We start from the raw sequence: 121,896 nt of genomic DNA on the forward strand, positions 1-121,896 counted from the left end.
GTTTAACTTTAAATAATACAGGGTTCGGGCTTTTTTACGTTCATCTGTGCATTCTTAAGACTGAATGATACTTGGTGGATTTTCATCTTGTTACTTCAGTAATCTGTAGCTATTTCAAATTTTTATTTTTCTTTCCCGAGTATTTTGTGTCTGCTGGATCTGACCAGTGCATCCAGCTAGAATACAGCTTGTGATTCAGGATTAGGAAAACTTTATTTCCTCCTCTGTAAGTAAGTAAAACATTTTTATGACTGTGGACTCAGTGATCTGCGAAACCATGTTGTACTTTGTTTTTTCTCCTGCTAAGCTTTCAAGTTGTCAGGAGTGATCTGATTGTTTCCCATCTTTTCGCCAATAATGGAACCCAGGCCACCACTCTGTCGCTTTCATGAATTCAGTATCACAGCTCTCAGTCACCAAAAAGCCTTTATGATGTTTCTAGGATGTGACATTTCTGTGGAAAAATAGCTTTGGGTTCGGGGATTGGGTTTTTGGGGGGGATGAAAAAATAGAGTCTGATATTATTGTAATTACTCTGCCACAAGATTCCGTATTTCTCCTTCCCTACCAGAGATGAAAGTACTGTATAGCAAACAGCAGCTCTAGCAGATCTTTTTCCTATCTGTATTGATGAACTCGCTGTTGTTATAACGTAGATAACAAACCTTACAATAGTCCTCTTTCTTGTTAGCATCTTCCAGCACAGCTACTTCTGTAGCTGGCCTCAAAGAACAAACCCCAGGAAGAATGAATTTCGATTGCACCGCTGCAAAGCCTCTTTTGTTCTTCTTGTTTGTATAGTAAAAATGAAGTAGCAGGAAGAAGCTTGATTTTTTTAATCATCTATTCTGTATTATTCCAAGACATTCTGAAGAATATTATTACAGGTGGGGTTAAGCCAGGCAGGGATTTTCTCCCCCTTCCAGCCTATTTACCTACACTTATACCTGGTGATCTTTATAATTCAAAAGAAACACGAGAAAATTTCTCTAACAGCTTTACAGTTCTTTCGATAAGAATGTGTGCATTCGGGAACAATGCAGGATCGTTGGCATCCCACCCTACTCTGCATTGTTCAGTTTTACCAGGGAGTGAGCAGTGTCTCTAGCTTTTATCATTTCTGCTTCACTCCTTGCATCAATGGGAAGTAACTGTACAAACACAGAGTCCTGTCTGACACCTGCCTTCGTACGGTGCTCTCAGCCAAGAGTGCAGAGAGAACAGACACCTCTGTGGGAGGGCGAGGGGAAACTGTTGATAGGAACTGTGACAGGAAACATTTAAACACATTTGAAGACCCTTCTCTTCTTTATAGGCACTAGCTGTTAGGTGGGGTCAATAAAATCATTTCATGACATGGCAGGTTTAAATGTTTATTTACTTCAAAAGCCATTGCACTTCCAGAGATACTCAAGTCTTTGATGACGTGCCATAGAACTGCATCAACTGTGATGCTTCAGTCTGGTTTCTCATTTTATTTTGTTTTTTCTTTAAAAAACAGGTTGGTGCGGGTTGTGGCGGTTTTGTTTGTTTATTTGTTTTTTTCTTTTTCCTTGCTTTAGTTTTTAAAGGACAGGAGGAGGAATGAGCAACAATAAAAAGGAAGAAAATCTTACTGATTATCTTATTGCCTTAGAAGACAATTTGGATGTAGTCCCAAATACTGGGGGACCTGCCCCTCTAATATACATCTGAAGTAATTTTAATACCAGATCAGACATCTGTGAGCTAGATGTGTTCAGCTGCTTGTGAGTGTGCTGCTGCTACTGCATCTGCAGAGAACAGCCTGAGCTTCCTCCTGTGCTTAGCAAGGAATGGCAAGAGGAAAGAGCAGCCTTCGTGCCCAGGCTCACCACCCGATTCAGAAAGGTCTGTTTGGCATTTTACTCCAGTTTTCATCTTGCTTGCTCTAACACCCGTAATGTTCTCTAGCTCACATCTAGAGTCAGGTTATGTTTCAGAATTACAAAAGCAATTAAAATAAAAACATTTTCTTAATATATTGTTATCTGGACAGATGCCAGCACTGACGTGACAATGGATCTCTGATGGGAGGTCAGGGCAGCTTTTCCACGCAGGTTTGAAGCCTGAAACGGAAAAAATTGCAATGGCCTGGCTGCACCAGTTACTCAGGCATACTCCTCTAACTGTTCTTAGCCATTATGGTTAAATTAATTAAATTTAAACACTTGCACCCTTTCAAAGAAAGCTGAAGCTTTTTTGCAGCTCAGGTAAAGTTACTGGCTGGGGCAGGATAGTGAAAAGGTTTTCCATCTTTATTTATTCATATAAATGTATTTGTATTTTTGTATTTTGCTAATACTTCTACTATAAACCAGTCCCAGAGTGGAAAGACCCATTTATATCTGACCTCTTTTGTGAGAGAGCTTCATTTACAATGTAGAAAATAGACTGATATTCAATAGGTCCCTCCTTTCAGGTTCCTTTTCCAAAGACTTCATTTATAGGTTGCCAGGAAACCAGAAGTCTTTGACTTTTAAATAATACTCCATACAGGTACAAAAAGTGAGATTTTTCTGGAGCTGAAATGGCAAGAACTATCTGAAATGAACAGTAGTCTTAGCAAATGCCTATGGAGCTGACCACTGATACACACACATACGAACGTGAAAGAAGCAACTTGCTAAACTCTTCAGTGGCTCTATGGATCAAATTTCAAGTACAGGCGGCGTGTATTTTCCTAGCTGATTATTAAAATGAATCTGCATATTCTTACTTAAGGTCATATTGCTGTTCAATAGGTAAATCATCTCCTCCAGGAAGACCAGGTGTGTCTGCTTTTGCTTCTCCACCAAGTTGGCTAGAATTTCTGCAGTATGGAAGAGAGGGATAAAAAAGATAAGGGTAATTAAAATTGTCAGCATTAGCATGACCAGCCAAATGTCCCTAGAGGACAGCAGCAGCTCTTCCCTCCTCTTTCTTCTACCTTCATCTTAGAAGAAGGAGCCCAGTGCTGTGGATTACCCAGGTTCACTCATGGAGTTGGAAGAAATGTGGAGTGCCCCAGAATGATCTTAGTCATGGATCTGCCAGTTTTTCAGCCATCTACAAGGCTATGGCTCAGTTACCTTTCAGGTAGCAACCTTATTCTAAGGATCTAATCCAATACAAGTTAGCGTTAAACGTGCTCATTACTGCCCTATGCCAACTGGCATCATGGAGAGGATGCAGTCAGTTTTAGTTGTAATCCCATGGAACAAAAGCCCCCCAGTCCTGACTGTGAGTAGGGCAGGAGAGGCCAAGCTGGGACTGGAGCCTGGGAAACAGGATCTTTAAGGATCTCAAAAGTTGTTGGTGTGGCCAAAGCCAGAATCAACTTTGACAACGGTTAAAGTTGTCCCAGCATGGAGCTAGCCTTACAGCAAGAAGCTTGTGCAACAGGATTGCTCGGAGACTCCTCCTGCCCTAGCTGGCTTTGCAGTGAATCTTGCACAAGAGCAGCTTTTGGTCTGCATCTTGCTGCCGTGAGTCCAAGGGGCAGTTCGCCTGCCTCGGAGTGATTGCCTCTAATTCTTGCCTCTCTCTGATGTTTAGCACCAGGGCAGGAGTTGCGGTGCAGCCCTGTCAGCATGGAGCTGCCCCGAGACCAGTATCTTGTTTCATACAGTTCCCTGAAAGTCTCAGTGTGGCAATGAATTTCAGTTCTTACCTGACCAGATTTGAGTTTAAGCTCCCCATGCAACATCTTTCCTTTCCCTTTAAAGTTTGGGTTTTGAAAGTTTTCTTTTTCACAGTATTTTTTACTGTGGAGGTACTTCTGAGGTCATTGTGAAATATCTTACTCAAACATTCAAGCCAAATCAATTCTATGTCCAGAGCTTTGTCATGGCAGCAATGTATTAGAACAACTTAATAAAATGTTTATATCAATGTCTGAAGTTCACAGTAATCTGAGAGTGTGCAATGACATCTGTAGGATAAGTTATACAGCTCAGCGCTGCAACATGACCATGGTACAAAGTATATTGTTTGGAAATCTACTGTTGGATATGAAATCCAGCTTTGCAATTTTTGCTTCAGAATTTACACTGACAACTTCTTTGTCATAAATGAGAGACACTTACATGCCATCCTTTGGGCATTCCAGTCCAATCTGAGTACTTCAGGATCAAAACTGGTGCAGAAAACACAGCCTGTGTCCGATTAAGAACAGCCAGACTTTTCCTAGCAGCACACTTGTGTTAGCTATTCAGATAAGGTAAAACTGATAACACATTTATCAGGAGTTTTGATACATCCGTCCTTCTGATGAAGTGCTCTGAAATTATAGCATAAAGACTGCAGGTTTATTTCAGCAGAACCCAAAAGTCTTAATCCTTTATTGCTGCAAAAGCAAACGACTGTCCTTATAATCAGCCTAAAATAAGGCAACAGAGCTCAGAGAAGATTCCTTCCACACAGAGTCACTGCAGTTCTTGGGTAATAGGTTACCCATTTGTACCTCAGTATATGTTTATTTATATATGTCAAACTAGGAGTTGTTTAGTAACATAAAGTAGAAATTTGGCATTCACGACTTTGTTTGCATTCTACCAAAACCCAGAGATATATACCTCCCCGACATACCAAAAAGCCTACATCAAAGCTAATACAGCAATTTGCTAAAATTGCAAATGGAAGTGATTCATCTCTTCCAGATACTGGCTTCCTACTATCAGTTCAGGAATAGTAAGGAGATGTGGGGGAGCTGGAAAAGCTCATTTCAACAGCTTTTTTCATTTATTAGTCAGTTGGGGTTGGACCCAAACCTGTCAGAGAATTATTGCAGTTGATTGCGGTAGGATTGTAGTATCCAGCCCTTTACTAAGCAGAGAAAAGAAGAGTTTAGAAACGAAATAGAGCCATGCGATGCAATGGGATACTCCCGTCAAATCACAGCCAAATCCTTCGGACCCTACTCAAGTGTCCCGTTGTTCCCAGGTGAAGACAGCAAAAGTGTTTTCAATGACTCAGAAGTGTGCAATGAAGTTTCTTGGTCGATATTGCAGAAGGATGACTAAACGAAGTTTAAATCAGCAGACTTGAATGTCTTACACTCCACAAAACTGAAAAGAGGATTTTAAAGAGGGCACCTCTGCTTTGTGATGCCTTTTTAAAATTATGAAATGTGGGGTAAAATAGCTAATGTAATAAAATATTCCAAAGACTTAAAAAACTTGACATGGGTAAGAAAATGTACTCTTAGCCTGGTGTCAGTCCTGGGCAAAGTAATGGAAAAGTAATAGGGGATTTAAATGATAGAGATTCAAAGGGCAGAAATATAATAAATGCTAATCAGCACAGTTTTGCTGAAAATATAGCTTATGCAGCAAACCTGATTTTGAATGAGATTACAAATGTGTTGATAATGGTGGTTGTGTAGATTTTGATAATATTTTCTTTCTGTTCTGATGAAAAATTTTGCATTCTACGGCTTCAGTGAAACATGCATTAAAAATGAGCTAATGGATAGATCTCAAACATGAGATATCATTGGCAATTATTACAGAACTCTTAAAGTGCTCTTAGGGAGATTGGTTCAGGGAACCTTAAACAAAATGTGGCAGATAGACCGAGCAGCTTGGGCTAATCACGGGTTGGAGCCAGGCATCCCCTCTGGGAATCAGAAAAACTTGCATGCATTTCAAACAGCATCTGAAACTACTGGACATTTTCATCAGTGATCCAGCTGCAAATACATGAATTAAAGCCTGGGGCAGTGTTGCAGGATGAGGGTAGGGTGTCCCAGTTTGCTCTATGGGTTACTTGATAATCTGAGCCCACTCACAAGATGCTACCAGTGCAAAAAGACAAGCTTTAAAGGACATATCTGCAGAAGAGAGAAATTCCTAGAAAAGAGCAACTTTAAAGATATTTTAGGAGATCAAGTGAAATTCAATGCAACTTGTCAATGTGATACTGTAGCAGAAAGGAGGAGGAGGAGGAGGAGGAAGAAAGAAGCACAGGCTGAGGAACAGCTGATAGGACTAAGAATGTATCTCCCAGGTGTACCATCCTGGTGAGAGTAAATGCAATAATGTTTTTTAATGTGAAACCCTGACTTAAAAGATGTAAAAAGCTGGGTTCCATGTAGAAAACGATTATGACTAGAGGGCTAGAGGGAGCACCGTGATATAAGGAAGAAATAATCAGAAAGACCACACACAAGTGACAGTACCTAGGTGACTAGAATAGACTGTAAGTACTTCTTCAAGGGCTGTTTAACTTCAGTTAGAGTCATAACAAGTAATAGTGTCTGGAGGCAAAAATCAAACAAGTACAAATGAGAAACTGTCCTTAAAATTTTAAGGAACTATAGAAACAAATAATGGTGTCTTCATCTCTTGAGGTCTTCAGGTTAAGAAGGGTGTAGATATTTTAGCCAAATAGAAGCTAATGTACTCACTGCAGGGGGACTGGGTGATTGTCATGGGATCCAACTAGCCTGTTCACTTCTGGTCTTCAATGTAATGAACCTACAAATGAAAAAGCAGAGCTTTCATTGAAGACAGTTCAATTTTGCCTACAGAAGTGCTGCAGCATAATTCGAGGTTTTTGTAAATTTAACAAAGTTATTGGTTCTGAATATAAATCCTGACTTACAGTGTTGCTGTTTGCACACATCACAGAATTCTTGAGCTATTTAATCCTCATTAGTGAAGCATTATTAATCCACAACACTGAAGGACAGGAGGTATAATTTAGAGAAATCCTTATGGGAAGGATCTCGTAGGAGATAAAAAGGAATTACAGTGTTTCCATAGACTACTAACAAATCATGGCATTCTAATGCAGTTATTTTTTAAAGTTGCAAATTTAAAATTCTGCAGAAGAGTTTTGGGTAAGGAGCTGAGGAGTTAAGGAGTAATTTTCATTTTTAACCTGTATTATATCTAACCTTGGTCTATGGGATTCTCATCTTTTGTGTTCCATAAGGCCTTCCAGTACTGTAATGTGTTAGAGAATCACTGAACTGTTCAGCTCACTATCTTGGGATTATTTTCTTTTATACTCACTAGCAGTTTAACCTGTCAAAAACAATTATTAAGCAATTTGTGAGACATAAAGGGTCTCAAAAAGCTTATTACTGAAAAAAAGAGAAATGATTTTCTAGAGCTCCCATATTTGTAGAAATCCAAAGTCACTTGTTTCCTGAAGGTTAGAATACTTGAAAATAATTTGAGAGGTTAGAATATTTGGAAATTATTCACCTGGATTTTTTATAACCTCTCTACTGAGGTTGTGTAATGGCCACCTCTTCGCTGTGGAGCAGGTGCAACCTTCCTCAGACAGAAGGCCTTGCAAAGACAGCAGTGCCTTCAGCTTTGCAAACTGGTATCAAATGGAGTTGTCACTCCTGGTCAGCTCATGGCCGTGTTAGACAGGAGTCCTCTTAACAGAAACCTTCAAGTCTGCACTAACTGACCCACTGTGAAAAATAATACAGCCCTGTCAGTATGGCACTCCAGAGGCAGGTTTTTTTTAATAGATTTTCATAGATTTCATAGATTTCTAGGTTGGAAAAGACCTTAGAGATCATCGAGTCCAACCATCCCTAATCCCCATTAAACCATATCCCTAAGTAGATCATCCACCCTATTCTTAAACACATCCAGGGATGGGGACTCAACCACCTCCCTGGGCAGCCTATTCCAGTGGCTGACAACCCTTTCAGAGAAGAAATACTTTCTAACATCCAACCTGAATCTCCCCTGACAAAGCTTATACCCATTTCCTCTTGTTCTATCACCCATCACTAATGTAAAGAGCCCTTCCCCCACCTCCCCACCATCCCTTCTCAAGTATTTGTAAGTATTTTTTCCCCACTTCCTCTCAGCATTTAAAACAAGAGCTGACCCCTCTGTCCACCCCATAACACATCCCAGGAGAAAAGGGAGAAGAGCTTTATGGCCACCTGCTCAGGGAGAGAGGTAAATCCCTCTGCGCACGGGAGTCACTTCCAGCGTTTCTGGTAGGCATTGTGGAGAGGAGCATTTCTCAGGGACGCATCCCAAGTTGCCTGGGAAGGATGTGCCTCCCATCAGTTTGAGAAGCTGGATGTGTCATTTCTCACAGCTTAAAAGTAAGAGATACAATGCCTTGGAAACAGCAGACTCCATGAGCAATGCTGCAATCAAAGTGGGAATGAAACAGTGGTGCTTTACGCAGCTCGTTCACAGAAAGGGTACAGGCGTGATACTATATTCCAAAATGTTTCACTGTGGGAGGCAAATTATCTCAGTCAATAACAGCAAAGTGAGCAAATAAAAGAGCTTGTATTTTCACTTAACAGAAGGAAATGCCTGTTTTGACCACATTCAGTGCTTCCTCAGTGCCTTCTCACTGGATTCATCCCATAGTGGTGTTAAAGACATAAATACTTACATTTAATACTGACATTTATTTTTACTGCAACATTATATAACTTCCAGAGCAGCAATCTCCGGTCTGGGGCTTCCTACAACCCCTGCATCAGGCTTGACCTCGGTGATATGAGACTTCATCAGTTCTGGACACAAATACCAAGCAGAGCCCGAAACTGGAGAGGAACCTCAGCATGTAGGAGTCTCTTACTGCAAGTCTGTTGAGCATGGTCTAAAATGGAAGGTAACAATTATTCTCTGGCACTCACCAAGCCTCAAGCCTGTCTCTTGATTTGCTCACTTCTTATTCCCTTTCCTTTGCAAAACTGTGTGTGCATATACCTCTCCTAGGAGAGGAGGATGTCCACGAAACTGCACTATGCTACCCACTTCAGGGTTTCCGTGTAAAAAAGTGGGGTTTGGCTCTGTCTCTCTAAGCAAAGTCTTGGGTACAGATCCTCTACCAAGCACTTCTTTTGGAGATAGGTGCTGAAAATTGGAGTTTTGAAGTCCTGACTATAGCTGCAAGGTCCCTGAGGCAATTGTTCATTTGGAGACTTCTGTGCAAGTCTCACACAGATTTTGCAAATGTGTTTTTAAGCTTAACTTACGTGTAGACAAAAACCAAGACGGACTCTAAAACTTGCAACCACTTACATACAAAACACCTCCTAGGAGACCTTCCTGCCTTAGCACCCTTTTGGGATTTTGATTGACGTTTCACAGTTCCAGGTTTCTCTCTTCCTAGACACTCTTTTCTTCCTCTAGGTACTACACAAATCTGAGGCAAAACTTTGTATTTTTACAAATTCCAGTTCCTTCTTTTTAGGTAGTATCTGGAGAGACTGTCTTTCTACGATAGTGTCTCCAGATAACTTCTACTCCTTATCAAATGTTTATTTAGGAGCAAACCAGGCAAAGTCCATCCTGGAAGAATTATTTTCTTTGGCCTAGAGCCAAGTCTTTTATCTATTTGAATGGATGTCCTGTAAAACTAATGACTCTTGAGCATTCTGTATTGCTAGCTCTTTTCTGCGTGCAGTGATTCTTCCTGATAGCTCTTAAGTCAAAGAGAAGTTAAGACTGGAAGCTACAATAACAAAGAAAAGTCACCCAACAGTTGGGCAATCAAAGTAACATTCACAAAACATGTGGGATATATCAGCTGATATATATACAGAGATTGGATTTGTCTCACTTCCCTTTACACACTGTCTCTACAGTGTAGATATTACAGCTGTTACTTGTGCTGGGAGCCCTTTTGTCAACAGAGAGAAATAGGTACTCCTGGGGCTGCAGGAGTATTTTACACGTTGTCTTTAGGATGGCATCAGTCAGGTCTCAGTTCCACTAAGGAAGATCTTCACTGACATCAGGCAATCCTGGGGTGACAGTGTCAGATGCCAGAGTGGGCCTTGTGGCAGCAGGTTGGCATTTACAGCTGTTCAAAGCATGTATTTTCTTAGTAGGAGTCGTATGCCAAGGAACAAAGATAGAAACTATTGTCAAGAGGGGAGGGAATGAGGGGGAGAGAATTAGAGATTCAGGGAGCGAAGAGAAAAAAGTGATAACTAAAATATTTTCATATGAACGTTATATAATCCATGCTTCAAAACCTATATAATAGCGGTTGGTTTGCTCCAGACAAAGAAGTTTCTGTATTTTTCCAAAACAGAAGAGCTCTACTTACCTGGTATGGGAAGTCATAACAATTTATTGATCATATATATTTACTGATGGGTAGTCCTGTCTGTACTTTAATGACCACTTGGACAGAATATGGTACCACATAAACACACCTGAAAACACCGCAGAAAAATCAGTTTGGGATCCCATTTCCTATTTATTTCCATATTCAGTTTCACAATTTGGATCTATAGAACAGTGGCCAGCCACTTCCTATGTCAATGTTTAGTAGAAGAATTTCAGAAGTAAAGGAAGTTACACAGATTAAGTAAGCCTAACTCATGCCCAAGGCCAATAAGGAACTCCTCCCCCAAACTCTCCAGGAACATCAGGAATAAGCACTGCAAGCAACACAAACGTTAACTCCTAGGTGAAGTGTGTGCTAAATATAGATCAGCTCACTTTCACATTTGTGTATTTTCTATTTTCTTTGCTTGATTTACATTTACCAATACAGTACTAAATTGTGAAATAATCCCATTACACTGTTAATATTTGCCTCTGCTTTTCAGTGACAGCTAGAAGCAAAAATGCAATGCTCCCATGAGTCAATACCGGGCTGGCGGGGAAGTGTACCACTGCCACAGAGTTAATTCATTGCCCACGGTAAGTGGAGGGCACGCTGGGGACTGGAGAGGAGCAGTTTCACTGTGCCTGCAGGGCCATGACATGAGGCTGTGAGCCTTGCTGAGCCTTTGCTGCTCGTTGCTCCCCAGCCAGGGTTTCCTCCCAGGGCTGCTCTGGATCTCCACGCCACCTCCTCTGTCCTCAGGCTGTGATTCAAGGCTCTCCAGGCTCGCTTCCCCAGTCGCCTGCATGGCAATGGTTTTTCTGTGACCGGTGTGCATGGGACTTTGCATCAGGCTCAGCATGTTGCTGCTAGCCCAAGGTGGCAGGCTGCCCACCTGGGGCGAGGCTGCAGCCTAAATCATTCCAGCGCAGATTGTCTTCCAAGCTTTCTCAGATTTCTCTGGCTACTGTGTGCTGGGGTGGAGGAACAGCCCAGGATTCAGCAACGCAGAACACCTGCCCAAAAAAGCCCTGGTGATAAGCACCAGCATGAGGGCAGCAGGAATGAGAACAACTCGGGTCAGTAATTGGGAGTCTGGTGGTTTGGCTGGACAGTGACTGATGGTTCAGCCCTTCTCAGAGCCTGTGGTGATGGCATATCCTGGAACCAAAACTCCTGAAATTCACATAGTGTTTTTCCCTGACAACAAGAACTGAAGCCCCGAATTCTGGCCAAATTTCAGCTCTGACAGATTTTACACGTTTTACTTAGAAACCCAGATGTGGCATCCCCTATACCCACTATGTAATGTTAATTATTCTGCTCTACCCAGAGGTAGCTGTACCATTACAGCAACAGCTGAAGCACACTGCCTTTTTTTCCAAGCTATTTAAAATTCAATTTGTTGAAGTTCCTGCTAGGGAAGGAACTATATAACAGTAAAATACAAGTTCCTTAAAGTGAGAAGTTGAATGTTTTGAGCCTTGGCATCATGTATGTGTTGTAAACGAGAGAGAACAGTGACAGAAGCACCCTTGCTGTGGTGACATGCTGCTAGGGCTCCTTAGAAGCAGGTCAAAAAGCTGTCATTAGCTTGCTTCAGGCCAGACTCCATCAGCTGAGTTTTGAAGAGAGGCAAAATGATTCTGTAATAGCTCAGCTGGGCACATGAGTGCAAGTCCTGACGGTGATGAGATGGCAAGCACAAGAAGGAAGCAGGGAGATATTTTTTTGCTTCTCCTTGCAATATTAAAGCTTAATATTGCTGTAAAGAGATTTTTCAGGAGACCAAGAGTGAGCCATCAATGTTTTTTAGAAGATTCTCAGTTGGTTTGTTTGCAAAAAAAAGAAGAGCATGTACTCTGAACTGCAGTGTTTTGGTACCTGCATGTGACATCAATTTCCATAGATTATTGACCTTGAAGATTCATAACAAAAATTATAGAGAATTCAAGTTGTGAGAAGAGGCATTTTTATAGAAGTTCTTTCTATCTTGTAACTTTAAGCAACTAGCTATATTCAGAGAAATATATCTGAAGTTTTTTCTAGAGCAACAGCATAACAACATCCAGAAGTATAAAGCTCTGTTAAAAGATAGGTTGGGAAAGTACACTGCATAGAGGAATTTCACTTGACAGCATAAAAATATGGCATAAGGAACTAAGTATGCTCTCAAACAAGAGCTTTGAATTGTATTTAGAAGCCATTAACATCTATTTGGACAAGGCAGTTGTTCAGCACACTGAATCAAATCTCATTTTTCTCTGTGTAGTGCTGGGGATTGTGCCCCAAGGCTCACAGTGGTATTGCAAAAAAAAAACACCCCAAAGTGGTGCTTTCTTGAGCCAGATGTGGTGCTTTGGTGCCAGTGTGCTGCTTCAAACAAAGGGGAGTCTGAACACAGAGTTCAGGAGATGCATTCAACACAGTTGATTCATGATTATTGAGACCTGGGCTCAGCGTAGGTATTCATTTTGGTTTAAAGTTACAGCTCCTTTGTCAGGCCTAGGATATAAATAAACTCATTCCTTTGGTGCCTCAGTCCCAAAGGATGCAAAAAGGACCATCTCATTTCAGGAGGAGACTTGCTTTACTTGCTTTTCCCAGCCTGTCTAATCAGCTTCTCTCAATTTGGGACCACAGCTGCCAGCCTTTTTTTGGCCTCCTCCTAACAGCTACCGCAGTGTCAAGGGACAGGGAGAAATGCCTCTCTGTCCTCCCTGCGAGAGTGGAAAATTAACCCTTTCGTTTTCTTGCCAGACAAAGTGCACTCCCACCTAAGCCCAGCAATCCACAGACCTCCTAGTGCATCTGGTTTGCTCCACACAACGCTGTAATTGAGTGGAGGCTTTGAACAGCTTTGGTGTCTTTCATTTAGCAAGGTGATCAGAAAGCAGGTGGTGTATTGTTCAACAGTTCCAGACAGGACTAAGTACAATAATTGTGTGTTTTGGTGCTGGAAATGTGTTTTAATTATCATGAATTAACATCAGTTAAAACCGACAGAGCAACTAGTGAAGAGCTGTGTAAACACATTCCTTGAGCTGTAGTCCGTAAGCTGCAGGTCGTGCGAGGAAGTTAGCTGAAATCCAGCGTGGTGGTGAGGCGGCTCAGCTGTTACGCAGCTTGTCTGTATCTTGGATAAACCACTTAGTCTCACTGTCCCCAGTTTCTTCTCTTGTTGCTTGCCAATTTGTAAAATACACTGGAAGTAGTGAAGTGCTTTTGTCTATTTATTTAGATGGAATGATTTGGAGCAGAGATTGCTTTTACTGTGCATCCTGGAAGCACATTTGAAACCTTCTCTATCCTCCTGATACGCAAACACTTGAAATGTGGTATTCCTAGAGGATGGCATTACAGCAGGTAACACTGCACATCGTTAAAGAAAAGATGGCAGCTTTCCATATGTCACCTTTCTAGAGGTAATCTAGATTAGGATTCATTATGGATATGCAGGCTGCACAGCATACCCACTGCCCAGATTGCATAACCCAGTCTCTCATGTTGCCAGAAGAAAAGGAGCCAAGCAGTTACCAGCATGGTGGTTGTTAGACTGTGTTACCCAAAACTAAACTCTTAGGGAAATTAAGAAGAAATAAATTTCACAAATTGCTTGTACTCATTTGTATTATTAACTATTATCATAATCTTCTGGTTTTATAAGAAGAAAAATATAATTCAAGAATAACTCACCAGAAGAATAGAAAGGGATCTTAACAGTAAAGAGGCTTGTTAGATTTCAGAAAACAGAAACCTTAAATTATCTGAATGCAGTCTTTAATTATTTAAATTTTTAATGAAAAATAATTTTAAAAGCCAACATGAGCTGTCTCACGCAAATTGATTTCTTAAACCATTTAAAATCATTTAGATGCTTCACTTTTGTCTGTGTTGTTTCTTCCTTTATTCCCACAGCACTTTCCCCTCTGCCTCTGCGGATCAGAGTAGCTGCCTTCTGCAGAACAGCAATCTCATTTTGTTTACCTTGTGTTTCAAAGAGAATTGAACGAGTCCAGGATTCGCTTTCTCTAAACAAATACTGGCAAGACAAAGGTATCACAGCTATTCTAGGGACAAGAGGTTTGTTGAGATGGAGAATGGTAAAGACTGGCAAGAAAAAAAGTCAATGTGTTTTTATCTGAAAAAAAAAAAGTTAATCCTTTTCACAGCCTCATTTTCTTTGCTTTTGAGATAGCTCTCCTTTTTCATTTAAGTTTTAGAGTTTTTCAGGTAAAGGAAGCAAGAAACCGAGGTATTTTCTTTGTTCCTGTCAAGTAGCTTGAACAGTTTGAGAACAGAAACCAGTCAGAGCAGTGTGATTAGCGTAGCCAATTAGGGTGGATTTGCATATTCACAAAAGGGCTATCAAGAAATAATTCTGCAGAGATAACACAAGTGTGGCAATGCCTGTCTGCCAATCAGAGCACCCTGGCTCGGGTGGTGTATGGTAATTGAGAAATAACCATAGCGTGATCCTGCAGATTTGGCACCCGGAGCCAATCCACATGCTGGCACTACACAGCCGGGGGAGAAAGTGCATTTGTGAGACGGTAGCCATGCGATACCCCTGCAACACTGGAGAAGGTTAATCTATGATCCATTTACCTAAAATGCAACAGCATCTGCCAAATGAGTTTGTTCTTCCAATATTCATTCCAGCTACAACTTGTGCTAACTGCCACTTTCGGGGGTGCAGCCTCATCAGGAGTTTGGGGCACTTGGCTTTCAGTGAGATGGCAGTTGGCCGAGGACTGAGTGCCTTGCAGCCCCTCTGGCCCTTCAGCTCAGCCAGTGGTCCACGACCATGGCGAGGTGCTAGGTGGTGCACTACACAAGGTGCAGAAGGTGAGCTTTGCACCATGGCCTAAAGGATGGGAGATAAAGCTCTGCTTTCTTCTGCCCCAAAAGGCCTTTTGCCAAGGTGTTATCCAAGGACCAGGTACCACAGCAAACACGAAGCCTTGTAGACTGTGTCGGATAACAAACTGGGGTGGATGATCACAGAGGCTTTAGTATTGTATCTGAAAGTGAAAAATCACCTTATATACCACAACAACAATCCATCCTCCGTCTCAGTGTTTCTCAGGCTCTCACCGCTTGTCATCTTTTACCAACAACCACATCACCTCAAGCTTTCACGTGAGCACGACTGTGGTCGAGCAAGTGGCACACAGAGACAGCTGCCACCCTGCGCCACCGTAATCTGCATCTTCAGGATGCTCTATTTTCTTACCGAGGGGCTGACAAGCGATTGGCTGCAGTGTGCAGCATCCATGTGTGCTGGTGTTAGAAGGAAATACAGTGATCTTTATCCTTAATGCTCTTGACTCCTCTTTGGTGCTGGGGGCTGAAGTCATGGTGTGCAATTGCAACAGGTTGGGTCAGGAGGGACTCCCTGGAGTGTTCTCCCAGGTACAATGACACAGGCCACATTCAAAATTGTTAAGGGAAAGGCAACACCACAAAAATTAACTTGTGGTACTCACTGCTACAAGATATTGAGGAAAACTTAACAAAATCCCTAAAAATTACACCATTACACAAATTATAAGTTTATAAACTGGTATCCTATCCACCAGGGTAAAGACTATGAGCTCTCAACCTCCATGCCTCAAAGAGGCAATAACCACATTTAGTTGGGGAGAAATGTCTCCCTCCAGGAAGACTTATTTTTTTATAATCATCCATGATAGGGATTTTATACCTATCTCTGGAATACTCACTGCTGATTTATCTAGTCCAGTAACCTATGTAAGATTTTTTTTTTTTAATGGTCTCAGTCTGTGAGTATCCACAATTGGCTCTTTCCTTCCTATCCCCTTTGTGGCACCAGCTCTTTATTAGAAAGTTAATAAACTTTGTGTATGTTCTAAAGATAATATTGAAAACTGCAAAATTGTGTTCTGCATTTTATAATTGGTGTGGAAAAAAGGGGGAGATCTAATCCTATTGGGCCTTCTCTCTCTTTTGCTCTCTCTCCCTTTCTCCCTTTTGATGGTAAGCAGCAAATTTTAATTAGCTTCATTTCCACAATTCAGTCATGCATATGTAATCTTTGTTCACACTTTTATAAAGCAAAATTAAGTGAAAGAAATTGGGTAATAATAGAAAGCTTGTCTGAGCAGAACAAATGTGAATTATCAAACATAAGGAAAGATGACTGGGACTACATGGCTTGAAGTTGTGCAAGGTTTGAGGTGATTTTTCTGAAACGGGAAAGCATAAATAATGCATAGAAACAGGTGCTGATTATCCTGTTTTGGGCATCTTTTGTTCATTATATACTTGGGCTGCTGAGGTACAGTGATAACTACCGAATGTGAGGAGACTGCTTAATAACAGCTTTCTAATGTTTCTCTTTTATCATGAGCTGAAACTGTCCCATGAGCTTGTCTAGTTAATAAAAATCACTTTGTGAACCCACTGTTCTCAGATTTGGTATTGGAGCAGATCACTGTACTGGGCCTCTCTCTTGATTATAGCTGCAAAAGCTCTTCTGCCGTTTTGCATTGTAATTTAAAGGTTTCCTAATCCATATACTCACCCTCTAATTAAATGTTTCCAGGGGTTACCTTGGGAGCCTTCAGCGCTATGGTTTGAAACTAAAACTAAAGAGTGCATTAAATTTGTTCCCCCTGGGGTGGGACACAGGAGGGGGGAAGTATGTTTTCATCCCCTGCTACTCTGGATTATTTGAAAGCGTGAGCATGTCCAGAATTACAAACTTCATTATTTTTGTCATCTAACATGAGAAGATGCAAATGTAAAGGGAGACCATCAATGTGTCTAAACCTAGATTTCAGCTTACTTTACAGTCTAAACAGTTATTTTAAGAAGCTATGAGTTCAGCAGCAGCAGCTAAAACCCAGAACGTCCTGTTGATGTAAATCAGTCTGTGGGTGCCCAAGCTGCGTAACAAACACTGATGCGGCAGATGCCGAGGCCTTCATTAGAGGAAACGTAAAGACATGAAGCACGTTGGCATTAGTGCCTATAGAAGTAAAGTTTGAAGCCCAGTTAATGTTAAACTCATGAGCAGATACTTTCTCTTCAGCACCTGGTCACCCAATCGGCCAGACTCCACCAGCCGAGCAGCTTTAGGAGAAACGCCTCTTTTTGTTCCTGAGAAGGAGCTCCTATTACAGGAAGTGAATTTCAGCCTTGAGTGGTTTCCTTTTTTATTTTTTTTCTCTAAACCTGCTTTGCTGCCCAGACTGGGATAACCAAGCTCTGTTAATGGTTAACAGGGCAGCTGTAATCACTCAGAAACTCTGACTTCGTCCTGCTGGGGCTGGGACCAAAACCTGCCTTTGCTTGCAGCGGAAGAGGCAAGTGTTGAAAGGAGAGCAGTTCACACCGCAAAGGGCTGGAGAACGGCAGCTTCACTCAGTACAGGAAAGAGAAGGAAAATCCAAAAGGAGCAAGAAGTGTTTGCCATAAAGATAGGTAAGAGCTGAAACACTTTCCTGCTTGGCTTATTGACTCAGCGGCTGTTGCTAACAAAACCCACAGGTGTGGCTAGTTGAGACGTGTTCATCGTACCTGACTGCTCTAACCTGTGCGTCTCGGTCAGAGGGGCAAAGAGAGAGAGGATCTATTTGCTGAGAATTTGAACGTCAGAGAGGGCAGGAAGGCTCTTCCCTCCCCCTCTCACAGGGACTGCTTATGGCAGGACAGATATCCCCTTCAGACTGTTCTGATCTCATTGACGATAGCCATGTCCCTGAGTTTGAGGTGTCTCCTTGGATCAAGATCACTTTGGCCTCAGTGTATATCTGCATCTTTGTTGCGGGCATCTTGGGCAACAGCATCACCATCAAGGCCACCAGGATCCTGCAGAAGAAAGGCTACCTGCAGAAGGAGGTCACAGACCACATGGTGAGCCTGGCCTGCTCTGACCTGTTGGTCATCCTGCTGGGCATGCCTGTGGAGTTCTTCAGTGCCATCTGGAGGCCCTTTTCCGCCCCCAATGGCAACATAGCTTGCAAGCTCTACTGCTTCCTCTTTGAAGCCTGCAGTTATGCCACTGTGCTGCATGTGGCCACCCTTAGCTTTGAGAGGTATGTGGCTATTTGCCACCCCTTCAAGTTCAAGGCAGTCTCTGGACCCCGCACGGTGAAGCTGCTCATTGCCTTCGTCTGGGTGACATCTGTCATAGTAGCTCTGCCCCTGCTCTTTGCCATGGGCACGGAATATCCCCTGGAAACCATCGAGGGCTACCAAGGTATGACTGCCTGTGCCAAGCCTAAGCCCAGCCACCACCTCCCTGATCTGAAGCATAATATGACCATCTGTACCAGCCTCTCCTCCAAGTGGTCTGTCTTTCAGGCCAACATCTTCGGCGCCTTTGCTGTGTACATCATAGTGCTGGGATCTGTCACCTTCATGTGCCGCAGCATGATGAAAACCCTGATGATCCACAAGGAAGGAACTGTGGCAGTGAAAGTTGGACTAAGACACCAGGAGCAGTACCTGAGAAAAAGTGAGAGCTCGGACAGCAAGAGCTCCAGGAGACAGATCATCTTGTTCCTGGGTAAGAGCCCTGTCCTACTTTGCCTCCCCTCTCCTGTCGCCTTCCCACACAGGAAGAAAACCCAGAACCTCCATTTTATTTCACCAAGTTCCCCCAAATAGAGGATGATGTATGCCTTGAAATTGGTGCAGAAGGAGAGAGAGGGATATTTTTGATTGCAATAATTATTTTAAGAAGCCTGATTTCCCTGCATGTTTTTGACTCTTTTTGTTGTTAGAACAAGTGGGAGGGAAGAAGAAGGACAAATCCATTTGCTGTCTGCTATTTATGTTGTTGGGTTATACTGCATGCCTACATGCAGCAATACGGGTAACAGGGCACTGCTGCTTGACCTTTGGGATAGCAATAGGCAATGGTTGCCTGGATATAAAGTAGCTCTACTTGCATGTTTCGCCATTAAATTACAAATATGTGCATGTTTAGTGAGGCTCTTGATGGGAGGGAAGACTTGTCTTGCCATATCTGAAGCTTGTCCCACTCTGAAGGCATGTCCCTGTTAATTAAGGATGGTCCTTGAAGGCTACTTACTCAGCCTCAGCCGTTGTGGCCGTGTTGCATCTGAGCATTAAGCTGGGCTGGAGAGTTGATTTGGTCTTGCAAATTGCTGTTGCCCTCTTTGATTTTTTTTTCCTGGTTTTATTTGAAGGCCTGTAACCTTGGAATTATGTTTGATTCTGATCTCTCTCCCCACATTTGTCAGACAAAAACTAATCAAGCTGTCATTTCACCAACTTGGAATCCTTCTGGGCTGTGATCCATGTAGTCCCCACGTTTGTTGGTGCTCTTAGAGGCACCTTTAATCATGCTCTGGCTGAATTACTGCTACTTCTTGTTTTGTTGGGTTGCTTAATACGATACTGGATATAATAAATGAACCATCTAGAGTATGAATGCACAGTAGACCTAGTATTCTGTGTTACTTTTTGGTGCTCTGCTTGATATTGCAGAGGGGGAATTGAAACTTGTGGGTCTGTCTGCTTCTACAGCTGTAAGTAATATTTTTTTTTTTGAGCATTCTCTGCTTCCTCATCTAGTCCTGCTTTTGTCACGGTCTATAGTTGGGGCATGAAGCTGCAGGATAAGGAGCCTGGAGTGCACCCAATTCCCTTTGTGCTGCACCTGCATTGGAGTTGGAAACATGGTGAAAACCTGTCATGCAGACAAGGCATATGACTCAAAGGTTTGGGGAAAGGGTGGAGCTGCGCAGTGCACTAGCTTCAAATGGGAGATGTAACACTTCAGGCTGTACAGAGATCTTCCTCATTCTCAGGGTGTACATCTAAAGAAGAAATCATCTCCTCGCGCATGGCGTCTGATAGCCTGGGGCGAGGGGCCCCATATGTGGGTGATTAAAAAGGCTCTCAGTATCCTTGCTCCACCAAAAGTACTGATTTCTGGGGTAGAGGCTTAGCAGCTAATGTTAAACACAACATGTTGCACAAAGCAGAAAAAGAGATAAGGCTCTGCTTTTTAAGTGCTACTGTGGGATCCTTAAATGTCTGTGGGTCTCTCTCCCTTTGTAAATTATCATCCACAGCTACATTAAGGCCGAGTCTAAGATCCAAATCCTGTAGCAAGTTCTAGCTAGGTTGAGAGATGAAGGTAAATTGCTGCGGCTTTTCTTCCCTTCCTTGATTATTGCTCTTGCTGGGTGATGGTCTAATGTGGAATAGGGCAGACCTAGTGCTGCCTGCAGAAGTGTTAAAAAGCTAAATGAAGTGATTGGCTTGTCCTTTATCTTTAGAGAATTTGCCGCCAATATCTGATGCTCTCTCTCTGTGCTCTCAGCTTTCTGAAGCCAGTAGATACTTCCGTGAATTCTCAAAAATTATTTCAGTGGCAAGACTCTTAAGATGAGTCTTGCTAATTTACTTGAGTTGGGAAATAAATTAATAAACTGAAGAGAAAGAAACCGTGGCCTGCATCCCTGAGAACAGTGCAAAGCAATTTAATTTGGAGATTTCATAAAAGTGATGCTTTAGGGCAATTTTAACCCAGAAGAAATGAACATATAAATTGTTTACAAATCGCTGAATTTAAATATAGTGATTTAGAAGTCCTCTTTGTTTTTCATTTAACAGATGGGTCAAATTAAAACAAATACTTGTGCATTCCCAACATATTTCACTTTTAATGTGAAATGTAAATGACAGCATATAGCATGATGTCTTTGAATATCTAACAGCAATAAAAACAATTTAGCATTTTGTTCTTCTAGTTGTTAAAAGTGATAAGTTCTATAAAACAGAGATTAAATTCATAAATCTCCTGATGATGAGAAAAAGTTAAGTAGAAGGAGACACAGGAAGGAACTGATACTTTTTTAGTGTCACATTATTGTGTAGCACTTGAGAAAATTCAAAAAATTAATTGTAAATGTTGAAAATGGAAGACTACTTGCCATACGTAGTATTGACACTTGTATGATGGGCTCCAGAAGGGGTGACACCATTACTGTGATGGAGGAGGAAGGTGACGAAGGGCCAAGCGAGGAGAGGCCCACCATGCTGGGCAAGTTGAGCTCATGTAGGGAAGAGCTTTTGTCCAAGGAAGGTGGCTGCAAGGTTCAAGTCTTTCAGCTTAAAGCCTAGACAGATGGGTTGGGGATTTGAAGTCTTTGGTGTAGAGATGTCAGTTCCTTCTGTTTCTGGCTACCTTGCTACGCTCATGGTGGAGAGGAGGGTCTGGCCCAACGGCTGCAATAACAGCTCTATGCCTGGTGTTGGGGAGGGGGTACTTCCAGAGGCTGTTCAGCTCAAATTTTGGGAGATTTGCTTCAGTGGAGGAATGGGAATTTGTCCCAGTATTTTGGAGAAAATCAGTTCTGTTTTTACAAAGTAGGCTGTGCAGTGTGATTCCTTCCAACTTCTTTCCCACTATTGCTGTTGGCTTCAACAAAAACATGACAGCTCATGTCTCTGCTTAATGCTCCTGCTCCTGAAGTCATGCATTTTGTGCTTTTGGATAGACTGGGGCATACTTCCTGGAGTCTGCTTGCATGTGATTTATTTAATCATCTCTGAGTCACACGGTAAAACTCCACTTCCTCTAGTGGGTCAGCCCATCCATACAAGCAGTGTAGATCAGACTGGTTGACACTGTGTGGGTTACCCATGTTTGTTGGTGCTAAAGCAGCTTTGGTCATGTCGGGACAGCAGATCTTTCTGCTAGTGAAGGGCTACAGGGGTCTGGATGAGTGTGGCCTCTCATGAATAGCAGGGAAAATATAGCTGAACTTAATTTTTTGAGTGGTTCATGGCAGCATTTGTTAATAAAAGTTTCTCCACTCCCAGCAGCAGAAACTGGATAGCTATAGTGCTTATGAAAATACTTTGTAGATGGCACTTTGATGAAACACAAGCTTTTAACAGTATTTAAAACCTCCTAATCCTTGGCCTACCCCAGCAGGGATTGATTCAGTCTTTGTGGCTACTTGACCTCATCTTTCTCCCGAGTCTGTTAAGAGCAAGGCAGTGACCAGAGGGCTACCTAAATGGTCATGAGGTGCCACTGGGAACCTCTTTCTGCTTCAACGCCTGAGCTCAGGCCCCTGCCACTGCAGCAGCGAGCCCTTAGGACAGGGTGAGTCTGGAGACTTCTATGTGTTATTATTTATATTATAACGGGGTTTTAGCAAACAAAGAAGGAGAATGTAATGGAAGGATCCTGTAAGAGAGACATCCTGCTAGTGCGATAATTATAAATGTTAAAAAAAGAAGGCACTTTCATAGCTGAAACTAAGTAAGTTAAAAATCTTTAGGAAATGTTAACAGGTGGCCTGCTTACTGGAAAAGGGGAGCAGTATGGAACAAGCCTCCAAGCAAGCTGCTGGTTGGGTGGGCTTCGGCTTGCTGGCCGAGTGCCTGCTCACTGGCCATGGCTACATCCTTCTTAATCTGGTCAATAATATAAAGCCACATTTATACAAAAGCAGCTGTATGGTTTGTCGTTGGACTAAATTTGACTGGCCTGAACTTGTGCTCTACAATGAAGTGACTTTTTGGTGGTGACTGTTAAAACAATGCCAGGTTATTCCGTAGCAATACATAATGCCACTGTAAACACCGTGGGCACAGGTGTACCTGGCCATAAGGTAAATCTAGATAAAACTTTAAGTCAGACGTTAAAAAGACCTCTTAGAACTTAAACTGGAACACCGTTTTTTTCCCATATACCAGTGCTGGCGGATTAATGTTTTACTCAGAATAAAGGTATTGTGTGTAGAAATAGCCTTTCCAAAGATCACTAAGGAAATGTATTTCGTAAGGCACTTGGCAAATGGTTTCTCAGGAGGCAGATTACTTCAAGTAGTTGTGAAAAATACGTGGTTGTCATCTAGAGATGACTCAGGCACAGTATAACTCGACAATGGTAGGACTTCTGTTACAGGAAAATTAGATGCTTCTTCGCAGGCTGGAAATTGGCTGGGTTTTTTCCTTACTGAAAAAGGTAAAGCTTGGGGATAGAACAAAAAATGAAAGAATAACCTAATTGATTAGATTCCAGAACACAGCTCCAGTCCATGTTCTTTAAACTCTGCAAAATTGACACCTCTTGGTTCATTTCTTTAATAATTCCACTCAGCTGCCTTTCTTCAGAGACTTTGTTGGAGAGGTGCCTGAAGATAAATACATTGTAGGTTGGGTATGATTTTCATCTCTGTGTTTTATATGGCATCTCCATCCATATATTTCCCTGAAAGGGCTTCGAATTACGCAAGAGAAGTAGGAGTGCTACCAATGCACTGCAAAGGGTAGCAGGGGCTGAGCAGAGAACATGAAATACTTAAACCAACAGACCAGGGTCTGGTCATCCAACTGAATGGGACACCCACCCTCTGCCACTAGTAAGATTTTTCTTTTAGGTGCTGCTTGCTGGAAAAGAGATAAAAGCAAAGGATTTACCTACTGGTGTTCAGTAAAATTTGCTGTCCTCTTCTCTGCAAAAGTATTAACCTGGTATCAGCGGCAAAACCGATCAATGCTACTGAATGTTGGTAGCACAAAACCGAAGCTCAGCTATTGAACAGATGACAATGGAAAGGCTGCATTCAGAGATTATGGCTTCTTAGGGCAATTCTGTATAACCTACCTCCTCTGAAGAGCTCTCGGACTTCTGCTGTTTTTTTAAAAAAATACATAGCCACGGTAAAATAGACTCACGGCAAACTTCCAAAATCCAGATATCTGTATGTTCAGTTTTCCCACACTGTAATTTAAAAATGAACATAAGCAGAAACCAGCATAATTTTCCTCCCTATTGTGCAGAAAGCAATTTATCTACTGCTGCTTTTAACTGGACTGATACAATAGAAGATTGTGCTTTGGCTGAAGTAGGCAGTCTTCCTTTCCTCCTACGTTGAGGGATGGCAAAATGGTACAGAAAGAAAAAGAATGGAAGAATAGGGACTAATTGAGGCCAGCACCCCCAGGGTATTTAAGACTTTTCTAGTTTTAATGGAAAAATCAATGTGTGATTACGCTTTGCATTAGAGTACTTAAAAATTGTTTCAACATGAGAAGCCTACAGCTTTAAAAACAACCTAACCCTGCAAATACTGTAGTCAGAGAATCACATTCACCACTGGTGTAATCAGATAATTCTCCATATGTGATACCCTGGCAGATAGGTCTCTGTGGACATGTGACTACTGTCTTTGCTTCTGTGCATGAGACTCCCACGAGGACGACGAGTGCTTTACTGGTGCTTAGTGAAAATTGTGGCCATGCTTTTGTCTCTCAGTGGATGCCTACAAGGAAACTGGTGTTTCACCTGGTCTGATAGTGAGCTGTAGGTTGCTTCAGCCTAGCTAGTCCTGTGGCACATACAGCACAAGTATCTTGCCACTTCTTTATGCCCTACTATCTGTGTTGTCCAGAGACTAAGTGGACAGCTGAGATTTCTTAAGTACTTCTGCCTTATACCTGCCTCTGCCCGAACTCTTTAAGCCTCATTAAGTAGTTACCACTGTTGGCCGTGAACTTAGTGTTATTGATCTCTCTCTTTTACAAGCTGTAGATAATAAACCTGTATTGACCCTTGGTTCTTCCAGCACCCCTAGGTATATGCTAAGAGAAAGAAGGAGGAAAGTGCAGGCAACATCCCTCGCTGCGGTAGCGTGAGCCAAGAAACAGGCAGGGTGCTGCTGCCTTTGGGGAGCTGAGGTCTGGTTGTGCCATCTCAGCTTCTGAAAAACACAATCTGTATCATGGCAAACTCTCTCTAGGGCATGTTTTTTTTTTTTACAAGTAGAAGCCTTGGAAGCTGTCTCTTTCTTCGAAGAGTAGATAAGAAAGCAGGAAGATTCATTTCCATCGAAGTGGAGAAATACAGATGTTGCTCCAGGTATGAAATGATTTGTGGGAGATAGCCCTCAGACAGAATACATTATGTAACCCTGTCCCATCAATTTTGGTCTACTGCCCTCATTCTTTGGTCAAGAGACTATTGCCTTAAGCATTAATTTTCCAATTTCTCTCTGTTTTCTTGCTATCTTTTCCAAGCCAGACACCATCTGAAATGCAGATTGCCCTTGCAGCTCCCCAGTTTCAGTAGATAGGACTCATTTGTGGCAAGTTCACAGATGATTTATTGAAGCCTTCACCTGTGAAAACTAAATGCATTATCTATTCCTCTATTGTTTCATATTCCGATTATACCGCATTTTACAAAATTAAATCTTTTGTTTTCCTTGCTGATGTTAAGACCATTATCTTTAAACAATGATTGCTAGTCTGTGAGTTTTAATGGAAAGAGCTTTAATATCTGAGCATTTATTAGCAATGTGAAGCTTTCCATTTTATCCTACATAAGGCAGCATTTGTGTTAGAAACTGAGAACCAACCAACTGCCAACCATTAGGTTAAAGATTATTTTTTTTACCCTTTCATTACTGTGAGTTCCTAAATGTATAATTTTATGGATACGTAGTACATTTGAAAAACTAGTAAGAAGGAATTTTAAAATTATGTTTTCCATTGAAGATAAACAGTTAAGATTTCAACTTACATTTGGCACAATGTGCTGTAGCAATTTTCTAGCCTTTTTTGAGGCCGTTGTAAGCATTTTATGCTGCTAGATGCCAGCCCTATACCTAAGTGAAAAATCAGTTATCCTTCTGATCTCTGTTGTGGATGCATAAGTAATATCAAGGTCAAAATATTATGAATTAAATGAGTCTGCCAAGAACCTCTTAATCGTATAAATAGTGACTTACATGGAAAGGTGAAACTGAGAAAGAGATCTGGTATTGTTATGAGCTAACTTTTCCTTATTTCCCCTTTAGCTGTTTTCAGGCCTGTGGTGGTTGTGTTTAATTCTCTCCCAAAAGCACTTACTATGATTGTTTTTAGGAATTTTTAAAAGAAGGTATTTCAGTTGAAAGCAGAGCTTATGTTGGGGATCTCCCTGACAGCAAGTGTATGCTTGTTAAGGAAACAGAGAGAGAGTTCTGTGAGCACTCAGAAACTTGACATCCATCTGCAAGCAGGTGCACATATGTAATTAATACCAGGATACTAAACCTTACTCATGAGTATAAATAAACTCAGACACAGAGGTGCAGAAGATAGCATTGCTTAGCTGTACATCCTTGTCCTCACTCAGCATAAATGGTTTTCTGTTCTCATGTTTTGTTACATGGCATCTGCACAGATATTCAGGAAGCTGTTCTGCTCCGATCTCTAGCTGAATCCTGCAAAGGAGCTCAGATACAGCCCCTTTCAGAGGGTAGTCTAAATATTCTGTCCCTGTTCATGTAGCATTTCTGCAAATCCACCTTGCTTTGCTCCTCCATATAATCTGCCAGCTTGCTTTTTGTTGAATGTAATGATTGTCTTACATAGCTAAAGGAGGGGCCGCATCACACTCAGTCTTTTGTTTTAGTGGTATATCTAGCATGGTGTTGCTGAAGGTGATTTTGATTTGAAGAAATATTAGAAGACTGTCCTGATTATTCCTTCCTAGAAAAGTCCCTGGAGTTCAGTATATGTGTACTCCTTCTATTAAATTGCAGTAACTACAATTATTCTAGCACTTTTTCCATTAAGCATTAAATTTAAATTGAGGAACTTACTGTTGTGGAGGCCAAATGTAAAAGTGGGCTCCAAAAGAGATTAAATGTAACCTTGAAGGATCGTGCTGTCAAGAACAAGATACAATCTCCACTTTAGAAAGTCCTGATACTGCTGAGTGCCAGAAACTCGGTATGAATAGTACAGGAAAATCCCTCTCTGCTTGTTCCTTCTCCTGCAGATGTCTATGTGAGATCATCATGGAGAGAAATTAATGGACAGATGAATCGTAGATCTGTCCCAGTATGTCTGCTCTTAATCTGAAACTTTCTGTATGTGCCAAAATAGGCAAGTAATCAGAGTCTGCCTTCAGGTACAGGAACATGAGCTTTTTAAGATAGTAGAACAAAAAGTTTGCTTGGACAGGAGAAAAATCGATTAAAATGCTCTCCCTCAGATTTTGGTTATTTTTTTCCCAAACATAAACTTTTCAAGAAGAAAATGCATTCAATATTGGGTGTGGGTTTTTATGTGTGTGTGAAAATGTGTCTCGTTTGATCTGCTCCAGTATTTGTTGATTTTTTTTATTTCCTTTACTTCACATTCTGTCTCTCTATAAAGCCAACTTTTGAGCTCCCTGACTCTGAAAATAAAACTGAACTTAAATTTGCCCCTTGAAGGCATTAAGAATGAAGGTCCTCACCAACTAAGTCTCTTACTCCAAGACCAATTGTATGAGCTTCAACAAGGCAAAATACCAGGTCCTGCACTTGGGTCCCAACAGCCCCGTGCAACACTACAGGCTTGGGGAAGAGTGGCTGAAAGCTGCCTAGTGGAAAAGGACCTGGGGATATGGTTGATAGCTGGCTGAATATTAACCAGCAGTGGGCCCAGGTGGCCAACAAGGCCAATAGCATCCTGGCTTTTATCAGAAATAGTGTGGCTAGCAGGATTAGGGACATGATCATCCCCCTGTACTCAGCCTCAGCACTGGTGAGACTGCACCTTGAACACTGTGTTCAGTTTTGAGCCCCTCACTACAAGAAAGACATTGAGGTGCTGGAGCATGTCCAAAGAAGGGCAACAAAGCTGGTGAAGGGCCTGGAGCACAAGTCTTAGAAGAAGCAGTGAGGGAACTGAACTTGTTGAACTTGGAGAAAAGGAGGCTCAGGGGAGACCTTATTGCTCTCCACAACTACTTGAAAAGAGGTTGTAGTGAGGTGGATGTTGGTCCCTTCTCCCAAGTAACAAGTGATAGGACAAGAGGAAATGGCTTCAAGTTGCACTAGGCAAGGTTTAAATTGGATATTAGGAAAAATGTTTTCATTGAAAAGATTGTCAAGCATTGGAACACACTGCCCAGGGAAATGGTTGAGTCACTATCCCTGAGCGTATTTAAAAGACGTGTAGGTGTGATGCTTAGGGACATGGTTTAGTGGTGGACTTGGCAGTGCCAGTGCAACGGTTGGACTTGATGATCTTGAAGGTCTTTTCCAACCTCAATGATTCTATGATTCTTAGTAAGCTTAAGGACATCTGTAGAAGATAAGTTCTTGAAACTGCTATGATTGAGCCAACAATTAGTATTAAACGTTTAAGGTAACTAAGGATTGCAGTTCCTTCAGCGATGAGGTATACAGAGATTCAAACAGTCTTTATTGTGGACACAACTTTCACATGTCAGGTTTTTAACCACTAGATAAGAACTAATGTGGTATGGTGAAGGACAAACAGAAGTCAAAAGCAAGCACGCCGATCAAGTTTGCCCTTGCCCTTCAGACAGTGAAATTGCTAAAAGCCTTCCAACTTTCTGTCACAAGCTTATTCAACAGATCTTTCTGATCAGTTGAAAGAAATGCAGGTCTAAAGTGGATGGAATAGGTTGTCACAGGTGTTGAAAAGATGGTCTTTAAATGATCTTTTTGTCTTGAAAGCTGAAATAGCTACATTCTAGTGGTAGTAATGATGACACCAAGTCCTGCCAAAATGTGTAAAAGCATCTATTGGTCTTTGCAGATGTGCACATACCTCTGAACATCTTGGACAATGATTCTAGGAGTGTAACTTAGCTACTGAAGTATAATGGTTTAAAATGTCTTTTTTTTAAACTTGAACTTTTGAAAAAACACAATGTCTAACTACCCATGTTGAGGTTGGAGAAAGGGACTACTATGATGACTGGAGAATGAGGAGGCAAACCTTTAACAGAAGCTAAAACAAGGTTGTATTGTTTAATGTAGCAAAATGAAAAATATGTCTGGCTTTGAGTTGTCTGTAAGTCCACTGGGGCAGTGAGTACCAAGGAAAGAGGAAGGTCTGGTTCGTACCCTGGTTTGAAAATCTTGCAAAACTGATTTTGCATAGGTAGCAGCCATATGCAGAGTGACCCTGGGTACAACCAATGTGATCGCATTGTGCAATGAGTTAAGCTCAGCAGTGGTGCAGTGCTGCTTTAGAAACTGCCCAGGGAACCCAGCCTGTTTAAGTTAGGCCTTATGTCAAGGAGTTCGCAATTGCCTTTGTTTGAGTTGTAGGGCCAAGGACCTTCCCTCCAGCATGCACAAATCTTCCTCTTCAGCTTGGAGACTTGAGTCTGAAGGTTGTAGTACCCTTGATTAACTATGAATTTACAGAGTGTTAAATCTATATTGACTATGGATTTGTTAATTTAGCAAAAAAAAACCCAAACAAACTAGCAATAGAAAAGCAAAATGAGAGAGGAGTTCTGAAACTGCTGTCTTGCTGGTCTGGTGGGTTCGAAGGACCATCACCCCTCAATTGGAGCAGTCTCTGAGCAAAGCCAGAGCAGATCTGATCTCTGTGCCTGTGGAGGTTTGTGAGTGTATAGCTCATCTCTCTTTCAGTGCTTCTCTTGTGCCCTTTCCTAAAAGATTTTCCCCACCTAGTGTACTTGGAGGCAGCCTTGGGGGAGTTCATTGTTAAAAGTTAATGTCTGGAGATTGAAACTTTCCATTGTCTTGATTCCCTTTCCTTTTCCTGTTCCTGCTCATCTACGTGTCTACCGAATTCTAAAAAGCTTTTTGATAGTGGCTTGATCTTCAAATGCCCCTTTCTATTTGTCTTCTGGTCCAAGCCAACATTTAAATGCATTCTTTTCTATTATAAAGAACATATTGACAATTTAGGAAACGTTGTCCTGCAGTGCAAATGCTCTATATTACAAAATATCGCCATGTTCTCTGCATTGATCTAAATGATGGCCTTGGCACAAGAACTAATAGGTCTACAGGGGCCATGAATGAGTACAGACAGAAACGAGAGCATTTCTAATCATGAGAAGGATATGTTCAGGGACAGCCTTCCAAATGGAGAGCTGGACCAAACTCTTTCAGTTTCCGGGGCAGAGAATGGAATGTGATAATTTCTGCAAGTCCAAGGTGTAGTTGCCCGCGCCGGGAGCGGAGGTGTGTCTCTGGCCATAAAGCCCAGATCTCCTCTGGGTTGGAAGGAAGAGGTTATGTTTATTGCTCCTTGGTGTGGCACTGCATGACTCTGTATCCTTCTTTGGGAGGGTGATGAACTTGCAAAGAAGGTCCAGCAAGCTTATCCAAGCTGAACATTTTCTTGGCAAATACTTGTTTGCCAAAAGGAGACTTTCAGAAAGCTGGCCTGGGACCACGCAGCCTGGTGCACACATGGGTCTCTGCCTGTAAATGAAGGATCCATTTCCTGCGTGTTTTGGTCTCTGAATCAAGGGCAAGATACCACCTGTGCTGCTTCTCCTCTTGCTGCTGCAGATCCACTCTGCCAGCTTGCCTTGATACCCTCCTTCACAGCCTCCGTGGCCGTCAGTCTCCCTGTGCCTGATGACTAGCGTTCAAAAGCCTGCCGCTGAGCCCCCATCTCCAACAGAATTGCTTTAACCTTATCAAATGGAAGTGAAATTTAAAATGACTTAATGTTTATTTGCTGACAGGCAGGAATGTTGTCTAAATTGAGTGTCACATCTCAAACGCAGTGCTGTAGGACTAAGTCATAACCTCTTGTTGGCCTTCAATGAAGTGATGTTAAGTTTGGGGAGTGGAGGTATTATTTTGGCCTCCCTGGATGTATGGATAGCATTCTCATTTTGAAGTTTTATACAACGAAGTTATATTTGATATTTGCATAATTCAAATAGATGAAATCCTCAAACAGGCACAGAAGACTTGATTTCATTAACTTGGGATGCAGCCATTCCCATCTCTCATGCAAATGGCAAATACCTTTCCTGTAAGTATACTTTAAAGATTCATTTCTTTCTCTAATCAAGTGGTGAAATCCTACCCACGGGAACCAGAATTGATTTCTTTTCCCTTCAGACTGAATAGCAGAGACCTTATTTGGGTTAACTTCTGTCATGAAATGTAAGGTTAACCCTTCTGCGTGCTGCAAATCAGCTCAATGTGTTCCTGTTTGCTGCTCCAACACACTGAAAATGTACACGGAGCAGTCGTCCTGCAAACGGAGCTGTCAGCTCTGCTGAGCTCAGGTCAGCTCTACCGATTGTCAACAAGGATCTATTTCCATTGAAACCCTGACCTTGAAGGCTGTTTTTTAAATCTCCTCCTGGGCCTTGAGTGTTGTAATTGATTATGGTTGTTTTGCTTTTAGTCTTTAACAATCAAGGTGAAGAATTGCTTCCAAATTTGTTAAGATGTCAGGAGGAAGGCAGCTTCCCCACACCGCATGGACGGTGTCAAGGAGCCACAATGGATTCCTGGCAAGCCTTCCATGAAGCACTGAGGTTTCTGGTTGGAAATGGAAATTGGACAGAAACACTTCTCTCTGGGAGCTGGCACCTGTGCCTTGCTCTCTGTGAGGGACCTCCTGGGACATGAGTGAGCTCCACTGCATTAATGCAATTTAATCGACATCAGTGGAGAATTAAAGGTATCTGATGTTGGTCTAAGTAGTCTTAGGGAATAGTCCCTCACACTATGTAATCTGAGCCCATGGCTGGGACTCCTGTCCACAGCAGTGCTTAGGTGAATTTTTCCCTCTCCTTACTACAGAGTTGTCCACATATCTTTGTATGCTATTTTCTGGTTCACCTTCTCGGTAATAGAGCTCTGCATTTATTTGCTGTCTTTCAGATATATCGCTTTTCACTTCAATTGTCTTATATTAGTTGAAACTGATAGCCTGACCCCTTGGCCACTGTGCTTCTCTGAAACATTTCCCAGTGTTTTCATTGAAAGCAGGATGCTCTGCTACATTCTAATGAAGAGCTGCTTTAAAAATAAACAACAAAAAAAAAAAAAAGAGGAAAAAATGTATTTTTCTTGGTAATTTGGGATGCTTAGTTTTCTGGTTCTTCTTGTCTTAGAACACAAAGTAGTCATTGGGGATGTTTTTTTTCGCTGCACTGAAAGTGAATTTATGGTGTGCCTCTCCTGCCCACTAGCCTGGCCTGCAGAAGAAAGCAGTAGGAGGTCAGCTGTATTGAACGGCTCAAGAAAAGCCAAGATGTCCTGGATTTTCCTCTTGTATGAAAGGAAGATTTGACTCTGTAATTGGCACTAATGAGTAAACTCTCCCTTAAGTGTATACACATTGTGGTATTTGGTCTCTAAAATTCCTAGTGTGGAGATGCACACTGGGTAGCAAGCACTGAGCTTGCTCTGATGTTTCGATTCCTACATCAGATGTCAGCTGCCTTTCACTATGAGTTTCAAAGCTCAGTACTGTGGTTCCTGAGAGCTTTTGGTACGTCCAGCTTTACTGCTTCATTTAGTTACACCTTGCACTGCCCCTTCAAACCTCCGAGTTGCCTGCGCTGCTGGGGCGTGCAAGGCCCAATATCTGATATCAGCTCGAAAAAAGAAAGCAGTAGACAGAGACATACTGTGTCTTTGCTTTTCTAGGGGTTCACGTGACACTAAAAAATGTGGCTTTTTGACACTAGGGAATGCTGAAACAGTCTGTATCTATATACACCCACAGACGTGTGTACATGTGTATACATACATACATATATAGGAATATTGACTAATTAGGAGTAGCCATTCTCACCAAACCATCTGTTGGATCTCAAGACACATTCCTCATGCTAAGTGGCTTCCTTACACTTCGAAGTTACAGCAGCCCAGAGCCCTCTTGGTTGGCAACACGTTGCATTCTATAACAAAAGCAGCCCAAAATAATAGGGCCTGAAACAACTACTTCGTCTTTGTGTACCTGGAAATTTTGGAGATCTCTTTTCAGTTTTGGGGTGGGTTTTTGCTTTATTGGTTGGTTTGTTTTAGTCTTTAAGCAGGCTCAGCTCAGGGGGCCCCAACTTCCTTCCTGAGCAGCCACATTATTTTGGAAAAAGCCTCGTTCAGCAAAAGCCCTAAGAGCCCAGAGAGTGAGCCAACACCATGTCTGTCGGGGTGCAATGGACATCAAGGCACTGAATTCAGTAGGAGCTAGAAGCATTTCAGGCTTTTGGTGACAACTGACTGAACTCTACTGAACTCTACTCTCGAGTCATTTCAGGTCAGGAGTAATTGCCATCTTTACATGACTATTTTCAAATTCTTCATCCCTTGAAGCAACGCTGAGAAAGTCAGTGTCCCTACAGTTCAAATCTTTATTTAATTTTCCTACTATCTTACTATATCAATGATTCTGATCATTTTTGCTTAATATGGTTTTAAGGAGAAAATTCTGAGGCGTGAAAAAATCTGTTTCAAGTGAAACATCATGCATTTGATCCAAGGACTGATGTTCTATAGGAGGAATAGAAACAAAAATCTCATGATAACCCCTCTGCTTTCCTAAAATAGAAAACCTGCCTAGTTTAATGAATATAAATGAATGTACATTCACTTCCTTTTTTTGAGGTTACTAAAGCTGATTAACATTAGGTACCATGATTTATTTAAAGCAGTTGAGTAATTATTCTGCTTCCTATCCCATGAACATGCAACTTATTTATTACTGAGGGTTTGGTTTTTTTTTAAAGTGTACCCTTGAAATCACATTGGGGACATATCTTTGTCATCATCAGAGTTTTAAAATAAATATTTTTCAATAAGTAATTCTGGTATACAAGCAAAGAAGAAAAATTGGGCAACGCTATAGAAATTCAATAAACTGTGATGCATCGTCTTACAGGAAAGGACCTGAAATCCTTAGGAGTGAAATAATGTATCGACAATTTGGGGTTACACAAGTAGAATTCAATATTCAGCATAATTAAATTAGAAATGGATAGCTTCAGCAAAACAACACAGTTTTTCATATAAAATTTAGAACGGGTGAAGCTACTTTGCTTTATTGTGACACTGGGTGGATCAAGGTGCTTTGGCTGAGAGTTATTTTCCAGCAGATCATCATAAAGTGACTTGTATGTGTTGGCCTTTCCTGTTATGTTAGTCTAATGAGAATTTATTCTCTGCTTGCTTGTAGAGGCTGCCACAGCTTCTGCTGCGTTGTTAGTTCTGCCAAGCAGGTTAAGTTACTCTGTCTAGGTCTATCTTTGCTAAAATTGCATCTTTTCTCCAAGCATCCATCCTCAGGACTGAGAAATACAGAGAAGTGAGCAGGTGCTGGCTGCAGTCAGAGGTGGCCAGGAGCTGTGCAGTTGTAGAGATTTTGCAGACTTGTTCCTCGTTGTCCCTTTTGTTACCTTTAATAAGCTGGCTGTTGAACAGAAATCCCTTTAACCTGGTTAGAAGTTGTTCTCTAAGTTTGCATAGTTGGAGAAATTATTGGAGTCGTCTTTGGGCTGGGAGCACTTTAATTCCTCATGCTTGGTAATTGTCTGTAAGGGCATGTAAAGTTGTGTGTGAAGGAAAAGAAACACTGAGATTCTTCAACACGATATTATTAAATGTAGTAATACTGGTTTATATTAACTATCACTTCAGTACGAAAATTTGATTTCAGGATTAATGGCTAAATCATAGGCATCTCTAGCCAAAATAAATGAAACTGTTGACGTGAGCACTGTCAGAGTTCCAGTATTAGGTCTGCCTTCCCACAGGAACACATGCATAGTTCTCATTAATGTTTGCAAGTTCTGTCTATGTACCCGTAGAGGAACATACACCACTTAAAAGCTGGGGGAAAATCAAAAAGAATCTGCTCTGGCAGTTTCCTTACCAAAGCACTTGAACATCATCTAAGGAGTATTATGGGACAGAGAAAAGTTCTGCAGGTGGTGAACTTTATGGCAAAGTTGCATTTCATCCTCAGACCAGTTGTAAAAAGACAAGTTAAAATAAATCTTCTACATTCTGCAGATGCGCAGACCACGAATAAAATGCAATTCTGTAAGCAACCTATTATGGCTATAATAACAACAAGTTAAAAAAATTCAGAGCAGCTGGAGGCTGCTCATTTAGAATCACTAGTTTCTGAAAACAACAATATCCGGTAGCCTATCCTGACTTAGCAGAAGCAGTACTGATTTATATAAATGTAGGTACTTCAGTGACGTGTCTTGTAATTTACTACTCGGTAGTATTTTAGAGACTAATCTGAGACCAGGGGCCCATGCTGTTATGCACTGTACAGACAAGAATAAAGAATCTCTATGTTGAAACATACACAGTCTATGTAGTTAGAACCAGAAAGAATGCTAAAAAGGAAATTCGACATACACGATCTTCTCTAGCTATTATTAACACAGCTGTTGCAAATTAAGTGCATGTATTAAATATTTTGAAACTAGATAATAAATGTTTATTTACTGAAGAAAAGTGGCCCAGCTACTTTTGAGAACTATAGTCTATGTGACAACTGTGTAACATGTTTTAGGTAATTCAATCTTGCATTTCCTGAAAATGCACGTGCAAGAAATCCTCATTGGAAAAACAGTTATTTTCCTTTGAAGAATTCACCATTACCAGGAGCTCCAACATGTGTTGCATTTTTTAAGATATTCATCATGGGTTAGTGGGTGAAAATGAACTGCAGTCGAGTGTCAAGGGGAGATGGATTTGAGCAGCAAGAAATGCTGCTAGTACACTTTCATTGTCAGCCACCTCTGATGCTGGTGGGGGAAGATGAAGAGGATTATTTTCACCAGCTTGTAGCTGCTCAGAGGAAAAACAACTTCTGTGCATTTGCAGATTAGGCTAGACAGAGGCTTTGCTTTTCTGCAAGTTAATATAACTTGCATTGAGCCTCTGAAATGCAGCCTGTTTGTATTTCTCCCTTTGCAGTGTTAGAAAACTTCATCTCTCCCTGATCTGCATTTGAATAGTCTTCATTTTTATCCCTTTTAGATAAGGGACTTCCCTGCTTTAAACACTTCCTCTCTCTCTTGTTTGAGCACAGAGGTGTTGTGAGGTGTCTCGTGGATTTTTTTTTTTTTTCCATCTTGAGCCTGTGCAAAAGTCCAACTATTTGCTTTACAGTGTCTCTGGTTTGTCATTGATGGGCAGTCATATTTCCAAATGGACTGACTACAGCTCTCCTGAGTGAGTCTGTTTGGTCTGATTGTGTCTTGGAGCGACACAGGGAGAGCCTGCAGGCTTGTTTCTTCGTAGTCCTGCACATTCAGATGTGTTGGTGCATCAGATGTCTGCTTTGTGCATTTATGATGGCAGGCTTCCTGTGACACGTAGGGTATAGGCTTGCAATTTCTAATAAGTCTGCAGTTTCATGTGCAAAAGAATTATATGGAGTGTAGAAAAAATTAAGAGAGCAATGAAACTGTACAGTTTAATTCAGGCACACATCACTCCACAGGAATAGCCATTTGTGTGAGAGATGTGGGTGTCACTTTAATGCTTGCTGCACAGCCAAATATTTTGGACTTTTAAAAAGACCAGCCTCTGATGCTAATATTCCAGGTTTTCTGAGCTCATGATATCAAGATGGGAAGAAATGAAGCTGAAACCTTGCCTTCCTTTCCCCTTCTTCCTCTCCATCTTCCACCCATATGCCGGTTCTAGGTCAATCAGCAACGAACAAATGTGCAGGATCTCTAAATGGGATAAATGTGTACAATTTACTACTGGCACTTGATTTGAGACAAAACATGAGTAATTAATCATATATTTGGAGACTGATCTTCCTTTTTGCCCTACCTGCAATCCCTTTCTCCTCAGCTGGCTGAACAGTAGTCTGTGAGTATGTACCTGCAGATAATACAAGAAAATGCTTTGAAGCCCTCTCTCCCTGAGTATCTTCCTTGCCTTTAATTTGGTAGTTTATACGTGGAAAATATGATTATATAGGCTGTGATTTGACAGAGGGTGTTTTCCCCTTGAATGCCCGTAAGACCAAAAGTGATTGTGAAGTGTCTACTGCTTTATGCTTCAAAGACAACTTCCTCTTTGTAGCTTATAAAATCCTATAAGCCAGGAATGTCTCATGTTCATAAAATCTATGGCTCCCTCTTGCATCCTAGCCATAATAGTTTTTTTATGGCTCTTGTGCTCTTCCTCAAGCAAGCAGGACAGTTGCCTGAAAACAAGCACCGAATCTGTTGACCAGAGGTATATGCATAGTCTGATTGAGGAAGAGGTAATATTGTCTGATCCCTAGTTTTGGAGCCAGGCCTAATAGGACTTTTTAATTCTCTGGCTGGAGAAAGAGGTGGCAGCTTCATAAAGCCATATTACTTGTTAACTGTTACAGATGAAGATAATCTGAAACACAAGAACTATCAATAACAGAAAGCACTGGACAGAAGAAGATTTCCTATATGGGAAATTGCCCATCCAAAGCATACTAAAGATTTTATTCCTTTCATAAGTCAGGATTCTGACTTCACCCAAAGCTTTTATGACTTCAAATTTTTATCCTACTGTCCAGTCTGTTTGTTTCTTTTGGAGAACCAGTTAAGGGTTTTCTTGTTAAAAAAACACCTTTTCCATGCCCCAGCAGCATACACTGAAGTATATGCATATACTTTGCTTACAGTCTGGCCAGAGTTATTTATTATTTAACTTACTTGCAATTACTAAAACTCAAACTAGTTTTACCCCTTCACAGTTATGGAGCAAGCAACAATTTTCTCAGTGCTCAGTAATAGCAAACTCTCTCCCTCATTCTCCCCATCTTCCCCCAAATCGAAAGTAAATAGGATTTAATTTCATTCCCTCAGCCTCTGCCTTAAGTTGTTCTGTCTCAATGGCACCATCACCATGATTTTATTTAACAAGTTTCATTCTGTATACTTTTTGAAATAAATGTGTTTACTAGCACTAGCAATATTTTTTGCTAAATTTGCAACTCTTGTACTCAAGGATTATGCCCTCAGGTCCTCTGTGTTTTTGCTATAGAAGGATTGGACAGAATTTCAGATGGTGTAGCTGGAAGAACCACCACCTTCTGAGTATCTTTTTTATTTTCTTTCAAAAAGCAGCAGAAATTATTTCAATGACATACACAAAGACTGGTGTAGCAGAATAGCTGGAAAGAGGGTTTCCCTCCATTTGTATTCATGACAGCTTCTACATATCCAACTATCAAAACCTATTATGAAGAGCTGTATTGTAGCGTAGATAGATTATTATGCTTGTCACTATAGAGATCTATAGGTAAATTTGTCAATGATACATCCACTGTCATATTGCTACATTTCTTATAGAAAATATTCTTAATGAGAACTACCAAGTTAAATATCCTTTACTACATAAGTCTGAGTTTATTTGGTTGCTCGGTTTTAAGAAGAATGTTTTACATTATGAGGATTTTTTCAGTTTGGAGCAAATTTAGAAACAACATTGAAACCAAAAGTAATTTACTGGGCTAGTTACTTTCTACGTCCTGTTTTTTAATAAGGTATGCACGGTCCAACGAGCTTCTTCCTGTGACTTCCAGTGCTAGATTTTTCTTTCTTCTCATTTATACATGACTTGTGCAGCCCAAGTTAACAGCTTATTCTAGAATGAATTTTGACAAGCTGATGAAAAACCAACCCTCCTTGATTCCCATTTTGAAGCTAGGGTTTGTTTGAGCTCTAGGGCTGTCTTTAAAACCTAAAAAAGAAAAATCCTCTGTATGCTTTTGTTAAAAAAATCTCCCAATGAAAGGAGTAACTTCCTCCATTTCTTCTTGTTCTCATCCTGTCCTCCCTCCCATTGTTCTTCATTCCCTGTTATTAGCTGAAAAGGGGCTGAGAGTGGGGTGACCATGCGGTGATAGGGAGTGTGAGGAAGAAGCTCAGGGTTTTTTTTCTCATCAAACTGGAGATATTTAGAACAATTTTGTTGTTTAAAAATCTTTTTTTTTTTCTCTCACAAAGATTAAAATAAAAGTTCTTGGTCTCTTTAGCTCAGCACTTGAGAATACAAAGCCCCTAATATATCAAGGTGTCACCATGATGGTTCGGTCTGATCTGCAAAATCAACAGCTGAAGGGGTCCCCTGTTCCTCTCACCCCATAAGCAGCAAAATCTATCTGGGGCAGGGAAGGAGGAAGAATGGAAGGTACAGCCTGGTTTTAGGGCTCTCTAGGTCATATCACATCCGTGGTGACACTCCCTAACGCCCGCGAAAGCACAGTAAGCTCACTTCTGACATGCACGGCCCAGAGGCGTACACCTGCTGCATACCAGAAATTACTGCTGTTATCCTTCAGCTCTGACTAATTTCTTTTCCAAACATAAAAATGACATCAACCATTGAAAGACCGAGTAGGTGATGCCAAGAGGAAGAAGAAATCTGAATCAAAAGATACCTTTCCCCACCCCGCCCTGAGGAAAAGTGTGGGAGAGTGCTGGGAACACTGGGAGTGCCCAGTTACAGGTGCCCTGGGTTGGTGACAGGGCGCAGCCACACCAGGAACACTCGGTATGTGTGAACGGGATGGCTCAGCCAGCACAAGTCACTTGCTGCATGTTGACTTGTCCCGTGGGTGACTGGGGAGCTACGGAAAAAGTGCCTCTGTGTGAGGTGTGAGACAAAGGACAACTGCTGGTCCTCTCAGATGGTGCTTTCCCAGAGGCAGGAGCCGAACAGCGTGACCTTTCTCTGCAGTGATTTGTGAGGTCTGGTTTTCAAATCGGCACGTATTTGTCCACTTGAAACCAAAGCTTATATATGGGCACTGCACCTTGCACGTACAAACAGCCCTATGGTTGTTTTACTGGTACAAACAGTACAAACGCATTATGGTTTGGTAGCATTGAGTTGGATCTGCTCACAACTAGAAGTCTGCTGCATGTGATTTCTGTTGGACCTTTGCATCTGTTTGTGGGTTCATTTGCCTCTCCCAACCACTCCCTGTCTTTGCAGGCTCCATCATAGCTCCTGGCTTGCGTTGTGAGCGCGTGCAAAAGTCTGCAAGTTAGCTAATTTCTGAGACACAATGCATGGTTGCCCTGCTGAAGGACTTGTGCTCTGAAGGAAAAGGTATAAATCCAGCCAGACGAGCCTTTCTGACTCCATTTTGCCAGGCTTCTTATGTGTTTCTTTTCCCAAATTGCCCTGCAGGTTAAACTACTACTCCATGTTCTCTGCCGTTCAGCCCCAAGTACAGTACATACTATGGCAACGGTGTTCAAGATGAATCCAAATTAAGCCTGTGTCTGCGAGGGAGACAAAATAAAAAGAGCAAACTAGTTTAATTACTCCCCATTCAGATGTAATTCAGTTGCATTGCACTAAGAAAAATAAATGATGCTGGGATGTTATGAAACAATTAGTAAGATAATGGAAAATAGTTAACACCCCTTATGTCTGTGAGAGAATACTCTTCTCTCTGCTTCAGAGTAGTCTTGAAAGGGTTTTCTGAATTGTATTTCCAATATATTTTCCCTCTGGAAATATAACAAAATCCTGTCACAGTCCAAAATGGTTATTTACAGTTTGGAAACCATACAGTTCAAAGAAATCACCTTGGTCCTGTGTCAGCCACAGGGTGCAGATCCAGGCGCTGTGAGAATGCTCCTCCTTTGGGAACAAGGAGTGATAAGTACACGTTCTCACCTGGCACTTTTGATTGCGCCCTGTGTTTCCTAGCGGGCACATCTAAATGCATCCTTGGGCCTTTCGCAGTAATCATTCGAAACATTTCCCGAATATCTCCGGCACTCAAATGTGTCACAAGTATCTTCCTTTACTGTGTTCAAGATGGAGGACCTTCTCCTCTTTCACTGTGACAGCAAAGTGAGAGCAAATTTGCCAATTACTTGTCATCTTATCTTCCCAGCACCGGTCAGCTGCAAATGCACTTGCCCCTTGGCTACGGGGTCTGAGACTCGGGCTCCGATCCCGGCCCCTCTATAGCCCTGCTGAGTGACCTTGTTCAAGCTGTACAGCCTCCCTCTGCCTCGGATAGCTCTGCACCTTAGGGATAACGATTTCTGCCTCCTTTGTAAGTGTGTCCTATTTGCTACAGTAGAGTCCAATTATCCTGGCTTTTGCCACTGCATGAATTACCAGCTACCAGCACCCGTGGGCACAGCAGGGTGAACTTGAGCACATGTGTGGGCATTAACACAGATTTCCTCACTTCTCTTGTTTTGAAGTTCTTCCCTTGGGGTAAGGAGTTTGTTTGTGGGTTTTTTTTTGTTTTGTTTTGTTTTTTTTCTGTGTGTTAGTCTCTCAGCTGTGCAACTCCCATTAAAAGTCAACTTCCCTGTGCAACTTGATCAAAAAAAAAATCCTGTTTAATGTGAGATTAGTTTAGGCTTTTGTACTTGGTTTCCTTGGGACTCTAATGGCAGTCTGAAAATCACCCCTGAGAACGTCTAGCACTTTGGGTTTCACATAAATGTAATCCAATTACCCCAGTCTAGGCCATGCAGAACTATTTGGTCTGAGGTATACATCAATCTAGGAGAAGTACAATATACCGAACTGAAAAGAAGGCAGATTGGGCATATTTCTTAATAGCATAACACAATGCAATTGCCAAAGGAAAGGCATATGCTTCTGTCCTGCATTACTCAGTGCCTGAACTGAGTAATTTGGAGGGGGAGAAGGAGTGAAGTCCTTGCAGGGAGGGATTTTAGAGGTATCTTCCCTGGAGGCCAGTTTTGTAAAGGCATACCATCTGGTGCATTCAAAATGCAAAAAGATTTGTTCTTCAGAAGTCTGAGCCAGGAATAAAAGTCCACCCCTGCCAGGGATGGCTTAGCAGTATCCAGAGAGAGGGATGAGTTTTATCACAAACAGCGAAATTCTCCTTTTCCTCCGCCCTTAACCTCTAATTCAAACATCAAACAGACTGATCTTACTGTAGCTGCTGGTTTCTGTAGTGAAAGTTTCTGACGTCCTTGCTTACTGTGAACTGAGCAATGAACTGTTTCATTACTGTTTCTGCTTTGCTTCCAGGCACCTTCATTTTACAGGGAGGTCAGAAAGGGTTTAAACACAAGCGCTGACTTTATCCCAAGCAAATCCTGTACTGGCACTCAAACTGTCTGCTCCTCCCTCACATGCCTTGAGCTGCAGTCAGACGACTTTATGGCTGCTCTCGGTACCAGCCTCAATACTGACACCTCTCAGGCCTGAGCTGTAATGGTTGAGTCTCTCTGCAGAATTACGTATTTTTTTGCCCCATGCCTTGCAGGGTAGATTTAGAATTGCCTTTTAGAGGAACGGTTGGACGTTTAGCTTGCCTTGGAGACACCGCTGGCTCTGGTGATGGAAGCCCTCAGTGCATCACTGTCACAACTGAAGCTCTCTGCAGAGGCTGGAGGCCTGCAGGAAGCAGCCACCGGCTCCTGCTTTTACCAGGCACAAGCTATTTGGGATTGCGTGATGCTTAACGCTCCTGTCGGTGGGCTCAGGCTATCCACGAGCTGACCAACAGAATATGCGGTCTGAGCAGATGTTAAGAGTTTACAGCAAAAGATGGTGTAACCACAGGATAAGAAAACATAGTTGCCTCGTGCCTGAATACTGAGGGATGTGATCGCAGCCCCGTGGCTACTGGCATAGCTCATGGCTGCAGGGTGAGTTTCCCTCTGGAAACTGGGTCTGGGAGCCAGAAGACAGGAATCTTGAAATACAGAGAAATTACACTAATCTGTAGCTATTCGTGCCGTGTCTATCTGTGCCTGCACAAGAGCAGCAAAACACGCGCTGTGGGCTGCGCCTGTGTTAGCTCAGCAGAGCATCATGCTCCTGCGGGTCCGCAGGTCGCAGGTATGCAGCATGCAGAGTGATGTGGTCCCTGTGGACTTCTCTCCCGTAGCTGCTGTCCTGACAGCCCTGCTCCGTGCTGTTCATGGCAGCAGAGCTTCAATCTTGTCTTTATTTTGTTAACTTCTCCTTAGCATGCAGCGAATCCTTGTGCTCGTGAGATCTGAGTGCTGTCAAAACCTCTTTCAGATGTGGCTTTTTTTTTGGTCTAAACATATAAAAGAAAAGCTAACCTTAATCAGTTACTTTATTTAAAAACATGCTTTACACTGGCTTTTCTTGTACTGGGAAAAAAAATTCTGTCTGCCAAGTAGAAGAAGCCTGTGGAACCTCATCTTCCACAGGTAATTCTGCAAGTGAGAAACTCGTAGAAAATAACTTCTGGTCTATTCCTTTTAATTTCTTCTGCTCTTCCTCCAGATTTGTGGATAGACTTTCCAGTGTCTTTGAAGCTTGATAGCTTTAATCTCATTCCAGCCTTCCTTCAATTTGGGCACCTAATGTGTAATATCATGGACCTGAGAGGGTCGTAACTCACTGAAAAGTTATTGGGCATCTTCATGACGCCCTGTAACTAATGGATGCTTCAGCCTTGAAGAAGTGAGCTGGGTCCTAGTGGTGATGCTTTGCTTTGTGTTCCCTTTGTTTGTTCCTTATTGATCTCTGAAATCCATTTGATGCAATATTTTTGAGTTCTAACAACTCCCTCATGAAATCTGGTTTTTGTCACTAATTTTGTGATGTTTGCTTGGTTAAGCGCTTACCTGGATATAACTACACCTTATAACACTTGGCCACAACTTCCACCCTGCCCATCTTATTTATGTCAACTGAAGGAGAAGGCACAGCACAAAATCTATATTCTTATTATGATAACTTCTGTGACCAGGCAAATTCATGCAAAATAAATGTGTTACAGAGGAGCACCGATAACGGAGCCCTTGCATTGTCCTTCGTGTGGCCACAGTAGGGCGGGCTATTGCAAATAAATCAAATTATTTAAACAGACTTTTTGCTGGTAAGTCATCCTTTCCTACCTTCTCTGTCTGTCCTTTCTTTTGCTCAGAGGAACTTTGTGGACTTGACAGAGCTTGAGAACTGAGGAAAGCTTATTCAAATGTAACTTGTATGATAGAGTTAAATACCACTCTTTTTGTTTTCCATGTTGTTGTGGTTTAGTCCAGCTGGCAAATAAACGCCACACAGCCACTCACTCACCCTCTCCCATCCCCAGGAAATGGGAAAAAGAATTAAAGGGGAAAAGGGAAGGAGACTCGTGGCTTGAGATAAGAACAATTTAATATAATAGAAAATTAAAAGTAATAATGATAATCTTAATATAGGAATATATATGTATAATGATAATAACATATGCAAACAAGTGATGCACAGTGTAGTTGCTCGCCACTGGTGACTAATGCCTGTCCCATCCTGGCAAACGATCTCGAAACAGCTAAGTCTCAACACTGCAATCCCAGACAAGCGAGAGGCCTGAAAAGAGAGCGAGATAACACTCCGAGAGTCTGAGAGTGAGAGCCCCCAGAAAAGCAAAAGCCCTTCTTTCAGGTCAACTCTCATCTATATACTGGCCATGATGTTGCATGATATGGAATATCCCATTGGCCAATTTAGCCCTCAATCCTAAATCTAAGTTCAAATCCAAAGGGAAGCTGTGGACCCTTTGTCTCAGTTATGCTCCCCCCCACCCTGTTGTGCTCCTGCACACTGACAAAACATGAGAAACTGAAAAGTCCTTGATATTTCAGTACCAGCTATAAACATCAGTACACTAGCAACATTCTTCTCATAGCAAATTGCAGACTAAAACCAAAACACAGAGCTCTTCTAGCTGCTAAAAAGAGAACCTAACTCTGTCCCAGTCAAAACCAGGACACATGTATGTTCCCCTTCACAACTAGCTCAACAGATAGAGCAACGCACCAGTGAGGCCAAAGGAGCGTAGTCACTGTCAAACTTGGGAGAATGTATTAGAGCTCTCTGAAAACCTATTAAAGGTCAAGTTAGAAGCACTGTTATTCTTCACCCACCTATTCCTTTTAAGCTCTTTTCTAACCATCTACGTTGTAAATATCTCTGACTTAGAAGACTGTTTCAGGTGGAAGCCAGGGCAAAACAAAAAATGTGGCTTAATTTAAAAGTCTTCCTGGGAAAAAATGTGTTGACCATTACAGCAAAATGCCAAAGCATCATTAAGTGCTGTAAATATCCTATTAATAATCCATGGTTATTTAGAGTGGTTAGCCCTAATTTGCCATGCTGTGCAAAGGACATATGATTTAAAACTTTTCCCTCCCTGTCATCTTGAGTAAGGAGGACCTTGCGGATTAATGGCGAGATGGCGAACGGGAGAATTGGCGAGAGAGGCTGCTGCTAGAATAAATTACCCTGAACTTCCTACTTCAGAAGTCAGTACTGCTGCTTTTCACCTTCCTTTTGTGGCACCCTTTCCTCCTTAGCACTAAGAAACTCGCCAGAGGCTGGTTGAGGGCTCAGCCAGAAGGATAAGCTGCTGTTCGCTCTTTATGTGCCTGGGCTCCTCTGTGCGATATGGGGCCTTGAGTCATTTCAGCTGTGAGGGTCAAATTTTGCTTCTGTCTCTGGGGGTATAACGCTTCTAGAAGTCACTGGGCTGTTGTTGGCAATGAGCAGGAAAGGTGTATGATGGGATGTGAGTAAATGCCAAGGCTGTAATGATACAGGTTTCCTTCTATCCTGTTCCTCCCTGGAAACGCTCGAGACAGGCAGGACATTTCAAGTGTCTGTAATTGAAGGCATTAAGGTTTTACTCAGCTCTGCTTAAATCGGTGGTCTCAAGCATATAGTCCACTGCAATTATATATTGCTCCATGCTTGATTTTATGGTTCTGCTCACATAAACTTCTGCTGGAGCTTTTTCAGGCATAAGTAAATCTGAAATGTACAGATCATTAGAGGAAGTATTGAACCATTTACTTGTAGAATAGACATAGATTAACTGGGAATGGATCAGTGCGCTTTTATCACATAGCATCAGTAGTAAACTGAAAATGTCTTCGGGATAAAAAAATTGCTTGCAGTTACAAGGAGATGAGGGACAGCTTGAGAGAGCATGGCATGAGATGCACGGCAGCCTGCATCCTCTGCATGTAAGTATTTGTGAGCAGACTTCAGCCTTAGTTCAAGCGATATTTCAGAAGTAAAAAAAAAACACCGAGGGGGTACACAGGGAGAAGAGACTGGCACTCAGCTGCACTTTCTCCCCTCATCTGCCTGGATGCTGGTAGCTTGTCCTCCGTCGCCGAGTCTCTACCTGCCAGTGTGGTGTGGGGAAGAGTTGCTCTCCCCTCCCTCCTCCGCGCTGCAATGGCAGCAGGGATCGATTCAGAGGGGGAGTCCTCTGGCCCATGTTTATTGAGCAGATCAGACTAGGAGATTATAGTGGTTCGTTCTGCCTTTCTAATCTAATAACCTGCTTTTATCCAGCTACCCTCTGGACTTCAATTTGAGCTACTATTCGATCAGAGCACAAACAAATGATAGAAACCCTCAATGACAGCATGCCAGAGGAAACGCTACAAAACCAGAATTAATTGAAAATATATATTCCGAGAGTGAGATATGGACCTTTTTTCTAATAGACTTAGACTTGGATATTATTACTGAAATACTGGCAAATTCACACATCAATGTAAATTGTCTTGCTGCATCTGTCAACAGGCACCTAAAGCAGTAATAAAGGCAGAATAGCTCCTCATAAATATCCAATATCCTAATTATCAGAGCTTGACTTAACCAATGGCAGGGTAATAAAAAATGAGATTTTTTTGATCTTTTGCCATGAAAAATGCATACTTTATTCTTTGAAGACTGACTGCAGTGTCAAAACTTTTGTGGCAAATAGAGCATGAAGCATATTGTCAAAAATATGGTTAGGGAATATGAAGCCACTAAATATTTTATCTTCCTGGCAATGTACTAGGAGAAAAGTATAAACCTTAAATCTATCAGGTTCCTCCTCCCACCTCCCAAACTGTTTTAATAATATAGAAATTCAAGTTCCTGAGAGAAAAGCAACACATCCATTTTCCAATGTGCTTTGATATAGTGAGATCATGAATTATGTAGTGTTTGCATTGGGGTTTAAAATGTCATCAGTGTATATCTTTAAGAATTGTTCAGCAGTCCCATGTTATGCACGTCTATTTTTTTTTTCCTTTTTACTGATCAATCAAGATGTGCTGGTTGGATGCAAATCTCTTCTGACTGGCCGTCCCAGGGGCGGTGGGTGATGGGGGGACAGGAGGGACCTCAGGGAGGGCCAGGTGGTCACATCTGCTGTCAGAAAGTGTCGTCTCTCCTGGCAGGGTGAGGCCTCTGCACGCCGTCCTTCTCACACGGCTGCTGCCAACCGCTTTGTCACTGAATTTCCTTTCTGAAAACCTGGCAGGACGTCCTGCCTGCCGGGCTGCAGCAGAGCCAGCACTGGCCCAGTGGGACGGATGGCCCAGCTCCGCAGCACGCTGACCCGCAGGACAGGCAGCCCTACGGTATGACACGGGCTTGTGATGCTCTTCTGTTTTTCTCATGGTGCTTGCCTGTTCCCCAAGTTGAATTCCAGCCATGAAATTAACTCTATGGCAAGAAACAAGCCATGATCTTCTCTGTAACTTGCATCTCTTAGAGTAAGTGTGGCTAAATTAGCCTCCCCCCCCCATCACTCATGAAAATCAAAGCTCTACAATGTATTACTCCTGTTGGCTTTGTGGCATGGCGCAAGACTACTCGTAGAGAACCTGTCTTTTGATTGCCAGCATGGCCTTTGACTTTGCATGAGCCAGAAGATGATCTGTTCTGCTTCATTCCTCATTAGTAACCCTGTCTTACCTTGCGCTGATGCCTGATTTTGTCATTAATGAGTATTTGTCTCCAGGTGCTGTTAGGGAGAGGGTAGGAACTGTGACACTGGTGGAAGCAGTAGTTTCCTGGATGTCTGCTCTGCTCAAAGATCCCTCCAGCAAAACAGCTGGATTAGCAGAGTTACACTTTGAAGGGAGATGGATGGAGAGGCTCCAGGAGTAATGGGATCCATCCCATTTTTTTCCTCCTGTGGCCACTGCTGTGGTGGGGAACACATGACTTGCTCAGTGAATTGGTGAAAATCAGTATTAAACCCATAAAATCTATCCTGAGAACCTGGATAGATGTTGTAGTTCACATTTTAATTTATTAAAATAAAACACCTTTTTACAGTGTAATCAGGACATACTACCTTCGTGGCAAGGATCTGCAGGGCTCTTGACTGACTGCTGCTGTTTACCTGACCCTCGTGAAAAAAGTGTGCTGATCAGAAAGTGTGAGTTATGAAGTAGTTTTGTGCTGTTTGTTACTACATAAAGTAAAGGGAAAAGGGCATGTGTGTGTGGACTAGGGTGAGGTGAGGTCTCCAGTTACACAGCTAAATAACCCAGCTTTCTGCTATCCAAGAGATTGGGTTTTCTGTTATACCAGTGATGTGGGGACAGATTATTTCAGTATGAGAAGTCAATTCCTGCTTTATAAGTAGAGAATCTCTAGACTTAAATCCTGCCCTTTCTCTCCTTGGGTTCCTTGAAAGAGTCAAACGGAGGTTTCCCAGACTTTCGCCGCACGTGGCTGCAGTCACAGCCTGTATCAGTGCAATGGGGAGGAGAGCTGGCCTTCCTCCCGGCGAGGATGTGTGGGGCAGCCTCAGTGAAAACTCTGGTGTGGGCTCAAAGTGTCAAAATCCTGTGCATCAAATTATTTCTTGAGGAGACCTGGAAACAGGAATATGTTACATACAGATCTTACTGGTAAACTCTACTCTTCTGGTGTTGGAATTTAGCTGCTTTGTATGATAGCACTGGCACAAAAATATTGCATTCACTACACTCCACATGGTTTGAAATAAAAAGGACTTCGAGCGTACAGTAATGTTTTGACAACAGTGCTTCCTGGGAGGCTTTACAACAGAGACTGTTGCTTTCTTGATGACAAAAGCTTACAGATGAATGTGCGTAAAGCAGAGGAGTCCAATTTTTCACAACCTGGGGAAAAAAAGCCGCTTTTCGTAACACATCGCTCATGCTCCAAGTGTGTTCACTCTCTATTTTAAAGCAGGAGAATGCATAACAGCCGGGACAGTGCTGAGAGTACATCCTTTAGGAAGGATAGTCTATCATCTTGTCTCCGGCTTTATACTCCCTGTTGAACAAATCTGCCAACATGACACTGGATACTGATGAGCAATTTGTATGGTTATAAAAATATTGGCAGAACTCCATTGTTTTGCTATTTAATTCTTAATTTACATTTTTAATGTGCTGTGTCCTCATTCATATTACAGGTTTTACTCTTCTGTGTACATCTATAATAGAATGATTTTTTTTTCTAAAAAATAATTATGAATACTAAAGAGCTGTTACAATTGCACTGCGTTTGAATTAAAGACTGTGCCTGTCTTTTAAGATATGCTTCCTTAGGAAGGGAATCCATTTGAAAGGGACAGGGGAAAATAGAGTAGGCATATGGTACAGACTAGGTATATTTTTAAGTGTTCTGCCTGAGCTACAGATTGCCTTCCAGTAATCAGACTGGAAAAAAAATGTAATAAATGCTGGGTACTGGAGATCCAACCTCTGAAGGGCCTGTCTCAATGTATTTACTAGTCTTCCCTCCCTCCCTCCTCCTTAACCCCCAGTTTTTGATGAGAAACATGACATGTTTTTTGCCAACCCGAGGAAATAGGGGCTTAGCAACAGTACCTTCACTCCCTGTATCCAAGCTGTGTTTTTAAATTTCTGTGTCCAGTAAAACTTTTTTACTGGACTATGATTTGCGCTAGAACTAAACTGCTGGTAATTGGTTTGGTTTTCACCTCCAGAACTACTCACCCACAGGAAGCATCCTAATACGAGCGTATTTTTGTGCTGTATTCACACAACGCTTGAGCTGTTAGAGGAGGCAGAGAAATTCCACGTCCGCTGGCTGAAATGGGGCTGAGCAGTAGGAGCGTGCTGCAGCCTGAGGGTCCTGCTCTGTCCTGCCTGCCCTGCGTGGGGAGCCGAGAGTGAGCAGCCCTGCTGTGGGCACCCGTCAGCAGCAACGGTAACCACCGGCACGGGGAAACCAAAGGCATAAGCTGCCGCAGAGAGAACTGTCCGCAAGCATTTTATTCCATTAAACAGACCGTCACTCCCAGTGATAAATGACTTGTGGAATAGCAATACAGTGAAAACATTGGCGGTAGGTTTGAAGTAGAGTTTAAGGACTCTGAACCCAGAGAAAGAACAGCAAACAACTTCACATGTCACAGGCTTATAAACTTGCTGCTGTGAGAAACTACTGCAAAACACAGGAAGAGAAAATGGATGCGCTCCTGAGAGCGGTGTACGTGCAAGGCATCTCAGTGCTCTCGTGCCAGTGCTGTGGTTCCTGTGTCCTGCAAATACACTGGTGAAGACCGCTTCTTTACAATGCTTTGCTTCAGCAGAGAGCTTTAAAGTCTCCTTGAAAGCTGGCAACTTTAGGGCCCCTTTCATTAGTGCACGCTTTGCCCCAGTGGGGACCATGTGTGTGCCTATGCCAAGAGCGGGTGGCAGCCCATGAGGGTGCAGCAGAAGCCATTTTTGCTGTGTAGTCATGAAGGGACTTGCAGGAAGGCTTGGAGCAATTCACTGAGAGTAGGAAATAAACTGGAAACCAGTTTTTACATACGCGTGCAGACCCATGCATTTTTAGAATCATACAATCATAGAATCGTTTAGGTTGGAAAAGACATTTAAGATCATCGAGTCCAATGGTTACCCTAGCACTGCCAAGTCCATCACTAAACCAAGTCACTAAGCACCACATCTACAGGTCTTTTAAATTCCCCCAGGGATGGTGACTCAGCCACTGCCCTGGGCAGCCTGTTCCAATGTTGACAACCTTTTCAATGAAGACATTTTTCCTAATATCCAATCTAAACTTGCCTGGCGCAACTTGAAACTGTTTCCTGTTGTCCCATCGCTTGTTACTTGGGAGAAGAGACCAACACCCACCTCACTACAACCTCCTTTCAGGTAGTTGTAGAGAGTGATAAGGTGTCCCCTGAGCCTCCTTTTCTTCAGGCTAAACAACCCCAGTTCCCTCACTGCTTCTCCTAAGACTTGTGCCCACTGCTGGCTCATATTCAGCTGGCTGTCAAATGACATCCCCGGGTTCTTTTCCGCCAGGCAGCTTTCCAGCTACTCTTCCCCAGACCTGTAGCGTTGCATGGGACTGTTGGGACCCAAGTGCAGGACCTGGTGTTTTGCCTTGTTGAAGCTCATACAGTTGGCCTCGGCCCATCGCTCCAGCCCGTCCAGATTCCTCTGTAGAGCCTTCCTGCCCTCAAGCAGATCAACACTCCTGTCCAACTTGGTGTCATTTGCAGACCTACTGAGGGTGCAGCACTTGATCCCCTCATCCAGATCATTAATGAAGATGTTAAACAGAACTGGCCCCAATACTGAGCCCTGGGACACACCACTTGTGACCAGCCGCCAACTGGATTTAACTCCATTCACCACAACTCTTTGGGTCCGGCCACCCAGCCAGTTTATTACCCAGCAAAGTGTAGGCCCATCCAATGAGCAGCCAGTTTCTCCAGGAGACTGCTGTGGGAAATGGTGTCAAAGGCTTTAGTAAAGTCTAGGTAGAAAACATCCACAGCCTTTCCTTCATGCACTAAGCGGGTCACCTTGTCATAGAAGGAGATCAGGTTAGTCAGGCAAGGACTATGAGGGCTCATTAAGTCATGATGGAGATAAAAAGGGCTATGGGGAGTGGGAACCAAGTTGTTCAATGGAAGAAATAGGATATTGATTTGATTTGATATGATTTGATTTGGGGCATATAATGAACAGTGTTCAACCAACCAACTTCTCTTTGGGAGGTGTTTCTGGGAGAGCTTTCTCGAAGTTTAAAGCATGGATTTTGATCAGGGAACTTGGAAAACACAGAAATACTTTAGTGAGTCTCCTCACTATGCTGCTGAGAAGCTAGAGACCCACAGGGTACAAGCAGAGGAAGGGGAGAGAGTGAGCAGAGGGAGACCCTTAGGAGAGAAGCCCACAGCTCTGCAGTCTGGCTCAGCTCTCACTGAATTCCAGGGTTGCCTATTCAAATATATCGCTCTCCTCTCTTTAAAATACCTGAAAATTGCTGTGTGCAGATTACAGCATCTGTGGGCCTGTGAGAAGGGTGGGAACTGGGAGCAGAAGCCCCCTCAGGTGTGGGGGGAGCAGAGGCAAACTGACCCTGGAGTGGGTGTCACTCGTCCATGCCCTAGTGGCAGAAGGATGCCACGAAGGGGTGCTTTGGGGCAGGATCAAAAGGGGACACAGCTGCCCAACCAGACCCCAGGGCTTTCGTTCTTGTTGCTTTCAAAGCGCAGCTCCCCGAGCACACTAAGCAAGTAGTGGAGACAGAAGTGCTCAATGAAGCTTGGACATCTTGGGAAATAAGACAAATCTGATCAACCCAGTCCCCTCGTTCGGCACTTACACGCCAAATTTAGATCAAGCCTTGTAGTGTAGGGGAGACGCACAGATGCATGTTTAAAAGGAAATAAAGGCATTCAGGAGAGCGCTGTTGTGAACATTGTGACTAACTGGTGCTGTCAACAGAGCACACCTGCACCTTGCACATTAACGTATCTCTCAGTGAGCTTTCAAGGCAGAAAAATGTCTGCAGAAACTTGTTTGACCACTGGCTTATTCTGTATTTGAATGTAATACTTTATGGTCACGAAAATCTGTGATGAGCCAGTGTACTCTGGGGCCTTGTTTCACCAGCCTTTTTCTCGAATATGCTGAGGTTTAGAAAAAAGTGTTACTGTGTCATTTGGGGGCATTTTGCTGCTAAATGTTGTGTATGTGAGAACTGAAAAGCAAAGCTCTTTGTAAGTCTCTAATGTTCTAAACAAATATTAAAAGCTGGAGTATGATTTAGGAGCCCAGGCAACTGGTTTCTTTTACTGAAAGATATTGATGCTGAGTGTTTGCAAACTGGAATAACACTTGCTCTTGCGAGTAGTCCTGCTGGTTGCTTCGTAGGAAGCTCTTTGTGGAGCACTAAACATTTTCTAGGATGACCAGCTTACCAAGCAGCTCTTTGAAATGAGACCACTGTCTTTAGATCTGTCTCTAAGACACACACACTGTTTTTAAGCTGATGTGTTTACCTGAGAAACATGTGAAAAAAATCAGTTCATCTACTCTGTTTTGAATTTGTAAGACTTTGTGCATCCTGGACAACTTTACTTGGATCACTGGAGATCTGTGATGCATTCGTGGACCCTAAATGCTCATTGTATGGATTTATATTCTTAACTAATCATTTAATGCTTTCTTTTATAGTGAGTAGTCGAAATACTGCTAAAAGGAAATGTGTGGGGGTTTATGTCCAGATTTGAACTTCTCTTGAAACTACCAGCCTTTCAAAGGCATTGGTGGGGAAAGAATTGGGGCATATTCTAACTCGTAAGTAAGAGGAGTTTGCCATCTTGGTGGCACTTTATGTTTTTGTTCTACACGAGATCTTTATAAAGAAAAACCATTATCCAAGAGAAATTACACAAGCCCCAGTGAAAGTCCGTTCTCTCCTATGTGATTTCATATAGTCGTACTTTCTTCAGAAACACTAATAGATTGTTTGGGAATTTTTAAAAAGTGCCTCTTACAATGGTTTTCCTCTTAAAAGCAATGTAAGAGCGCATGGCAGCGCACGTGAGACTCGCGAGTCAGATACTGGAGAAAGGCTCCCTGCAGACCTGCTGATTTAGAGCATCCCCAGCACTACTGGGGGGGTCCTCGTCTGGAATGGGACACTTCCACCCTCCCAGCGTGCCGCGTCTCGCCCTTCTTCCCGGCATGACAGTTTCTAAAACTCGGGGTAAGAAAGAAAGAAAGCACCGAAAGCGCCGCGCTCGCAAAGGGCGCTGCCGTCCGCGCTGCGCCGGGTGGCACCCCGGGAGGGGCACCGCGGCCTGCGGCCGGGCGGGGGGGGCGCGGCAGCGCTCGGTAGTGCTCGGCAGTATTCGTCAGCGCTCGGCAGCGTTCGGCAGTGCCCAGAGGGACTCGGTGCTCACCGAGCGGCCGCCTGGAAGGCGTCCAGGGCGGGAGGGGGATGCACTGGGCGGGCTTTATACCTGCTGCTTCTGCCTTCTCCAAGGAAGCGTATTGGAAATTCCACCTTCGGCTCCCTGGACAAACGCTCTTTTGCTTCCTCAGAGCTGCATAGAGTGTAATAAACTGTTACTGTAGGGAGTCTACGGAGCGTGTTAGTTTTAATTCAAAAGATGTCTTTAATCTTCCTGTTTCTTTTGTAAGTTGTAAATTACACAACCCTGCTGAAAATTACATGTAAAGTAGGATTATGATCCTCATTTTTATTATGAAACTGGCTCTGCATGGTAAAAACAGATTCTCACCGTCACTTAACTTTTCATTTACTCTTCAATTTACGTTTCATATATTAAATTCCTTAAAATTGGGGTGGATTATTGTAATTCAGATATTCCAAATTTATTTATAAACCAACTAGCTAAACAGATGCTGTAGACATTAACTATGAAGGACCATAATAGTTGGGGCTGACATGTAGCAGCCTTGGCGTGCCAGAGGCCATTCCTGGGCAGCTGGCCGAATGGAGCAATAGCTGCTGGGACAGTGACTGCAGTCGGAGATGACCACAGAGGCACGAGGCAGTGGGGTGCTGCTTGGTGCTACAGCCAGACCACAGCAAATGGCATCCCCACAGCACCCTCCCCAGCTCTCAGGGAGCCAGGACAGGGTTCAGGGAAGGTTAGAAGTCAGATTTTGAAGAAGCGTTGCAGACTTTTATGGAAGGCTGTATCGGGAGTGAAGAGGGCACAGCAACAGCTGGAGCATCTCAGAAACTCAAACTTGGCTGTATCTCCTGCTGGTGGTGGCAGTGCTGGGGCAAGGCAGTGGCTTGATAACATTTAGACTTATGAGTTCTTACTGAGTTCTGCATTTCTCTGCATCCTCAGCATTTACTGCTTTGGGGTTTGCAGTGGCTCTGACAGGGGAAGGAGGGTGCAAAGGATGAGTTGAGAGGCAGAGGGCTTTCCTGAGGGATGAACTTGATGTGGGAGTGGGAACAGAGCATTAAAGGGAGGGGAAGGAAAATTAAAAATCCTGGCAAGACTTTCTGTGCTTGATACTCCGGATTGCTGCAGACAGCGGCGGGTGGTTTGGATGGCACTGATGCTGCACCGGCCAGTAAATAACTTTCCTCAGGGAAGTTCAGCTTCTCCCTGCTGTTGCTTTCCAGCTAGCATTGGAGTTATGGCACTAACTGAATCTTTGGTTTAAAATGAGAGTAAAAAAAACACCCCCAGGTACAAAGCAGTGCCACACACTTGCCAGCTTTATGGGACTGCAAACTGGATGCCATGGTGCTGTAAGGGAAGTGGGAAGAGGCTCAGTAAGGACTTAGGGATAACCCCAGGCAGCACAGTGGAGCATGAGGGATGCCCTTCCCTCTGAGATGTCCTGGGTGAAACTTTGTGAGTACCCACACACTGCACTCACAGCTGCCCACAGCACTGCCCTGTACCCAGCCTGTGCTGGGGCTGGACTGCACAGGATCCCCATCATTTCTCCCTTGCACAACATGCTTTCCCCCTACTCCTTTCTGTTCCCTGTCTATAATTGTAGCACCCTTCCTTGTGCCCTGAGACTTACAGCTCCTGCCTCTGAAAAGCACAGAGAGATGATCAGGTTAGGTGATGGACTAAGTATAGCTGCAAATCGTGAGCAATGGTGAAGTCCTTGGTGGTCCTTGAGTCAGAGGGTCACAAATGGCACCTGCAAAATCTACCTGAGACCATTCCTGTGGTGGGGATGGATGAGGCTGGATCTGCCTTAAGTGGCAGGGAGAGAGCTGATTTGCATATCTGTGTCCTGGGAATACATAGTGGTATGAATGGCAAAGAAGAACGAAGGAGCTAGAAAGAAGTCAGGAGAGTAGGACAGTAGAGGAAGGGGAGGAAACGAAATAGCTAAATGCAAGAATAGGAGAAGATTTAGTATAGCACATTAGGCACTAGCTCAAGTAATGTGAAGATCCTCAACGACTTTATGAGATTTTAATCCTAAAATAAAAATAATATAAAGTAGTGGTTATTTCACTGCTAATATTGAGTGCACCTTGAATGTTTCCTGACTGTTAGGGATTACTCTTTTTCCCGCATTGGTTAAAGTTTTCGTATGTAGCCTTTCCTTTTTTTCTTCTCCCTTCCTTCCTTCCTCACTCCTCCTTCCTTCCTTCCTCTCTCTCTTTTTCTAATTTAAGCAAAATTGGTTCAGCTGGTTTTGATTTATGCAAGAATGGGGAAAATATGTTTCTCCCATATCTTCAGAATAAAATATGTGCACACTCATAAGTCTAAGCTGGCTGGAACTAGCGATGTCAAATTAGCTTGTTTATAGCCCTCACTGGGGAGTTCCAAGTTTTGGAGAAAATTGGTTCCGTGTTTTTAAGTTCTGAATGCGCTGGAAGTCAGCATTTTCATGTACACACATTAGGTGGGGTTTGTTTGTTTTTTTTCTCCGTCCCCTAACGCTTTTAACCTGAATCAGCTTCGAACATTTAAGGATGCATCGCTCAGAGACTCTTGTGTTCTGTTCGAGCTGTCTTGCTAAAGCACTTTGGTCACACATGGGTGCAGAAAGCAGCACGCTTTCCATCCCTCTAAATAAAAGTATATGAGAACCAAAATGCAGTGAGGAATCTTGAATAATGCAAGCCTCGTGTTTCTAAAGTGGTGTTAACCATGGGAAATACTTCGTTTTCAGAAGGATTGGATTTGTTTCAAAGACCTCTGCCACAACGTTTACGGCAGCTGCTGACTGATATGCTCTGTAGCACACGATATTAAACAGGTGTACGGTAATCTATAAGTGCTTTAAATGCGCTGATGCATACCACCCCGCTGTGCCTGCGTGCTCTTGGGGAAGCCCCGTGATTACCAGCCTCAGACCTCTCTCCGGGGTTGAATTTGTCTCTGTGGTCCCAGCCGTGGCCTCAGCAGCCCGGCCAGAGTTCAGACCCTGCTACTCACTCTGCCTCAAGACTTGGACTCTGTTAATACAGATCCTGCTTTAGACAAGTATTGGCTGATGTTAACTCTGGGAATAGAGTGCTAAGAGCCAAGGGCTAAAAATAACAAGCAAATTAACCTAACCATGAAGTCCTTACCCAGCCTTTTAGCAGTTCCTGGCCTACTTGCTCAGAAGGAGCTTTGCTGGGTGAAGACCTGGCTTCCTCCCATGGCCCTGCTGCCAGCTGCCAATGCTGGCAAATGCCAGCCAGTGCAGCCTTCTCTGAGGCTTTGGGCAACCTGGTGTAGTGGAGGGTTTCCCTGCCCATGGCAGGGGGGTTGGAACTAGATGATCTTTAAGGCCCCTTCCAACCCTAACCATTCTATGATTCTATGTTCTATGATTCTACAGCCGGGATGCTTGGGCTTCAGGACCACAACCTTTTGAATGCTAGCATTTCCTTATTTTTGTCTGTACATGCTATTTTTTTCCTCTCCTGTTTAAGCTGATCTCTGTCTGCCTTCAAGTGCAAGCAGGTGGTAGTACAAAATTTCACGGAGACCCCTATTTGCACAAAATAATTTACACCTCAGAGCTGTTTTCGCTGGAGAGGAGGAAAGGAGTTGAAGGCTCTCCATCTTCCTCATCTCACTACTCCTCTCTAGCCATTCAGTGGAGCTCCTGACGCCTGCCCCTGCCCTTTCCCTCCCTGCACCCAGGAGAGATGAGGAAAGTGGGGAGAATCGCTGCTGGCATAGGAAAGGGAATGTCAGGCTTGAGGCACCTGGTGAAAACCCCTGTGAAACCAAAGACAAGTCCTGGGAAGGATGGAGTTCAGGATTTGAGGGGCACAGAGGCACACAGTGGATACACTTCAGCACCTGCTCCCAGCCCTGGGAAACACCTTTATGCTGCAGCGTTTAACCCAAGTGGCTGCATTTGTGTGTCCAGTAAAGTGATCTGATTTTGTGCTGTATTAAAGTACCACATCTCTAATGTAAAATCTGAGAGTTAAACTGTGGCTTGGAAAGATAGTTCTTTAAGTCCTGGTGGATGTATTTGACTCATACATAACAGCGGTTATTGGTAGCCCTTCAGCATAACCACTTCTGTGCAAATGTATCCAAAATCCCTCTCTATCATTGTTAACATTTATCATTGTTATTGAAATTACTTACTTAATCATCTTAACCTTGATGCTACCCTGGATACAAGACCTATGATATATCTGTAAAGGAATAACTACACATTTGATACAGTTGAAAAGATAGCATTAATTCATTTTAGTCTGATTTACGATTAGTACTGCACAGCATGATCCACTCTGTGCTGCTCCGTACATCATTTAGGGTCTGTAGGGTAAATAATTGCTGTACTCACCGTCCCAGAAGCCATGTGTGTGGCACTGTATCTGGCTTCATGATTTTAGTTTCAAAAAAATATGGATGTGTTTCAGCAATAGAAAGGAAGCTACGTTTGCAGCAACAGGTGTTGGCGTTGTTGTCCCGGCGGTCTGTGTGTGCATAATACCTGCTGGGGGTACTGGTGTGCTCCCACCATGGGGAGATGCTGAGAGGGTGTGCAGCAGGGTGGGAGAAGAGACTAAGGGGCTTCTGGAGTGCCAGATTTCGACTCCATCAGAATGACAGAAAAGGCTTTATCGGTATTTTACACACTTCTTTTCTTTTAAGAGAAGTCACCTCCAAAATCCTTCCCCTTTGGCCAACAGAATGACTGTTCAGGGCCTGGATTTCCCCAGTAAAGATGCTCCAGTTTTAAAACTGCCTTTGTAATTGTGCCAGGCAGTTTGACAGTGAAGTAAGATATGCTGCATTATTTTTGGTTCTTAATTTTAATTTAAGATGACTTTTTCAGCCATACCTTAATCACGTAGTGCATCTCCAATCTACAGAGAGGACTGGATCATTAGGATAATTAGAAGCCATTAAGAGTATAGGATAATATCACTGTAAAGCTGTACAGATGTTCTGTATTCTTTAGGCCTCTGTCAAAGGAGGAAATTTAACATATGTCAAGTCCTATTGGTGATGTCTACTTTTTTTGTGTAGCGTATAGGAAGCTTGGAGGGATTCGTCATGCTAGACTCAGAATATTTTTTCCTTCCTTGTTTTCCAGTAAAAAAGTGTTTTCTTCTTAAAATCAGTAAAGATAATTTTCTCTCGCTCCATTACCCCCTCCCAGTATTTGGACTCAGAGGTATAAAGCTGGGAGCTGTTGCCAGTTGTTATTTCTCTCTGAATCCCAACTTGCCTTTTTGTCTGTCTCTTGCATTTATTCAGCCTGTGATCATCAATTCTGCCTTACATGGACCTGTCTAGCCTGTCATATTTTACTCTAGTAAATGGAAGGGATGGCTCTTTGTAACTGTTCCATCTGTGGTAGCTGTGGCACTGGTACTGGACCTGGTATACCCACACGTCCGGGCTGGGACAACTGTCCCCGCAGTATGGTCACACTTTGAATGAGACTTATACCTGGGTGACCTCTGATACTTCTGTGGATAAATCCAGGTCTTGGTGATTTTTTACACCATTTTCAATGAAATTTTTTATCGTTTTTTTTTTTAGAGAAACAAAGTTGCTTTGTCGTGTCGCAATACATAATTTTAGACTGCGCTGTTTAGATTTTGCCTCCTTCTCTCAAACATATATTTTAAAGTTGTTGTCATTTTAGATAGCATCTCTGACATAGATTTCCAGATTATTCAAATGGATACCAAAAAGTATTTTAAGTCTTAATGTTGGTTCATATTTTTCACTCACTCTTGCTTGAAAGATGCTTTCAAAATGCAGAGCTCTGGTCCTGTATCTGAATGATTGGCACAAAGATTTAATAATCTCTTTTGTCTTTATGGCAGTTCCATTTGTAGCAATTTAAGCATGAGTCTCCAGTGTGCCTGAGTCAAAAACTTTATTTAATATGAGCCAGCTAAATATAATTTCCCATTTCTTTGATCTCCCCTATTTTAATTTGCTTCTTATCAGGTACCTGTAGGGCTAATAGATACAGTTGATGGTTTGCTGCTTACGGAAAGATCTCATTTAAACTGCATGGATTATTGGTGGTGAGATATTGTGGTATTCTTCTCATTATGGATGTGGCAGCATAGATTAGAGATGTTGTTGCTAACAAACACCCTGCAGCTGTTGTGGGTAAGGGTTTAGATTCTGAACCTTCTTCCAGAAACTTCAGTAAAGTATAGGGAAGGGATCTGATGAACAGCATCTGAAGTAAGTGCCTGTCGGTTAACTCCGGGGTTCTTACCTCAGTCACCTTAATATGGCCGTCGATGGGTGCTGAGTGACCAGAGGCATGCCAAGCTGTCCCGATGATTAGGAAGGTGTGAACACAAGCACAGTATTTGCCTGCTGCCCTCAGCAGCAGTTGGGATCACTGGGTCAGGATCAGGCCACTCAGGCTCCTGCACCCACTGCCTAGCCCAAGGTGTTGGTGTGCCACTCTGTAGTGCAGATTGATGGCCCCTGATGTTATGCTCTGGGGACATTCATGGTACATCGTCTTAGCTGTGAAGCTGCAGAGAGAGCACCCCTTCTTGAGTAGTGTCAAATTCAGGTGTAAGCAAGGCAAGGATGAAAGAAATGCAAAGAAGAACTGAGTGTGGCCATCAGGTGTCCCAGCCACCTGCTCTCACCTGTGTGTCTCCTCAGCCAGGGCCACCTTTTGCAAGCGAATTGTGTCCTGAAATGCCTTTCGTGGAGGCAGCTGGGGAAAAGAGGAGCATCCAAGCCCCCGATTTTTCTTTTGCTGCATCACTTGTGTCGTGGTTTAACCCTGGCTGGCAACTAAGCCCCACACAGCCGCTTACTCGTTCACCCCTGCTGGGATGGTGGAGAGAATCGGAAGGGTAAAAGTGAGAAAACTTGTGGGTTGAGATAAAACCAGTTTAATAGGTAAAGCAAAAGCTGCACATGCAAGCAAAGCAAAACAAGGAATTCATTCACTGCTTCCCATCGGCAGGCAGATGTTCATCCATCTCTGGGAAAGCAGGGCACCATCACACGTGATGGCTACTTGGGAAGACAAAATGCCATCACTCCAAACGTTTTTCAGTCAAAACCAGCACAACTTGTTACTCAGAGCAGCTAGAGGCAAATAGCGCTTCGAAATCCCTGGAGGAAAGCACCTCAGGAACAAGCATGAAATGCAGGAAGGACGAGCCAGGCTCATTGATGTTTTGTACTATAGCCTGCATCCATTAGAGATTTAACCTGCTGTTTGCATTCCCGTTGCCTGAAGATGAATGTTGAGGATTGGCAAAGGTAGCTCAGTCCCTGTGTCCTCGAGGCTCACCTGTGGAGACCACCTAAGCATGTATTTGCAGAAGAAAAAGCAGCCAGTCTTTCATGTTGTGGGTTTTGGTGCCTCTGTTCAGTAGTCTGATAAGGACCTTGGTGCTTGTGAAGTAGAGAGCAGGTGTGCGCATGCACGCACAAGTACATTATCCTAATTAGAGGCAATTTAAAAACCAAACTCTTCTGCACTATTTAAAACACAATAAACAGCTTTGCTCCCTAAGTGTTAATCATCTCCTGCTGTTCAGTCTCTGAAGCTAAAACCCTCAACTCACTTCAAAACATTCTCTCAGTAACCAAGTGTGACATCGCAAAAAGGATTTTGAGGACTTCTGTCTGGGAAAAAGCAGATGTGTTTAGGAGAGTAAAATCACCAAGGTCTTTGGATCTACAAAGAAACTCCAGGCAAGAGAAGGAGAAGAAATGAAAAAAACTCCAGTCAGCATAAGTGGAAGCGCTCTAAAATCAGGTTTCTCAAGTCTCCCTGGAGTATGGTGCAGGCGCCAGTGGGTGCCCACAAGCCTGGGAGGAGAAGAGCAGAGGAGGAAGAAGAGGTGTTGCTCTGTGTATGCTTCGAGGATCCCCAGCCTTGTGCCACGTGCCCTTGGGGAAGAACTCAGGGAGGGGATGGCTGTCGCTTTCCCTCAAAGTCCCGACGTGAGAGCAGGCACATCATGCTCTAGGTGGCACTAGTGAAAGCTTATGTGAAAGCTACACGCCCCCAACACGTTTCATCATTGGGAGGCAATGAATAACCTGCCGTACAGATGCATACACCCACCTCCCTGCAGAAAGGAGACATGTAGCAAGGGGTGTGGGCTACTGCCGGGGGCCTTGAACCTGCTGTGGGATGAGGCTTGCAGGTGGGCTCCTGCCAGGCAGAGGGGGAAGGTCCTTCCCAGCCTGGCTCCTTCACCTCCTGCGTTCTTAACCACTCTGAAGACCAGATCCTGCCACATCATCACCACTGTGGATGGAGTGTGTTATTAAGCTGAACCTAGAAACAAAGAAAGAGTTGAGAAATTGCTACAATCACTGACCCATGCATTTATTATAATTGAGTCCATTAGCCTTAATTTTATAATTTCTAAATTAACTTTGCACATTTACAAATGGCCTTAATCGCTTCATTGAGAGAATTAGGCTTTAATAAAGCTAAATGCATAAAAACTGTATCAGTTACATCAGTATCAATGGGTTCGTTTGTAATATAATGCTGCCAATTTAGATGAAGCAAATTGTTTAGAAAACACATTGTTGAAGCATCAAAGTTACTTTAAGTCATTCTAGCTAGTAAGAAGAAAACAACAAACCTCAACTGGATGTTTCCCCATGCAAGTTCCTCCCTATGCTGAAGCCTTCGTGCGTGTTAAGCGCCTGTTTTAAGCACTGGTTTAGTGGTAACAAAAGGTGTTTAGTTTTCATATCAGATTCTTCAGTGTGGCTTTTGTTTGGACCTGCTGGAAGGACATTCCAGTTTCTAGTCCCACAGCCTGGTGGGGGAAGGACATCTAGACAGGAGCTATTTAATCTGCAGATGCATATTAGAGGTTTTGGAAACTATGTTCTTAGGGGACAGTGCTGGAGAGTAACTAAATCTCTAATCCTTATTTATTTGTAGCAAATCTAGTGAATAGAAGAAAGTTCCTCCAGTCCATTGAGATGTGAAGTGACAAGTGGTCTCAGAGAGCTTATGACCTCTGCCTACTGGAGATAGCTGCAAAGAAGTACATGATAAAAAGTCAGCTGCCTTTCAACTTGTTGTGTTTCTTTTTTTAAATTCACATAAACACAAAAACCCTCCACCTCTCTTAAAAGTCTTACTTTCCTTTTGAGTATGATGTTGAGACTTGAATTCAGTCCAACTGGCACGTTACCCCAAATGTCTGTTGCTGGTGTCCATCTCTTGACATGAGTCTTTTCAGATTTTCCTCATTATTGAGAAATGCCAGACTCTAATGCTGAAATGTCTTTGTTGTCAATGACTGCAAGGTGAATATTTTAATGTTTTCCCTGAAACTTTGATACTTGGCCTTCACAGGTAGCATTTCCTTAAGGCACTGTAAAGTGTAACCAACTGTGTGAAGGATCAGCTACTGTGGACACAAAATTGCTGCTGTACTAAACTTTTTCAAGCAAGATGTTAAGGCTGAAATTTTACTTTTGAATACTTCTATTCAAAGTAAGAAGGGACATGAATTAGAAGTTGTAGTTCTCTCATCTTTATCTAGAGGAAGTAAATCGGGGGGAGTAGAAAAACAAGGGTTGGAAAGTAATTTATTCAAAAGAAAAGAGAATTTTATATATTAGGGGTTATTAATATGCAGCAGTGGCACCTGTGCTTGAGAAGAAAGTGAACATAGAGACTTCAGCAGACAGCTCTGGTACAACATGTGACGTTATGGTGTGTTTGATTGTCAGTAGTACTCCGCGACTGACATCGAACTGGGACAGGCAAGACCAATTTACACATGTTTTCATTTGAAGACAGCAAATGTTTCTTTGCAGATGTGGATGCTTTGATTGAAGCTTAGAAACTGAAGACTCTTAATAAAGTAGGCAGCAATGAGAGGTACAGCTAGATTACATACTGATTTCCCATCCATCTTCCATTTCAAAATATCAGTGCTTTTCTCCTCTTCTGCACTAGGATGAACTCCCTCCACCTCTCCTCCTCTCAAAAGAAAACCTTGTCGACCAGTAATTTGATGGTAAGGGGTATTGTTGAAGGTAAAGAGCAGAGCCAGGGCTATGACCTAGTCTGAACTGCCAGATTTTTGGCTATTTTGAGGTTAAGTCTCTGTAGCTACATCAGAAATTTCCCCTGAGACTACACAATCTTTTCTGGGGAAAGTTTTGTTTAAAACTATACATATATTTCTATAAAAACTTCAGTTTAATACATATTTTTTCCAAGGTCGGGAGTGGAGAAAACAAATCCCAGATAGAGAATCCTCTGGAGTTGTGGTCCCAGTGGGACCTAGGTTATTTTCAGAAAATATGGACCTGCTCAATGCAATTTTTATTATTATACTTTAAACAACTTATTTTGTTGCTTACTCAGGTGGTTATGAATCTGAAATACCTCTGAGAAAAGAGGGAAAATAAAAAAAAACACTCAAAGAACCAGTGTATGGGGAAGAGAGAATATTTCAGATGGTGCTGATTTTAAAGACATCACCCATGAATTGCAGCATTTGGGTGCAGGTGAGCTCTGGTGCCCTTCACATTTAAGGTGCTACATTACTAATAACAGGAGTCAGAGAGGGAGTTGAGGAAATCTTTACAGGTGTAGCTCTCTCGGCTCTCACTGTACCAGTCTCGACTGTCTAATCTTTCACTTCCACAGCCTCCACTAGGTGCTATGGTCCTCTTAAGTGCAGAATAGCGAATATTTCCCAGCATGCAAGGATGTATCCCAAACCCATTAAACCTTTCAGCTCAATTCTTTTGTTGGAGTACATGGCCTGGAGGTTATAGCATTATTTTTTTCTGAGGCCACTGAAGACCTCTTCAGTTACAAGTGCTGGAAGGAGTCTAAGAGTCCATTTAAACTGTGCATGACCTTTTTGCCTTTATCACTGTCTGATTTCATTTGACTTGGGTTTTCCTTTATTTTTGTTAAAGATTCCAGTGTTAAAGGCTATAAATATTAAAAATTTAGAGAAAAGGGCAAGCGACAGGACACAAAGGGTCTTGTTGAGGATCTGTAAAATCCAGAAAGGCAGTTTCTTTCCTTTTTTTTTTTTTTTTGCTCAGAGGTAAATGAGCAATAAGAGATAAATTAGATGGACTTTTTGAAGTTTTATTGTACTTCTCTGAGTAAAAAACATGTGCAGAGTTACAGGAATCAGAGTTCTCTGAACAAGACCTATGGTGAGCTGTCACATGAAGATGGTGTAGAAATGACTATAGGTGGTAGCCATGACCTAACTGAAAACTACTTGTTTGATTTGCAGGAGGTTGCAGTACAGATGATAATGTTCAGATTGGAGGCTTTAATGGGGTGGTTTGTACTGCATCCTTTGATGTTTCATAACAATCAACATCCTTTTATGTTTAATAATATAGAAACAGCAGCCACAAGCTGTGATTGAATCTTGGTGAGGCCTGAGCCATAGGGCTAAGCCCATCCTCCTCCTCCTCCCTGCGGCTCTCCTGCCCTACTGAATTTTATCTGCTTGATGCCTGGTTTGTGCAGAGGCTTGTTAGCTCGAAAGAGCCTATGGGTGTGTTAAGTTTGATCTCCCCATAGCAGTGATGTGAGCTGGAAACCCCGCAATTAAACGAGGGAGTTTTGTACCCCAGCCAGTCCTAGAACCACTGTACTACCATGAGGCTTGGAAAAAGCTGGCACTATGTTTCGTGAGCCACTAGAGGTGAGGTGCTCTCTGGAATTCACCTCCTTAGGGGACTTTTGGGGAAAGGAAAAGCCCCTTCCTGGATCTCCAAGGGACTGAGTCCATGGATATGACCCCAGTTCATTTCAGACTGGGGAGTCAAGGTAACCCTATGGTGCCCTGTGTGCTCCCGTGCCCGTGATGTCCCACAGTGGCCTGCCATAGTAGCGTTGGGCACCTGAGCTTGGAGGGGCTTTGCAGCTCCTGCGTAACACCACCATCGAGCATTCTAGGCTTGAGTGACCTTCATAACTTTTACCTATCCCAGGTCTTTTTGGATAAGGGTCTGCCAACCGTGACCTTTGAGATTTAAAATTTTGGATTTAAATAGAGCACTTGGTTCTCATACTGGGAAAATAGAGGGGTCCATGACAAGTGTGTCCACTGTAAGCTCATGACTTGTAAAGGGTAGAACTGCAGATGAGCTACCTACAGCTGCAGGAGTTTCCTTCAGGCTTCTTAGCAATGAGGCAAATGTGATCCAAGATGAGCGCTTCCGAGAAGCTGGGAAAATGGACACTTTTTGCGGCAGTGGGGTTTCCTCTGGAATACGGTGGGGACTTTGGGGGCATTCAAGAAAGGGACTCCAACGGCAATGACATCCGGATGAACACAGAGATGGTGCGGTTTGATTGCACAAGGGTGTCAGAATAGCCTCCTTATTTATCCCAGCATAATGAAAGTGGAGAGGGAATGTGAATTGCTGTCTATAAATACATCGGAGAAGTAAACACCAGGGAGAGAAAGGAGCTAGTTCAGCTGGAGGACAGTGCTGGCACAAGAACAAATTGGTAATAAACTGGCCGTGAATAAATTTCAGATGGAAATTAGAAGCAGCTTTTTAATCAGTAAAAAGGTGAGGTTCTGGAAGAGCCTTTCACTGGGATTTTGGGGGCAAAAACCCAACTAGTTTGCAGATGGATCTTAATCAGTTTATTAAAGGGATTGTGTGATGTGGTTGTCTCCAGTATCAAGGGACTGGGCTCCTTGACCTATACATCCCTTTAGTGCTATGTTCCTACATTTTATATTTAGTAATTCTCTCTGAATTGCTGAAGTGCACTGAGGACAGAGGAATGCTGTATTCTTCCGAAGCAGTGTTATTTTTCAAAAGGCATCTCAAACTGTAAATGCGCAGGGATAAGGAGAGTGCTAGGCACCTTTTTATTTAACCTACTTCCAAATGAAACCTGAGGACTAAATGGCTTTAGTCACTCAGAGGACATTGGCCATATCTCTCCCCACTTCATAACTAATTTTATTTCTGAAACTTGCACTTCTAAAAAATATTGGCTGCTTTAGAATTGCAAGTGTTAGAGGATATATAATATTCAAGGTTACTGTGTGATTAAGGACGGCAAGCTGCCATCGCATACTCCAGGTGTTAGCACAGCCTTGTCCACAAAAAGACCAGAAACTAATCATTACTGCTTGCTACTTCCCATAGTGGTCGACACTTCAAGCAATAGAGAAAGCAATTTCTTACTTAGAAATTGTTTTACCCTTTTTCCTTTGAACATCTAGAACCATCACTCTCAGGTCCCTCCCTTCTTATCGACTGATTAATGGTTGCAGTGGAAAAAACAGCTGGCTGCTAAAAAAAGCCCAAACCCTTCTCTCTGGTTTTGTACTTGGGAATGTGAGTTTTAAACTAAATCCTGCGAGGCTAATTGAATGTGATTGACATCTGCCACTGGTACAGTGAGGAAAGACCTCCATTCCCGAATGGGAGAAAACTGACATCTTGCAAAAAAGTGATTTTTCTTTTTCCTTCATTCATCATCTCTCGGAGTTCACAACAATAGCTAAATAACAGAAAACAAACTCTAGATTCCGAGTCTTCTTTTTGAAATGCTAAAAAGCAAATCAACAGCCTGATTCTTCCTAGGCTAAGAGGTCTCAGAAATTAAGTCAAACTATGATGAATGTACTATAATGCTGAAATTCCAGCAATGATTACTGTGTAAACATTGTAAACAACTAGTCTGAGGAAATAATTTGGTTTGCATTGAACAGAGTGCTTTAGTTGTGATTGTCAGCAGAATCTAATACTGGTCCCCAAACTCATTTTTATTTTCAAAAAAAGTGTAATAAGCAGATCAAAGAATGTGAGAGAAGAAAGAAATCTAAATACAACCGCATATAAGCTCAGAAAATACCCTCTGTACGAAGGATGTGCAATCATAAAATGCAATTTTGTGCATCTTATTGACTGTCGTGTGTAACAAAGCTTTTTGCATTTGAGCTCTGAGTTCTGCTTTGCCACCCCGGTGCGAGGGGAAGCTGCTCTGTTGGAAGGTGTAAAAGTGGAGGGCCTTGTTCATGCCAGTCTGATCTACCTTGTGTCCCCAGTCAATAACCGCCTCAAACTTTGACAGAGCTCTGATCCATCAGATTTGCGACATGTCTGCCAACTGCCTCTGCAACTGCTCGGCACATGCGGAAAGGGCGCTGGTTTGAGGCTGTAGCTGCAGCAGATGCCTGCTCAGAGCACTGTGAATTTGCAGTTCAACTACTGGGAAGGAGACAGTGATCTACTCTCAGAGTGCCTTGAATCCACAGGTCTCCTGCAACGGCTGGAGAACAGCCTCAGATTTCCCGTATGTTCTGGTGCCTTTAACCAAGTCATTATTTATTGATATTGGATTCTGTTTTCCTTCTAGCCAAGGGGGAAGCGTTAGCAGGGGAAACCCAGTTAAATGGTGTTTTGCAGGACCTGCCATTTGATACTCTTATTCTCTCAACTGGACGGCCAGCTTCTTCAAACTTAGTTTTTTGAGCATAATATACAAATAAGGAGTAAAATACTTACTTTTGTAAATCTCCATTTTTCCAAAGGAAGAAAGGAAATATGGCCCGATGCATGCTTAGGACTCAAACTGGAAAGTAATCTCTCAAATCTTAAACATTTTTTTTTAATGTAGGTACAACTCATTTCTTTACCTACTAGACCAATTTAATGTGTTGAGCATTTCTGTTTGGTGGTGCTGGTAACACTCTTGGGTCCTTTAGTATCTGCTCTGTGCCCTTTGCAGCCTGATGATGCACCAACAGTAAACTGAGCTTGTGTAAGAGCCTAGCTGAGGGATTTTGACACAAGAAGTTATTTCTGAAAAACATGATGTTGGACTAATCTACCATGGAGCAATCTCCTGCTGCAATAGATTTTCCCTGTCCCCTGGCAGAGGTTTTTTAGGAAAAGGGAGTGAGTGGTTTCAAAGTGTTGCTTTGAGGGCACCATGGGAGAGGCACTGCTGCAGGAGGGGATGAGGAGAGGGTACCGCAGGGACCACAGCTTTCACCATGAGAGCTGCTCTGCCCCACATGTGTAAATTCCCAAGTCAGGAATTCAACCTGGAAAATCATGGATAACGGTTGAGGCTCTATTGGCCTTTTGATTTTCAGAATGAGAAGGAGCAGAGAGAAGCTGAGATTTCACCTGGGCAGAGACCCCTGGAAATGAATGCTTGAGGATGGCCAGCAAATATTGTGGCGCTCACTGCCCTTGGAGGCACTGTCCTCTGTGGTAGTGTTGCTCTGGTTAAACCACACTTCCTTGAAGTACATTTATTCTGTATTCATTTCTGTGGTGAAGAGTGGCAGTATTACAGATGTGCAGCACTGAAGCTCATAGCAGCCCTGGTCATGTAACCAGCTGCCATGTCATAGGTACAACGATGAATTTTAAAAAGGAATGTAAGCAACCAAAGGCTGCAAAAATTTCTATAGAGATTCAAAAGGTTTCTGGAGTAAGCCGAGTTCAGTTTTGCAGATGTTCACAGTGTGAGGAGACGCCTGGGACAGAGCACGAATTGGTAGTTAAAACCAGGAAGACTATAAGAAAACCTGATGCTATGGGCAGAGGAGATGTGGACACCAATGTCTCATCTGCTGGTGAGAAGTCAATGTTGAATAGGAACAGACTGCAGATTATGTCTGAACTTGGCATCCCTTCTTTTATTTGGTGTAAGGGAGAAGCCGAGGGGAGAGGGGTGGAGGTGTTCATCTCAGCAGCCTGGGAAAAAGGTCTGTTGAGCACTTTGAATGGATGCAAGCAAAGTGCAGCAACTAAGGCAGAATTTACTAAATTTACTAAATTTACTAATTTACTAAGGCTGAAGAAGAAATGAGCACAGTGTGTGCTGTATTCTGAGAGCTCAGGTCAGTCCAAGGCGTTCAGTGAGGATGAAGCCCAGGTTTGCCAGCCCTGCTGGAGGTAGGACAGGAGGGTGAGCTGGGGGCCAGGATGATGGGCAGTGAGGCAGCAGGGTCTGGAAAAGATCAGGAAAAGAGGTGGTGGTGAGAGGGGAACTTCAATGTTTGCTCTAGCCAGACTGCTCGCAAGATGACAGCTGGACATCCAGGGGTATGTCAGGGAGACAGACTGAGCCACTCGCTCGGACACGTTGAGACAGGTCTGTAATGGAGAGGCAGATCTGAGTTGTCAGCATGGAAATGGCAGCTGAATTTGTGCTGGCAGCAGAGGGGGGACCCAGTGCTGATCTGTGCGATCCTACAGCAAAGAGAGTGAGGAATTAATTGTTCCACTGATTAAATGAAGCAGCAAAAAAAATCAAAGAGGCTGTGCTATTTGGGGCTGTGGAATATTTCCATTTAGCAAAATTCTGTAAGATTGAAAATACTAATTTTGCATTTTAAAAGTTTTTTTTTGGAAATGCATGTTTCAGATAACCGACAGCCTCACACTTACTAGAAGGACACATAGACCGAAAGGAGTGTCCTAACCTGAAAATCCACACTGTGACCAAAGAGCTTTTTCCCATCATCAAAAAAAACGATGTGGCACAGCTAGAAGTGCTGTGGACAAAACTTCAAAACAGAACTGCAGAACAAATGCTTTCAACATGCTGATTTGTTGGGACCAGCTCTGATGATCATTTATCTTGAGCTCACTTGTGCGAGGGTGCCCGCAGCAAGCTTGGTGGGTTGTTTGTGCCCTTGCAGTAACGGGGATTTTCTTTCCATATGGTGGGAGCTAGAAAAGTGGAGAAGAGAAAAACAGTGTGGATGGTAAAACACCCAGCCATGGCTCTACTGCGAGTACTGTAGTCAAACATCAAAGTCTATGGATGTATTAACAGGGAGGCAAAGATCAAGGAGTACTGGAAGAACAAATAGTGTGGAGGCAGCTGTACACAAGCAGGCAGGCTGCTCCTCTTGAAGCTGTAATCTGAAAACAAGAGAAATGCCCCTGCATTGACAGGAGGTGTATTTGTCACCATTTGATAACGTGACGTGGCTGTTAGCAGTGGCATGTTGTGCTTGCAGCTCTTGAAAATCCTGTGCCTTGTCTCGCCTTGGTATGCGCAGATCCCTGTGGAATGATGGCCGGGGGCTGGCGCGTGCTGAGCTCCTGCGTACACTGGCTGGGTGCTCAACCTGGCTTGACTTCCACAAAGGCTGCCAGACTCGTACGCTGTAGAGATCCGCAGTGAACCAAGCCAGGTGATAGGGAGAGGGAGTGCGCTGGTGTCTGTGCAAGGTCCTGCCAGTGCATCAAAATTCCCAGATAAACAGGGCAAACGGGTGGCCGGAGCAGGGCTGAGGGCAGGATTCCTTGCTGAGCTGTAGTGTCCCGATGTTGGCAGGAAATTTGCTTCATGTATATCTTCTTCTGCCACTTTGCTTTGGATTTTTTTAAACTTTTTGAGTAACCTACAGTAGCTGTGTAAATTATTAAAGGCAATTAACGCAGAGGGTTTGCTTGTGAGAAGGCAGTGGGATGCTTTGCTTTGGAAGACGCATGAGCCTGGTGGTAGGTAGCCTTGGTGAGTTCACTGGCTGCGGCCAGCGGGAGGGGTGTGGTGGCAGTGGCGTAGTAAGGGATTAAATGCGTGCTGGTGCCTCCCTCTTTTTGTCACTAAGAGCTGCCTTTGGCTTGAGTATCTTGGTAAGAGACAAACCACAGAGGGAGGGACGCTGAGCTGAGCCTGTCCCCCAAACCTGCTGGGTGGAAAACTCCATCAAAGGTGGAGCAACGGAGACAAAGAGCAGCCAGAGACTGCAAATGAGTTTTAAGGCCAAATCCTATGACTTTGGAAGCATCGTTATCTTTTCAAAGCTATTTCTTAGAAGAAGGAATTCACAGAAACCCAGATGTTTGCATGCGAATCAGTCTGTCAGAGGAAATCAACAGGAAATAAAATACTTGCTTAGCATTTTCCCCTCTGACCCTATTCTTCTGTCCTGGCATGATCGCTTAGAAAGGCTGCAGACCGCTTAGGTCTCCCTTGCCACAAAACCCAACACGGTTTCCATATAATCAAACAGAACTGCAGCAAAAATATTGCCAAACTACCTTGCAATCATTTGGTTTACTGGGGAGGGAGCAGAGAAAAACGTGTGAAAAGCAGTCGCTTCAGCAGTGGCAAGAACTGTGCATACAGAAAAGGGACGAAACTGTCATTATTAACCTAATGTTTGCATTGCTGGAAGATTGCAGAGTTTTTTCTATGGCAATGCCAACTGCTGGTTTTATTTACACTGTCTTAATTTTTTTATCTCTCTTGTTATGTTCTCTTTTATAAAGACACATATGAGACTCCCAGCAGCATTAGCTCAGGGCCTGTCTTTTTATATTTCCCATGTGCAGTTGCAGACTGCCATGGAAACAATTCCTGGTCCAATTGGAAGACCTTTTTTTTTTTAAAAAAAACAACTTTCTCCTGAGTCCTCAGTTATTTTTATTTTTAAATATTTTGATGTGTGGGAGAAATTTTATAAAAAGTAACAGCAGTTGACTTATGGAATGCAGTTTTAATTAAATTGCAGAAACAATATCTGCTACAGTACTAACAAACTATGTTATTAAAGTAATAAAAGTGAAAGAAACAATTTATTGAGGACAAAATAGAGGAAAGCGAGAGCAGAAAGATAAGCTAATGAAAGGCAAGTAAGGGTTTGGCAGCCCTCTACAGGGCACAGTGGAGCTGGCAAAAGTCCAGCTGGAATATGTTCCCTAATTAACTTTAATTCTCCGCTTTTAAATTCAGACTGGATCGCAATATTGTCATTTCTCTATCATGCGTGTTCCTCTCGCTGAACTCTTCTCCCGAGCAGGAATTTTACACTGAATGGTGAGCAAGTAAATAAATAAATAAAATCAATTGCCACGAACCGTCGCAGTTTTCAAGACTACAGGATACGCTTTTAATGCCCCTCTCGGAGCTCCGCGCTCCACTGCGGGAACTTCATTAACACTCTCATTAGCAGTATCTGATTCACTGCTGCAGCCTCTCACCGGGAGCTGGGAGCAGCAGCTGGGAGAGTGGATCAGCTTGAGCTAATGCATATGTTAATAACACTAATGTTGTAGCATTTGGTGTTGCTAGAAGAGAGAGGCCGTAAAATATCTGCGCTGTCTCCTGCAACACTTAAAAAGAAAAAAAAGAGCAATGCAACATAAAATAAAGCTATCTGCTAGGAATGTTTATAGTCAGTATTTATAGATTAGTGCAGTATGTTGGAAAATCAAACACTACAATGCACACATGAAGACCCATTCAATGAATTATTCAGGAAGATCTATTGTGAAGTGCTCCACTGACAAGGAAAGCAAACTGATGTTTCAGAAAGTTGAACTGAAGCTGCCACCTCTGACCTGCCAGCCTTGCGCTGTCAATAGATCTCTGCTCATGTAAACTCAGTTTTCTGGCTGCGCGTTACTGGTGGTGGCATGGAGATGGTGCTGCTGCCCCAGTTGCACCTTGGGGTTGTGCTGGTGGTCCTGTGAGGAGTCAAACTTTAGTGACTTCTCCACGGCCAGTGGGGAAATGAGCCATGTTGCTCTGCTCCAAAACACACCTGTGTGGCTCCTTATTTGTACATTTGAAAAGTATTTGGTCCAGCCCTGTGTGTTTGCTGTGCTGAGTGAAATGACCAAAGTGGGCAGAAAAAGTAACCTGTTCCTATTTCAGCATCATTGTAGGCTTTCCAGATTTGTGGATGTGTGTCGGCCTGTTTGAGCCCAGTTTGCTGTGAATCTCAGCGTCTCCACCATGAAAGGAGAAATCAGGATCCACGGTTAAGGGTTTCTTTTTGATTTACACCCATTAGGCTTTTTGGCTTGTGTCCTTTTCCTGTGGCCTTAGAAGGTTGACACCTGGGTCAGTGACTGGTGTCTGGTGTCAGGGGAGTTTCTCTGCTCCTGTTTCCCACTCACTAAAATCATGTCAATGTTGCATTAGCAAATTGTGCCCTTGGACAGTGTGGGAGAGCTCTGTCAACAGTAAATGCTTATGAAAAGGACAGGATTGACCGTGATGAACAGTTTGAAAAGGTGAGTTGACTTTTTAATAAAAAGATCTTGTACATGCTGCTTTATAAATGTAACTGAATTCTGGTGTGAAAAGGTGGTCTCAGTGCCTCTGGGCACTCGGCAGGGCTAAGATATTGTGTAATGTGCACCTCAACTCATAAATAAGTGAAACGTTAGTTTTGCATTAACTGCTTAAAGCTAAAATAGGTTTTCACCCCTTTTCACCCGACTGCAGTATTGCCACCTGGTTCCTCTTACTCACATGGGATAAATCATCACTTCTAGTCTTCAGTGTATGTTTGAACTTGTGGATTTGTCATGCTATTTACTGTGGTTTTGTTTTCCTGCACATAGTCTCTGTTAAATACTGATACATTTCCAATTATTTTTTTTAATCTGATAAAGCTTTCAGCTAATTTTATTTGAGCTAATAAGCAATTCACCCTTCCAAACTGTGTTTTCAGATCTTTTATCTGGAATCTCAATCTCCATTGCAAGCGCTGCTTTCTGCTCACCCGCTGAGGCTTTGCACACTGATATGATGTACAGCACACTTGAGTGACTCTGTGATTGTAGACTTGAAAAGTACTTGGTCCAGCACTGGCTGTTTTTTTTTTCCGCTCCATATCTTTATATTCCACATTTGAATGTATCATAGTGCAGTATTGATATTACAGTGATACTGCCTTTGTGCCCACAAAATCTTTTATTGCTGTAAATGAAAGATGCCCTTCAATTTGTGTTGTGGTGACAAAATCTGAGCTACTCTGTAGAGCTGCAGTTTGTGAGGACTGGAGTAAGAGGGATGTGGAAAGCCTCAGCTCCTTCCTTCTAGTAAATTCATGCCTGGTCTGAGCATCATTTTGGTTGTAACCTGTCAGGAGAAGGTTTAGCCAGCGGCAACTCTGGCTGAGTCAACAGCAAAGTCCCCAGTGAGCTGGATATGCTTTTAATGACATGGGGGTGAATGAGTTGTGTTTAATGAAAATTATGGGGGCTTTCCTATTTACCAAGTAAAGCGCTCTCATCTTCCTTATCAGTCTTGCATGGACAACTTGCCTCGTGCCATAAATGGAAGCCTGGTTTGTGTGCCTCACGAGTGGGATCTCTCTCTTACAAACAGTTGATGTTTTCAATCTTCTCTTCTGTGCTCTGTAATTACCAAGTTAAAATAACGGCCGGGACCCACCCCCCCCTTCCCCTGGAGCAGTGAGAATATTTATGGCACGAGAGCGTATGTTGTGTGCACTGACCTTTGCTGTCGAGAGGACGCATGGGGGAGGTCAGAGTTGCAGAGCCGAGCGCAGCCGCTGCCCATCAGATCCATCAGAAAGTCGCTGCAGCGCCGTGCGTCGGCCCGCCGAGCTGGGGCTGGTTCTCCGGGGCTTTTATTGTGCTCCATCCCAGTGACGACTGTAGCATGTTATGAATTACCTACTGTTTCTGACACTTACGGGGACCTTGCATACAAAGTATCATCACGGAGCCAATTTTTACTGTTGAATCAAATCCCTTAGAAACTACTTTCTAATGGAAATGATAATGAAACTTTAATTATAACTGTGCTACTTGGTTCCCTGAGCGTACACATCCCATTAGATGGTTTCTGCTAAGATAGTGATATCTTTCAAGCTCATTTCCAAGCATATTAAAAAAAAAAAAAAAAAGGGATGATATTTTACCTATGACATGTTACAACTGTTGGTATTTTTTCTGGGTTCATCAAAATCTCATTAGCATTAATCAGAGATGTGACCAGAGAATAATATAGTTCCTTGGGTTATAGACTGAACAGAAATATTTGCATGAGCCAGAAACATATTTTTTGATGAAGTTTTAGATTTTTAGTTTTTAAAGACTTTTTCAGTACAGCAGAAGGGCTTGTGCAGACAGTTGTTTGGGCAGTGTGCAATACAGGTTTTATTCAGGTGATTAAGCATATTGTTCCCACGTGACTAGTAAAGGAAGAATATGCTGTAGTCTTTCCTTTCCTCTCTTATGTCTATATCATCGTCCTAGGCAATAATTTTGCAAAAAGAGATATTTAACTTATTTTTAACAAAAGACCCATTCCATTAGATTCAGTTGCAGGAGCTGTGGGTAGGACTAGCCATTATTCCAATTTAGAAACGTGCAGCTGGAACTAGACTACATTAACCTGTTTATTAATGAGATTATTTGTAGAGTAGCTACGAAACCCCAGACCTTTTCTGCATGAGAAACACTGGGCAGTTGAATGGTTTGTGGATTAAATGCAGATTGCTGTGTGTCTCTGGTAAAAAATAGTCCAAGATTATTCCAGACGTTGAAGTGTGTTGGAATCTGATCCCTCCTGGTGTGAATGAACAGGAGCCTTCTCTATGCTTGGCTGGGTTGTCCCCTCATGCCACCCTCTTCTTGGTGGCTTTCCATATTGAAGGGCTGTGTGCGTGAAGGCAAGAGCTGGCAGAGACATAAACAGGTCTTGAAAGGGATTCGCCTCTTCAGTCTCAGCACTTTGGCGTGTAACCGACTCAAGTAACATCACCAGCAATGACAAATAGCTGTAAGACAGGAGTCTCTGCGTCCTGGTGCTGGGACACAAACAGGCAGGTTAGCCCAAGGTGCTGTCTGCTCTCAGGTGTTATGTGACTCAGCTTGTCCATCCAGGGTGGTAGAAAGCAGAGTCCAGAGTTTAGAACCCAGGTCTTTGTCCTTTTCTATGTGGACTTGAAAAAGAAGAAGAAGAAAATAACAATGATGCAATCTTTCTGATACTGCTGGCTGGGAGAAGCCTTTGCAGCATTACAACACTGGAAAGTTAGGAGAGGTTTTTTACTGTTGATTTTTGAAAAGGGGAAGAAAAAAGGCAGCCCCTCCAGCACAGCAGAGTGTAAGAAAGACCAATGCTCTTAGTTTAAAATAGCCCCAGAAAGCAATTACTCTTCTTGTGGGAAGTGCAGGATTCCTGGGTACTTCTTAAGCCTGTCCTGCAGGTACAAATGTGCCTTTTAAAGTTTAACCTGCTCTGTGAATCCTGCTGGGAACTCTGTTTTCTCTCCTTGGCTTTGTTGCTGTATCTCCTGCTTGTCTGTGTGAGCAATGCCAGATTGCAGTAAAGAAAAGTTGACACTACAACTTGGAATAAAGCCTTCTTCCTATTGCGACGCAAAGGGCTTGCTTTTTGGAGATAAGGTTAGCACCTTCGGCTCCAGCAGTACCCTCGAGTTAATGATTATCATATCCCAAATGCAGAACTAGGGCAATGAGGATGATGCCAGTAAAGGGAAAGGTACTTGAGGGATGCCCTGCCTTTGACGTGACAGCATATATCAGCTGTGAGCTGACGGCCTGATCCGTTATTTAGTGCCTGCAGTGACCTCGGTGTTACTTTGAGTGCTTTCCCTCTGCTTTCATTTCAGCTTTGTATTCCAGCATTTAATTGCTGTAAGATGCTGGGATCAGGAGAAGCAAGGCAAAATAATTCAGCCCAAATACCTCTCTACGGAGCCAGGGCTTTGCTCCTTTGACAGAGGAGTTAACGCATGAGCCGCGGGACCAGGTAGATGCAGCGTTTCCAGGTGTGTGTTTCCAGGTGTGTATTTCCTGTTCTGTGGGTACCAAACCCAGCCAGTGAACAGTCCAATCTTTCTGTATTTGCAAAAAAGAAAATAAGAAAAAAAGAGAAAGAAAAAACCTGCGTATGCTGCTCAGGAGAATACAACGTCTGGAATAGCCAACCTGTGTAGCTCCGGTTCATCATCTTCTTAATAGGCACTTTCCTTAATGAGCTAATTGGTTGCAACACAAAGTGGCTATATGAAATTGGTATAGCAGGTTGCTGCACAGTAGCTGCATGAACATCATGGCTGTAACTGCTTAAATCATCCTGCTTCAAAGTGGTGCACCTTCTCAAGGGTCTCAGAGCCCCTGGTCCGCTCCCTGTCTGTCGTTGTGTGTCCCCCCCACCAGCTCTGGGAGGGCTCCTCTTCCCCGAGAGCGTGCAGGGCAGCCGTGTGGCCTCGCTCCACGCTGCTCCAGGCCTGGAAACAGGCAGCTCTCCCCTCAGTGCCTCTCACTTGCACAGGCAAGACATGAGGCTGTGTACCGTCCTTTTAGACAGAAAAAAATTATCTCTGTGCCTGAACAGTCCGTGCACAATGGATTTTATGTCTGCACACCATCTTAGGAGTATGGGGTTTTGTCATCTCCGTTTTTTCTCTGCCCACGGAGATCGGGATGCAAAGACCAGGAGTTCAGGGAGAAAGGGCAGCTATGGGATCACTCTGGGGTGCCTGAAAAGGTGGGGAGGTGCAAAGCAGATTTGCAGATACCAGGTTCCTTCTTGCATTGCTTGTGCAGGGCCAAACCAGGAGACGAATGATGTCTAATTGATACCAGGTGCATCCAGAAGGGAGAGACACAAAATCAGAGGCAGGGATGTGAAAGGACGAGGTGTGAATTCCCCCTGCCTGCTCCCCAGGGAGCTGGGTGCAGCACGGCGTGTGCCCAGCGCAGTGGGCACCCAGGGCAGCGTGCATCCCACACAGTGTGCCCACTGGGCCAGACGGGGAACATGGAGATGCTGGAGCACTCCCAGGAGAATCGGTGACCAGCTCTGTGAGCTTTCAGGCCCCTCGATCCTTCCCATGCTATGGGGATGGCCCTTCACCTGTGGAGTTGGGGTGCGTCGCAGCGGGGATGTCCCTCTGCAATTAAATACTTGGTACGGAGCCTGTCCTGTGCTCTGCTGCCGCAGAGGCTTTCCTCTGGAAACAGAGATGGATCCTGAATGGAAGCACTTTTTTATTTTATGTATATTGGAGGATTTATTATTTAACAGTTTTGTCCTTAATGTGGTGCTGTTCTTTACTTCATGATCTCCCGATTTCAAATGAACACGCCCTACAGAGCACCAGTTTGCATGGAAATCCTTCCAAATCTGGGGGGAAGTGCTCTTTGTGTCTGCAGCTTGACTTTCTACTCCAGAAACTTCCTTCAAACATAAATCTGTATAATTCCAGTTAAAAAAATAATAACACTATGACACATGAATTTTGTTTTAAATTAGACTCTAAGGCCCAACCTTTATAATGGAGCCAGGCCAAGATCTTTAGGGTCTCAGTACCTGGTGTTATGAGCCTAAATCCACGTTTACAAATTCACCCCTCCAGACGTCTCCCCTGTGCCCCTTCCTGCCTCACACGCAGGCACCAGGAGCTGAAAAGCCCCAGCAAGAGCAGCCTCCCTCCTCTTCAGGGAACAGCCTGGAATACAGAAAATCTCTGCAAAACGAAGCGCACATTTTGTTATACAATCTCTAAATTGCAATTTAGAAAACAAAGTGAAAAGCAGCTTCCTTTCTTGCGCCTTAAAGCTACTGTGAAAAGAGATATACTTTGTCTTACCAAAATATCTAATCTTATCTACAGTGTCCCTCTTTTTAATTGCTGTGATAGTATGGGAATAACGGAGAAGAATACCAACCTGCAAGTTAGGGAGGAATCAGGACAAACCCACCCAGGTTTCCAGGGAGGCTCTACAGAGGCCGCAGGAGCTGATTTCGGAAGCACTGTGAAAGTGAAACCTGATGAACTGGAAGGACAACCAGATTACAATGCAGCCAGAACCAAGATTCTGAATTAAAAGAAAAGTGTGTACTGGTGCACAAGCAGATACAAATAACCAAAGCCTCTTCATTTGAGGGCTTGCAGAGGAATATCTTTCTAAGATATGCTTTTATAAGCATTAAACAGTTTTTGGCACTCGTGGTAATCACAAGGTCCAAAAAACTGAAGGTAGAAAATTGCTTTTTTCTGGGAAAGAGCACTGTTAATATTGAAATCATTAAAGCAGCCAAACTGTGTGAAGGGCATCTTTATTCCCCTTTGGCACATCATGACTACACTTCGATCAATGCAAGCTACGTCTCCACAGTTTTCTTTGTCTAAACCAGCTTTGATCAACTCAATTGCACAAATTTCGTCAGGTTGCCTCCATAGTAAGTATGTGTGTGCTAGGCTGGTCGCTGGTGACCTGTCCTTACCCATATGACCCTTACGATGAAGAAATAAGATTTATAAATGAGATTTTTAGATGAAGAAATAACATTTAGGTCTCAGCAGATTCAGCGAAAGGACACGATTGTGAATTGCTGCCTGTCACTGGAGCTGCTGGGCTTTATTCCAGCCAGTGGCATGGCGTACCGCTCCTTCATGTCATCAGTGGCAAAATGTGGAAATTTCATCCCTTTTCAAGAGGGATAAACATAAACAAAAGACAAATGGTTAAATAGAATGCCTCCTGCGGTCGTGGGCTGAGCAGGCTGGGTCCAGCCAGGTTGAGCAGCCTGGGGCAGGAGGGGAGGCTTCACGGACTGCCAGTTTGATTGGAGCAACAGGTCCCTGTGGCACCAGGAAAGGGAGAGAAGGGTCTGTAATGGAGGGGGAAAGAGGAGGATTCAACAGGCAGAAAAAACCACCTGCTTTTAAGGGGTGGGTGGAGAGGAGGTTCAGCTGATAAAATGCTTTTGTTTTTAAACTCCTGCTTAAACCAGTGACTCTTCTTGTCTCTCCCTCGTCGCTCTCCCCAGTGGGAGCAGGGTGTCTCCTGGCCGGGTGGCCGAGCCTTTCGCTCTCACCTGCCCCAGGCAAAGCAGAGAAGAAGCGGGGAAGGACACAGGAGACGTACAAAACTCTGGCATGCACGGAGAGTAAATCAGAGCGTTAAACAAAACCTCTGCTCTCAGCTGGCTAATGTTTCAAAGGAAAACATTTCAAACGCTGAGAGAGATTGTGCAGTTAGACGGTGATGCAATTACATGGCTGTAAGCTGTAGAAACTCTTTCAATGTGGCACATATTAAACCTTTCAGAGGTAGTGCTTTGATTTTTAATTTTACGCTGTTGGCAGGCAATCAGGGTCTTTAATAGTATGGGGGCCAGAGGGAAAATGTTTCAAAACAGCAAGGATCTTATCATAGTGTGCAATTAATGAATAATTATTAAAACCCAGAAATAGCTAGAAGAGCAAGCAAGAGCTGGCAATGCAATTCTCTGGTTTTAGGCCTATAATGAAATCTCAGGAGAGGGAAGTATGATATGCAGCTTCATGCAATTAAAGCTGGGATTTTTTCCCCCTAGTTGAAAGATCAGTGATCTTGAAAAAACATACCTGTCACTTGGTTTTGTTTTCAAGTCTTTTAATTGTTGTGGTAAAGCATTTAACAAGCATGGAGACATTCTTCTGTAAATTATAGAATTGTGGGGTTCATTTTTTTAAACAGTAAGATTTCGATTTTGTTTTTTTTTTAAAAGATGTTTGAAAAGAAGTCTGTCAGGACAGTCTGAATGTGTTAACCATGGGAAAGGGCTGCAGTAAGGCTTCCCCATTGCTCTGTCTGGTAAGTTTGTCCAGGAAGAGAGCAGAGCTGAGAAGGAAAGGCTTCATGTGAACATCCAGGTCTGTTTGGTGCTCTTCCACAGGATAGTGATTTCTCTGTGGTATTGCAGCTGTTTCTTAACACCTGTGGTGTCTTCCTATTTCCAATCTATTAAAAAAAGTAAAAATGTATAAAGCAAGAAAAAAAACCTGTTGCATTCTCTCCTGCAGGCCTCTACAGTTTACCTGGGCATTTACCCCTTTCACCTCTTTTCCTGTGTTCAAGCAGGAATTACCTTTCTGCCTTGGGTCTGTATCGTGCCCGGCACAGTACGGCTGTCATATCACTGAAATAACGCAGCTCGTTGTCCTTGCTGCCACTGCTAAAAAGTCCTCATGTTTGGATGTGAGATGCTTGTTCACCTGGGGACTGGCACAGTCCCCAGCCTGGTGCAGTGTCCTGGTCCTGACAACTCAAGCTGTTTGTGAACTGGGAGGCAAGAATGGGTGTCTGAAGGGCCTCTGTGCTCTACCGAGCCAGGGAGTGCTGACACAGGTTGTGCTTAGCTTTGACATGATGAAAGAGCCCTTTAAGCCAAAAACTAGCTTATGGCCTAACCAGAATAATAAAAAATGTTAAACTCCTCCACCAAGTAGGCCTTTGGAAGGAGCAACTGTGACCTTCAGATTCAAGGCTTTACCTTTTATTTTTTTCTAAGGTGCAGCTATGACGCTGTTATCACTGGTCTTGTTTTCCTAATCTAAAGTGAGCTTATGGTTTGCGTTTTCACTTGGAGAGAATAGGACCTTCCTGCTTGCAAGTGAGAGCAACTGTTTTGCTTTTAAAGCTGCATAACAAATCTGATAGTTAAAGCCATAACACATGTTTTGTCACTGAAATTCATTAGCCTGTGGCACAGTGTGAGTGGCTCTGGCATGCAGGTTTGAAGATACATTTCTTCTTTTGGGTACTGAACCACATTTTCTCACTGCTGTTTCATTATATATGAGCTAAACACAGAAAGTTATTTACAACTATCAGGCATTTCTACATGCAATATTAAGAGAGCTTCTCCATTAACTTAGAGATAGAACAGCTTAAGTTGTGTGTGTGTTTCTTGGCTGGTAGTATTTTGCATTCATGTCCCTGGTGTTAATCCAGTCATATTGGCACACTGCAAGAGTGTAAAATGGTGCAGTGTTCTGTACCGGAACGCTCTAGTGCGTGACTGGTATTGACAAAAACAAACAGTGAACTGCTTGGATCCACACTGAGTGAGGGAAAAACTCTCTTGGTTCCTTGGAAGGCTTTCTGGCTTGAGCACACTTTTGCATATTTATTTAGACACTGATTGCCACGGAGCATGGCAGCTCTAAAGAACTTCACGAGCTAGAAAGTGCTTCAAGAAACAATTAGATTTCCCAGACACATTACACTGAAAACCAATGGCACACTGTTGGGCAGGACGCCAAATTGGCTGGTGGGGCAAGCAAAACCCAGAGTGGGTCGGCATAACCGAGCTGTGGCATTTTCTTGAAACTGTTTCTAGGAGACAGAAGTCAGTCTTCACCATTGTGCCTGGTTTCTCTGCGCCACTGTTTGTTTTCTGCTCTCAGGGTTTTTTCTGTTTTTCTTTTCTCCCAACTCCGATGCTCCCTTTTTGCTTCAGGGCATTGGTAATATAGTGGAAAAGTTTGCCAGCTTGCAGGAGAGGCTCCCCAGACCCCTGTCCTGGCTGGGGGAGAGGGACTTCCCAAGGAGATGCGGGAGTGGGGAGCCTCACTGAGCTTTGCCAGCAGGCAGTGCGGGGAAGCAGCTCCTCTGAACTGCAGACATTTGAAAAGGGACCTTTTTCTGGCAGAGATTTTGCTGTCCCTGACGCTCTTCCCAGGCAGAGCAGGTGGATGCAGCAGTGTCCCAGCCAGTGCTGCATGCCCGTGAATGCTGTGGTATGAAACGGGGAACGGTGCGAGCTCCTCTCCGCACATCACACTGGTTTTGGGGACAGTCCCCAGAGTGTCTGACTGCTGCTTTGGGCCAGCAGCCCCTCAGCCTGTGTAAGTGCTTTGAGCCTTGCTTCCCGTTCTCACCAGGCCGTGAGGGTGGAGGCCATCACCCTTTTCTAGGTATTTATCTCAGATCTGAGAGGTACTTGCAGCTCTTGGGCTCCCAGGAAATTTTCTTTACCACAAGGCATGCTTAGCGCTCATGAAAAGCAGGTTGCTAATGTTCATTTGCTCCTGAAAGACCTTCTGAAGGCAGTAGCTTTTTTCTTTCTTCTCCCTTAAAAACATCGAGGCAGAGCGTGCACCAGTGGAGTTTGTTACCGTGCCGTAACTGGCTTCAGCTCCTGTTATTAATTGATAATCTTGCCGGATCTGCTATAATGCAGTGCCAGCTCAGCAAGATCCAAGGAACTCTTGGGTAAAGTGCTCTCCATTTTGAGACCATCGTCGGCAGCTTATCACTTGATTTATCTCCTATTTCCAGGTGTGGAACAAAAAGTAAACTGTCATTGTAAATCACTAATTCAAGCAGAGTGAGAGAACAGCGCACGGTTTGCATATTTCAATACCACTTAATGAGAAAAAAAAATTCCCTTGTTCCATACAAATGTACGGTGCAAATCCTTTCTCTTAATGCTTCAGATGGGTAAAATGTCCTTTTGAGTCCCACATGTCTAATGCTGCTGCTCATCTTGCTACGACAGACTTTTGATTTTGCCCCTGGGACCAGATCAGGAAGGAGCTTTCTTTAAAGCCCAACCCAGTATGTGTCTCAATCTGGGAAAGAGTCCCTGCCTGCTGCTGGCATGTACACCAGCACTGACACACCTCTTCAGCCAGCCTTGAGCCTGCTGACCTTACTTATTTAATTATTTATTAATTAAAAAAGCCTTTTATGCTGGCTAATTGTGTAACTGGTGTTTTACATCCTAGTGTTCCTAGATGAGGCTGGGCTATATGTCTTCCCTAAAGGTGTTCTCGTCTGACTCTTGTTCAGAATCAGCTTCCAATTGCAAATTGTGCTTTTGCACGACTAGACCTTCTTCATCAGCCCCTTATTTCCTTGAAGCCACCTCCATGGAAAACAGAATCATTTTCTGGATCAGTGGGAATAACATTTTCTTGTGGCATGCCGCTTCGGAAAAATAAGTGATTCTTGATACAATCACTGCCTTCAACCCTCCTCTCTTACCGTCCTCCTCTCCGCTTCTTCCATTACCCTTTACGCTCCTGCTGCGCTGCTGGATGACTGCACCTCCAGCATTTGCATCTTGTCCCTCCCTCTGCTCTTCATCTTGGCAGTATAAATTGCTCCGGCAACCTCCTAATTTTGATCTGCAATCATTTTGCTCCACTAGCTTATGGCAGTGCACAAACCAAACACTCGCATGCTTTTTAGACCGGGCTGACTACTGGTGTGCTGATCTCAGAGTAACTTTGGAGCTGAGAGATTTGGGAGGTGCCAGGTGCACCAAAACGTGGATTAAAAATTAAAGCCAGAAGAGAGAAGATCCCTTTTAAGAAAACATCCAATGTTTCCATTCCTGTTTTTTCCTTTCAGCACTTGCCAGTTGCTGTTTAAACACAAACTTATAAACCCACTATCCCGTTATAAAATGAAATATCCTGCTTTAGAAAAATGAGCAAACAAACAATAACACCGTCTTTTGATTTATTGGTGTGAAATTTTTTTTCAAGGGTGACCTCTAACAGGCTTTTCTATTGTGTCTAAAACCATTGCATTGTACGTAAGGTTTTCTTGTTCAGATCAATCTGCTAAATTTTCATTTGGTTCCAAAGTGGTTCATTTTGTTGAGGCTTCATTTTGTTCAGACTAGCAACTGGAGAGGTTTCCTGTAGCTTAGAGAGATTGCTTTTGAATTGGTACATTATTCAGTCATGAATTGTTTCTTTAGTATATGAGCAGCTGAGTGGGGTTTTTATTACAAATATGAGTTTGAGTGCAGAACAACTAGTATTTTGGCCAAATAAAGAGTTTAAAATTAAGCGCAAGTCTTCACAGTACGCTGTGATGCTTTTCTACACTGTGTGCATTGGGGTTTTTTTCAAATACTTAGCAAAAACCTCCTGTAGGGCATGGTGATATGATTGACTGCACACAGAATTTAAAAAATAATACAGTGTATTGTAGAAATATGGCTACGCTAGTAAGAACTGAAACAGCTTTCCTATTATCAGAAGATACAAGTGAGTAAATTTTGGTCTTTGTGATCAGCTACTAATTAAATAGGTCTTCAGCTGCATTCAGCATCTGATCCTATTGCAATGTTCCGAACGACTGTAACAGGATTTCTGCAATCACTGAGGTAATGAGGTGGTGTAGGGGAGCAGAGCAAGTGCAATCCCCGTGTTATGCACCAGCCTTTAAAAATATGGTTTTCCTCTGTGTTGTTTCTTGTTGTTTACCAGTGTACATGATTGCTTTTACCTACCTTGAATTAGTTTCCACCTCCGCAGGATTTTTTTGTCCGATAAAGTTAAATTGGGTAAATGGAAAGCAGTAGGAAAGAAATGTCTGGGTTTTGAAGGTGCTGTCTCTGAATTTAGGGAGATTGCGTAGATGGAAGATTCTTGTAGCAAATGAGTGACACTATTTGCTTAGTGTGTGGCAGTGAATTGGAGGACCTTGTGTATTCCAGCTGCCTTAGCAAAGAGATTGAGGATCCTGTCAGTGTCCCAAAGCAGATCTCCTGCTGTGTTTTACTGTAATAGGCTTTATTGGTGCAGTTACCAAAAATTGTTTCCCCTGGCTTTAGAGGTGGGAGGCAGGGTTTGTAAGGGCAACCTACTGTCCGCAGCACAGCTGCCTGGAATTCACTGTAGCACCAAGTCTAGGGCCTTGGCTCTCTGACTTCAAGGAGATAAGAGTCCATTTTTGCTCTGCTATCTTAGAAGAGAGCTGCTTGTCTTTTGCTACATGACTTACGGGTTAAAGAAGTTTGTTGCCACATGAGAAGGTGATTTAGACTTTTGGGTTTAATCTTTTAATCTTGAATATTTTAAGAAAAAATAGTTCTGTTGGCTCTTGGGAGTTAGAGTTTCAGTCATTAATAGGTAAAAACCTTACAAAGCTCAAGGAGAAGATATCTAAAAATCTCTCTTTCCAAGACGTCTTAGTCAATAGGTCTGAGTAGAAAAACTGATTTCAAAGTAAGAGACCATTCTGGAAAGAGAATGAGAAAGTCTACTGGATATAGCTATGTTAATGGGGGTAGAGCAGCTATTTAATTACGTGGCAATGTCAGAAGCAATAGGATTATCTATTTCTGTCATGGTACGGGTCAAACTGAAGACCAGCAGTTGAACTTAAGGTGCTATATAAATGCATAGGAAAGTTTCCAAGTGCTTATAATTGCCCTCTCAGTGGCTGTGAATACTGATATTTAGTGATCTTCTTTCTCTCTTTCATACTGATATATTTATTATATGTGAAAAGGTTATTGTAAAAGTCTTTTCTCCATCACTGTGGTCCTGTGTGCCCAAAGTTAGAGCCAGCTGCATGAGGCTGGAAGAAGAAATGTGTTTTGTAATTTACAGTAGGGCAGATTTAGTCCTTGCTAAAATCCCTTGCATTTTCACTGTGCTCCAGAAAACATCATATTTATCACCAGATTCCAGAATTTACATTAAAAAATGACATAATTGAATCAAATGCCTTGCCACATCTTGATTCCTCTTCTTTATTTATAGGATTTCCTCTAAAAAGCACTGTCTTGTTCCTATATTTTCTAGGAGAGAGGGAGAAAGCAAGCTGTCGGGTAGTTGGAGCTCTGGCTTAATTAGTTTTCTCAGGTCTGCAGTAATATCTGATAGTTCTTAGTGTTTCTTGGAAAGGTGCTACAAAAGATGGAGCTCACTGCATGCTCCGATTCCACCTGGAATACTCTAGTTAGCTGCGGATTCACCTCAAGGAAATAAAAGAGAGTTAAAAGGCCAGCAAAAATGTACCCAGTATGGCTTGGATAAAGAAAGGAACATGCACTGTTATTTTTCTGAAGTTAAAAATCATTATGAGGGGGTATGCTTCAAATAAATTACATATAACAAAATGAGCTGACATCTTTCACTAATACTGAGACACAAGACTCAGATTGCATGTGTGGAGGAGAGGAAGAAATGCTGCCTGACGTTTTGCTGTGAGCTATTGCTGCATGCTGGCTAGCTGCGACATTTTGGAAGTCCCCAGCAGCTATCTGAAAGCAAAGTGCAAATATCACAGCACAGACACAAGGCTCCCAAACCAAACGGTGCCCGCCTGCTCCGTGAATCCATGTTCAGGTGTTTATTTGAATGCCATTTCGCAGAGCACATTCGCCTTCTCACCTGGTACGGGGAGCGTTTGAGGCTCACAGACTTTGAATTAGGCTGCTGCCAAGGTTCTGGCGAGGGGGAGGAATACCCTTTATCTTGTATATATATATTCCTTGGAAAGGTTTGAGAAAGGGGGTTTTGACATGTTTGCACTCGTTAGGATTCTCTGGACAGCTCTGAAATGTAAATAAAAGGATATTCAGGTGTTAGCTCTTTGCTAGACTTTGCTGAAATGGAAATACTACTGCTCCCTGAATAGCCTTCTCGGAGGGAAGCTGCAAACAAGCAGTGTTTGGCCAGGATGTTTTTCTTAGCACGATTTCGAGTAGCTTCACCACCACCCAAGGCTTTGATCCAAATGATCAAAGGTTAGGCCTGATTTAAAGAATAAAACTGCCTTGTTGTGTAATAGTGACTTTATATTTCCCCCATTAACATGATAGCCAGGACACACTTCAAGGGGTCAGACTGGAATTTAGTCTTCATTCACCTGTGGCATTGGAGTTGGCACTGTGGCTGAATCAGAGATTCCCCCTCTCCCCACCCTTTCCAAAAGATAGCTGCCTGCCATCCTAAAATACCTCATTTCGTTTCTCATGACACTGTTTCCAGGCAAGAAAGTCTTCCTCACTCTCCTGCACATTATGATCTTCCCTAAATCTTAAAACAAATTGGTTCTGAAGATGTGTGAAACTTCAGCTTTTGTTTTGACTGAGTTTGTTTATTGTTCTTCCCTCCAAAAAGAAGAGGAATCTCTTCAGAGCGGAAAAAGGCTGTTGGTACATTTAGAAAAATGCGAGAGTCCTTCCGGCAGCCTTTCACTTGCCCACGCCAGATTGTAGTGAGTAAAAAGAAATATTTGGACTGTGTAAGTGCTTTCCTGGATGATTTTGCCTGAAGATTAGCTCCTGGGGACTAGTTGATCCCACATGCTGGTTTGGGGTGAGACCTGTTTGTACCCACAGTTTGCTGCAAGAGCTCCATCTCCCCACTGCCCTCTTGCACCACACTGCGCCCAGCTCCGCAGCATCCGTCTGCCTTTCCTTTGGCAGAAACATAGAATCATACAGTCATAGAATTGTTTAGATTGCAAAAGACCTTCAAGATCATCGAATCCAACTGTTACCCTAGCACGGCCAAGTCCACCACTAAACCATGTCCCTAAGCACCACACCTACACATCTTTTAAATACCTCCAGGGATGATGACTCAACCACTACCCTGGGCAGCCTGTTCCAATAGTTGACAACTCTTTCATTGAAGAAATTTTTCCGAATATCCAATCTAAACCTCCCCTGGTGCTACTTGAGACTGTTTCCTCTCATCCTGTGGCTTGTTACATGGGACAAGAGACCAACACTCACCTCGCTACACCCTCCTTTCAGGTAGTTGTGGAGAGTGATAAGGTGTCTCTGCCCTGAGCCTCCTTTGCTCCAGCCTAAACAACCCCAGTTCCCTCAGCCGCTCCTCATAAGACTTGTGCTCCAGACCCTTCACCAGTTTTGTTGTCCCCTTTGGACATGCTCCAGCACCTCAATGTCTTTCTTGTAGTGAGAGGCTCAAAACTGAACACTGTATTCAAGGTGCAGTCTCACCAGTGCCAAGTACAGGAGGATGATCATGTTGCTAGTCCTGCTGGCCACACTATTCCTGATACAAGCCAGGATGTTATTGGCCTTCTTGGCCACCTGGGCCCACTGCTGGCTCATATTCAGCCGGCTATCGACCAATACCCCCCAGGTCCTTTACCACTGGTCAACTTGCCAGCCACTCTTTCCCAAGCCTGTAGAGTTGCATGGGGCTGTTGTGACCCAAGTGCAGGACCCAGCACTTTGCCTTGTTGAACCCCACACAATTGGCCTTGGCCCATTGATCCAGCCTGTCCAGATGCCTCTGCAGAGCAACATACCTTCTGACTGAAACAGGCAGCCGCAGCCACATCAATAAATACATAAAATACATTATGTTATGATAGAAGAGTTACAAAGGCAAGTCGTATGCAGGGGGGGTTAGCCCCAGAAACAATTTGGGTGTTTAGCCCCAAAGCTCAGCCATCGAGCTGTCAGCCATTGTGCCACTGATGCCACATCTGCCTTGGTGCATGTCTGCTCTTCCACTCCCTGGGTCCTGCTTCCTGTTGCAGGTTTTGGTGTAGAATTTGGATAACTGTATGTAATTTTTACCGCAATTTGCTTTGGTTTCTCTTCTCACTTAGGCTGCTGAACATAAATTCCAATTGCATTTGTTTTTTAAAGCAGCTGGCAAGCATGATCTTGCTACTGTTTGTGCATCAATAATTCCATTTTCATCTCACTTGCTACAAAACAGCGAGTTTTCTTCATTTGAGGCATTTTTGTACAAAAATCTGACTTGGAGATTGATAATATCTCTCTCATTTAGGAAAAGCTTTGCTGGTTTCCCCATGACGATCGGTTCCATATAACACATATCTCAAGCTTGTCTTTCTGTTGCAGCTCACAGGTATCTTATGTATCTGCTGAGCTAATACATTGTCTTTCTGTATTTGTATTCTGCAGTTGATTGTTCAATGATTTCTTCTGCTGAATTGCAATAGATGAGCTGTTTAATGTTGCAACGGCTGATTTTGTAATGTAAAAACAAAAAACCTCTCAATTCCAAATAGTGTTTGCTAGTTAGAACGCAGAATTTAAATGAGATTTATATGGAAGATGTATTTTTTCCATTGTTTCGCCAATGCAGAAAGAAAACAAGTCTTCACTCTTTCTAAAAGAAAATCAAAGCAACCATGGCAAGAATTTGTTTTGCAAGGAAGAAGCATCAATAAAATCTAAACCTGTTCCCTTCTCTACATTTGTGTCCATGTTAGTGTTTTTAAAAAATACTTTTGTAATGCAGATATAACAATTTCCAATAAGCATGTCTTTTCTGACAGCTGGAATGTTAAAATTTCTGAAAATAAACAGTTTAAAATATATTTATTTTATCATGATGTGTCTTCTGGTGCTAAGTCTACATATATTTCCACAATATTCTTGATCTTCTTTTTGCTAAAGTAGCCTTGATTTAAAATTTCCAGTATGTTTTTACTGGAGGATGGTTGTAGTGAATGGAAATGAGTTTGTAGCTTTTATTGGCAAGCTGCATGAGATGGGCACCTGAATGAAACAGAGTTGACTGTTGCTTCAAATGCCAAGTTGGTATTTACAGTAAGGAGTAACGATTCCGTGACTGTTGACCTGCCTATGTGAGGGAAAGCACCAAAGAGGACAAGGGAGTGTATGAAATTCTCCTCTTAGCTTTTATGTTTTGTGGCAGCCGTGGCTGTGCAGTGACCAGCTTGCTCAACCACAGAGTTGAGGTCCCCAGAAACGTGCTGCGGCGTGCTGGCGTAGTGACCCGAAAGGCTCAGCGCACGGGGCTCCCCGTGCTGCAGGATTATCCAGTTACAGTGTCGTAGATTAAACCACCATTTCTGTGTAAAATTGTGCACATTTAAGACTGAATTACAGCTGATGAGGAGTGCTAAAATGAAGTTTGAGATGGGAAGATTAAAGCCGAAGAGCGAGATAATCTCGTATTTGAAGTACAAGTTTTAATATAATGAACAGAAGAAATAAATGACCATTAAAGGTAGGAACTTGCGTGGGGAAGATTTTCGAAGGTGCTATTGTCGCCGCGTAACCGTGGCTATAAATGTGTTACCATCTCCATAATAATTTTTACGTGTTAAAGCCAACATGATTTCATCTGGTAATGTGTGAGCGTGTATGGGTTTTAAAAGCGTATCGTGACTTTAATCACTGTTTTGCAAAAAGGCTGCTCGTGTTCAGTAACAATAGTTTTGTCATGAAACTTCCTTGACTATTTTTAGCTTTTTAACTAGTGTTTGCTCTGTGAAATGACAGTATTTAAAAGTATTTGAGGAGCAAAACTTGACCCTGCTAAGAACTGAAGATAATTGTTGGATGTTTTAAGTTGCTAAGAAATGAAACTGTTAACACTTGTGTCCTCACTAATTACATTCTGCATATCTACGTTCCCCTGACAACTTCTGATGCGTTCAGTATCACTCTGCCTAACGGCTGAGGGCTGTTAAGTGATAGTGCAAAGCAAAAATAGCTTATTTCTCAGAAGAGCTCTGTTTGCCATTGGTTGTGGAGAAGCGTGTGACAGGATCCCTGGAATCTGTTACAGCTGTTAGCGCTGCAGAGTCAGAAAAGGTTTTACTGTAGTGCCCTGTAAGTCCCAGCTGGATGGATCAGTGATACGCAGACTTGAAACTTCGGTTCAGCTCCATGTCTGTCTCTCAGAAGCTTTTCCTTGTTTAATGGGAATGTACGTGCTTCTCAGCCCAATACACCGTTTATCAGTTGTAGAGGACTGAAGTACAACAGAGACTGAAGCATCGTTACTCTGCACGAAAGCACAGGTATTCTTCTGGGTGGGTTCCTTCAGCATTAGTTTCTGTTAGAGATCAGGTTGCTGGAAACAGAAAATTCCCCTCCCCCTTCGCCAGGGAGTAGCTGATGTGATATTGCTGTGCTGCATCCAGCCTGGAGCAGCTCTTTGTTGGCAGTCAAGGAGAAGGAATGTGTGCGGCAGAGCAAGGAGGACCTGAACTGAGCAAACCATTGGGAGATGCAGAGATTTCAACAGGAGAGAGGAGCTGTGGGCACACTGTTGTTTTGTTGTGTCATCGATTTGACCCAATGGCACAACATTGGGCCATAACCTCTGACAAGCTGATCGGCTCTCGATGGTCTCGTCACACCCTGAAAGGTATTTGAGGTGGGGAGAGTGTAGTCCAACACAAGTGAAAAGATGTACACTTCAGATCCTGCTAACATCTCCTGGGTCTTAGTGATGATGTACATTGGCATGTAGTCACCTGTGAAATGAAGTATCAAAAGCTGCTGCAGGTGGTTTTGTCATGCCAAGGGGTGGCAAATACTTGAATGAAGTTCTTCTCAATACGCCTGACAACTCCAGTTATCTGTGGAAGCTTTTAATAAGGAGAAAAAGAAATTCCCCATGTTGTCACTGCCCTACACTTGAACACATTGCTGTTTTGAGGAAAGAATGGCTGTTTATGGAAGGAATGCATGCATCGCTTTAGCCTTTGTGATTTAGTGAGACCATTAATGATGTCCTCAGCTGGAAGAAAGATGACTTTATGTGCAACAGAACAGCAACATATTTATTAAAACCTTGCAGCTTTGGTTCATTTATTGCACCAAGAGGCAGCTTGGTTCTTCTCAGTGCCTTTCATTTATTGCACCACTTTGTGGGACAGCACTGTCCTGTCACCCAGCTGTGCTCGCTAATGACACGTGGCCTCGTTGTACAGCACCTTCGAGGCTGAGGGGAGCATTGTGAGCACTTGATGGACCCAAATCTCTCTGAAGGCTCTGGGAATTGCCAGTCCATTGTTTTTTTGCTGGAAGCTGCTGACAGGATCAGATGTTCATGGAGATGGTTTTCAACTGTTTGTCCCAGGCCATATGTTTAATCCTTCCAGCGGTATTTATAAAGATAACTAGTTCACTACTGGCTTCAGTTTAAACCCACTCTGAGAAGGGCTGTGGGGTGTTTGCCAGAGCCTCTCTGTGAGTGTTTGGAGATTTGCCTGCTTGTGCTGGTGACAAAGACCTTGTCTCGCTGCCTCCTTTGTCCTTGTTATCCCTGCAGTACCAGCACAGGCAGGAGCAGGGACTGGATTTTATCTCAGTTTTGCTGTGCCAGTGGAACTCCTGTGTACGTGGTCTATATGTGAGGTGGGTCCGCAGCAAAGGCAGCGAGTCGCTGATGTGCAGTGATGGGGAAACTCCTGTTTTCTGTGGAGGCTGCACACATAGCAGCCAGCCCAGATCCAGTGTCAGATCCCAAAGTGAGCCTGCAGGTCTCCGGCGGTTAGAAAAACTCTGATGGGGAAATCATTGGGAGATATACGCTGGCCATATCTTCTCTCTTCTCTTCTCTTCTCTTCTCTTCTCTTCTCTTCTCTTCTCTTCTCTTCTCTTCTCTTCTCTTCTCTTCTCTTCTCTTCTCTTCTCTTCTCTTCTCTTCTCTTCTCTTCTCTTCTCTTCTCTTCTCTTTTCTCTTCTCTTCTTTCTCCCTGTAGTTACTGCTTGAGTAGGTTTAGTTTACTTACTGCCTCCTTCCATTCCAGAGAAGCATTTTTGAAAGGCAAATCTGTGATTCTGAAAGTTGAAGATAAAAGCAACAGAGTCGCTGAATAATTTGAGTTTATACAAAATGTGGGTAGCAATGCACGTATTGACTCGTTTCAGTGAATATCAAAATTTATTGTCCCTTGAACTAAATATTGACACAGACAAAGCAATATCAATATTTATCTCTCAGGTTAACACATTTTTATATTCACCTCAACACACATCAATATGTACTTATTATTATTATAATGTTTGTCCTTCAGCAGAAGAAACTTGCGTGGGGGTGAGAGGGAAAAGGGTTTATATTAGTATTCTTTTCCCATTTTTAACTTCATCAGATGCTTTATCCTGCACATGGAGCACACTGCAGCCCTCATTCAAGCAAAACCCATATTGATGGTTGTGACACTCTATGCACTGAATACAGGATTGAGAAATTGATTTTTGGGAAATGTGAAGTTAACTGTCACTAGTGGAAGGGGCAGCAAAACCACCACCTCTGTTTTTATAGACTAGGTGCTTGATGGTGCTTCCTGTAGTAACTCTGTAACTAAGAGCGAGCTACTTAACAGCTCAGAGGAACAGAGGTGTAGCGCGGAGCGCAGGACACGAATAGACCAGACTTTGATCCGCGATCCAGCTGTGAATCGCCGCCTACGAAATGATGCTGTTAGTGTGGAACAGAGGGACACCTGCAGATCTGTCAGCAGCCTCGTGGCACGCTTGTCTCACGCCTGTGTTACGTGTGGCACTCTGCGCCCGTGTGCCAGCTGGAACTTTATTTATGGGCGCTCTAATACCGTGGAGAACACGGTGGCCTGTTTGGGCCTCCTGCATTTGTTCCAAGAACCAAGGGTGTGTGGGCAAGAAGAGCATGGCCACTTCACTGTGAAGGATTATCTTTGTGATCTGTCCCATCACCTTTTTATCCTAATTCTAGATCTTAGGGAACAAGAAGACAGAGCTTTCCTAGCTAGACGATGAGGGCAGGCTGCACAAAAAGGATGCATATGTGATGGCACTGAATTTTACGAGACTTGTTTGGGATCTACAAAGCCGTTTTATCACGAGTTATGCGATAGGGATTCATTTATGTGGAGATACCAGCTCCGGCAGTCAGGCAGAAACATTGTAAGTTCCGCAGAAATGTAATTTCCACAGAAGCACTGAAGAAATGCCGCTGTTCCTCTCTGGGTCTTGCTTTTGAACTTGCTGACCTTAAACACAAGGGAGATGAAGGGACAGGCAATAACCGGACTGGGAGCAGCAGTAAAAGGTGCATTCCTCTCTCCCACCCCCCTGTGCAGCCGTCTGTTCATCAGCAGCGAGTTGGTGTCAGTCAGACAGAGTCGGGTCTGAGTCCCAGGCTGATCTGGCTGGTGGCTGAACACCAGCTGTTCACCAGAAGCTGTCAAAAGCTGAAAGTTTGGATCTGAAATTCTACCCAGCTGCTGGTAGACCAAAGCAACTTCTCCGAACTCTCACCTGCCAGAAGCAGCACTGGTAGGAGGCTGGAAAGCAGAGAAGACAGTCCCCTCCTTGAGATGCTCCAGTCTTCCTCAGTATAACACCGCTGAGGAAGCGCTGGTGTCTTTGCTGCACTTACAAGTCAGACTCTCAGCAATGAAAGTAACAGCTGTTTGTAAACTGACATTTAAATGACAATTGTCAGTAGACAATAAGCATATGGTCGCTGACTTGTCGCATGCAGACAACAGCAGCAGAGGCACGCAGCAGCTGCGGATGCTGGAAGCCAGCACTGCATTGATCTGCAGTTGGGAAGGTCATCTCAGTGATGGAAGACTGCGTTTTGTGGCTTGCCTTTTTTCTTAAAAGCTGGAAAGACAATAACCTGATGACTTATGTCCCTATTTCTAATGAAAAGCAAGATTTCTGAGGCCTTGGCAAAATAAGAAACACAACACACATGCATGCCAAGACCCACCTCCTGAAAGTCACATTCTTAATTAGTACTGGAGTCTTTGCTTTTTTTCCTTCTCCCAAGTTAGTAGTGACTGGTATTACGATCATCAAGAACCTGATTAGCCAGCAGGTGTATTTGCTTGTGTTTTCAAAGCCCTTTTGTAGAAGAATCAAATAGGGACCAAGTGCTTGCCTCATGATTCGTATTGCTTTGCGGCCACAAATTTAATAATGAGGGATGGTCTCAGTATTTTCCTCCTTTGGGAGTCAATGCTTCTGATGCATGGTTGGAAGACTTTGTGACTAAGGCACGGGGCATTAATGTCACATTACAGCTTTGAGTATAGTCAGGCCAAGTATGCAAATGTGAAATGAGCACTAAAAAAGTCTCCTGCTGAACCAACTGCATCGCTGCCTGCACTTGAGTCATAACTCAGTAACCATATGCTTATACTCCTCTGATAATTGCCATTTAAATGTCAGTTTACAAGCAGATGTTAAGAATCCGCCTTTGTGCCATTAATTAGATCCCAGAAAAGCAAAGTTTAAGGTTTAATGCTGCTTAGGCTAACCGTGATGAGAGTAGCAGCAGAGGCCAGCAGACCTGGATGACCAGGGCAGTCAGGGTTAAGTGCCACGGGCAAAGGAGCATGTTCATGAAGTAACTCCAACAGCCTTGGTTAATGGGCTACGGCAGCCAAATGCAGCGTGTTGTTGGCATTTCCTAGTGAAAATTTTCATTTTGTAGACGATTCCAAGTTTTTTGGGAGGGCTGGCAGTGGCCAGCATAGAGGGGAAATACTGGACTATAAAAGGGGACAGATTTAAGTGCTCAGGTGCAGAAAAAAACCCCAAAATTCTATCCAGTAGAAGAAAAGTAAAATCTGGAAGACTGGAGAAGGAAGCCCTCTCTACTGTACCAGACATTTGCGTGTATTTAAAATCCTTCCCAATAAAGTTCATAATGAATTTAATTCAGTCCCCTATGGCCCAGAGGAATGTTCTGAGTAATAAAAAAGTATTGCTAAGGGACAGATGACTGCCAAACTCCTGCTCTGTGCCAGCAATGCACAGTTCTATTATTGGCACTTAAATGCTAGGTTTATTTTACTACATAAATGATCCTTTGTCACATATTAAGAATTAATATTGTCAGCTCCAGTTTTGGGAAGTTACAATAACAATTCCCAAATTTAAATCATTGTTCAATTTGTATGCTTTGTTTTTAAAGAGGTTTGTTTTTTTTTTTTTCAGATTAAAATAGTTGAATGGGGTAATTCCTATTTCGGGTAAACTATTTTGTGGCTCAGCTTTTTGAACTGGTTTTAGTTGAGAATCTTTTAATGTCTTTTTTTTTTTTTTTCCTTACCTTGAAATGTCTACATCAATGTCAAATAATTGTAGGCTCAAACACTTACGTAAAGGTTGAGACGTATGCACTTACACGTAGTCAACTAGATAAGACAAGGGCTCCTGGCTTCTGTTGGCGTGATCTAATGCACTTTTGATCATTAAATGGAGTGATTCAAATGTGTGTTGGAAATTTCAAGTGATGCAGGTCACTGGACCACAGCATTGCTTTGTTTATAAACATCATTATTCCATGAAAGATAAATCTCTGCTCTCATCTAGTGTGTCACTTCAGTGCAGTAGTCAGGAAAATGGAAAAAGAAAAAAATGGAGCTACTAATTTTTTTTCACTTTAATAAGAAGGAGTGGAAGGAAAAGTTGGATATGAGATGAAACGTGAAGGAATTGAATTCCTAGCAGGCAGCAAGCTCAAGGGAAAAAATGCATCAGTACCGGTGTAAGATGCAGCTTGGTTTACTTTCAAGCTGATACAATGTTCTTTAAGCACCTTCTGCACATGACAACACAACACAAACTTCTACAGCCTGTGTGCAAGTTCAACTCAGTCGCAGCAGTGATTCAGTCAAAATATTTAATATGCGAAGGTCTGAACTTAAAGCTTTTCTTCTGATGCACTTCAGTTTGCTTCATACCTCCCCATGAAGTGTGAACACTTGGAAAAAATATTATGAATTTGTCAGTATGTTTACTTACATGGCGCATCTTCTTTGAATCAACAGGCATTTTTTTAAGTGTAAAAATGAACAATTACTCATCCTTGGAAAACAACGAAGCTTTAAAGACATCCCCTCCCACCTCGCAAGACTAACCTCACCGCGCCGTGCAAGGGCACGAGCAGCTCATTTTTCACCTGCTGTACACACAAGGAAATAGTCAGTTCCCCAGAACAACGTCTGAAGAATGTAAGGGGGAATCTTCAGCATTTGGCAGTTTGAACTAAAAGGAAAGGTCAATGGCAAAGAATTCAGATACAAGCAAAAAATCTGACATGTCAGAGCACTGTGTTTGAGCTTTAAAGCTGAACGCAGGCAGTGTTTGCTCACGGTTTTCCACAGCAGCACTCGTAATTTAGGAAACTATTAATCAGCATGATGAAGCACCCTGTTTCTAACTAAGAACAAAAAACCTCACACTACAGAGCTTGTTTTCTTTTCCCTTGGAAGACATCATCTAGTAAAATTTGACAAGGGTCCTGCAGACCCGGGGTTGTGGGCTCTGTGTGGAAGTTGTGGAGGAGAAAAGACCACAGTGGAGCAGCAGCAGCCTTTCACTGGCTTTTTACAAGGCCTGGCACAAGCCATGGCTCAGGGCTCCTTACTTTCTGTTGTTCTGTGCCAGGGGCTCAGGGCTCCTTACTTTCTTTTGGTCTGTGCCAGGACTGCTATCCCTGTCTTTGTGCTGCTGACAGCAGAGAAAAAAAAACACTGAAGGCTCAAAAATTTGCAGGGCTAATACAAAATTCCGATCAGCGTCTGACAGAGACACAACAGGTACTGCAAAACTGAGGCAAGAAGGCAGGGGAAGAGTAGGGCAGCCAAGCACAGGGACATGGGATTGTGTAGGAACGGGAATGAGAACAAAGAGACTGTGGCTGAAGAAAGTTCTGGTGGTTAAAGAACAGAAAATGGCAAAGGTAACTGCATCTTTTGCTTGTCTACGAACAGCCTTCCAGGGCTCTTAATCTAGTGCTGCGAGTTGAAGACACATGGCTTCCCCATCCTTCCAAAATTATTGTGACATTAAGTGATTACAGAAGCAAATGATCAAAAAAGACAACTTTTATTTGGTAGCTCGTTCAGTGAGATCATAAATTGGTTAATGTAATTATAGCTTTCATTAACAAAATTAATTTCTTTAAATAAGAAAAAAAAAGACATTTCATACCTTTTCTTTGCTTGGGAGTGGTGGTGGAGAGAACCTGGACATACCCTGTTTCAGCCCTGGCCGTTTCAAAGTTATGAAAATCTTTCTTCCCTTTCCTGCCCCCCTTCCCCATTACATTCATGTCTTCCCACTGGTAAAGTGTCATTTTCCTGGCTTGAAAAATCCATGTGTGCTATTTCAGACTTGCATTCCTACAGCGATCTGTTCAATGGGGGCCATCTGACCTAGTCTAGACAGGTAAGAATTAAAACATCTCCGTGCTTCCGTTGAGAAAGGAGGCCACACACTGGAGGAAATTAACAGTAGAACACAAGTCTGCTGGGATTGAAAACCGTGCACCACCAGGATACTCTCTACTGGTTTGTGCCTCTGCAGCAGGGAGGCCAACCCGCAGCTTCTGCTCCCTCTAACAGGTGTTCATGTAAGGCACGATTCCTGCAAAGAGAAAAACAAAGTGGAAACAGTAAACTGGTGGCTGCATCGTGTTTCAGAAGTAATGCCTGGTGGGGGGAGCACCGAGAGGAATTATTTTGTGTACCTGGCATTTCATGCAAGATGTTAGGATTTCCAGCGCTCATGTACACCAGAAGCAGTGGATGCCAACGGGGATGTGAGTGCCCTTGCCCTGCCTGGGAACGGAGCCTGCTCAGGTTCTCCCACACGTTTCTTCAGGGCTGCCGTTCTGGAGGTGGCACCATGGCTGCAGCCCCAGTGAAGGCCGGGCCACAGAGGCCGAGTTTTCAGACATCCAACACTTAAGTCACCCCCTTTTTAATGCCATCAGGGATGCAGCAGCATGTATTTATATTTACATATAAATACAAAATGGTCAGATACCTCATTTTTAAGCATAATTTATAATCTGAAACTGCTTACACTTTCATGACTAGGCTTGGGTTTTTCTCATTTACATTCATAATTTAATTCCACTGGAATTTGATTTTTAAGAAAGCCCAACATATCTTAATTACCATAAAAAGATCCACACATATTTTTACTTAAAAATATCTTCTGTAAGAGGAAATTTACCAAAAATAACACGAAATATATTATTATGCATACATAATTTTTTTTTTAGGTAAAGTACAAACAAGAATTTGATCTCTTCTGGGTATTGCCTGATCTAATATGGCTATAGATTCTATTTATTTTGATTTCCAAAGTAAAGGGAAAGACATGAGAAATGTAAGAACAAGAACCAAAATAAAAATGCATTCTTTCCAAAGATACAGATATCAATGAAAGAACACTTTGAAAACTAATTAATGACAACAGGTACAAAGAAACACTATCCAAGCACTATGCAGTCTTCTGTCAGAGCATGTCCTGCAATGACCTTGCAACAGTTGTTAAAAACAACAAACAAAAAAATGCTACTGGCAGAAAAAGCTGTCAAGCAAAACATTGAAAATTTGGTACTATTTCCTAACGATTAAGTGCAGAACTGATACGAAGTGTTTGATGGGTTTTGCCCCCTGTATGCACACTTCTTCATTCCTCTTTCTGTCCGCAGGACTGATTGTTGCAACTCTGGCAATATGCTGGATGCCAAACCAGGTTAGAAGGATCATGGCTGCCGCTAAACCGAAGCAGGACTGGACCGTCCCCTACTTCAGAGCATACATCACTCTTCTTCCCATTGCTGACATCTTCTTCTATCTCAGCTCGGTGGTGAACCCCCTGCTGTACAACATCTCCTCTCAGCAGTTCCGCAGCGTGTTTCTGCAGGTGCTCCGCTGCCGCCTGACAATAGAGCACGCCAACAAGGAGAAGTTTCTCCGAGCCAACCTGAGCTCCAGAGCAAGGAGCAGCCGGTCTCTACGCCCACTGCTCTTCCTTTCATCTAGGCGCAGTTCTTCCACGAGGGGCAGTGACAAAGTTTTCTTAAGTACTTTTCAGAACGAGACCAAGCCTCACTGCAGTCCACAGAAACCAGGGCTCGAACCACCGGAGCCCAGCTCAGAAGTGGTGCCACTAGAGACTTGCTCCGAGCCCAGTCCAGACGCACAAAATGGCCTTTGTGAACACCAAGTATGACTTCATAAGGCAAAGTTAATGATCAGCAATGAACTCAAAACCATGGAAATTAAAATGACTGAGGAACTGACTACATCTTAAAAGGAATAACACAGATGGACTTGTTTCCAATTACACAAAAAGAACGGGAGTTCTGTATCCTGCTGCTGGGATTTTGAAGTGCACACTGGAAATTCAATCTGCTAACTGAATTCATTAGCTGCCAAAAACATCAGCCCCTCTCTCCCCAAAACCACTGAACTTCCCTCGCTGTTGACAGGGATTTGCAAACAAACAGAAAATAATTGCAGCGTCTTTGAAGAAAGGAGGAGACAGAACAAACTGTGTCAGGGCAAAAAACTTGCTTGAAGTTTAGCAATACAAAACCAAAAGAGCCGATTTAAGGAGCAGAACGGTGGTTATCACGTGTGCCCTCGGCACCACGCCGGAATTCCCCCTCTTCTTCGGCCGGGGTCCATTGCAGAGTGGGGTGTTGCAGCAGCTGATACAGACAGAGTTCACCTTCCCTGGAGAACAGAAGGACTGGTACCCAGCAGAGGCTATCAGACACGCTGCTGAAGACGCGCAGGATTTGCGGTACATGATTCCTGTGACACAAAGCAAAGGTTACTCAGTTTGATCCGAACGGGGTTTCGCTCTACAACACGATTCACGCGTAAAAACTGTGGCAAAACCAGTTTACATCTCCAAAGCAATGCTGGTGATGAAGCCATGCACCTCAGCTGTGTGTGACATGGCCCACAGCTCTGCACTGCAGGAGAATCACAGTCACTCTGGTTTGGATTTTAGTTTACTTGATTTTGGTTGGAACCAAAAATACGACAAACTTGATTTACACAATGTATCCCAAATGATGCATTTTACAACCAGAATTCTTCATCTTTTGGAATGAGTTGTTTGAGTAGCTGTAACTGAAATGCAGTTAGCTTGAAAATGACTGTTGTTTCTGTTGCTGAATGCGTCTGAGTTTTTTAAGGTGTCTAAGTAATTACAGTTTTCTATGCTGCTAATTTGTCTTTTGAGCATTTTTTTTTCCTTTTCTTGTTCATTTGCCACACAGAGACAAGTAAGCAAGAGTAAAATGAGAACGACTATCAGCAAAACTTTCATCTCCCCGACTCTTTTTATTTTTTTAAAGAAAAAATAGAAGTACTTTTCCAGGTAATCTCAGTTCTTGCTGTCTTTGAAGCTTAATACCCTCAACAACAAAAATTTCCATTTGTACAGAAATGGCTTTTCTGAGTTGAAAGTCTTCCCTTTTAAATGTAATTTAATCTAATCTAATTTTAATTAATAATCTAATTAAGTGCATAATTTCTCAAATTGTTTTTACCTGGAAAAAAGTACATTCTGAGGCACATAACTGTTATTTTAAAATGGTTTATAAAGTTTTTAAAATACATAGTTGCATTTTCCCCTGTCACAGTGGAAAATGGTTGTGGCAGCTCTACCTCTCATTACTGTAAAATTTTCCTGCAAGTGATACCACAGAAATCGTGTGTTGGAAAAACACAGACATAACACATAAATAAATAACGGGTTTGCTCTTACTGCCTTGTGGTTACAAAAAGAGGTAAATATTTTCAAGGATAATAAAATAACTATTCCTTTTGAACATGGGATTCTCAAAAGTTTTTTTTCTTCTAATGGCCATGGGAACAGGATTCCCTTGGAGAACAGTACCTCCACATCCTGTCGCATGGTCCCGTAATGTTTTTAAGTACACGGCGATGGAGACATTTTTTGGAGGGAGTGAAGCAGGAATATGACCTGTAGTTACTGAACTTACAGTACCTGCAGACACTTGTTCAGTCCCTGGGGACTTCAGAAATAAGCACTGCAGCACCTACACAGCCCAGCAGGTACCTCTGCAGCAGTGACCGCCACTGCGCAACCAAGGTCTGTGTACAGCAGCAAAACTGTTTGTTTGGGTTGTGCTTCGAAAGAAGGATTTCCTGTCTTCAGAGAATTTTAATTAAAGCAATTCTTTTATACTGTCACAACACTGCTACCATCCCAACAATGCAGGGGTTTCCCTGTTTCGTGTTCTCCCTCTGCAAATCTAAACTCTGAAACATGTTTTAAGGCTATCTGTCTAGTTAAACCTACGCAGAGAAGCCCTCAAGTCAGTGTTAAATCCTCCGCTGTCTCCAGTGAGCTTCAATCAATCAACACAGCAGGTAGAGCCTTTTCTCAAGAGGGAAAGAGGAGCTACAGGCTGTTCTAGCTGTAAGAGGAAAGGCACACAGATCAAGAGGCACAATCTTTATTACCATAGTTTGCAACAAGAAGAGAGCTCTGTCTCTGTTGACAAACCACTGCTGTCAAGGAGCCTCAGCTGCGCTGCCACTGCTAGGCTTACAATGCTGAAATCTCAGCTGATGTTTCCCACAAGGACCTGGTGCTTTGGCCATGTTCCTCCTGCAGTCTTCCAAGAGCTGAGGCACACATGACCCTTCCCATGGCTATGATTTTTTTTTCCTTCCCCTTCCCTCTTGAGAAAGGAATCCTGCATTCGGTGGAACTAGGCACAGCAGTTGTTGTCCCATCCCTAAGCCCACATCTCATCACAGATTCCTTCCCTGCAGCTACAGCCACCCAACAAACTCAGCCATTCCTCAGTCTTCCATATGAACCGCATTGAATCTCAACTTTCCCCTCAAAGACCAAGCCTCTAAAAAGCTTTTGGCATTGGCAGATTTCCTATTCTGGTTGTTTTATAGATCACTCTCTTCCTGCCATTTCCTTTTCACAGGACTCCTGCAAAGCCCTGTTCACAATTCAAACGAGTAAGTAATTAATTAGTTTAGGTCCTGGAAATATCATATACTTTGCACTCTTCCTGTAGACTAGGAGAATAGAATTGTTCAGTGCTGTGAACAATTAGACAATGCCCTCTGAGGCATGGTTTTCACCAGGCAACTCTAGGACACCTCTCCTGGAAAAACAAATTAAAAATCCAAGTCCTGCAGCTTAACTCCAAGCATTTACAACAGCTCTGTTCTCCAGGATAAATTCCACAGAATAACCCTGAGCTCCTTTTGAAACCAAAAATACAGTATTCCTGCACAGACTGAAATTTTACAACTCAAAAGTTTCATGTGCAGATGTACCATGTTCATGCCTAGAGAGAATAATCTAACTAGTAGTAAAATCCCATTGTAACGGTTCTCCTGTGGCTTTTCTGTAAATATGTCTTACAACAGGAAATTCCACTCCCAAATGATTGCTTATTCCCATTCCCAGCTCCTAGTAATCTGAATCGTAATAAGATCTCTTTAATTAAAAAAGACAGCACTTCTATCAGGTTTTCAATAGCTACTTGGCTAAAGACATGCCCTTCACTTCCAAGTTTTTTTTTCCTTTTGGAGCTCACAAATCAGCTGCTATCATGCACGAATTGCGCTTTTTTTGAAACATCAGGTACGAACTGAACTTGATCAGCAGAGAAAGGCTGTGCTGCTTCTCTAATTCTGCAGTATCCTTATAGCAAGACACAATGAAAAAGGCATGAAAGATTGATGGGAAAAAAGAGAGAACATTAGCGCTACTGGAGTGACATATTTAAAACACTTCAGTTGTGACTTCACTATTTTTTTTTTACTATGAGTGTGAAAAAGTAACGACACTTTAAACAGTATAAATTAAAGAATGGCATGAAACATACTGTTAAACCTTCTTCCTATCATGTTGTAATTCCAGTTTAACTGTGGTAGGAAATAAATTAGTACAACTGATTTCCATGGTTTGATGCCAGGGACGCTACTCTCCTTGCTCCAGCAAACAGCTTAATGTGCCCCAGTTACTGCAGTTCACCCATGTGGAGGGCTGACCTTGGCCAGTGCCAGGTGCCCACCAAGCCACTCTATCACTTCCCTCCTCAGCAGGACAGGGTGGGGCGGGGGGAAAAAGATGGAAAAAACCTTGTGGATCAAGATAAAGGCAGTTTAATAAAGCAAAGGCCGTGTGCAGAAGCAAGGGAGAACAAAAGATTTGTTCTCTACTTCCCACCCGCAGGCGATGTCCAGCCACTTTCCGCGAAGTAGGGCTTCAGTACTCATAGTGGTTGCTCCAGAAGACAAACATGGTCATACCAAATGCCCACCTGCGTCCTCCTTTCTCTCAGCTTTTATTGCTGAGCAGACATCATATGGTATGGAATATCACTCTGGTCAGTTTGGAGCAGCTGTCCTGGCTATGTCCCCTCCCAAGACCTTGCCCACCACTCCCAGCCTACTGCTGAGAGGGGACTGTTGGAGAGACAGCCTTTGTGCTGTGTGAGTACTGCTCAGCAGTAGCCAAAACACAGGTGCGTTATCAACACCTTTCTGGTTAGCAGTGCAAAGCAGAGCACTGGGAGGGCTGCTATGAGGAAAATTAACTCCATCTTGGCCAGGCCCAATACAACCCACTGAGTTCCGATGGGACAGCAGCATCCTTTCTGGATTGTCTCTAGAGATTAATTGCTTTTATAGCTCCAGGATGCCTTTCCTCAGCCTCCTCTCCTGCAGTGGTTTATTGTACAGTTGTGCCAGTTCGGAAACTATTTCTGAGACCTTCCTGAATCATTCGCTACCAGCAGGTTGAACTGTAGACAGTTCTTCTAAGTGGTTATCTGCCTCATAAGACTCATACCTCCGACATAACTGCTAATTGCTGGATAGTCTTGCTTGAGCAATCAGCTTGATACGTTCATTAAAACATCACCTAGAAATATCATTGCAAACCTTTCTGGGAGCTCTTCATCTACCTCAGGTTGTTGCAAGTCGCTGGCTAGGCAAGGAGACTGCACCGTTTACACTCCGCGTTTACTGGGATGGCGTCATTACCGCCACCCGCCCTCAACTGTTCACACTAGTGCTCAACTAGTGTACTTACTAATATACAATTGGAATATTTACTGCCCAGTCTCACGGTGGATGCATACCAAATAATTCGTCCTTTTGCACGGGTTCAGCAGCACCCCCGACAGCAGTGTGGGTTATGCGTAGGCATGGGTGCTGTAACGATGTTTTACTATGAAGTACCTACTACGGACCAATTATTTTCCTTCATTTTGGCTTGAAGGTTTGTAGTTCAAGTACAAGTACTTTTAAGACAAGAGGTGAGTACACAAGGCTAGAATATCTGTGTGATAACGCAGTGACATTCCACACTCTATCCTCCACATACACCTACTATTCATAGATTCATAGATTTCTAGGTTGGAAAAGACCTTAGAGATCATCCAGTCCAACCGTCCCTAATCTCCCATTAAACCATATCCCTAAGTAGTTCATCCACCCTTTTCTTAAACACATCCAGGGATGGGGACTCAACCACCTCCCTGGGCAGCCTATTCCAGTGGCTGACAACCCTTTCAGAGAAGAAATACTTTCTAACATCCAACCTGTACCTCCCCTGACTAAGCTTATACCGATTTCCTCTTGTTCTATCACCCAACACTAATGTAAAGAGCCCTTCCCCTATCTCCCCACCATCCCTTCTCAAGTATTTGTAGGCTGTAATCAGGTCTCCCCTCAGCCTCCTCTTCTCCAGGCTAAACAGCCCCAACTCCCTCAGCCACTCCCCATAAGTTTTATTTTCCAGCCCCTTGACCAGTTTAGTCGCCCTTCTTTGGACCCGCTCCAGGAGCTCAATATCTCTCTTAAAGTGAGAGGCCCAAAACTGGACACAATATTCCAGGTGCGGCCTCACCAGTGCCGAGTACATAAAATATACTATATATATATTTTATATATATATATAACATATAATACTATAAATATACTTAAATATATTTATATATAATAATAATATATATTTAAATATGTTAAAAAAAACCCCACAAACACATCCCAACTTTGGGCTTAAATTGGGCATTGAAAATTTACTCCTAGATTGAGCAACTTGCCCATTGTTATATCTCTCTCTACCCCACATGTGATCATACATTTAGATAGTGTCAAGACCCAAACTACTATTTCTGGAGGATTTCTGCCTTATTTCATGCAATGAAGTGATGGTGTAAATCTCAAGGCTTTTCTGTAGTTCCTGCTTGTAATATTGATTTTCTCACCTAGATTCATTCTTTACAACTCCCCCACAACTGCCAAGCTCAGTGCCCTGCTCAGCTGCAGTCTAGTCCTGTCCATCCACACCCTGGCACTCCGTTTTGGCCATTTGCAGATACAGCCAGTCTTGATAACAACAAACGATTCATGCTACAATTTATTCAAATCCAAAAGTGGGAGTTCTTCCACCTAACCTGTCTGCAGAGCCCAGTACACGCTCTCTTGAATGACAGCTTGTTACTAGGACAATGCAAAAAGGTGACATCACACCTACTTCTTACACTGTGTGTATGCAGCAGGCATCAAAAGATCCAAGCTTTTTCTCTCACTGCTTGAAAAGGATTTTATTAGGCACTTCTTGATTCTTCTGTTACAGCAGGTACAGACAAAAAAGAGAACGTGTAAGCATGACGCCCCAACTTAAGAGTCAACCATAACCACAGCAGTGTGTAACTTTAGTTTGCACCTGTACTCTCAAGACTGTCCTTCAGCAAAATACATAGTCTCTGAAGCCAAAATAGGCAAGTAGGATGCCACCTCCAAGATCAGTGACCTAATTTCTAAAAAAAAACAGTTGCCTTCCCACTCTATGACCCAACTACTCTGCAATTGCGTTCTGCAGTGACACACCTCAGCAGGAAACTGCAGCCCTCTGCTTCACCCCACAACAGTCTACAGCCTCATGGCCACAGAACTCTTAGCTGTTAAGTTTAATTCCCGTCAAGTAGACGATGTCATTTCACCCAATGCTAACTTTTCCAAACCAAACGCCCTGTCTCATGGATTATGACAGGCATTCCTCATTTTTAAAGAAAGCTTTTGCTAGTCTTTTGTACATGTCCGATTTTGTAGGCATATATAAAGTCAGATTTGTCTTCTGCAACTGATTCCACAAATACTCCTTTGGCAAAATCTTCTGCATGTACTCTGAGCATGCCTGCTGCATCAGATCTTTCAGAGCATTAGAAAACAGTCTATGCCCAACTAGGGTCCAGGAATGAGGCATCCTCGAGCAGTCACAAAACCACCTTCTCAAGATGGGACCACGATTTAGAGGCATAAAGTGAGCCACAGCTTCAGGCATGTAGAAAAGTTTTGTGTCTTAAGATCAGTGACTCAAAGTTAGCAGGCAGATCAAGGCAAGTTTTGAGGTGTGCCATTGCAACTTTGGCAGAACTTCTCAACTCTTTAAGATTTGACACTTAATCTTGCCCATCTCCTCCAAACAAAAAGTATAAAACTGCTGAACAGTGGACAATTCATATCGTGGCACACACAGCCCATGAGATGTCATCACCAGTTGTGCCAGCTCCAGCATTAACATGCTTTCTCGATTCATGGGTGATTTGTTTTGGGTATTCTCTTACTGCTGACCTTCATAAACACAGGCACAAGGACTATGTTTGTGAACTGATACTCCTCATTTGTTTTAGTATCCTGAATAGTTCCAATTATCTTATTTCACTGAAACTTTTGATTTTCTGGTCTTGGTGAATCTGCAAGTTTTCCTTCTTCTTGTGCTTAGACTTGATGTCTCGGCTGCCTATCCATGCTTGCTTTGCGATTTCCATTATCTATTTCATCCTGTATTTCTTACCCTAAACTATCATTTGCTTACCCTCCACTTGAGGGAAATTCAGTACACAGTAGGAGCTACAACAGCTCTTTTTGTCATGTCTGCTGAAATTTAAAATGAGAACTTACACTAGTGCATGGTTACAGCATTGATGGATAAGGAAAGAGCAACTGACATCGTCTACCTGGACTTATCCAAAGCATTTGATACTGTCCCACATGACATCCTTGTCTCTAAACTGGAGAGACACAGATTTGATGGATGGACCACTTGTTGGATAAGGAATTGGCTGGATGGTCGCACTCAAAGAGTTGTGGTCAACGGTTCAATGTCCAAGTGGAGGCCAGTGACAAGTGGTGTTCCTCAGGGGTCAGTACTGCGGACAGTGCTATTTAACATCTTTGTTGGTGACATGGACAGTGGGATCGAGTGCACCCTCAGCAAGTTTGCAGATGATACCAAGTTGTGTGGTGTTGTGGACACGCTGGAGGGAAGGGATGCCATCCAGAGGGACCTTGACAGGCTGGAGAGGTGGGCCTGTGAGAACCTCATGAAGTTCAACAAGGTCAAGTGCAAGGTCCTGCACGTGGGTCAGGGCAATCCCAAGCACAAGTACAGGCTGGGTGGAGAATGGATTGAGAGCAGTCCTGAGGAAAAGGACTTGGGAGTGCTGGTGAATGAGAAGCTCAACATGAGCCGGCAACGTGCGCTGGCAGCCCAGAAAGCCAACCGTACTCTGGGCTGCATCAAAAGGAGTGTGGCCAGCAGGTCGTGGGAGGTGATTCTGCCCCTCTACTCTGCTCTCGTGAGACCCCACGTGGAATACTGCATTCAGCTCTGGAGTCCCCAGCACAAGAAGGACATAGAGCTGCTGGAGTGGGTCCAGAGGAGGGACACGAAGATGATCCCAGGGCTGGAACACCTCTGCTATGAAGATAGGCTGAGAGAGCTGTGGCTGTTCAGCCTGGAGAACAGAAGGCTCCGGGGTGATCTTATAGCAGCCTTCCAGTACTTAAAGGGGGCCTACAGGAAAGCTGGAGAGGGACTTTTTACAAGGGCGTGTAGTGACAGGACAAGGGGCAATGGCTTTAAACTGAAAGAAGGCAGATTTAGATTAGATATAAGGAAGAAATTTTTCACTGTGAGGGTGGTGAGGCACTGGAACAGGTTGCCCAGAGAAGTTGTGGATGCCCCATCCCTGGAAGTGTTCAAGGCCAGGTTGGACGAGGCTTTGGGCAACCTGATCTAGTGGAAGGTGTCCCTGCCCATGGCAGGAGGCTTGGAAGTAGATGATCTTTGAGGTCCCTTCCAACCCGAACTATTCTGTGATTCTATGAAGAACAGCATGTAAACATTTAATATCCCTTTCTGACAAACATAAAATACACACATGACTATTTCTGGATTTTACTATATGCCTTCAGTGGTTTTGCTGTGACACTTGTCTGCTCCTTAGCTAGTACCTGCTCACATACATCATACAGTGAGAAAAGGTCCTACTGTGATTTGCTCACTGTTTTCTAACGTGATCATAAATACTTTATCTAATAAGGTCCTAAATATCTTAGAAGGGGACTGAATGTTGAAGAGCAATCATTCCTCTGACATTGTGCTTCCCCAAACAGTTGTGGTTTTAGTCAGATCATGTCTTTATTGGTTTAAAATATGAATTAAGCTTTCCCAACACAAATTCTTTCATCTATGATTGTAAATGCACTGTTAAAAACACAGTTTAATCCAGTGTAAAATATAACCATATCCAACCATGTTCCCTGTTTTTCATTTTACACTAGCTTCCTATCCTCATCTTCCCAACTTTCTCTCTGGAGCTCATGAGTGGTTTAAATAATTTGCACCTTGCCAGAAATTTTATAATGAAATTTACTAATTGCCTTATAAACTTCTAATTAAATACTATAAGTAACCATGGTCAGTGTTTTCCAGATGAAAAAATGGAGGCACTGAAATTAAGTGACTTGAAATCTATTTCAAAGCTACGTCACACACTTCCTGGTTTTCAATTCTGTGGTTTAGGATTGCAGCTATTTCATCCCGATCCCCTCCCTTTGATGCAGTCAGTAGATGAGATAAAAGCATATTCATGCCATAAGGCTCTTATAGAGTATAATTCTGTAAAAAAAAACCAACACAAAACCAAAATAAAACATCCCCCCACTAAAGCCTATGTGGCTGAATTAGCATATTTTTATAATAATTTTCTATGAAAACTTAATGTCATCACAACTCCTCCATACATTTGGCACTTTGGAAAAGTTGCATTTTTTTTCAGAAATTAACAGGAGGCTTTTGGCAATGAAAGACTGACCTCCTCAATCTCCTTCTGACTCTAAATGACATGACATCTTGCAAAAATTAAATCATCTCAGAAGAAAACTGGACAATTGCTGATCGATAGAGGACAAGAGTTTGGATTAGCATGAGATTTCTTTGTAAGTCATGCCTCAGGAAAAAAAAAGCCACAGAAAAGTCATCCACTCAGTGGAGAAGGAGTTGGCTGGATGGTCGCACTGGGAGAGCTGCAGTCAAAGGCTCAATATCCAAGTGGAGAGCAGTGACAAGTGGTGTTCCTCAGGGGTCAGTACTGGGGCCAGTGCTATTTAACATCTTTGTTGGTGACATGGACAGTGGGATCGAGTGCACCCTCAGCAAGTTTGCAGATGACACCAAGTTGTGTGGTGTTGTGGACACGCTGGAGGGAAGGGATGCCATCCAGAGGGACCTTGACAGGCTGGAGAGGTGGGCCTGTGAGAACCTCATGAAGTTCAACAAGGTCAAGTGCAAGGTCCTGCACGTGGGTCAGGGCAATCCCAAGCAGGCTGGGTGGATGTCCTGGTTTCAGCTGGGACAGAGTTAGTTCTTCTTTTTAGCAGCTAGAAGAGCTCTGTGTTTTGGTTTTAGTCTGAGACTCATTATGAGAAGAACGCTGATAGCACAGTGATGTTTGTAGTTGGTGCTGAGACCTCAAGGACTTTTCAGCTTCCCGTGTTTTGCCAGTGTGCAGGAGCACAGCAGGCTGGGGGGAAGCATAGCTGGGACAAAGGGTCCACAACTCCCCTTATGATTTGAATTTAGAGTTAGGATTGAGGGCCAAATGGAGTATTACATATCATGCAGCGTCATGCCCAGTATAAAGATAAGGGTTGACCAGAAAGAGGGGCTTTGGCTCTTCTGGAGGCTCTCACTCTCAGAGTGCTGCCTCTCTCTTGCTCTCTTTTCAGGTCTCTCGCTCATCCAGGATTGCGGTGTTGGGACTTATCTGTTTCAGGATCGTTGGTCCGGGCCAGGACAGGCCTTGGTCACTGGGTGGTGAGCAATTACACTGTGCATCAGTTGTTTGTATATATTATCATTGTACATGTATATATTCATATATTATTAGTAGTAGTATTAAATTGTTCTTATCGCAACCCACAGGTCTCTCTCCCTTTTCCCCTTTAATTCTCTTCCCCATCCCCTGGAGGTGGGGGAGGGTGAGTGAGCAGCTGTGTAGTGTTTAATGCTGGCCAGGCTAAACTGCGATGGTGGAGAATGGATCAAGAGCAGCCCCAAGGAGGACTTAGGGAAGCTGGTTGATGAGAAGCTCAACATGAACAGGCAATGTGCACTGGCAGCCCAGAAAGCCAACCGTACTCTGGGCTGCATCCAAAGCAGCGCGGCCAGCAGATCAAGGGAAGTGATTCTGCCCCTCTACTCAGCTCTCGTGAGACCCCACCTGGAATACTGCGTTCAGCTCTGGGTTCCCCAACACAAGACGGGACATGAAGCTGCTGGAGTGGGTCCAGAGGAGGGCCACAAAGATGATCCGAGGGCTGGAGCACCTCTGCTATGAAAACAGGCTGAGACAGTTGGGGCTGTTCAGCCTGGAGAAGAGAAGGCTCCGGGGTGAGCTTATTGCAGCCTTCCAGCACTTAAAGGGGGCCTGCAGGAAAGCTGGAGAGTGTAGTGACACTCTCTAGTGAAAGAGAGGGCGTGTAGTGACAGGACAAGGGGCAATGGCTTTAAACTGAAAGAGGGGAGATTTAGATTGGATATAAGGAAGAAATTTTTCACTCAGGGTGGTGAAGCACTGGAACAGGTTGCCCAGAGGAGTTGTGGATGCTGCATCCCTGGAGGTGTTCAAGGCCAGGTTGGATGAGGCTTTGGGCAACCTGGTGTAGTGGAAGGTGTCCCTGCCCATGGCAGGGGGGTTGAAACTAGATGACCTTTGAAGGTCCCTTCCAACTCAAACCATTCCGTGATTCTAATTCTAGTGCTGGAAATACGACTCCAAACTGCATTGTTAATAACATAAATGACACCACAAAGCAGCCTTCGTCACTGCCTGCAGCATCACAAAGCAGACACAAGGCATTAAACTGCTTAAAAATGCACAGGCTGAGGAAGTTAAATACAGCTACTAATGGTTGTACTATGAAAGTTTTTATAAAGTCACAGGAGGCTATAAACCAAAAGTCAAAGCTCAACTTTCACCTGCATATCTAATTCTTTGGTTCTCTACTGTCCTTATTAATTTCTCTGCTCACTAATGCAGACTTACAGTCAAGCGGGAAAACACACACTCTTTCAAACAAAGCTGGCTTGCAGTCATCCATCATTGTGCTTTCCTGATACAAAGGCAGGTAAATGCCTTGGATATCAAGATCAAATTACACATTATCTTCCAGCAAGAGAAGTGAACTTAGACTTAATTTTCAGAATTGTGTATTAGCATTTTTCTTGACAGTCCTTATCTGCTGAAGTGAACTGGGAAGCCACAGTCCCTATGCCTTTAGAAATGTTAAAATACTACATTCTTGTAATAAATCTCAGAAATGATTTTACAAGTGAATAATCCTGTTGCATCCTACTAATTAATGCCCTTACCAGTTTCAATGGAACGGTTCACATGTTTACACTTGTATGCCAGTACCTTTGAAATCCATTCAGCTTTTATATCTTTAGCTATTTTCATGCTTTCAGTGTTACAGCCTACTTCGGAGTAGAATTTGCCTGGTTTTTATATTACTTTTTCCACATTCAAAGACTCATTGGTAATTTAGCAAAATAGGTTATATCAAGTTTTCCATAAAAATATCCAGACTACAAAGGAAAAATGGAAATGAAAACAGTTTGGATTAATTAAAACACGCTTGCCAATGGTTTGATAAGGTCACTGGGAGCTAGGACAAGTGATAGGGTCAGGCCACAAGACGTTTTTGGAAACACAGACTCATTTGTGTGTGAAATGCAGCAGGAAACTCTTTTAAGAGGTTTAAGAGACCCAAGGCTGTGGGCACTGTATCCTCACAAAATTCATTTGTATACCTTCATACAAGTCTGAGAAATAAAATAACGTAAAAAGCTATTGTCCATGTCCTGTGAAAAATGAAATTCACTGGACCAGACACCACCACTTCCTTAAAATAATACAGCCCTTCATCACTTCTGCACTTGGATCTTTGTGATGACTTTGAAGTCATAAACTGCTTGAGCTGTTAACTCCACTGTTGCTTTTCTGTGTTTAAAGGCAGTCAGATCAGCAACCTACTATGTACGGTCTGTAAGTTCCCCTTAACTGATGCAGTTAGTTCAGTTCATCCTGCATGGAGCTGGAAGTTTTCTCAGCAACCCAAAGACTGGAAGGAAATTACCCTTAAGAAAACAGCTTTGGCATCTGAAAAAGTGTTTCTGAATGGTAATATATCCACAGTTCCAAGTTTTCAGCATACAGTATAAATTAACAACATATATTCTAAGTCTTTAATCAGCATCAAAAATTAACTGCAGGTTTCCAATATTGGTTACTATGTCTTCATTTCATTGGGCACCTAGCAGCACAAGATACAATGTTATAGGTAACAACTGTCACATGTCAAGCTTTTTTTTTTTTTAAAAAAAATGTCAGTAAATACTTATTACATTGTACTTTATTTTGATTAAAAAAAAAATCAGAAGTTATTTTGAGTCAAATTGATATGCTTTGACCAAAAGAGACAGCAATGAAGAAAAAAATAAAAATAATCCACCACCACCAGTGGATGTTTCTTACTGTTTCTAAATGGATACTGGGGATGCAGCTATCACCTATAAAACTTTAATGCCTACAGTGATTCTGAAGACATTAAACTTTGTTTGCTGTTTTAATCACTTTGTCAATAAACGTACACCAGGGTACAATTTCCCCTTGATACAAGTATGCAATTAGTATTAGTACTAATGGATGTTATACATGAAAACACGGAAAAGTACGTGTTTCTGTAATCCTTAACAGCCATACATGAAGCAACTTCATCATGGCAGCAACACAGTAAAATAAAATAATCATCACAGGGAAAGAATTTCACGTAGGCCAACGCATCACACAATTTAGACCCATCTCTCCCCTGCCTGATGAAACAAATGACTGGGAAATCCATACTGAGAAGAACTAAATAAATAAATAAAATGACAGTTCAACAGGGAGAGGATGATCTTGGAGTGGAGCATCTCCCTTATGAGGAAAGGCTGAGGGAGCTGGGTCTCTTTAGCTTGGAGAAGAGGAGACTGAGGGGGGACCTCACTAATGTTTATAAATATGGAAAGGGTGACTGTCATGAGGATGGAGCCAGGCTCTTCTCAGTGGCATCCAATGACAGGACAAGGGGAAATAGATACAAGCTGCAACGTAGGAGGTTCTGCTTAAACATGAGGAAGAACTTCTTCCCAGTAAGGGTAACAGAACACTGGAACAGGCTGCCCAGAGAGGTTCTGGAGTCTCCTACGGAGATGTTCAAAACCCGCCTGGACGTGTTCTTGTGTGATCTGATCTAGGTGGTCCTGCTCAGGCAGGGGGATTGGACTAGATGATCCTTTGAGGTCCCTTCCAATCCCTAACATTCTGTGATTCTGTGATTCATGACGTTCCCATGCTCTACTTTTAAGCAGCACAACAATTACAGCAATTGTGTTAATTACACTGCAGGATTATATACAATGTAAATACATTAAAAGGACCACTGTAAATCAAGTAAATAAGAGAGATTTCTTATTGCCGATTAATAGAAATGATAAGGTTGTTTCCCAATTCACTTGCAAAGGAGAATTCATAAACAATCTTAGTTTTATATAGACAGACATTTTAAAATACCAGTCTTGCTACTGAGGATCTTTTTTTTTTTCCCTTGCAGAAGTAAAAGTACGTTCACAACTACGTTAGGGCACAAGGTATATTGTTCAAAACATACACATGGGCAGGTTTACTCACAGTGAATTCTGAGAAATTTACAGTGGTTACCTTTCTGGGCTGATTGTCTCATCCTTCATGCTTTATTCCTTTCTGGTCTATTCACATTGCAAGTTTCATTTTGCCTTAAGTGGGTTTTAGATCAGCCTTAACACTCAGACAGCTCTTGCCTTCAGTAAAAGGTAAACTTTGTTATCACTATGTTTCCTATGATATATGTATAAAAGCACACATTATATACTCATCTACATACCATCAAGATGTTTTATCTGATCCCAATATACTGTAGGATTTCTTTGTTGCTACATATATTCTAAAAAACAAGGAGCACTGACATTTCTAAGTGAAAAGTTCATAGATGGGAAGGAGAGAGGCAAGTGGGTATTCCCACAAATTATCTGCAAGCAGAGTTATAAGAAAAAGCTTTGATCCTTTGTCGAACACATCTCATTTACACAGTTTTCAAACATCTGCTTATCCAGTTGAAGAATGCACTAGAAACGTATCCTTGGTGTTAATTTCTGTGGGACAAAAATTACTTGGTGTAGTGTTCAGTGCCCCTTCCCATGCTCACCATTCTTCCCTCTGAGGGAAAAGCACTGATTTTTTTTTTGTATTTTTGTAAGATGAAATTAACAAATTTGTTTGTAAGATTTCGCATTGCAGGCAAAATACTGTCCTGTACTTCTGTAGCTCCTGCTGGGACAGATTGTTAATGCAGCTGCATAAAACTTATTCCAGCAAAATTTCTAAATACAACTCTGCTTGAAGTGTGAAAAACATTTTTGTCATTTACTTGACAAAGCCTCTGATCCTGTGCACTGACAGATCTTGAAAGTGCAACTGCAACATAAACTGCCACAGCAAAGTGCGTGTCTGCAGGGGAGGCAGAACACCACCAGTTCCACATAATCGCTTAATCGGATACATGCTTACGCATTGCTCCATTCTCAATTCATTTTTAAGTTGTGGAATGGAACAAATTCTACCTGATACTACACACGGCTGGGATAACGTGCCTGCTGATCTAACTCAAAATATTAGTGACCAACACCTGCATCTTAGTGTATTCTTCGCTGCTCACACCAGAGGCTGTCACAGTTACAGCCACTTGTAAAGCTCTGCGTTAGGAACATGCCTACACTGTGGTTACTTTGCACCTGAAGCCGAAAAGTACTTGCTAAGATTGGTTGTCCAGAAGTTGAGATAACGTTTTGAGAAAACACAGTGACGCTTGAAGTACAAACCCTAATTTTATAGCAACTGAAGAGAGATGGTTTGTTTAACTATGATCAGGCAGAAGGAACTATTTGCAACACAAATGAAAAAAACTGCAAAGAGTTGCAGCTCTCCACCGCGTTGCTTACAGAACGCTTAATACAGAAATGAAGCTGAACCACAGAGCTGTCATAGCACAACTCAGTGGACACTAACACATACAGAAGAGAAAAAGTATGTGTTTCCCCACACACACTGGGGACTATACTGTGGGGACACCACAGTGCAAGTCAGCGACCCCCTTGATAGCAAAACAAACACACAGGTTAATGCATACTGCAAAGGAAGGGTGACTACATCAATACGTTACTGATTCAGACCATGAACTTTATCTCAAAAGATTGCATTTAACTTTTAAATAAGGTTTAGGAGAACTTGTAACATTTTGCTCACTGACACAGCTATATTTTATTAAGGACAAAAATGGGTTAGTCTATAAAAATTAAATTATACTCCTTTGACTGTATCTAGTCAAGAGGAAAAACTCTAATTATGAGATTGTGCTGTTAAATAAATGCAAATTCACATCTTTCATATTCTGGGTTAAAAATTCAAACTCAAGTCTATTATAAATTAAAATTAATATTTGAAACATTTCAGCTTTCAGTGATAAGCAACAACCAAAAGAATCTAGTTATGAAATATCCTGGTAGAAGCAGAATGAATTATTAAATAAAACTTGGGAGAATAAGGCATTTATATTACACACATTTAAATATCAATTAGGAAAAAAACCAATAAAGGATGATGAACTGAATCATCTCTGTTTTACAACCAATCCTCTCTAGAATTGGCTGAGGATAACAGAGAAACTAAGCTTGCAATGTAAATTTCACTCAATTTGAAATAGTTAGGTTAAAAATTTAAATTTATTCACTGGCTGAAATTTACAATCTCTAAGCTTAAAATGAATAAGAACCGCATTTATAGAAGTAAATTAAATAAAATGGAGCAGTACCTGCTATGCACAGCATGCTAGTTACCTCCTAAAGGGAAAATCCAAGGATCCGCTCAGAGACAATAGAAAATTGCACAGAAAAAAAAAAACAGCCAGAAGTTTCTTTTAAGAGCTCCTTATTTACTGTATTGCAAACAGATTTCTTCATAGGAGTGAGGACAAGTTAGGCATCGATGTATGCCTAAAATCTACTGAACCAGTTCAAGGTTGCATTTTCAGTGCCATGGGCAGGCTGGCCAGATGCAGCCTCCCCTGCCAGCCTGACCAGACCCACCACTGACCGTCCCGTCTGACACACGCAGCACACGAGGGGCTGCTGCTCAGCACAGCTGCGGGTGTGGGCACGCACACGTGCGAGCCCACTCATCCAGGAGACTTGCACCTTAATCTGGGAGGAGTTTACTCAACTGAAAACACTTTTCCAACATTCACCTGAAGGGAAGATTACAGATACGTTTCTGGGAGGCTGATATGGTCTGAGGTTGCAGTGAAATGAAAACATGAAGGAACCAGGGAAGATATTTACAAAACCAAAACCAAATAACAAACAAGCAACACCAAACAATTGTCAGGAATTAAATGAGAACTGACTTTTTAGTCTGTGTCTATATATCGTGTGGATAGCCCTTTGAATCGCCACAGCATCCCTTCAAACCTAATAAAAATGCTATAGAAGCTGTGGTGTGCAGATAGCAAAGCCTTCAAACATTCACTTAGAGATACCTGGACTTTAAAGTACCTTCCAAGCTGTAACTATCTCCCATCCCCACCACCCTTTTTCCAAGTAAACTCGAAATAAAACACTCCAGTAATATATAGCTTGAAAGAAACTAATCTTCCTTTAAACATACAGCTTTTTTCTTTACACTGGAGAGCTTCTAAATATTTTACAGAAATACGGTCACTGTGGATGGTGTTACCCAGGTTGAAACAAAAGTGCCAGTGGTTCAGCTACTGTTGAGAGGTAACAACAATTGTTATTGTTTTTCTATGAGCCCTGACGTAGCGATCTGAAACTACCAGCGCAAGCGGAACTAGCTGATCGATCAGCACTTTGGAAATACTAATGAATGGTTTCTTAATGCAAAGAACCAACGTTACTGCTCACGACGGAGGCTGCACGTTTGCCAGGAAGAGAGGGATCCTGCTGTTCCTGAAGGATGCGCTGAGAAAGGACAGGCTACAGCGTGATTTATATTAACAGCATAACCACAGTCCCTTACATCAATGAACTCCATGCTCTAAAGCACTGCCCTCAGGTGCAAGATGCACAATCCCAGAGAGCAGCTTTCCCTTAAATCAGGGTTCTCAAGACCCAGTCTGCCCTCAGCTCCTTGAGCCTACCGCGTGGTACATCCACGGTGAGGCACACCAGTGAGCTGCTGCCAGCTTGCCCTTTCTGATGCCCAGCACCCTCACGGCTGGCTGCAGTAAGAGCAAGATGCTACACGAGCTCCGACTCCCACAACCACATTTCCTCACCACCCCACCCAGCCCTGAAGTCCCCAGTAAAGCTGTAGTCTTCTCCTCAAGTAGATGGCTACAGAGCAACGCAGCGGTCTAAAAACCCAGACAGCTCTCTCTAAATTTCCAATGTCTTCTATGATGCTGAATGAAAAAAGTGATTTATAGCACAGCTCAGAAGACAATAGAGGTGAGATGCAGAATCACAGCTAGTTTCCTCTCGAACATATTTATCTCCAAATATGCTCTCTTAATGTAAATCACAGTATGGGAAAAGCCCCTTTAGACTTAAAAAATGAGCATGGCAAATATCTCCGTTTGTGTTCTCCTCTCCCCTCTAAACATCCCAAAACGTTCTTTTTATCAGCCTCTCCCTTTTGCTTGATGTTTTCTTTTATGGATGAAAGCAAAGATGACTGCACTTTCCTTCCCTTAAGATGAACCTTCAGAGTATATGAATTGCTAGAGTAAATAAAAGAAAGGAGGGAATTACTAATTTAATGCTCTTCCATCTCTTGGGGAAAAAGCCCATGTAATTAACTGTAATGAGATTAAACTAACTTGTTGTTATTAATTTCCCAGTGCAGGGAAACTAAATCTGAGACCCGTAAGACTGTCTATTAACAGCTTTATCAACATTTGGCTTGCATCCTTCAGTTTTTACACCAGTTTTAAAGGAAAATGATTAACTTTATTGAGTTGCAAAGTCACTCAGAAGTATAAGAAATTGAATCTGGTCCCTCTAGGTAGGAATGCCAGATTCGTCTGTAGCTGAAGACTGTGAATGGGTGGAGCCAAAAGCAACAAATGCTATCCAACATAAATAAACAGAAGCACCATTATCAAATTCTTACCAAAACTTTTTTCCATTACTTCTTTCTGACACATATCTTGAACATTCACTGTACAATTCACAATGAACTCTGGAGCAGAGCAGTCATTATTTAGCTGGAACTCCTCACACTGGTAGCACTGTATTTGCAAACCAAAACCTGGAACAGATAGAATTTTGCTCATAATAGTAATAATAGTCATAATATTAAATAAACAATCAACACGTGCCAGAAATCCTCCTTAGCTTTCCCCCTTCCTATTTTGCTGTTCCTAACTAGTCAACAGCTCAGCAAAAGTACGACTTTGACAAAAATAACGTAAAATAAACGCGTTTCCCAGCTCGCTGAGGCTACGCCTTGAGTGCGCAGCACCTGGCTAAGGAGCGGGCTCCTTCCCGCGGGGACTCCGGGGCGGACAGGCGGCTGTGCCGCCGCTCCGGCCGCTGCTGCCAGCAGGCGGCGGGGCACGGGCACGGGCAGCAGCACCGCTCCGGCACCGGCACCGCAGCCGCTGCCCCTCGCCCGCCCGGCCCCGGGGCTGCCCTCAGCGCAGCGCGCTAAAAACTACCCGCACGACGGGGAAAGCAACCCGGCTAATAGATACGCTTCGGCTCTTATCTGTGCCGGCGGGTTTACTTAACTACTAATTAATTACGACTGATTTAATTACTATTTTGCCATGCACAATTACAGCTGCGGAGCATCCTTCACCACCCTCCTTTATCATGCAAACGAGGCGCTCCGCTCGGCTCGCCAGCAGCCGCTCCTCCCAGCCCTCCGCCGGGCCCCGCGCTGCCGCGCGGCGGCTCCCGGACCCCCGTCGGGGAGCAGCGAGCACCTCCGTCCCGCAGCGGCGACCACCAGCCCCGCGTCTCCCTTCCGCCGGGAGCACCGCGGCGGCCGGACCCACCGCCCAGGGCAGGTGTGCGCGGCGCTGGCTGGCAGCAGGCGGCATCCTCGGAGTCCGGTGCCGGGTGCGGAGCGCTCCTCGCCTCGCCCCGCGGGCAGCCAGCGCCGGGGACGCCGGGTCAGGCTGCGCCTTCGCCGGCAGCGGGGAGCTCTCCGGGCCGCGGGCAGGACGGCGCGCTCCGCTGCTCTGCGCGGCCGCGGGGTTCCCGGCGCCGGCTCCGTCGAGGGGCTTGCGAGGGACGAAGGCTGCTCGCGGCCGCCGCAGACAGCGCCCGGCAGCCCGGGCTCGCTGGAGGCGCCTCTGGGGAAGCGGCGCGAAGCCCCTTACCTGGAGCGAGGCACAATCCCCAGAAAGTTGCAGCGAGGAAGAAAAGCCGCATCGTCCCGGAGCCGCGGCCGCCAGGCTGGCGTGCAGTCGGGAAGGGGCATCAGAAGGAGTCAGGCAGCAGAGGCGCCGCGCACTTGTGCCGCTTACCCGCCGCCGCCGCTGCGGAGAGAGCCCGCCACCGCAGGCGGGGAGCCCGCCCGGCTCCCGCCCTGCCCAGCCCCGCGCCGCGCTCCAGCCTCGCCGGAGTTGAGCGCTGAGACTGGAAGAAACTATAGGAGAAGCGAGAGCTGGGGGGCGGCTCCCCCCTCCCTCCCTCCCCAGCACCATGTGATGCCGGCGGAGCGGGGCGGGGATCCCCGCCAGCCGCCCCGCACCTCGCCTCGCAGGGCGCGCCTCGGAGACGGGGACAGACAAAGTTCACTGGGGGCGAAGGCGCCGCGC

General features: G+C 43.2%; 2 protein-coding genes across 2 annotated transcripts; one reads left to right on the forward strand and one right to left on the reverse strand.

Moving 5' to 3' along the window:
* The first annotated feature begins 17,727 nt into the window (after nucleotides 1–17,727).
* On the forward strand, nucleotides 17,728–100,834 carry GPR39 (G protein-coupled receptor 39). The gene is made up of 2 exons (XM_009987171.2): nucleotides 17,728–18,595; nucleotides 100,311–100,834. Exons 1-2 carry the CDS (start codon nucleotides 17,728–17,730, stop codon nucleotides 100,832–100,834), a joined length of 1,392 nt encoding a protein of 463 aa, XP_009985473.2.
* A 351-nt stretch (nucleotides 100,835–101,185) lies between these two features.
* LYPD1 (LY6/PLAUR domain containing 1) lies at nucleotides 101,186–121,507 on the reverse strand. Its single transcript, XM_086615973.1, has 3 exons — nucleotides 121,456–121,507; nucleotides 120,240–120,377; nucleotides 101,186–101,421 (listed from the first exon to the last, which is right to left on the reverse strand). Exons 1-3 carry the CDS (start codon nucleotides 121,505–121,507, stop codon nucleotides 101,186–101,188), a joined length of 426 nt encoding a protein of 141 aa, XP_086472099.1.
* Between the last annotated feature and the right edge of the window lie 389 nt (nucleotides 121,508–121,896).

The sequence above is a fragment of the Tauraco erythrolophus genome, chromosome 8 (genome assembly GCF_009769465.1).
Source record: "Tauraco erythrolophus isolate bTauEry1 chromosome 8, bTauEry1.pri, whole genome shotgun sequence".
In the NCBI taxonomy this organism is placed as follows: Eukaryota; Metazoa; Chordata; class Aves; order Musophagiformes; family Musophagidae; genus Tauraco; species Tauraco erythrolophus.

What these genes read in the sequence shown, in the direction of transcription:
- GPR39 (XM_009987171.2), top strand. Translation starts at nt 17,728, where the DNA reads ATGGCAGGACAGATATCCCCTTCAGACTGTTCTGATCTCATTGACGAT. An exon ending in ACAGATCATCTTGTTCCTGG is followed by an intron (nt 18,596 to 100,310) that starts GTAAGAGCCCTG and finishes TTCTGTCCGCAG; the next exon opens with GACTGATTGTTGCAACTCTG.
- LYPD1 (XM_086615973.1), bottom strand. Translation starts at nt 121,507, where the DNA reads ATGCGGCTTTTCTTCCTCGCTGCAACTTTCTGGGGATTGTGCCTCGCT. An exon ending in GGGATTGTGCCTCGCTCCAG is followed by an intron (nt 120,378 to 121,455) that starts GTAAGGGGCTTC and finishes TATCTGTTCCAG; the next exon opens with GTTTTGGTTTGCAAATACAG. An exon ending in AGTAATGGAAAAAAGTTTTG is followed by an intron (nt 101,422 to 120,239) that starts GTAAGAATTTGA and finishes TTTGTGTCACAG; the next exon opens with GAATCATGTACCGCAAATCC.